A 144179-nucleotide genomic window follows, 5' to 3' on the forward strand; every position below is an offset into this window, starting at 1 on the left:
TTACTGGCATGACAAGCAGATCCCACCTGAGATGTTTTCTACAGGCCACAGTGGAGGGGGCGCCATAATGGTCTGGGGTGCTTTTTCCTTCAGTGGAACAATGGAGCTTTAGGAAGTGCAGGGGCGTCAAACGGCCGCTGGCTATGTCCAGATGTTGCAGAGAGCATTCCTCATGACTGAGGGCCCTCGTCTGTGTGGTAACGACTGGGTTTTTCAACAGGACAACGCTACAGTACACAATGCCCGCAGGACAAGGGACTTCTTCCAGGAGAATAACATCACTCTTTTGGCCCATCCTGCGTGTTCCCTTGATCTAAATCCAATTGAGAACCTTTGGGGATGGATGGCAAGGGAAGTTTACAAAAATGGACAACAGTTCCAGACAGTAGATGGCCTTCGTGCGGCCGTCTTCACCACTTGGAGAAATGTTCCCACTCACCTCATGGAAACGCTTGCATCAAGCATGCCGAAACAAATTTTTGAAGTGATAAACAATAACGGCAGAGCTACTCATTACTATCATGTTTGGAAGTTGGATTTCTGTTTTGGGGGGGTTTAGTTTTTTTTTGGAGGTGTGGTCCGGAACTTTTGATCAGCTGAAAAACAGCCTGTTTCAGTTTATTCGTTGGGTCTCACTCCCATTTCTTCTTGTTGCATGTTGAAGCTCTACTTGGAACCTTGTTAAGATCCAGCCATGCTAAATAGGATTTTTTGCCATTTTTCAAGTGGTCTTAAACTTTTGATCAGGACTGTATCATGTCATGTGTATCTATCTTCTTGTGGGTCTCATATTTTTGATGCATCAGGCTCTGGCACTCTAAGGCCGCTTTCACACGAGCAAGTTTTTCGGCGCGGGTGCAATGCATGACGTGAACGCATAGCACCCGCACTGAATCCTAACCCATTCATTTCAATGGGTCTGTGTACATGAGCGTTTTTTTCCACGCATCAGTTCTGCGTTGCAGCAATGTTCTATAATCTGCCTTTTTCACGCAGCCCTGGCCCCATAGAAGTGAATGGGGCTTTAGTGAAAAACGCATTGCATCCGGAAACAAGTGCGGATGCAGTGTGTTTTTCACTGATGGTTGTTAAGAGATGTTGTTTGTAAACCTTCAGTTTTTTATCACGTGCGTGAAAACGCATTGCACCCGTGCGGAAAAAACTGAACGCAATCGCAGACAAAACTGACTGAACTTGCTTGCAAAATGGTGTGTTTCACTGAACGCATCCGGACCTAATGCGTCACACTTGTGTGAAAGGGGCCCAAGGCTACTTTCACACTTGCGTTGTTAATTCCGGTATTGAGATCTCATTACTGAAATTAAACGGATCCGTGCACATCAGGATGCATCCGTTCCGTTCGGATGCGTGAAATCAAAACAGAAAAAAAACGGATCAGTCACTAAATACATTGAAAGTCAATGGGTGGCGGATCCGTTTTTTTAGGGTCCTAAAAAAACAGATCAGTCACCATTGACTTAGTGCTCATGCAGGCGACCATATGACGTCCGTGTGCATTCCGTATTTTGCGGAACTAAACAGGCTGGCCCCTCATAGAACAGTACTATCCTTGTCAGTAATGCGGACAATATTAGGACATGTTCTATTTTTTTTGCGGAACGGACATACGGAAACAGAATGCACACGGAGTAACTTCCGTTTTTTTTTTGTGTGGACCCATTGAAATGAATGGTTCTGTATACGGGCCGCAAAAAAACTGGAACGGACACGGAAACAAAATACGTTCGTGTGCATGAGGCCTTCATCGTTTTCAGTGCCGGATCTGTTTTTATGACTGGACACAAAACCGCAGTTTGCAGCAGTTTTGTGTCCGGTCACAAAACAGAATGCTGATGGAACGGAGGGACTCTTGATGCATCCTGAACGGATCTCTTTTCGTACAGAATGTATGGGGACTAAACAGAAATGTTTTTTCCAGTATTGAGATCCTATGCCGGATCCAAATACCAGAAAACAACAACAACGCAAGCGTGAAAGTAGCCAAAAGGTGACAACTGGAAGAAATGCAGGCGACGAATCACCTGACAGGACGTGCCCAATCCTCCCTCCTCAGTGCTGAGATGTACAGGATGAAGACCGAATGCTCTACTACTATCAGACACAGGAGGCGCTATACCGTTACTGTACACAGGCCCTGTGCTTCTATTATATCATTAATGCTTTTCCCGATATATATAATAATATAGACCTATGACTTTGAATTCTTGCCTTGAAATTTTCTGTGTGATTAGAGAGAAATTGATCGCTGTGGGCGACAGTGTGACAAAACAGCAGCTGCATGACAGCAAATATATCAGACTATGGTCACTGTCAAGGGTCAGGCAGTGTAAATGTGATCACAACTGACCCTGTCAAAGTGCAGAGGGAGTGGCAGTTGCAGAGCCTCTAGGTGTAACACCAACGCCCCCGTTGCTCCTAGAGACTCATTTATATATATTAAAACTTTATTATTTTTTTGGGCAATGCAGACACATCTGAACACGGGACCAACACAGACACCTTCAGCAGCCAAGTGCACATGTAACAGGTCAGCCAGTGTCATAGGTACAAATCTGCTGACCTTTATGTATGTATGTTAAACAGCTGCAGAGATATCTATATTTTTATTCATATTCAAATGAGCAGGTTTGAGCACCAGGAGGCGGGGCTGAGCCCTTAGAGCACTGCTTTGTAACATCACCTGTGCTCTACACACTCCCCCCTCCCCTTGATTGACAGGGTTCCAAGCATTTACTGTACATATCATATACTCTATGTACTATAGCTTCACCACACTGAGATAAGTTCATATGGTAAATCATGGGGTCATTCTCTAGCTTAGTGATAAGCGTTTGGTTTTGTATATAGAAATCCTAAGTCCCAGGAGAGACTCGCATTAACTTTTTTTCTGTTATTTTTTTCTCCATCTCATTTAGGGCTCATGCACACGAACGTATTTTCTTTCCGTGTCGGTTCAGTTTTCTTTTTTAGATCGTATGCGGAACCATTCACTTCAATGGGTCGGCAAAAACATTCCGTTTCCGTATGTCCACTTGGCCGTTCTGCAAAAGAGTAGTGCATGTCCTATTATTGTCTGCAAATCACGATCCATGGCTCCATTCAAGTCAATGGGTCCACAAAAAATATGAAATGCATACGTCTGTCATCCGTATTTTGCGGATCCATGCCCACTTTGCCCATGTGTTTACTGTTTGCAAACATTACAGTACATTACAGTAATGATAGCCAACTTCCTGTTTGCGATCCGCAAAAAAACGGATCGCAGATCGAATACGGAAACCGTACGGATATGTTTTGTGGCATAACGGAACGGATGCGGCCACAAAACAAAAAAAAAACAAAACTCAGATACAGAACAACGGATCCGTTAAAAACGGACCACAAAACTACAACAATCGTGTGCATGAGCCCTTAACCTATAAACAGGGGCGGACTGGGAACTGAAAGTGGCCCTGGAAAAAAAAAAAAAACTAAAAGTGGCCCCAGGTACCACAGTGCAGCACAAAATACTGCCTAAATCAACTAATTCTGAGGGCATCAGATCTTTTTGTACCTCGCTTTTGGCCAAGAGGAGGGTTTAGGTGGCCCTCTGGGCATCGGCCCCCAGGGAAATTTCCCTGTAGGGTCTATAGCCAGTCCGCCCCTGTCTGTAAATAATATGTAATCATATAATAACAAGAAAAGGCCTTACTATATTGAGGTGTTTTTTTTTTTTGCTTAGAAACCTAAAACTTATTACTGGTTTATTCATAGGCACAATATAGGATTATAAAGAAACCAGCAATATTTATTAGCTTTTTAAGCCCATTTATTAAGACCGGCGTTTTAGACCCCGCTGTTAATAAGGCCCTGCACTGGATCCGCTTCAGTTATGTAGAGGCGCCGGCACGCCTAAACCAGGCGTAGAAAATGGTAAACGAGATGGATTTGCTGGCCCGTCCCCTTCCACACCACGCCCACTTTTTTAGACCTGGCGTAAGCGTTGAAAAGTAACAGATTGCGGTGCAAAGGACCTTTTGTGCCATAAATAGGTGTATTTCTGTTTAATAAATAACCCCCATTATTCTTAATATGATAATGTGTGATAAAAAGTGGGGGGAAAAAAATATCTGAAGAAAAAAAACTTGAAGTTTCTCCCAAGATTCAAACCTGTGATCTCTACATGTAAAACCAGGCGCTTATTACTAAGCTATAGCATTACCACATAGAGATGCATGTTAATTCTATGCTTATAAGCCATCACGTATTACTGGTGTCTTCATAATCCTATATTCTGCTTGTGAATAAAGCAGTAATATGTAGATTAGCTTTCGGAGCAGATCTCAGTATGGTGAAGGTATAGTACATAGAGTATATGATATGTAGATGGTAGGACACAGCTCTGCCATCAGCATGCTGGTGTCTAGCCCTGTCAATCAAAGGGAGGGGGGAGTGTGCAGAGCACAGGGGGTGTTATAAAGCAGGGCTCTAAGGATTCAGCCCCGCCTCCTGGTGCTCAAACCTGCTCATTTGCATATGAATAAAACACAGATATCTCTGCAGCCGTTTAGCATAAAGACAAAAGAAAGGTATTGTTTTAAATCAGCATGACAAGTTTTATCTTTTTTGCGGGACCGCAGGACGGATGCGGACAGCACACGGTGTGCTGTCCGCATCTTTTTTGCGGCCCCATTGAGATAAATGGGTCCACATCCGCTCTACAAAATTGCAGAACGGATGCGGACCGATAAATACAGTAGTGTAAATATACCCTTAATAGGGTTGATCCTGCTGACGAAGCCTCTTTAACCTCATGTGTGTTATGTAGCTAGCGGTGGCCATAATACAGGACACACAGTAAAGCAGCCTACAGACATTAGATGGTCACAAGACCTCCACCAATGGCGTGCCATCAAATCAATCCAAAAGCTTTGATTTTTACCAGTCATGTATTGACAATAAGCGGCACCAGAGCAGCCGGTTAGACGCTCATCTCCCCTTTTAAACTGAAATAACACAGCTGAGCCAAACAAGATTTTTCAGGCTTCAGGGCTGATGGCTAAATAAGGTCTACTGTACCCTGAAGAGGTATATAATCCCAACATATCATCTACAGCAGGCATCCTCAAACTGCGGCCCTCCAGCTGTTGCAAAACTACAACTCCCAGCATGCCCGAACAGCCTACAGGTATCAGCCTACAGCAGGGCAGTGTGGGAGTTGTAGTTTTACAACAGCTGGAGGGCCGCAGTTTGAGGATGCCTGATCTACAGGGTCAATATCTGCAGCAACAAAAAAAAACGAAGGTGACAAATGTGACCCAGGATCTTTTAAATCTAGAAAAATTCTGTAATCCTTGGCAATTTCTTCCCTCAGCAATTGGCAAATACACATGTCCAAAATAAAAAGCCCTCTTACCCACACATACACTATTCAGTTCATACAGGTTGGCACAGTGAATCCTTTATAGGTTGCGTCCCATTGGTTGTACCGTAAAGTTACACGGCATGGAGGGGTCACCACAGACGAGGCTCCCCTTGTGCCCACGAGCGAAACACCCAGATGTTAGTACAACATTTTTATACTGATGTCTTCGAAGTGGTGAAATAAATGCTGGGTGCAGAAGAAGCCGATGTGGGTACAACCATCCTCGAGGCACTGAGTGAATTCCGCGTCTCTGCTAGTTTGACGACAAGTCCACGTTCTCCAGCGCTACCTGTTCTGCTGGATAATGAGGTTCTTGAACCAGTTACTGACCGCAAAGTCAACTCGTAAAACCAGTGCCGTCCCGAAGAGGAGGAAGAGGCTGCTGACTGCAAAGCCCAAACCTTCAAACAAGAACCTAGGAGAAGCACAGACATAGACACAATACTCCAAGTGTCACAGTTATCCAACATCTACAGTTTATCATCTCAACACTGAGAAACCTTGACTTAAAGGCTATGGACACCTTTGGGGGGCAATTGTATTTTTTTATTATTAACTTGTCCTCATTTTGAGCTAAAATCCTTTTTTCAATCGGTCTTTATTAAAAAATTCTGAACCCTTTTCTCTGTACAGCCTTAAGACTCTCGTATAATTTTGTCCGTTTTCACTCTGTTCTGTCCGGCTCCTTATCTCTAACCTCCTAACCATTCATTAGAGCTCAGTTTTTATCTGACTGATAAGAATGTGGTTTAGGGTCCATTCACACGTCCGCAATTTGGGTCCGCATTCGTTCCGCAGTTTGCGGACCCATTCACTTTCAATGGGGCTGAAACGGATGCAAATCCACATTTCCTGGATCCGCATCCGTTTTTTCGGGATCCGCAATTTCGTTCCTGGAAAAAATAGAACATGTCCTATTCTTGTTCGCAATTGCGGACCAGAAAAGGCATTTTCTATTATAGTGTCTGTGACCGCATCCGTTTTTTCGTGATCCGTTTTTTCGGGATCCGCAATTTCGTTCCTGGAAAAAATAGAACATGTCCTATTCTTGACCGCAATTGCGGACCAGAAAAGGCATTTTTTATTATAGTGTTTGTGACCGCATCCGTTTTTTCGTGATCCGTTTTTTCCGGATCCGCAATTTCGTTCCTGGAAAAAATAGAACATGTCCTATTCTTGTCCGCAATTGCGGACCAGAAAAGGCATTTTCTATTATAGTGTCTGTGATGTGCGGATCCGCAAATTGCAGATCCGCAAAACACTTACGGACGTGTGAATGGACCCTTAAATAAGTGTTTATGATGTTTTAGTAATTTAGTGAGAAGGGTTATTAGATGACCAGCACAAAGTGAAAGTCTGCTTCTCACAGCTACACAGTTAACCCTTTAAGGCTACTTTCACATTTGCGTTTGGTGCGGATGGTTGTATCATCTTTAACATAGCCAAGACGGATCCGTTTTCTAATGTACCAGATTGTGTCATAGAAAACGGATCCGTCCCCATTGACTTACATTGTGTGTCAGGACGGATCCGTTTGGCTCAGTTTCATCAGACGGACAGCAAAACGCTGCAGGCAGTGTTTTGGTGTCCACCTCCAGAGAGGAATGGAGACTGATTGGAGGCAAACTGGTGCATTCTGAGCGGATCTTTATTCATTCAGAATGCATTAGGTCAAAACTGATCCGTTTTGGACCGCGTGTGAGAGCCCTGAACGGATCTCAGAAACGGAAAGCCAAAACGCCAGTGTGAAAGTAGCTTAAAGAGGACCTTTCACCCATTATGACATTGTGAACTAAGCATACAGACATGTAGAGCGGCGCCCGGGGATCTCACTGCACTTACTATTATCCCCGGGCGCCGCTCCGTTCTCCTGCTATGTCCTCCGGTATCTTTGGTCACAAAGTTATAGTAGGCGGAGATTCCAGTCACTAAGTTATGGTAGGCGGAGTCTGCCCTTGTTCTGCTGTAGCGCTGGCCAATCGCAGCGCAGAGCTCACAGCCTGGGAGAAAATAACCTCCCAGGCTGTGAGCTCTGCGCTGCGATTGGCCAGCGCTACAGCAGAACAAGGGCAGACTCCGCCTACCATAACTTAGTGACTGGAATCTCCGCCTACTATAACTTTGTGACCAAAGATACCGGAGGGCTATGTACACCTTTGCCCCCAAAGGTGTACATAGCCTTTAACTGATTGAAATTGTATACTCTAGTCACAACCAGAGCTACATTCAAAGTTCTACTGCTTTTATGCTGTGGCTGGTGTTTTAAGTTGTATAGAACAGTACTGTTCATACTCCAGAAGGAATATTCATGGTGCCCTGATAGTAGATGTAAAACCGCCATAGTGCTAGTGCCTACTGCACGAGTAAGTGTCCCCACAGCACATATACAGCAATTACTGTGCCCACAATCCTCCCATAGTGCCCAACAGTACTTTCAGTGCCCCCACGCTGCCACAAAATGGCTTATATCTCTCACTCGTGATTCCACAGTAGTTAAAGGGGTTGTGCCAAGTTTGCAAGCGATCCTCTATCCACAAGATAAGGAATACCTGATTGTTGGGGTCTGACCACTGGGACCCCCACAGAATAGGTGATAACAGATCATTGGGGTTCCAACTGCTGGGACCCCCACCGATCTTAAGAAGTCTTGTTCCCCTGATCTGATGGAGTGGCAGGTTGAGCATGCTCTTTGACGCTCCATTCAGTCTCTATGGGACTTAAACTTCCCTAACTCCAGCAGTCACGTAGAGAATGAATGGAGCGACAGGGTGACAGCCCAACCTGCCGCTCCATCAGATCGGGGGAAATGGGCCCTCTCAGGATCGGTGGGAACCCCAGTGATTTGTCAATAGGGGAAAGCGTGCAAACTTGGCGCAAGCCCTTTAAAGTGCCCCCACAGTCCTTAACTACACTGCAGACCATTACCCAGCTCCAGCACACTGAGTAAGGTCTGAGCAAGTCCCCAGTATGGAAAATCTGCCATATGTAAATTCTTCCAAAGGGGTTATGTTTTTTTAAAGGGTTTAAATGGCATATAAAACAAAAGAAGTGATACTTGCCTCACTGATCCTCCATCCCTTCCCTTCCAAACCTTCCCAACTCCATGCTGGTCTCCACTTCTTGGTCTGTCTTCACACACAGGAAATCACAGCCCATCACTGGCTAAAGTGCGTCACTGCGGCGGCCATTGATGGGCTGAACGGAGTGTCAAGAGAGACCAACAGGGGCATGGCGGGTATCTTTGTTTGTTGTTATATGTCACATTTTAAAAGAAAAATGAGTGGACGGACAATCCCTTTTAATATGTTGGGGTTATATAAGAAACAACAAATACATGTAAGTATATTGGACTTACTTTGGTGCAAATACTTTCCAGACCATGAGATGGCGACGGAGTATCATGGCAGCACAGACGCAGGACAGCAGCTGCAAAGTCACAGAAGACAGAAGAAATAAGTGGGAAATATTCGATTATCTGGAGATGAAATGCAAATTCTGGGATGTTTCCCTAATAATCTCTCTCCTTTTCACAAATAGGAGCATCCTGACAAAACAGCAGAGATGCTGGAGGGCGAGGAAAATATTCCCTGGCAGCTCCACCATGAGAACCTGCCCACCGATCTGTATATGCTGCACCACAGGCAGAATACAGGCCGTAGGACTCGAGCATGAGTTTGCAGGTCCACAGGGGGAAATTTAACTGGTCTTACTTCGGCAAATGGCATTTATCATGCAGGCAAGGTTAATACAAGGGGATACAACTACTCTGCAATCCAGCAGCAGTGGTTGTGCTTGCAAGCTGTAGAAAAAGACGCCAGTCTCTCTGGTGGTCGGAACTGTGGGGGCACACATGGGCATGCATGAGCAGCACTTCATGTCTGCGCTGCACCGGCGGTCATAACCCTTGGAAAGGGCCAGCAAAGGAGGCAATATGTGCAATCACAATACATTAGTAAGTGCCTTTCTCTACATGATAAATGCCATTTGCTGAGGTTAGACAACCCCTTTAAAGGTGCTTTACCATGTCAACATTTGTGGCATTTCACTAGAATACACTACAGATGTCAGATAGGTGCAGGCAACACCTCTGGGACCTGCTCTCTTCTCTAGAACAGGGATCCCGAGGTGAAGGAAGAGGAGCCGCACAAGCGCAGACACCTCTCCATTCACGGTTAGGTGCATGGGTATTTTTGGAACTCTCATAGTGGTGAATGGAGGATGGCCACACATGTGCACCCGCTCTCCTTCACTTCAGGCGCCCTATGGGACCCGCACCCATCTTACATTTGTCGAATATCCTAGCAATATGCCACAAATATTAAGATGGGGAAAACCCTTTAACGCCAAGAACTTACTGGAACTGCTCCCACTTGCATCTATATTTTAATAAGAATTCTGTTTGTGTAAGTCCCCTGTATGTGGGGATTCACCTACATTTATGTCATTTCTACATATAATATGGCACGGGGTGTGCAGAGATACAGGGAGCATGCAGGGCCCAGGTATACATTTTTGAGGTTTTAGATATTTTGGGGATTTTGAGGTACATTGCAACTTCGAATAAGGGAGAGTTCACATCACTGTTATTTTTCTGATCAGTCAGAACAACAGAAAAATAAAGAAAAAAAACCAGATACTGTAATAAAAATGGATCCTGTGCATCCGTTATGCAAATTTGGCCTCCGTTTCATTCATTTTTCAGACGGAAATGGCTCAAACGGATGCCAAACGTGCATTACGGATTCGCAGGATCCGTTTTTTTTTGTTCTTCTGATGGATCAAAACAATGATGTGAACTCGAACAGAACTTCAGTGAGGTAGATTGAAGATTGGCTCTAATATGTACAGCCAAATATTAAACTATATACCTGCACTCCCTGAATGAAGAGATACTTGGTCCCAAGCTGCAGCAGAGCTACAGAGAACTTGTCCGGTTCCTCCCGGAGCCTCATCTCCATCATAGGCATATCATCGTCTTCAGTATCTCCCTCTTTGCTCGCCTTCTTTCCTTTCTTTTTTCGGGCAGTGGGGGCTTCACACAGGAATGGCCAGAGCAGCAGTAGACAGGATCCGACTTCCTCAGAAGAGAAAAAACGGAACGCCGTTAAAACAGTTATGCAATCAGCCGTCTCCATAACGTTCTCAGACGCATCCTTCCAAAGCTGGAGGTACCTGAAATCCAATGTTCACTACAGTGCCGTTACCTGAGAACAAGATGTTGGCAGAGAAGGTGTTGGCGGCGACCATCAGGGCTGGGATGATGTTATTTGCGTGTCCATCCTGAAATCCTACAAAAGCCGAGTTCCAGTGGATGGCCGGAAAGACTGGTTGGTGACCGGTGGAGTAGAAGTTTTTAGAGGCGGCAAGAGACCACGCCAGAACTGCGTACCAGGGGACACTAAATAGTTCTGCCAAAAAAAGATTAAAAATTCCAGTCATTTAAAGATTCACTAAATGCAGCCCGAGTATTCTGTATGGTCATTGAGACGTGGAACAAGACCGATCAGATATATTCCATGAGCGGGGTTCGCACCAATCAACAAACCAAAGGATCCAGGAACTCGCAGCTAAAAAGGACAGGACTGACTCAGATCCCTTCACCCAAAGCATCAATCATTAGGTTTCTGTCAGGCTCCATGGGGTAAATTAATGTTTTTTTTTGAGATTTTAATACTGATGACTTATCCTCTGGATAGGTGATCAGTATCTGACCGAGCTGCTATACAATGTGCCGCGCTGTACTTGGTAAGCTGGGAGAAGGCTGTGGATTTTCCACATGCTGATTTTACTGTCCCCATTGAAGTGAATGGAAAAAATCTAGACAGGAAAAATTAAATACATTGACATGCTTCGGACTTTAAAATCTGTGTGGGGAAAAAAAAAAAAATCAGCATTGTGTGCATGAGAATTTCAAATTCTCATAGAATACAATGTACATGACCCACGGTGTGGATTTTCCGCACGTAATCCTGACCGTGTGCATTTAGCCTAAAAGTTTTAGAAACCCCCTTTGATGAACCCATCCCAATCTAAATATCATTATTTCAGGCTCTGTTCACACCGCGTTTAGTGTGCGCGTTGCCAAATTGCCCATCTCACAAATCGACATACTACATTACTTACCGACACCGTCCCCGTAAATGTTGGCGATGTGTCCATGGATGTGCAGGATGATGAAGGCCTCTAGTAAGAGCAGCAGGAATGCCGGGGTCAACCGCTCACTGTGCAGCAATATCAGAACCAAGGTAAGAATAGAAAGAGTGATAACCATTGCGGCAGAGTAGACGCTGCCCAGACCATAGGCCTCCACAGCTGCTCCCTTCTTCCTGTCCCCTCCCTCGACTCCATGTTGAAGACGACTCTTCAGGGTGCGCTGCATTGTCCTGTAGATCTGCGGGATCACATGTTGTAGTTCAGCCGCAGAGCCAGGTGCTCCATGGTAAGTAGTCACTGTGCTGTCCACCTCCGAGACCCGGCTCTTCATAAAGACGGTTATAGGGTTCCACAGAACCAGCAGGAGGCCCAGTCCGGCCAATGTGTAGATGGCTCTGGGAAAGGACACAAGAGCGAGGTCAGTGAGCTCCTTCAGCTGTGCAAAACTATCTTCTGTACCTGAGCTCAGGGCCCAGTAGCAAGCGACTCCTAAAACAATAAGAGGGAAGCCCCAGCGGACGTAGAGCACCAGCGGAGAGATGCTGTTGAGGTTTCCATAATGTTGCAGCCACTTCCTGATGAGGAACACAATGAACCCAATACACACGACGCAGCAAACATAAAAGAAGTTCTTCAGCTCAGGGTCCCGAACGCTAGAGAGAGGAGACAGGAGGGACGAGGGCTGACAATCTGGAGTCTCTTCCCGGCAATTATGGAAGAGTCCAGAAAGACGAAGGCAAATCCCCAGTGCGGCCAGTAGCCACACAAGCCAAGTGCCATCCTTCCTGTAAGCTGGGGTCAGGGAGGGTTTCAAGGACTCACTTCCTAGAGGAGTAAACGTAGGGAGCATGAGTTTACCATCCCAATGTAGTTTGACCACAGTCACTGTAAGCAGAGACAGGAGAAGGAAAGGAGCCACTTTCCCCTCCGCGACCACATAGCTGTCCGAAAACAAAGAACAGCAGCGAAATAAGAGCACAGCACAGGGTCCGGATAGTAAAAGATACACGGGACGGGGCCGCCATGTCATCTGTGAACACTTCTGTGTCCGAAAATTGAAGTAGAAACTGATCTGCGAGACAACAGTGGCTGCAGCACAGAGAGTTACTAGGTCGAGTGCCACCACAGACGTCCATACTGCCAGGCCCAGCGGGGCAGTGACCAATACAGTAAAGAGAAAGGGATATCCCAGCAGGTGCTTGTAAGGCAAAGTTAAGGCTGATCCAGCCTCCGCAATAATGTAACACAGGAAACAGGAGGTGAGCAGCATGATGCAGCCCATGATCATATGCAAAGGGTGGAAGCGAGCCCAGGACTCCATGCAAACAGCCCGGGCTTGGTTCAGGTAGCTCTGGAGCCCTTGTATAATCTTCTTCAGATGAGCGTCCAGCTCTTCCTCAGACTGCTGCTCCCGCTGTGACATAAGCTGCTCAAATTCTGCAGTCAGTGAGGAGAACAGATCCGCCAGAACCCTCAGCTTCTCAGCAGGCAGGTCGCCAGCGGCCCGGGAATAGGAGTCCAAGTAGCGAGCCACCTGTTAGAGAGAGCAGACGGTAGGAAAGCTCACATATAGTGACCTCAAACATGTCAGATGGATATTACAAGTCAGCATTATATTGTAAGGTTGCCATGGTATGTAATATTCATGATCCTAGGACGGGCCAACAACTTGTGGTTAGTAAGGGTCCAGGCCCCAATGCCAAGCAGAACACAGGGACTCCTAAAGGCCTCCACACAGCGCTGATCTCGTCAATGCAGCGCGCTTGGTACTATAAAGCTACTTTCACATATGCATTTTGGCATATTGGTTTTGAGAAGATCTCAAAACCAGGCCAATGCGGTTCCGTTTTGTCCCCATGCATTTTGAATGGAAAGAGATCTGTTCAGGATGCATCGGGAGTCCCTCCGTTCCATCAGCATTCTGTTTTGTGACCGGACACGAAACCGCTGCAAGCTGTCGAAACGGAATAAACTGGATCCGTCACTAAAAACAATGTAAGTCAATGGTGATGGATCCGGTTTTTTAGGATCCTAAAAAAACTGGAGCCATCACCCAATGACTTTCAATCTATTTAGTGAAAAGATCCAGTTTGTTCCATTTAAATTTAACACAACCGCATCCTAACGGAACAAATGCATCCTGATGTGGAATCAAAGCAGAACCGTTTTGGTCAGGGCTCAAAACCTGAAACTAAAACGCATATGTGAAAGTAGCCGAACTCACTTGAATGAGCCTATGATACATTACTTTGGTCTACATTTGAAGATTTTTTTAAGCTGACTTGCCTATTTGTACTGATCTTAATCAATTTGAAGGTGCAGATTCCAAATATCAGTTTTTATAACTAAGAAATGTTATATATTTAGTTTAACCCCTTCCCGACCAGCGGCGTAGTACAGGAGCTGTGCCCACCCGATCAGCTGCAGGGGACCGGCTGTTCCCGTTAGCCGGACCCCTGCCGTAGGCGCCTAATTAACCCGCATGTGGGGGTGTGTGGAGGGAGGGAGCTCCCTCCCCTTCCCCATCGGGTCCCATCGCTGCTGTGACGGGGACCCGATGGCAGGGAAGGCAGCCCGATGCCTTCCACAGGCATCGGGGCTGCCTTCCATGTAAGCCTGTGAGATCTAGCCCCCTGGATCTCACAGGCAGGAAGGCTGTAAGTGTATTACAGTGTGTAATACACTCACAGCCAATGCATTACAATACAGAATCATTGTCATGCATTGTAAAGGGGATCAGACCACCAAAAGTTGTGGGGACAAAAAAAAAAAAGTTTATAAAGTTTTGCATAATAAAAAAATAAAAAAATTGTGTTCTTTTCCCATAATTAAGTAATAAAAAAAATTGTAAAAAAGTATACATATTGGGTATTACCGCGTCCGTATCGACCGGCCCTATAAAAATATCACATGATCCACCCTGTCAGGTGAATGCAGTAAAGAAGAAAAAATAAATAAAAATAAAAAAACTGTGCGAAAACAGCCATTTTTGGTCACCTTCCCTCACAAAAAGTGCAATACCAAGCGATCAAAAAGGTGTATTAAGCCCAAAATGGTACCAATCAAACCTTCATCTCATCCTGCAAAAAATAAGACCCTACCTAAGGCAATCGCCCAAAAAAGAAAAAAAAATATATGGCTCTCAGAAAATGGCAACCCAAAAACAAGATTTAGATCTGTTCAAAAATGCATTTACTGTGTAAAACTTAGGCCTCATGCACACGACCGTTGTTTTGGTCCGCATCCGAGCTGCAGTATTTGCGGCTTGGATGCGGACCCATTCACTTCAATGGGGCCGCAAAAGATGCGGACAGCACTCCGTGTGCTTTCCGCATCCGTTGCTCCGTTCCGTGGTCCGCAAAAAAAATATAACCTGTCCTATTCTTGTCCGTTTTGTGGACAAGAATAGGCAGTTATATTAATGGCTGTCCGCGCCGTTCCGTAAATTGGGGAACGCACACGGACGCCATCCGTGTTTTGCGGATCCGCAATTTGTGGACTGCAAAACACACAACGGTCGCGTGCATGAGGCCTTAACAAAAATAAAAATGATAGACATATTAGGTATCGTCACATCCGTAACAACCTGCTCTATAAAAATATCACATGAGATGCTCCCTCAGGTGAATGCTGTAAAAAAAAAATTATGTACCCCAAAATGGTAACAAACCACCATCTCATCCCACAAAAAATATGAGACCCTACCTAAGACAATCGCCAGAAAAATAAAAAAAAAATAGGGCAGTCAGAAAATGGCAACACAAAAACAAGATTTCATTGTGTTCAAAAATGAATTTAGTGTGTAAAACTTAACAAAAATAAAAATAATAGACATATTGGGTATTGCCGCGTCCGTAACAATCTGCTCTATAAAATATCGCATTATATGCCCCCTCAGGTGATTACTGTAAAAAAAAAAAAAACTGAGCCAAAACAGCCTTTTTTTCACCATGCCTCACAAAAAGGTACCATCAGGGTCTCTTCAAATACAAAATGGTGCCCAAAAACCATTCTAGCAAAATCTGGCTCCAAAATCCATATGGCGCTCCTATCCTTCTGACCACTGCCACGTGCCCATAGAGCAGTTTACCACCACATATGGGGTATTTATGTAAACTGCATAATCAGAGTAATGCATATTGAGGTTTAGTTTGCTGTTAACTATTGCTGTGTTGCAAGAAAAAAATTGATTAATCTGAAAAATCTGCATAAAAAAAAAAATTAATTTTGAAATTTCGCCTCCATTTTCCGTTAATTCTTGTGGAACACCCAAAGGCAGGGCTCCAGATGGCGACCCAAATGGTCGCCAATGCGACTTAGAATTTACAAATGGCGACAAGACTTTTTAGTCTTGTCGCCATTTGCGACTAGACCCGCCGCCGCAGCTCTGCAGTTGAATACAGCGGCGGGGCACAGGAGATGATAGTTCTCAGCCCCGCTGCCGATGTTCTTCTCAGCAGCGCAGTGGAGAAGGAGTCTCTCCCTCCCCCCTGTGCTGCTGCCGCCGCCAATAAGAAGAGAGACGGGAGGAGGAGGGGGGGCTGTGGCCACTGCACCACCAATGAAGATAACTGACCTGTTAATACAAATACAGGAGGTGGGTGCCGGAATCAAATAGCCGGCACCCGACCTCTATGACAGGGAGCTGCGATCCGCTACAGTTAAGCCCTCAGGTACTGCACCTGAGGGGTTAACTGCAGCAGATCGCAGCTCCCTGTCATAGAGGTCGGGTGCCGGCTATTTGATTCCGGCACCCACCTCCTGTATATGTATTAACAGGTCAGTTATCTTCATTGGTGGCGCAGTAGTTTAGATGACCATGGGGGAAATGCAACTTGACACCAATGGTTACTCTGAGTCTTTGAAAAGAAGCCAATGAAGTCTGAACTAGGAGTACATGATTTTCAGTCATGATATTACCAAGAAAAACGTACTCGTGTGTGAGCTGATGGACTGTGGCGCAACGAGCTGCCAACTATATGTCTGCGTATATGGTATCTAGTCCAATCCATCAAATGTTACTCATGTGACGCACTGGCACAATGATGTCCTTGTAGACAATCAGCGTAGACTGGCCCCTTTCACATGAGCGAGCTTTCCGCACGGGTGCAATGTGTGATGTGAACGCATAGCACCCGCACTAAATCCTGACCCATTCATTTCAATGGGTTTGTGTACATGAGCGTTTTTGTTCACGCAGCATGTTGTATATATTCTGAGTTTTTCACGCAGCCCTGGCCCCATAGAAGTGAAAAACGCATTGCATCTGGAAGCAAGTGCGGATACAATGCATTTTTCACTGATGGTTGCTAAGAGATGTTGTTTGTAAACCTTCAGTTTTTTATCACGTGAGTGAAAAACGCATCAAAACGCATTGCACTCGCGCGGAAACAACTGAACGCAATCGCAGACAAAACTGACTGAACTTGCTTGCATCCGGATGTAAACAGTCACACTCGTGTGAAACGCGCCTATGACTTGTATGTCCAGGCTTCTACCTGGTAGGCCTAATTACATTGTAAGCTGTATCTGTAGTCTTGCCTCTCAGCTTCTTCCACAAGATTAACTACCTGTTGAAGTAATTGTACTGCCCTAGGATGGATGTATTCCCTCCTTCTTTCATCTGATGGACTCATGAAGGAGTTCCACATTACTTATAGGGGCAAGCTCTTTCCTATTTAATCCCATCTGAAAGGATCATTCATGGCCCCCTCAGTGATCGAGAAATGGCAGCATTTTGTGGGAAAACTGGACCAAAATAAACCAATGTGATATCTGCATTCAGCTCACACGAATGTACAGAGGCCACGTTATCATGTGGTCAGCAAAATTAATGTAGGCAAGTTATTAGACATGGCTGCAATTGTATGTTATTTCTAACAAAGCTGAACATTTCAGAAAACGTGTTCTCCCCCAAACCCCATGAATTCTATGCTGCAATTTTCTAAGGGCTGATTCACATCGGCATTTAACTGATCCAGAAGAGGAAAGGCCTGCCGAGGTTCACAGATCTGACACAGCCAGATTTTCCTGTGTACCACTGGATCACATTGACTATAATGGGATCTGGCTGCTTTCCAGCATAAGTGCCAGCTTCAGCCGGACAAAAAGTCCTGCACACACAGCTTTGTGTCCAGCCAAAGTCGGCACATGTCGGAAAGTGGTCAGATCATTGCTGGGTCCCATTATAGTCAATGGCGTCCAGCGGTGCACAGCTATGTCGGATCTGGTAAACTCCGGCAGGCTGTTCCTCTGGCTGAACTAAAGCGATCCGCTGGCGGTTTAGCTTTATTTAATGAAGCTAAGCTGTGAGCGGGTCCGCCAAATCTTCAGTGAACAACCTCTGCATAAACAGAATCGGCTTTGTAAGCGGCTCCTTAGGCTTTACTCACACAGTGCAGTTTAAATGCAGTTTTTGATACTTGTTGCTTTGCATTTATCCTCTAGTTTGGACCCAATCCTAGTTATGGCGTGTACACACTACCATTGTAAAACGGTAGCGCTTGACAAGAGAAATGGTACCTGCTGGCCATTGATGTGGTAAGCACTTGTCTTTGACAGCAGAGCTGATAATTTATCTTCAGGCCACCCAAAGAGGTCATCAATAATAGCCCCCAGGTTACTGTATGGGATGGGGAGGCCTAGGAGCAGTGACAGACTCGGGACCAAGTTCACTTGAGGAACAGCAGCAGGGTCCTAAGACATAAAGAACAAATCTCATCAGGTAACGACTGTTCATGAGGCCAATACCAATATCCAACACCCAAATCTTCTGCCCTTGTAACACCACAGCCTGCAGACACATTCTACACAGACTAATAAGGGCTCATGCACACAGCCGCATGTATTTTGCAGTACGCCAAAAACGGATCCGCAAAAAATACAGATGACGTCCATGTGCATTCCGTATTTTGCGGAACAGAACAGCTGGCCCCTAATAGAACAGTCCTATCCTGTCCTATGTTCTATTCGTTTGCGGAACGGACATACGTAAACAGAATGCACACGGAGTAACTTTTTTTTTTTTGCGGACTGATTGAAATGAATGGTTCCACATATGGTCTGCAAAAAACCCAGAATGGACACGGAAAGAAAATACGTTCGTCTGCATGAGCCCGAAGCGCAAAAAATACGGATGACGTCCGTGTGCATTCTGTATTTTGTGGACCGGAACAGCTGACCCCTAATAGAACAGTCCTATCCTTGTCCGTAACGTGGACAATAATAGGACATGTTCTATTTTTTGGTGGAATAGAAATTCGGACATACATAAACGGAATGCACACGGAGTAGCTTCCTTTTTTTTTTGCGGACGGACCCATTGAAATTAATGGTTCCGCCCACAAAAAAACAAACAGAACGGACACGGAAAGAAAATACATTCATGTGCATGAGCCCTAACAGTGTACGCTGCCACCTAACATGGACCCCTGATGATTCCAATTTATCGACCATCCCACTGTCTGCTCACACATACAACATGTTGCTCTATTTTGTCTGGCAGAATGACGGACCAGATAACGGCAATCGGCAATCCAACAGACCCCATTCTTATCAATGGAGTCCACCAGGTGGCGTTGGTGTCCGTCAAATGACAGATCTAGCAATTTCCATTTTTTTGTCTTGCAGCGGCTGGAGAGTCACAACACTGCCCTAAAGCAATACCGTCTGCAGCCGGTCAGCAAACAGCGGAGCCTTGCTGTACAAGAAGAGCGCCGCAGTCACTTCCTTCTCACTGTCTCCTCCATGATCTCCGGTGTCTGTCATTCCGTGGTCTCCTGCCACCACCAGCAGAGTCTTATCATCCAGATGTTCTACAAGTGAGCTGTGGAGATAGAAGGCAGTTTCTTTACCCAGGCTGGATGTATATAGAAGCATTGTTTGTTACCTGTGACAGAACCATTTTCACACCCCGGTTCAGGGGCTGCTAAATGTCGCCAACAAAAAACATCAAAATAACTATTTTACACTCACGTGATAACTTGATTCATCTGCATCAGTTTCTTGGCAGTCTCTGGGTGGTCTGGACCATGCTTGTGCCCACAATGATCAACACCAAGAAAATGGGCGATGACCACATCCCAGTCCTCTCCGTCCACTGTTAAGAAAAATCAGACGACAATTTTAGAGCATTCTGAACGAATGGGGTCCTGAATTTGGGCCTCCAAATATAAGTCAGAGTGGAGAACAGAGATAAAGAGGGGGATTCAGGATGTCTATGCCTTAGGCCTCATGCACATAAGATATCTGTTCTACAGTCCGCATTTTGCAGATCTGCAAAATACAGATACGGTCCATATCGCATCCACATTATTTACGGACCAATTGACTTCAATGGTTCCACGGTCCACATTTTGTGTACAAGTATAGGACATGTTCTATCCATTTGTGGAATGGACATACGGATGCAGATCCGTTACTCATGAATTTATTTATATTATGTATTTTACATTTTGTGAATTACGTTATCTATGCACTTATCCTTATCGCTGAAATGTACTACGATCCTGTTGTTTCAGCAGCTTCTCACAAACAGCTCCTCGAGTGGCCTGATATCATCCATCTACAGGAACTTATATGTGAAATCACTGAAACAAGATGTTTTAGCAGTCAAATATAAATGGGAAGATGAGGTTGGGCCGATTACAGAAGAGCAATGGAAGTCGCTTTTAGCACTCACTCCGCAACTGTCAGTTTGTGAGGGGCAATGTATGTCCCAATTGTTTTTGTTACACCGGGTGTATAGGACTCCCGAGTTTTTATGCCGGATTGGTGTTCGGGCAGGTGCGGATTGTCCTAGATGTGGTATGAGTCCTGCATCCCTGTTACACATGTTTTGGGATTGTGCGGAGCTCCGGAGCTTCTGGACCACGGTTCTGGCCTCTATAAAAGGTGCATATGATATTACGGTTCCACCTGGGCCAAGAACATGTGTGGTCGGGATATTGGACACTAAAAACCGCCATCATCGTCTGGGAGTACAGCGGTTGCTATTTCAAGCTAGGAAACTGATAGCCAGATACTGGCTTAGACCCCAGTCTCCATCTAGGGGAGAATTTCTAAATAGGATGTCAGATATACTGCGCCTAGAAAAAAGTGTATATATTAAGAGAAATTGTGTAACGAAGCTCAATAAGATATGGGAAAATTGGGAAAAGTATAGGATACAGTGTACGGATTAACCTCCTTTCCTAAATATACTGTGTTGTCGGAAGTAGCGAGGATAGGGTTTCTCCTTGCTTTTTTTTCTCCTTTACTCCAAGTAACTGGATCTTGATTTACTTAAAATGAACAGAATGACATAAGTTGGGTGTGGGGTGGCCTGTTAAACAGATATGAGAAGTACACCATATACTGCTCTCTGTAAGTTTAGATAATGTAACCGGTTGGACCCCGGGACCGTTCCATCGCTCGGGTGGGTGGGGCTGGGGTTTAGTTGGGTAGGGTGGGTTGTTTTATTTATAAATCAAAAGTGGTGGGAGATTTGGTTTGTACAATTGGCATTGTGTAACAGTAATGCTTGATCTCAGGTACGTCTATTATGCTGGATGTTACATGGTGTGCTCACGCGATTAATAATGTGATTGTACATGTGATGCTTTGATATTTCCTTTATTGGCTATTGCATGTATATTGTACAGACAATTTTCTTGCTTTTTATTTTTGCAATTTACAGCAAATTGTTAATAAGAATTATCTGATTTAAAAAAATAGATATAATATGTCGGGCCCATCTACCGGACGACAAGGTGGCTTCTAATCAGATGGGGCCGACTCTAACATGCCTCTCCTGGGCTTACAGCTATATCCTACCCATGCCTCTCCCGGGCTGTCAGCCTGCAATATGGGCAAAGTAGAATACAGCTGTACAAGCTATCTAATCAAAAGCACATGGTAAATGGGCGGTGGTGCACGGCTCAAACTCACCACCAGGGGGCGCCACCCCCCCAGTGGCAGTGACAATAGGGAAGAAAGACAAACGAACCAGCACCTCCATAATAAGTAAATCTGAGTTTGAGCCGTGCACCACCGCCCATTTACCATGTGCTTTTAATTAGATAGCTTGTACAGCTGTATTCTACTTTGCCCATATTGCAGGCTGACAGCCTGGGAGAGGCATGTGTAGGATATAGCTGGGGGGCTACTTTGCCCAGATTGTAGGCTGACAGCCTGGGAGAGGCATGTGTAGGATATAGCTGGGGGCTACTTTGCCCAGATTGTAGGCTGACAGCCTGGGAGAGGCATGTGTAGGATATAGCTGGGGGCTACTTTGCCCAGATTGCAGGCTGTAAGCCCAGGAGAGGCATGTTAGAGTAGGCCCCATCTGATTAGAAGCTACCTTGTCGTCCGGTAGATGGGCCCGACATATTTTTGATCAATTATATTCGCAAAGAGCTTCTAACTGCCCTTGCAGTAAGTATGGCCACCAAGCAGCTATTTTTTATTCAGTGTTTGCTTCTATCTTTGTGCAATTGACTAGCAGAGTGCTGTTACCTGTAGTTCTACTAATTCCATTGTGTTTCAGCCAAGGTAGCGTGCACCTGTGTTCTCAAATTTACTTATTATGGAGGTGCTGGTTCGTTCGTTTTTCTTCCCTTGATAAAGGGGACGTCGAGACCCCGAAACGCGTTGTCTCGTAATAAACTTTGTTGAATCCTGCATCGGGTTGTGGTTATGCGCCTTGCGGTCGTCTATTATCTGGATCACTCCACCGTGACAAGCTGAGATATGTTTTCCTCGGCTCTGCTTGTCAGGGATTATGATCCTGAATACAGGTGAATCGCTGTGGGAATGGAGATGATGAGGAGACATGAGAGGAGGGTGAGGTGTGGCTAATGATCAGCAGCACTTGTATGCCGTCTCCATTACCACAGCCTGTCATGTCCATCCTCTCTGTACTTCATGTCTCCTCATGAACTAAATTCCCCAAAGATTCAGCTAAAGTTCTTATCACCTGTATTCAGGATTATAATCCCTGACAAGCAGAGCAGAGAGGAGGATGAGGCAGCTCTTTACCTCAGTGTTGTGAAGTAACTTGTCCTCGTGTGTGATCAGGACAGGTTTTGTGTGAACTAATGGGACAGCGGCCATTTTGTTTCCCCTGATGATTACTCCCCATACAAAACGAGCCATTATAACTAATGAAAGGTATTTGAGAATATATTTATAATAAAGTACCGTAATATTTAAGTATTTTCATTTTAAGTACAACTCCTCTTGCAGAAAACAAAGCCTTATACGGTTACACCTTACAAAAAAAAATAAAAAATGACTGGTGGAATGAAAAGAAACCGACGAACAAATGGTTGTGGTCCTTGAGGGGTTAACCATTTTCTCCAATCCAGGTCTACCGACGGCAATACGGACATGATACTAGTAAAATAATCTGGAAAGCAATGGACCCAAGAGCTCATATACGTGGATAATGTCACTCACCGGTTGGGTACAGATGCTGCAGGATCCCGTCGTCCACAGTATGGAGGTCCTTTACATTGAAGGATGGGAAGAAGTAAGACTTGTAGAACTTCTTGGGGAACAGTCCGTCCCAGGTGTCATCCCCCATGAAGACCACTCTCTTGCCTGTAATACAGATCAGTACAGGATTAATTCACAGGATATAGCAGGCAATCCCATAGTAAAGTGTAGTACAATTAGAAAAACATGTCAGCTTTTTATCTAGAAACGGAGCCAAGGGTTGCGTGAAGTATTGCCGGTCAGCCCTATTCCCTATAATGGCGCTGAGCTGCAATACCAGACACAACCCAGAGACGAGTGTGGCGCTGTTTCTTAAAAAAGGAAGACATGTTTTTCTAATCATGTACAACCTTTTTAAAGGGACAGAAAGTCGTGCCAAGGGGCCTGTGAGCTCAGTCTCTAGGGCATTGAGGATGTAGAGCTCTGCCACTGCCATACCCCATTATCTCTTGAGGACAGAATATAAGGAATAGACAGTCTACGACCCACACCACAATATTTTACTGTGACGACACGCACCGTTTTGTACCATCTGATGGATCAAGTTGTCCTCCTGGATGGCATAACTGGCAAAGTTGCTGCCCACGTCCACAAAGGTTGGCAGGGAACCAGTGGTGAAGCCTTTGATCCTCTGCATGGTGGTGGTTGGAGGGTCAGCCCGGAAAGGGTACAGCCTGGCATGTTGTGGCTGTGATGTGGTGAGCTGGTGGATCACGCCTAGCTTGTTCTCGTAAGGTTTTGGGTTGTCGTTTGCAGGGTTGTATTTGGCAAAGTCGTATTTGAGAGCATCGATAATGACTACCACGGCCTTCTGAAACCTCTGTGGGAACCAGCAGGGGGCGTCCTGGAGGTGAGGCGCAGGAGACGGGGGCTCAGAACAGCGGCTCTGGTTGCTGAGCTCAATTCTCATGAGAAGAAATCCGCTCATGAAAAGCCAAATACCGGAATAGAAGGAGACAGAGAGCCAGGCCAGGAACAGAAGCAGCGGAGCCCTCTTCATCCTGCGGGATCTAAACACGAGACACGTCATCAGTAAAAGATGTCCTCTCTACAATGCTGACAACTACCACTGCTAATAATACAATGTCCACAAGGGTTGTCATGCAGCTTTACAGACTCTTCATGGCACGTCCATTGTCGTTGTTGCGTTCCTCACTACTCCCTCTCTCCTACTGCTCTGCCTGTGCATGTGTCAGTCTCAACTGTGATTATCCCATTCTATTCATGCACCACAAAGCTAAGGACGATGTCACTTTTATATAGTGAATAATGTTCTGAATCACAAACGAAGCTGCAGCAAATAAAATTTTGTACAATGCATAAGGCCACCTCTTAGCCAGCTTGCAGAATGGCGGGACAGCACTTCTAGCAATGCTATATAGGCAATAATGCTATGATGCGAACACCTGTCTTCAGCAGAGTAATACAGGAATATCATGTTGGGGTGATGGGGGAATTTTTATAGGGGTTGCCCAGCATGCAGCTATAAATGTGGGGGTCCTATTCTAATTGCATGATACTTGCTGGGGGTCAAATGATTGCCTCAGAAGCTGTGATGCCCAGAATGGAGATCAGGCAGGAGAGAATACCTGGACGACCCCTTTAATATCCTCTGATCTCCAAGGCACAGACTTCAGCCTATGACCGGTCAGTAGACAGCAGATGATGATAAGCCTGTAGTCAGCTGATAGGTAAGTAGGGGGCTTGTGCTGCCCCCAAGGTCCTGTATGCTTATATCACTTCTGGGGTATGACACAAAGACGGCCAGTCGTGCGGTGTGTACACCTGCTGCCTTTATGATACGCCCCCTCCCCCATTTGCTATTGAGCTTCTGTAGAAGGTCACACATCTTATCAGCCTCCACTGTTCTCCAGTCACCTTCTGTCCACAGGGAACGGCCACACGATGTGGAGAGAATCAGACGTTAGCCTGGTCTTCAGGGGGTTAAGCCCTCCTTTGTCTAATCCAGGTATGCTCAACCTGTGGCCCTCCAGCTGTTGTAAAACTACAACTCCCAAAATTCCCTGCTGTAGGCTTTTCGGGCATGCTGGGATTTGTAGTTTTGCAACAGCTGGAGGGCCGCAGGTTGAGCATGCCTGCTGTAGGCTGTTCGGGCTTGCTGGGATTTGTAGTTTTGCAACAGCTGGAGGGCCGCAGGTTGAGCATGCCTGGTCAGGGGGAGATTTCGGCTCTGCTCACATCAGCCCTAATATTCCTATTGTACAGGAAGCACTGGATCAGCGGCGCGCTGGACGTGAACGGCACCCAAAAGGACCCCACGGACTAAAACAGGCTCCATTGGGTCTCCCCAAAGCAGTGCAGCATGTTTGGAGGCACCGCATTGAAGCCGTAAAAATGTAGAAAGGCGAAAAATGGGCCTCAATTTGTACAAAACAAAACAATACGATGACCATGCCCTCTGCCACATTTATGATGTGTTTTAGACACTTTTCATGCCCCTCGTTAAAAAAAAGCGTCTATAAAATGTACGTGATTCAGGGGCGGACAAGGAACTTAAAGGGGTCCTGGAAAAAACTTAAAAGTGGCCCCATGTTGTAGGTCCAAATTAATAGAAGGCGGGGTCCGCAATACTGCGGTGCAGAACAAAACATGCCAGCAAAACCAAATAGCACAGCGCAGCACAAAATACTTCCGCCCGCGCCAAAGTATAAAACTGTATCATGGCCCTGAGGAAGGCAATACCATTGAACTCAGGAGGCCAGGTGCAGACGTATCTGATGCTCCTACATTAATTATCGCTGAGAGCATCAGATCTTTATGGACCCAGCTGGTGGCCATGAGGAGGGCTGGAGGGAAATTTACCTGTAGGGTCTATAGCCAGTCCGCCCCTGCCGTGATGGCCTGTGCTAACCTGAAATTCTGGTACAAAATGCACCAAACCCATCGTAAATTCTGGGCTACTGCTGACTGGCAGCGTTTTACACTGAACTGAAGACAACATGGTGTCAGATGTAAAGAGGTTGTGCCAGATGTGACGCTGGGTGTGTGTCGCCAACCATCCAATGCCCAGCGAGCATCGGGCACTGGTCCCATTAATTAGAATAGGACACGTGGATCATCGCTGGACAACACCTTTAAGTGATGTAACGCCCCAATTTCCAGGGCAACGTACACACAGTGACCATCAGCAGTGGGGATCTATAGTACAACGTTTCCACATCCTCCTGGAGAAGATCGGTATACTGATGCCATGGAGGACACAATAGTCATATATATATATATATATATATATATATATATACACACACTCCATTCCCTCCATTACTCTGCGCACACAGGATGCAGTATGGGCTGGAATTAGAAATAACCCTCTCAGCTGTGTAGAGAGGTGCACGTGGTAAAGGAGGTGGCACACGTGCAGAATACAGTATTACTGCACATGCTAACAGCAGAAACCTTCCAGACAGTGATAATTAATAATAATAACAAGGCACAGGAGTCACCTGGGAGCCGCAGCTGCTTGCTGTCCTCACATTGATTCTGAGGTCAGGAGGACCCGGAAGAGCAGAACAACGTCACCAGGGCAACGCGACCATAGAGAGGAGAACACAACGGGGACCACGGGGGTATACAGCCATAGAGAGATGACCTATCTGACTATAGAAAAGACTCGATAAAGCGAAGCGCCGACTAGCAACACCTACCGTCTGGCGGCAGTATTGCAGGCCGACTCTGACAAGTCTGACGACGCATGCTCAGTTGTAGTTTCTTTGCAGGTGACGCTCCCAGAGTTCTCACTTTACTCACTGTTGTGACAATTGCATGAAAGGGCGTGCTGGGATCTGTAGTTCTTCAGCCTCTAAGTGCTGATAGAGGAGGGTATTTACCTGGTAGCTCTTGAGGGCTACCATTCTCCTCTACAGATGGCAATGATAGACTGATAATATCTACAGGGTATTGTCCATGTTATTATATAACCTCCCCAGAGTCTGAAAAATGTGAGATGTCCTATGGAAAATGAAGGGTGGAATCTGATTGGTTGCTATGGGTAACTAAGCCAGTTTTCCTTTACACCAGTTTGATAAATCCCCCCCAGGTGTATGTGACTCTCACGGCCGGCGCTTCCATATAGGCAAGGGGGGCAATTGCCCCCGAGTCCTTAGGGGCCACTGGCGCTGGCCCGCAACTAACTATAACTAACAGAGCTGCGCTAAGTGGATGGTCCTGGAGTCCAGACTAATGGAAAGACTGAGGCGCCGCCGGCGAGACACACTGCAAGGGGCCCGCGGCCGCTCTGAGCCCCTCTCTGCTGCCTGCCTCATTAAGAGAGCAGTGGCTGCTAGAGCGTGCTGCCGCTGTCGTCTTCTGTGACGTTGGCACTGCCAGCTCCGCCCCCAGAGAAGAAGAAGGAGCGAGCCAGCGCCAGCCAGCCACTGTCTGCCATGGAAGGCCCACACACAGCCAACAGCAACAGGTACAAATAACAACTAGATCTCACCTGTCCCAGTGGCAGTGGGAGCAGAGATGTGCTAGCTTGGAGAAATGGGCATGTGGGGGGGCTGCTGCCACTGGCCCATGGAGGGGGAGAAATGTGCCATGGAGGGATCGGGAGGCACTTGATACTGGCACATGGGGGGGTTGGCACATGATACTGGCACATGAGGGGTTGGCACTTGATACTGGCACATGGGGGGCATGGAGAGGCACTTGTTACCGGCGCATGGAGAGGCACTTGTGTCAGCAAGTGTCATGCGGGGGGGCCTCTTATTGTTTTTCGCCCCAGGGCCCCATTTCACCTAGAACCGGCCCTGCGCACAGCACCGACCTCCCGCACCTGCCGACAAAAGGCTCCGTTGCTTGGCTTTGCTCTGTATTACAAAGCATAATCAGACAAGCGATATAAAACTCATCCGCGTTGTGTCCACTAAAAGCGGACGATTTTCCATCCACATTGAATCAGTCTGATCTCCATTTCTCCATATGGCATCAGTAGGTCATCAATTTTTTCATGTCCGTCCAAAAATAAAAAGTTGAACGTCCACCAAGGATAAAAAAAAAAAAAAAAACTTCTGATGACATCACATGTGCAATCAGATTTATTTATTTTTTTCCACTGACCCATTAACTTGAACGGACGAGTCTACTGTGAAAATTGGATCAAACCAGTGCCCGCTGTGCGTCTCTCTGAACAGATCAATGGCGAGTCGGCCCACTGAGTTGAATGTGTCGGTTTGCTGCCCATTCTACGCTTGGACATGAAAAATCGCTTGTCTTAACAAGTAGTAAGTCACACGTGGTGGCTCCACCACAGATTTTGGCATAGAGACTGCCGGTTTGCTGCAGATTTCACTCTCTCCGTTGCGAAGGATGAAACCCCCAGCAGAAATTTGCAACATAAATTGACAGGCTGTGGATTTAAAAAACACTTTGCCGTGTTCCGCCGAGGTGTGTCATGGTTCCACCACTTCTGTGTATGAACAAGGTAATCAGACCCACACCTTCCTCAGGGCTATGGATCATACACTGCTCAAAAAAATAAAGGGAACACTTAAACAACACAATGTAACTCCAAGTCAATCACGCTTCTGTGAAATCAAACTGTCCACTTAGGAAGCAACGCTGAGTGACAATCAATTTCACATGCTGTTGTGCAAATGGGATAGACAACAGGTGGAAATTATAGGCAATTAGCAAGACACCCCCAATAAAGGAGTGGTTCTGCAGGTGGTGACCACAGACCAATTCTCAGTTCCTATGCTTCCTGGCTGATGTTTTGGTCACTTTTGAATGCTGGCGGTGCTTTCACTCTAGAGGTAGCATGAGACGGAGTCTACAACCCACACAAGTGGCTCAGGTAGTGCAGCTTATTCAGGATGGCACATCAATGCGAGCTGTGGCAAGAAGGTTTGCTGTGTCTGTCAGCGTAGTGTCCAGAGCATGGAGGCACTACCAGGAGACAGGCCAGTACATCAGGTGACGTGGAGGAGGCCGTAGGAGGGCAACAAACCAGCAGCAGGACCGCTACCTCCACCTTTGTGCAAGGAGGAACAGGAGGAGCACTGCCAGAGCCCTGCAAAATGACTTCCAGCAGGCCACAAATGTGCATGTGTCTGCTCAAACGGTCAGAAACAGACTCCATGAGGGTGATATGAGGGCCCGACGTCCACAGGTGGGGGTTGTGCTTACAGCCCAACACCGTGCAGGACGTTTGGCATTTGCCAGAGAACACAAAGATTGGCAAATTCGCCACTGGCGCCCTGTGCTCTTCACAGATGAAATCAGGTTCACACTGAGCACGTGACAGAGTCTTGAGACGCCGTGGAGAACGTTCTGCTGCCTGCAACATCCTCCAGCATGACTGGTTTGGCATTGGGTCAGTAATGGTGTGGGGTGGTATTTCTTTGGAGGGCCGCACAGCCCACCATGTGCTCGCCAGAGGTAGCCTGACTGCCATTAGGTACCGAGATGAGATCCTCAGACCCCTTGTGAGACCATATGCTGGTGCGGATGGCCCTGGGTTCCTCCTAATGTAAGACAATGCTAGACCTCATGTGGCTGGAGTGTGTCAGCAGTTCCTGCAAGATGAAGGCATTGATGCTATGGACTGGCCCGCCCGTTCCCCGGACCTGAATCCAATTGAGCACATCTGGGACATCATGTCTCGCTCTATCCACCAACGTCACGTTGCACCACAGACGGTCCAGGAGTTGGCAGATGCTTTAGTCCAGGTCTGGGAGGAGATCCCTCAGGAGACCGTCCGCCACCTCATCAGGAGCATGCACAGGCGTTGTAGGGAGGTCATACAGGCACGTGGCGGCCACACACACTACTGAGCCTCATTTTGACTTGTTTTAAGGACATTACATCAAAGTTGGATCAGCCTGTAGTGTGTTTTTCCACTTTAATTTTGAGGGGGGCTCCAAATCCAGACCTCCATGGGTTGAAAAATTTGATTTCCATTTTTTTATTTTTGTGTGATTTTGTTGTCAGCACATTCAACTATGTAAAGAACAAAGTATTTCAGAAGAATATTTAATTAATGCAGATCTAGGATGTGTTATTTTTGTGTTCCCTTTATTTTTTTGAGCAGTGTACATCAATCAGACCACTCACATTTAAAGGGAACCTGTCATGTGGATATTTGATTATAATCTAACTAATTACATACAATCATTAACTACTAAAAAGTGCCTTAGATGTATTCACTTACTGGTGTGACAGATGGTTACCGCATAATATACACACAAAGATGCCGCATGCTAATGTTCTGATTTGAGTCCAGCGTGATGTCAGTGAGTCCAGCGTTTTTTTTTTTAATTCAGAGCTATAGCCACTCCCCTGCCCACCTGCTGCTGGTTCATATGGAAAATAACTGTCAATCAGCAGCAGGTAGGCGGGAACAGTCAGGAGCTCATGAATATTCAGGACTCATCATTATGAGCTGGAGCTTTGCAATACAAGATGTTGGCAGATTGACTGGGTCAATTAAAGAAAGTGACCCAGCATTTTGCTAAGAGAATCAGTCACTTATTTATGTTGCCCTTAGTTAGGACACCATAAAACTGGTGACAGGTTCCCTTTAAGTAGTCCAAATAGGAAGCTCCTTTATTGGTATCTTTCCATAAGGCTACATGCACACGTACGTTTGTTTCCATGTCCATTCCGTTTTTTTTGGCGGATAGGATGTGGAGCCATTAATTTCAGTAGGTCCGTGTGCTGTCCGCATCAGTATGTCTGTTCCGTAGCCATCCTATTCTTGTCCATTTTAGGCATTGTTACAATGGATCCGCGAAAAAAAAAAAAAAGGATGGCATACGGATGGATGTCATCCGTTTTTTTTGCGGACCGTAAAACCCACACGGTCGTGTGCATGTAGCCTAAAATAGATGCACACACAATGAGAACAATTTCAAGCTGAAGTATGATCTATCAGATCTTGCAGTCTCATGGCCGGATCACGCTTCAGCTTGAAAGCGCTTTTATGGAAAGACACAAATAAAGCAGCTTCCTATTTAGGCCTCTTGCACACAAACGTTCTCCCCCCCCCCAGTTTGCGGGTCGTTTTTGCGTTCCGTAGATGGAACCATTCATTTCAATGGTTCCGCTAAAAAAACTGAATGAACTCCGTATGCATTCCGTTTCCGTATTTCCGTTCCGTTGAAAGATAGAACATCCGTTGAAAGATAGAACATGCCCTATTATTGCCTGCAAATCACGTTCCGTGGCTCCATTCAAGTCAATGGGTCCGCAAAAAAAAAAACAGAACGCATCCGTATGTCTTCCGTATCCGTTCCGTTTTTGCGGAACCATCTATTAAATTTTACGCCGAGCCCAATTTTTCTATGCGATTACTGTATATGCCATGCTTCTGTTGCCGTTTGCGATCTGCAAAAAACGGAAACCAAATGGAAAAACGGAACTGGAAACACTACTGGAAAAAAAACGGAAAAACGGATCCGGGGAAAACTGCCCGCAAAACACTGAAAAAGCCATACAGTCGTGTGAAAGAGGCCTTAGGCTAATTTCACATGAGTCCATTTGCCATCCGGATGTGATACGTATAACGAGCGCACAGCATCCGGACTGAATCCTACCCCAATGTATACAATATATCGATCAGCACTGCGGGAAAGAGTGGCGGTGCGCGTGTCCCATGTAGATAAAAAGGGGGGGCAGACACTGGGTGTGAGATTTTACTGGCAAGTTATACAAAAATCTCCTTTTCTCGCCCATATTCATTGGGGGACACAGGAACCGTGGGACGTCCAAAAGCAGTCCACAGGGAGGGAAAAACCACAGCCCTATGGAAACATAGTCCCTGCAGTCATTTAGGAAACTGCCGCCTGCAAGACCAAGCGGCCGAAGGCAGCGTCCGCCGATGCATAAGTATGCACCTGGTAAAACCTTGTGAAGGTATGTAAGGAGGACCAAGTAGCCGCCTTACACAACTGTGCAGCCGAAGCCCGATTCCTCCGAGCCCAAGATGCGCCCACCGCTCTGGTGGAGTGAGCCGTGACACCAAAGGGCAGAACCCTGTCTCGGGCGCAGTAAGCCTCCACAATCGCAGCCCGAATCCAACGTGCGATGGTCACCTTGGAGGCCGCTAACCCTTTGCGAGGACCCTCCGGAATGACAAAAAGGGAGTCCGTACGGCGGAAGGGAGTGGAGGACACTAAATAGATCCTGAGAGCTCTGACAACATCCAAGTGATGCAACTCCCATTCCTTAGGGTGCGAAGGAGAGGGACACAGAGAGGGAAGGACAATTTCCTCGTTGATATGGAAGTCGGAGACCACCTTCGGAAGAAAGGAAGGAACGGGCCGGAGAACCGCTTTATCCTTACGAAGAACCAGGAAGGGTTCTCTACAAGAAAGGACCGCCAACTCAGACACCCGTCTGAAGGAAGTGATAGCCACAAGGAAAACCACCTTCCAGGACAGGAATCGGAGAGAAATCTCCCGTAGAGGCTCAAAAGGGGGAAGCCTGGAGCGCTAGGAGGTCTAAATTCAGATCCCAAGGCGGCAACGGAAGAACTGTATGTGCCACCCCCTGAAGAAAAGTCCTTACAGGCCCGAGGGGGGCCAGAGGGCGCTGGAAAAAAATAGAAAGCACCGAGACCTGACCCTTCAAAGAGATAAGGCCCAAACCACGGACCAACCCTGATTGAAGAAAGGACAGGATCGTGGGGAGAGAAAAACGAAGAGGAGGAATGGTCCGTTTTTCACAGAAACCCAGGAAAGACCTCCAGGTTCTGTAATAGATCCTGGAAGAAGCAGGCTTCCTAGCCTGAATCATAGTGCGGATAACATCCACCGAAAAACCTCTTCGCTTTAGAATGGCGGTCTCAATGGCCACGCCGTCAAACGAAGAGACCTTAAATGCTGATGGAAGACCAGTCCCTGCGAAAGCAGGTCATCTCTGAGTGGCAGTGACCAAGGGACGTCTCCCAGAAGAACGATGTCGGCGTACCACGCGCGACGGGGCGATGAGGATCGACGGAATGCCCTCCATCCTGATTTTCCGTAGAACCCTGGGCAGGAGAGGAAAGGGGGGGAAACACATAAAGGAGGGAGAACCCCTGCCAAGAGGAGATCAGAGCGTCTGCGCCGTAAGCTTCCGGATCCCTTGCGCGGGAAAGGAAGGTTGGAAGTTTCCGATTGAGCCTTGAGGCCATCAAGTCCACGTCGGGGTGACCCCATCGGAGACAGATCGCCTCGAATACTTCCGGGTAGAGGGACCACTCGCTCGGATCTATCGTGGTCCTGCTGAGGAAATCCACAGTCCAGTTCTCCACCCCCGGAATAAAGATCGCTGAAATTGCTGGTACATGGGCTTCCGCCCACAGTAAGATCTCGGCAGATTCCTGCATCACAGCGAGGCTGCGTGTTCCTCCCTGGTGGTTGATGTACGCCACAGCCGCGGCGTTGTCCGACTGGACTCTGACTGGGCGCCCCTTCAAGAGGTGGGTCCAGTGCCGGAGGGACAGAAGAATCGCCCTGAGCTCCAGGACATTGATCGGGAGCTTGGACTCCGACCGAGACCATGTGCCTTGGACTGTCCTGGGAGGGAATACTCCTCTCCAACCCAGGAGACTGGCGTCGGTGGTAACAACCATCCAGGAGATCGGAAGGAAGGACCTCCCCTCGACTGGAACCGACAGCCACTAACAAAGGGACGACCGCACCTGAGGAGAGAGGCGGATGGGATAGTCCAGACTCTCTGAAGATTTGCCCCAGGAGGACAGGATCACTCTCTGGAACGTGCGAGAGTGGAACTGGGCAAAGGGAATTGCCTCGAAACAGGCGACCATCTTCCCTAACGTCCGCATGCAGAGCCGAATGGACTGAAGTCTGCAGTCGAGAAGCCTCTTCAAAGAACTGTGCAAGGCCAGTTGCTTGTCCGGGGGAAGGCCAACCATGCCATGGCCGTGTCCAGAAGCATACCCAGGAAGACCAATTGCCTGGAGGGCGTCAGAGATTACTTCTGCAGGTTGACCAACCACCCGAAACGCGCCAGGGCTTCTAGCGTGATCTGTACGCTGTTGGATGCCTGAGCAAAGGAAGGGGCTTTGATGAGGATGTCGTCCAGATAAGGCATAAGGAAGATGCCTCTGGAACGGAGCAGGGCGAGAAGAGGGGCCAGAATCTTTGTGAAGACCCGAGGCGCAGTTGCCTCCCCGAACGGGAGGGCGACAAACTGGTAATGATAGTCTCCTATGGCGAACCTCAGGAAGCGCTGGTGACTCTGTGCGATGGGGACGTGGAGGTATGCATCCTGAATATCTATGGCCGAAAGGAATTCCCCCTGCTCCAGAGAAGCAATTACGGAACGAAGGGATTCAATCCGAAAATGCTGAAGGAACTTGTTTAGCAGTTTGAGGTCCAGGATGGGACGCAACGAGCCCTCCTTTTTTGGGGACTACGAAAAGGTTTGAATAGAACCCCTTGAACCTTTCTGCTGGGGAATTGGGAGAGATGACTCCCCGGTCCAGGAGGGACTGAATGGCCTGGGAGAATGCGGCTGCCCGCTCGGGGTCCCGTGGAAGAAGGGATTGAAAAAACCTGTATGGGGGAAGGGACCGGAACTCGATCAGGTATCCCGAGGACACAATCTCGAGTGCCTAAGCGTCTGACACGTGGGCCCGCCAGACGTCCTGGAAGAGGAGGCGGGGGCGCACCTTCAGGCGGAGGCCTGCTTAGCCGCAGGGGGTCGAGCGGCCTGAGGTCTGGGACGCCAGGAGGTCTGTGCCCGAAAGGACGGCTTCTTGCGTCGATCCTGTGAAGGAAAGCCGCCGCCCCTAGCAGAGGAACTCGCTGCGGGGCGGGAACTAGCGAATCTACAAAAAGGTCTGCCACGAGAGGAACCTGACCTAATGAGAGGTCCGCTTGGCCCTAGGCTGTGGAAGATGGGTGCTCTTGCCACCCGTGGCCTCAGAAATAATTTTGTCCAGCAGAGAACCAGAGACGGGTGCCAGCAAAGGGGAGACTGACCATAGAATGCTTAGAAGTCACGTCCGCTGCCCACACATTCAGCCAAAGCTCGCGGCGTAAGGTGACTAAGCGCCGAAGTGCGCGCGATGAGGGCGCCAGCGTCCAGGGACGCCTCGCAGAGGAACTTCCCTGCTTGAATGATTAGCTGCGCCAAGGATCGGAGGTCCTCAGCAGGGACCTCGGATACTAAGTCCTGGTCCAGCTGGCTGCCCCACTCAGAAATTGTCTTTGCCACCCATGCGGAGGCGAACACTGGCCTGAGGGCTGACCCCATGGCCACAAAAAGGGACTTAGTCAAGGATTCCATCCGACGATCTTCAGCGGAATGAAGAGAGGATCCATCGGCTATCGGAATAGCCGTATTTTTGGCTAGCCGTGCCACGGGTGGGTCCACCTTAGGAGGGGATGTCCACGTGGAAATGCAGTCCGCTGTAAAATTTTATAGGGTGTTCAGGGACTGTATCCCTCCAGAGAGCCGCTCTTATGCGTGCGCATGTACGCGCAAGTTCATTAACCCCCATTGTAGAAATCGCTCCTCTGCAGCGATCCCCCTGCTCTGCTAAGGAGTGCTGTCCGCATCTTTTGCGGCCCCATTGAAGTGAATAGGTCCGCACCCGAGCTGCAAAAATTGCGGCTCGGATGCGGACCAGAACAACGGTCGTGTGCATGAGGCCTTAGTAACATAAAAGACCGTCCACAATCTCCATACATCTTGAACCAAACTTTTCAATAAGTCCCAGCACATCGAGGAGGGATTTATTATGCAACTTACCCATTATATTAAAAATATATATATATATTTTTTTTAAAGTCACTAAATTTGGCATACTTCGGTTTTGCGCAAGACTTTGCAACCTTTTCCAATTGTACGTTGCTTTTGCCACATTTCAAAAAGTGTGGGGGGGGGGGGGGCTTAGAGGGGATGGGTCTCCTATGATCCACCAGATTTATTCTAATATATGCCAGAAAGTGGCATAAATTATAGAACAAATCTATGCCAGTTTATAGGAAAGGTGGGCCTGCATGTGCATCTCTTACAATTCACTTCTATGGGACTTGTGAATGTAGCCAAGCCTGCTTACTCTATTTTCAGAACTCCTATAGAAGTGAATTAAGCTGCGCATGAGCAGTAATTTTTCCATTTACCTCAACTGCAAAACAAGGGTCTGAGACCGCCCCTTCTCAAGACAGGTGCAGGCCCCAATGGTGGGACCTAAGGCCTCATACACACGACCGTTGTTTGGGTCCGCATCCGAGCCGCCGTTTTGGCGGCTCGGATGCGGACCCATTCACTTCAATAGGGCCGCAAAAGATGCGGACAGCACTCCGTGTGCTGTCCGCATCCGTGGCTCCGTTCCGCGGCCCTATTAAAAAAATATAACATGTCCTAATCTTGTCCGCGCTTTGCAGACAAGAATAGGCATTTATATTGCCGGCGCCCGTTCAGTTCCGCAAATTGTGGAAGGCAACACAGGTGGCTCCGTTTTTTGCGGATCCGCGGTTTGCGAACCGCAAAAAACGGCACGGCCGTGTGCATGAGGCCTAAATGAGTATAAACCTTTAAATATCGTTTCCCTCTATGCTGTTTGAAGGCTTTTTTTGTGGGACAAGTTGTATTTTTCAATGGCTACATTTCAGGGGAAAATCTAAAACTTATGGGGGATGCAAAAAAAAAAAGAAAAAAAAGCAATTCTGCCATTGTTTTTTGTGTTCTAGATTATGCACCGTTCACCGGCTCTGCTTACTTAGTAACTGCCTGCTTGATATCCAACATGGGGACAAATGGATGACTGTAAGATAAGCCACAGGGCATCTTCAAGGGACAATAAGTGGTCCACAGGTCTCTCAGTGACAATAGCAGATGACATAAGATTTGCAGTTGTCACCCAATACAGATTTAAACAGACGCTATTCAACAACCTAGGAAAAATACATGTTGGGTAAGAATAGACATGGCGATCCTGGTTTTCAGCAGAGATCACCTATAAGAGTGCAGCACAGATCGTCACAGTCCCAAGCATGATAACAAATAAATGACGGAATCAATCTTTGTCTGAAATCATATATTATGTGACATATCAAACTTAAAATACAAAATCTCCTAATATTGGGCGGTGACATAGGTGTGCGGCATGGCAGGACCATCCATCAGGACCTCTGCTTCACCGCCCCCGTCAGTTTGTCGTCCTCTGCCGGCTCTACTAAGGGACTGTTTTGCTGTAGGTTTTTGCTTAGTGTGCTGTAAATTCCCATGGCCTGTGAATGAAAAGAGAGAGAAGTTACCTGGTGATAAAATGAGATCGTGTACATCAGCGGCTTCTAAACTGTTGCAGAACTACCACTTCAAGCCTGACTTTTCAGTGCATGCTGGGAGTTGTAGTTTTGCAACAGGTGAGGAGCCGCAGGTTGGAGACTGCTGTAGCAGTATACAGACCTGGGTCACCATGCTGGTGACGTCTCCGGTGTTTGCTGGGAGTAGTATGGTGTTAGAGTCTTTAGCCAGTTTAGAGAAGGCGGTCACGTACTGTTCAGCTATGGAGAGGGACGCCGCAGCATCGCCGTGCTAGAAAGCAACGCAGCAAGATTACTATCCACTTTATGAAACACATAAGTTATAAAAAAACAGACTGATGAATGAGGTTCATGAAAAAAGTCATATAATACTGGATACACTGGGAGATTTAAAGGGGTGGTTCAGAGCTGAACCCGGACATATCCCCATTTTCACCCAGGCAGCCCCCCTGCATGAAATCCTCCAATGCTCTCCTTCCCAGGGCAAAGGCTTTTTTTGAAGATCCGGTGACGTACTGGGCTCTCCATGGGTAATCTAGGTAGAGGCTTCCACCTAGCGGTGGGCCCAATGACGCCGCCAGCACTAATGGGTGGGCTTTAGTGCTGCCCTAGCCTGTAAAACAGGCTCATGCACACGACCGTTGTTCTGGTCCGCATCCGAGCCGCAGTTTTGGCGGCTCGGATGCGGACCCATTCACTTCAACGGGGCCGCAAAAGATGCGGACAGCACTCCGTGTGCTGTCCACAGGATAGGGGATAAGTATTAGATCAGTTGGGAGTCCTACCGCTTCGACCCCCACCGATCTAATACTTATCGCCTATCCTTGTGATGGCTAACCTCCGGCACTCCAGCTGTGGTAAAACTTCAACTCCCAAGATGCACACTTGCTTGGCTGTTCTGAGAACTCCACAGAAATGAATGAAGCATGCTGGGAGTCGTAGTTTCATGACAGCTGGAGTGTCGGAGGTTAGCCATCGCTGCCCTATCCTGTGGATAGGGGGATAAACTTAACCGTAATATCCTTTTAATTACTTCCTCTCCTTTAGAAAATGAAAGGGTTGTGCACATTGGACAGTCTCTTCATTAATTTGCAGGGCCCCCTGGCAGCAAACAAGCACCGCGTAAAGTAAAGAATAATCCATGAGCTGTCCGTGTAAGGGTCCTTACGCACACACAAATCTGCATTGCCAAAAACCCCAAAATAACCACATTGATTTTTTCGGCCACCATACGTTTTCTTGGGCATTTTTTTTTTTGCACCCCCTGTGGGGGTCATTTACTAAGAACAGCTTTTTACGTCGGTCTTAGATTCCCTCCCTATGCTGCCGTAACATTCGGCTAATTTATATAAGGCGTGCGCCTTGTCGTAAATTAGGCAGTCCGTGCACCTGAAGAGAAAAAGTACTTGGCCTGAAGTATTTTTTCGCCTACCTTAACACCTGAAATGTTAGACAACTCCTGACGCGCCCCTGCTCCACCCCCGTCCAGGTGCCAAACACTGTGTAAAACTGGACGTGCAACTAAATATTGTCGCATGGGGGTATGAATTTTGTGGCCATATACAGAAGATGTTCTAACATTTTGCGGAACAGACATACGGATGCGGAAAGCACACGATATGTCCACAAAACGCAGACCAAAGACCCACTGAAGTGAGTGGGTCCACAAAAAAAAATAAAAAAAAATGTGCAAGGCATCCGGACCTCATCCGTATTCTGCGGATCTGTGGTTTGCATACCGCAAAACTGACACAGCCCAAGAATGAAAACCATTTGATGAATGCATTCTGAAAAGTAACAGGAGCCAAAATACAAAACCTAACTGCAGAGAGAAAAGAGAGCGCTGGAGACATTACCTGCTGGGTGAGAGCATCTGCCACCAGACGGATCGCCTCGCCCCGGGCTTTAGCCTTGGCTAGGATTGCATTTGCTTCACCTGAGGGAATACAATGTTTTATTAAAATTTTTATTTTTTTTAAGTAAAAAAATATTGGTGCAGGGCCACGAGCAGAGACCCTCTGAGCATGGTGCTCTGCCAAGCATTCAGCCAGTCCTATGGAAATGACTAGAGAGCTGGACCAACATACGGACTACTACTTCAAACTGGGGACTCCAGGATCCCTGTCCATGGGATAGTTGGAGGTCCCAGCAATCAGAGACCCCTGTAATCATACATTTATCACCTATCCTGTGGGATAGCCCCTCTAAGTATTTTACCATCTGAGTTAGGATTATAATGCCCTGGAGCTGGTTACGATGAACAGCACTACAGATCACAACTGACCGGCTTCTCCGCTCAGAACCCCAACAATAACAGCTTGGAACGCGTCAGCCATGTTCAGTTCTATGCAAGTGAAGCTTAGGAAGTTGCAGAACTTTTCATTCTTCAACAACTAACATATTTGGGGTTTCAGTTCCCCAGTTAGGCCTCGTGCACACAACCATATGTGTTTTTCGGTCCTCAAGATACAGATACCGTCCGTATTGCATCAGCATTTTTTGCAGACCTATTGACTTTATTAAGAAAAAATTGCGGTCCATCTTCTGATAAAAAAACTTGCAGCTTTATTGATTGCAAAAAAATCCAAACACGAGTCACATCCACAGTTCACACCGTCTACTCGTTTCGGACCCTGCTATTCCAGTCCTTACTCATGACATATACAAAAGTTAATGTTCACCTCCTTCTAATCATGTGTTGCACCAGTTAACCTGGACATCAACGTCACATGATCATTGGGGGAGGGGATCTAGCCAAACACCAAAGGGATCACCAAATACATCAAAAAACAAAAAGAAAATATCAAAATAGTAACTAAAAGAAAATCATTAACCATCCCTTTCCACTCCTAGTCAAAATTTAGCACTGGTAGATGTCGCTGTATGATCTTACAGATATCAAAATATTCCTTACTGTAACCTGTCACAAAGGTCACCGGATTTCCCTTTCTTTCTTTTTTTTACTTTTTTGTCAGAAGCCACTTTTTCAGGAAATATTCATTTTTACTGTCTAGAGAGAGACAATTTTTTGGCTTCCTCTATAGACTGAATAGTATATTTTCTTGGGTGTAGTCTACTTCCTATGTTTTCTGACTCCCTAGCAAATAGCCCATCATTGGAACAGTTACGTCTTGCCCTTATTTAACCCTTTGGTATGTTTCTAATGACACGAGGTGGATGACACGAGGTGGATGACACGGTAGTAGTATTACCTGCCGTCTCTTTCCTAGGAGTTGATGTTAAGATCACTGAATGCACAACATCCCCATACAAATGCAGTTGATATAGGACCATGTTGTATGTTGAACTTCAGTGCATTTATTCCCTCATTGAGAAACTTACCAAAAGCAGGAATGTCCGTGACATCGCCGACCCATATAATCTATAGATCGTCGATGTAACGTGGATTAGTATCTACAAACAGGAAATACCTTTCCCACCAAGCCATGAAAAGATTAGCTATTGAGGGTGAAAATTTAGCCACCATAGAAACTCCAGATACTTGCTGGTAATAATCCCCATTGAACATACAGATGTAATCTTGGAGTTGTATGGTGTAGTCACTATAGGAGGCCAACACCCACTGTAAAGACTGTATTGCTAGTGGATGAGGAATGTTGGTGTATAGCGATACATCTGCATCTCCATTCATAATTTACATTCCAAACTATCAAAGGCTTGCAATACTGTGCGTGAATCCTTCAAATAACCAGGAACCAAAATGGACTTCAATGGGTCTGCGGTCCGCAGTATAGGACATGTTCTAACTCTTTGCGAAATGGACATATGGATTCAGAAAGCACACGGATCATCGGACCCATTGGGTTTGCAAAAAAAATAAAAATAAATGCCACGGCACACGGACCGCATCAGTTTTTTGTGGACCGCAAAACGGACACAGTCATGTGCTTGAGGCCTTAGCGTCCATTCACACGTCCGTAAGTGTTTTGCAGATCCGCAAAACACGGACACCGGCAATGTGCGTTCCACAATTCGCGGATTGCACATCGCCGGCACTCTCATAGAAAATGCCTTTTTGTTGTCCGCAATTGTGAATAAGAATAGGACAACGGAATTGCGGATCCGAAAGTGCGGATCCAGAAATGCGGATGCAGACAGCATATAGTGTTCTGTCCGTATCCGTCCCCGTTGAAAATGAATGGGTCCGCACCCATTCTTCATAATTGCTGAAAGGATCCGGACCATTCATACGGACGTGTGAATGGACCCTTATCAAGATCTCTGCTCGTTTACATCCTGAAAGCCTTGAGTAGTGGCAGTTCTGTATGTACATGTGGGGTCATCCATGTAATTGGTCACTGGAATCCGCACACGGCCTCTAACACTGCTGCACCTGATGGCAATCAGCGAGAGACATGTCATCCGGATCTCTCAGTAGTGCAGCCTCAGGCTCTGGGATTTTAACGTCAACCAATTAGATCTCAGCAAATGGTTAAGATCAATGAGACAACAAAATCTGCTCACGCGCTGGGAAGTGGTTCTCCTCCCGGGCCTGGGGATCCCAATGTGCTGTGGTGGGTAACTTTACCCTCAGCAACCTACCTGCAGCATAGTTGATCTTTTCTGCTCGCTCTGCCTCAGAGGCCAAGATCTGGGACTGTTTTTGCCCCTCAGCCACATTGATAGCAGATTCTCTGGTCCCTTCAGATTCCAGCACCATAGCCCTCTTCCGCCGCTCGGCCTCCACCTGAGGAGACAACCAGACTGTGTTCACATGCCAGACAGAGCGCTCCGATATGGACACTTACCATCTTCACACAATAGTTGTAGCGCCATATTTAGGTTACAGAGCAGCAAATACCCCGCAGATGCAAGATGACAAAATTGTGGATGTCTGCAGCATCCACTAGGGGGAGCATGAAACATCCAGTTTGATTACTGAGCACAAAGTATAAATGTATGCAGTAAGCTGAGCTCCCCCTAGTGGTGGCTGCGGGTGCACAGGATTTTATCATATAAAATGGTTTGCTACCATTAGAGGTTATGACATAGCTCCCTGATTAATACACACACTGAACCAGCAGGAGGTTGTCAGTTCCTCCAGCCTGAGAACCAGCTGAATTCTCAATGCCACTCTGGATGTGACAAGAAAAAAAAAGAAAAAATGCAAGTTGCCCTTCACTAGATGCACATTTAAAATAGATGTGAAAAATCCCTTAACCAACTAGTACTGCTAGAGAACAGTACTGGAGGGGATCCAAGTACTGACACCCCCAAGAAGGGATTGCTGCTCCCCTTTGGCTTCGCTTTCGTCGTCATTATTGACAGGATTAGTACCGGACATGAGCAGGGAGTTTGGTCTCGAGACTGGCCAAAAAGCTTAAAGGGGCTTTTCGATGTAGTAAAAAATGTGGCCATAGGGAGGAAATGACATAAAATAATCACTACTCCCCTGTTAAAACCCCTGCCGCCTCAGTGCTGCGCCTCCATTCTCCCCAACCAGTCGTTATTTTGCTTCAGTGGTGATGTGCCCGCTCACCCACGTGACCACTGCATCTACTCACAGCGCCGGACTGTTGAGGCCAGTGACTAGCTGTGGCGCTCACATCATTGCTGCTTCTAAATCAGCAAGACTAATGGCGCTGAGTGATGACGGATTTAACAAATACTTTAAAGGGCATCTGTCAGCAGATTTGTCCCTATGACACTGTCTGACCTGTTACATGTGCGCTTAGCAGCTGAAGGTGTCTGTGTTGGTCCCGTGTTTATATGTGCCCACATTGCTGAGAAACATGATGTTTTCGTATATGCAAATGAGCCTCTAGGAGCAACGGGGGCGTTGTCATTACACCTGGAGACTGTCTACTCTCTGTTCAACTGCCGCACCCTCTGTACTTTGATTGACAGGGTCAGGTGTGATGACGTTTTCACTGCCAGTGAATATTCACCCGTCTACTTTCATACTAGCGTTTTTTCCTTTCTGCTATTGAGATCCGTCATAGGATCTCAATAGCGGGGAAGGGGGGGGGAAACGCTTCCATTTTGTCCCTATTCATTGTCAATGGGGACAAAACTGAACTGAACTGAATGGAGTGCACCAGAATGCATTCTGTTCTGTTTGGTTGCGTCCCCATCGCAGACAGAATAATTTTTCTGTCTGCGATGTGGCGCGGAGCAAGACAGATCCGTCATGCCTCACAATCTAAGTTAATTAGGGAAGGATCCATTTTCTTGGACACAACAGAAAACGGACTTTCAATGGTGTTCATGACAGATCCGTCATGACTATTTTAAAGATAATACATCCGTTATCGTGATGGAAGCGTTTTTGCTGATCTACGACGGATCCAGCAAAAACGCTGGTGTGAAGGTAGCCTAACTGAAAAAGACTAATACCAATACGCCCAGTCTAACTCATCAATGGGAGCGCGACTTTTAATAAAATACCAGGCAAAAGACTGACAGCCGAATCAAAAACACCTGTCGAATACGACGCCTAAAAGCAGGCGAGCTTGATAAAATGTGCCCCTTTATGTTTCCATTCCATTGCAGATCTCTGCCTGCTGTCAGTGAACGGGAACATTCCTTGTTCAGATGCAGAGGTTTGAGGGTACGTCCACACAGGCCAGAAATTGTAGCTTTTTTTGCATTTCGCAGCAAAAAAAAACGCATGTACTACACACAGTCTTTGCCACAGAAGAGTCAGCAGACTTCACCCTCCTCACGGTAGAACGTTGCGGATCTGCTGCACGAAAGTCTGGGACGGCAAATCTGCAGCTATTCAGTCACGTGTGACCCCCTAACCTAAAAACTGTACGGACACAACGCTTCTCGCAGCTGAGGATAGGTTTCAATGACGCTGTCTATAGACAATACTCTGTGACCTAAACACAAAGTCTATCCTCCGCTGATAGTTTGCTACAATGTATCAGGGCAGTTGAAATGTATGAGCCTGGAATGTTTGTCTCACAGGGGACTGGTTACAGTTTGTAGCAAACTCTCAGCTGTGAGAAAATATTAAGTCTACAAAGGTTTTCCACCACTGAGTGTAAACATGAACGTGGCAGGCATTCACTTACAGCAAGCAGAGGTTTAGAAATACATACTTCCTTTCAGTTTCTCGCTGTAAGTAAAGGGGTATATATTTACCTAATAACGCAAGGATATGCAATCACTTTAGGATAGGTGGGGATCCAACCTGCGGACCCCCCCTGATCCTGAGAACGAGTAGGCCAGAGCAATGGTTTAAGCGATGCAGCACCCAGCCACCTGCCGTGCAGCTTCATTCAGGTCCATGGGGCCGGTTGCTATTCCCTGCAGCCTTTACAGCTGTGGCTTCTTCGTTCTCATGATCGGTGGTGGTCCCAGAGGTCGGATTCCCCCTAATCGTACTGCGTGAGCGAGGCTGGGTGCAACAAGTTAGGTGTTAGGTGCACAGGTGTGATATACAAATCTTACAAGACAAGCAATGAGGACCCACCTGCATCTGCATGGCATCTCGGACTTTGGGAGGTACATGGATGTCTTTAATTTCATACCGCAGACACTTGATCCCCCAGTAATCAGAAGCCTGGTTTATGGCGCACACAATGTTGGAGTTCAGGGATTCTCTCTCCTGATATATTCAGAAAACAAATCTGATATTGACATTGATGACAGAGAAGAGAACTACAGATGGATAAAGACATTTTTGCACAAAAAGTCTGCTCCCCAATGACCAGGCCTGTCTGTGCCTCAAGGCCCCTTTCAGACGAGCGAGTTCCACGCATCGGACTCACAGGGCGACTATGCGGCAGCTCCCATGCATAGCATCATATGGATTTATGATGCTGTGTAACCCCCCTTAGGGGTCTGCAATATATTGTAGAACACTGACATAACGCTGTCAGTGTTACCCAATACATTCCAGAACTGTAACTCGCTCGTCCGAAAGGGGCCTTAAAGGGTTTCTGTCACCTAAAAAATGGGTATTAAGCTGGCGGACATTAATGATGTGCTAATGTCAGCTGAACATAACAATATTAGTGCCATCTCACTGCTGCCACCGTTTTTGAGAAAAAAAAACTTACTTTTATAATAGGCTAATTAGCCTCTAGGAGTAGGGGGGGGGGGGGGGGGCGATGCCTCCGATTTCCACTGGCCACACCCTGCTACACTAGATTGACAGGGCCAGGGCAGCGCTCCTCTCCTCCCGCCGGCCGTGTCTGCAGTCTGAATCTCGCGCCTTTCAGGCGCAGTGAGGGAAGGACGCTCAGCAGCTACTGGCTTCCTTACTGCGCCGAATACTGAATGGTGCGAGATTTACACTGCAGACACGGCCAGCGAGAGGAGAGCAGCGCTGCCCTGGCCCTGTCAATCAAAAGAAGAAGGGCGTGAAAAGAGGGGGGAGAACGGAGCCTCTAGGAGCAGGTTCAATAACGGCGGCAGCAGTGAGATGGCACTAATATAGTTATGTTCAGCTGACATTAGAACATCGATAATGTCCGCCAGCCTAATACCCATTTTTAAAGGTGATAGAAACCCTTTAAATGGGTCATGCAGTGTCAGGATATCAATGACCCATCCTCAGGTCATTTATACAATTTTGCAGGTGGATATATATATATATAAAAAAAAAAAAAAAAAAAACATCTGAAAATATACATATATATATATATTTTTTTTAATACTACTCGCAAATCACACTGAATATCCTGTTCAGTGAATACTTCAGGTCACACCTAGGTGTAAGTTTTTTTTTTTTGCACAACAACATGTATTTTAGACTAAATAATAATATTTTTCCCCTTTCCTGATGGAGCTGAGGTCCGCACAATTGTCTAAGTTTTCAGTCATCCAAAGCATTTCAGAAATTCCCAGCACTCCAAAATAACGAAGCAATTAGATCAGATTTTACTGTGAGGAGTCAAACATCCAAGTAACGATCCAGATGCGTAAAATATGTTGTTATCAATTGAGAAAAAGCTACTAAGGCTACTTTCACACTAGCGTTCGGAGCGGATCCGTCTGATGTTTCATCAGACGGATCCGCTCCGATAATGCAGACGTTCGCATCCGTTCAGAACGGATGCGTCTGCATTAAAACTTAGAAAATTTTCTAAGTATGAAAGTAGTCTGAGCGGATCCGTTCAGACTTTACATTGTAAGTCAATGGGGAACGGATCCGCTTGAAGATTGAGCCATATTGTGTCATCTTCAAGCGGATCCGTCCCCATTGACTTACATTGTAAGTCTGGACGGATCCGCTCGCCTCCGCACGGCCAGGCGGACACCCGAACGTTCAGGTGTCCGCTCACTGAGCGGAGCGGAGGCTGAGCGCTGGCAGGCGGATGCATTCTCAGTGGATCCGCCTCCATTGAGAATGCATTGTGGCCAGACGGCTGCGTTCAGGACCGCTCGTGAGCTCCTTCAAACGGAGCGCACGAGCGGACACCTGAACGCAGGTGTGAAAGTAGCCTAAGGCCTCTTGCACACGAACGTAAGGGCTCCGTGCCCCATACAGCGGTTCCCCAATACACAGGTCGCCAGCCGTGTGCATTCCGCATCATGGATGCGGACCCATTCGCTTGAATGGGTCCGCAAATCCAGAGATGCGGAACGGAAGCACGGAACGGAACCCCACGGAAGCACTATGGAGTGCTTCTGTGGTGTTCCGTTCCGCAAAAAGATAGATTGTTCTATCTTTTTGCGGAACGGACAGATCGCGGACCCCATTCAAGTGAATGGGTCTACGATCCACATGCGGCTGCCCCGCGGTCGGTGCCCATGCACTGCGGACCGCAATTTGCGGCCCGCAACCCTTACATTCGTGTGCAAGTGGCCTAATTCTGTGAAACTGGACGTTTCGTTCCGCATTGACCTTGTGGCCAGAATAGCTAGTATGGAGTCCTCTGGAGTGTGCCTTTTGTCACTTTCTTTCTACTTTTTACATTTTTTTGGGTAATTACATGTTCATCACCTGGATGTCTTTTGGCAGATCCCCCCTTCCCCTAGTGGCGGACCTGTGGGGGAAAGCATACCTACCTCTTTTCCTCCACTGGGTTTCCCCTCGGCTCCTTTGTGCTGTGCTGCCCCCCCGCTGTCCACATCCAGTTTGATGGTGCAGCCTATGACTGGCCGCGGCAGTTCCCTGCCCCCCTCGAGTCGTAGCAACTGGTCATGACATATTACGTGACAACTGGTTTGAGTGACAAAACGTAAACTTACCCTGAAGACCTTGTCTAATGTCAGTTTGCCAAGTTCAGAACGCATGGTGGTCTGCGCCAACTGGGTGACCGCGTATTCTGGATCTTCCACACCGTAACTGGCCTGAAGACAAAGGCAGGGAACAGTGAATGGACGTGCTGGTGCTATGGCCGGTTTATATGAAGCATTATCAGCACAAGCTTATCGGACTGGCGTCTGCAAGCCATGGCCGTTTGGCGTGTGTGTGAATGTCTATTGTATCCTTTTGTCATCCCGTTTTCCCTTTCACACTTCCAGGTTTCGCTATACTTTTTCCACACCGCATAGCAATGGACGTGTGGAGAACGGACAGCGAACAAATGTTCTTGTGCTGTCCTTTCACAGGCTCTAGTGGGCGGGTCTGGTCTGCAAACATGGACCAGAATAGGGCATGCGGAGAGCTTCTTGGAAAAACAGATGTGTGAATAGCCCCATGTGGACTTGTATGTCTCTGTGTGCTGTCCATTGTCAAAACGGACTGCACACGGGCGTCAAATATGTTCGTGTAAAAGAAGGCTTAAAGGGGTTATTTGAGGCTGGAAATGGAGAGATATGGATCAAACTCAAAGCTCACAGAGGATTGTCTAGACTGGATACAAGTGTAACAAGCAATAGGGGGGTGTGAAGTTTAAAGGGGTATTCCAGTCTCATAAAGTGACAGCATAGTGCCAAGATTTTTGACTGGTGGGGGTCCGGGTCCTGAAAATGAAGAGGCTACAGCGCCGGTGTAGTGCCAATTTCCATGCTATGGTTTCTCTGTACAGTGGCGCTGCAAGACACTTTGCTGCGCGTGCAATGTCACTTGAATGGAGCGGTGCTGCAGTTCCCTGCGCAGTGGGTGGCCACAGGGCCGCTGTGCAGGCGAAAACAGTGAAGGGGACGCAGCGCTGCCTGCACCCCCTTCATTCTCAGGATCGGTGGTGGTTCCAGCAGTTGGACCTTCACCACTGAAAGTAATGGAATATCATAGGCTCAGGATGTAAACCATATACCTATTCATTGACACCAAGCAGAGATCCTGAACACTGTGAAACTGAAACAAAGTGGATTGGAAAATTTTTATTTTATAATAGTTTATAATCTTATTCTTGGACTTGCTTTCTCCAAGTCCATAGGAAGGGGAGCGCGTGGACACATACCTTATAGGGGTCCAAGACACGCAGGTAGAGCACTCCATCTATCTGTAAGGAGACATTGTCTGTAGACAGAGGAGGTTGTTAGTGACATTTCCTTGCCTATTATGGCATTAAAAACAAAAATCTGATAATCTAGGGAAAGCAGGCCCAGAACCCTTCCATAAAATCCAATGTGGAGACCTGCAGGTATCAGACATGGCAGAGGACTCACCCAGGCTCACAGCCGACTGCTCAGGAACGTTGATCACAATCTCCTTCAGGCTCTGCACGTATCGAATGCGATCCAGAAATGGAATGAGAAGGTTCAGACCCTGCAACAGAGACAAATGTTATACGTGTGACAGTGTGTGGGGTAAGGTACACCTGCTACATGGGTGAAGAGACTGAAGTGCGTCAGGGCACAAATAGCTCTGCCCAAAATGAAAACCCTTTACATTGGCTGAGATTCAATGATATTACACAAAGTGTGAGAATGTGGGTAATACAGTGGGGGAAATAATTATTTGACCCCTCACTGATTTTGTAAGTTTGTCCAATGACAGAGAAATGAAAAGTCTCAGAACAGTATCATTTCAATGGTAGGTTTATTGTAACAGTGGCAGATAGCACATCAAAAGGAAAATCGAAAAAAAAACTTTAAATAAAAGATAGCAACTGATTTGCATTTCATTGAGTGAAATAAGTATTTGAACCCCTACCAACCATTAAGAGTTCTGGCTCCCACAGAGTGGTTAGACACTTCTACTCAATTAGTCACCCTCATTAAGGACACCTGTCTTAACTAGTCACCTGTATAAAAGACACCTGTCCACAGAATCAATCAATCAAGCAGACTCCAAACTCTCCAACATGGGAAAGACCAAAGAGCTGTCCAAGGATGTCAGAGACAAAATTGTAGACCTGCACAAGGCTGGAATGGGCTACAAAACCATTAGCAAGAAGCTGGGAGAGAAGGTGACAACTGTTGGTGCGATTGTTCGAAAATGGAAGGAGCACAAAATGACCATCAATCGACCTCGCTCTGGGGCTCCACGCAAGATCTCACCTCGTGGGGTGTCAATGGTTCTGAGAAAGGTGAAAAAGCATCCTAGAACTACACGGGAGGAGTTAGTTAATGACCTCAAATTAGCAGGGACCACAGTCACCAAGAAAACCATTGGAAACACATTACACCGCAATGGATTAAAATCCTGCAGGGCTCGCAAGGTCCCCCTGCTCAGGAAGGCACATGTGCAGGCCCGTCTGAAGTTTGCCAATGAACACCTGAATGATTCAGAGAGTGACTGGGAGAAGGTGCTGTGGTCTGATGAGACCAAAATAGAGCTCTTTGGCATTAACTCAACTCGCTGTGTTTGGAGGAAGAAAAATGCTGCCTATGACCCCCAAAACACCGTCCCCACCGTCAAGCATGGGGGTGGAAACATTTTGCTTTGGGGGTGTTTTTCTGCTAAGGGCACAGGACAACTTATTCGCATAAACGGGAAAATGGACGGAGCCATGTATCGTGAAATCCTGAGCGACAACCTCCTTCCCTCTGCCAGGAAACTGAAAATGGGTCGTGGATGGGTGTTCCAGCACGACAATGACCCAAAACATACAGCAAAGGCAACAAAGGAGTGGCTCAAGAAGAAGCACATTAAGGTCATGGAGTGGCCTAGTCAGTCTCCGGACCTTAATCCAATCGAAAACCTATGGAGGGAGCTCAAGCTCAGAGTTGCACAGAGACAGCCTCGAAACCTTAGGGATTTAGAGATGATCTGCAAAGAGGAGTGGACCAACATTCCTCCTAAAATGTGCGCAAACTTGGTCATCAATTACAAGAAACGTTTGACCTCTGTGCTTGCAAACAAGGGTTTTTCCACCAAGTATTAAGTCTTTTTTTGTTAGAGGGTTCAAATACTTATTTCACTCAATGAAATGCAAATCAGTTGCTATCTTTTATTTAAAGTTATTTTTTCGATTTTCCTTTTGATGTGCTATCTGCCACTGTTACAATAAACCTACCATTGAAATGATACTGTTCTGAGACTTTTCATTTCTTTGTCATTGGACAAACTTACAAAATCAGTGAGGGGTCAAATAATTATTTCCCCCACTGTACATGGCAGCACTGACTGGTCAGGGAAGGGGTACACGTTGTATAGGCAATATGTTAGTGTATGGTATATAATGAGGAATGAAGCGTATGGCATACAGCGGTAATGAGGAATGAAGTGTATGGCATATAGCGGTAATGAGGAATGAAGTGTATGGCATACAGCGGTAATGAGGAATGAAGTGTATGGCATACAGCGGTAATGAGGAATGAAGTGTATGGCATACAGCGGTAATGAGGAATGAAGTGTATGGCATATAGCGGTAATGAGGAATGAAGTGTATGGCATACAGCGGTAATGAGGAATGAAGTGTATGGCATACAGCGGTAATGAGGAATGAAGTGTATGGCATATAGCGGTAATGAGGAATGAAGTGTATGGCATATAGCGGTAATGAGGAATGAAGTGTATGGCATACAGCGGTAATGAGGAATGAAGTGTATGGCATATAGCGGTAATGAGGAATGAAGTGTATGGCATACAGCGGTAATGAGGAATGAAGTGTATGGCATATAGCGGTAATGAGGAATGAAGTGTATGGCATATAGCGGTAATGAGGAATGAAGTGTATGGCATACAGCGGTAATGAGGAATGAAGTGTATGGCATATAGCGGTAATGAGGAATGAAGCGTATGGCATACAGCGGTAATGAGGAATGAAGCGTATGGCATACAGCGGTAATGAGGAATGTAGTGTATGGCATACAGCGGTAATGAGGAATGTAGTGTATGGCATACAGCGGTAATGAGGAATGAAGTGTATGGCATACAGCGGTAATGAGGAATGAAGTGTATGGCATACAGCGGTAATGAGGAATGAAGTGTATGGCATACAGCGGTAATGAGGAATGTAGTGTATGGTATATAGCGGTAATAAGGAATGTAGTGTATGGCATACAGCGGTAATGAAGTATAATACATATAGAAGGAATGTGTATAGCATACAATACAAAACCTACGAAGAAGCCACAGGAATGGGCAATTTCTTGCGATTATTATATATTTTTTTTAAACCCACAAGGATGTCCATGAGCAGGAGCCTCCAGACGTAGAGAGCGTCCAGCACTCACCGGCTCCAGGATGCGGTGGAACCTGCCCATGCGCTCCACCACCCAGGCCTCCTGCTGGGGAACAAACAAGATGGCCGTGTTCATGGGAAGTCCAGAGGATGCACAACGGCGCGCCTCAAAGTTCCAGGCTTTAGGACCATTTACTTGGGAGCCCTGCAGAGATAAGAAATGAGAGGAGATGAGGACAACCGCTTCAGGAATGAGTGTCTTTACTCACCAGAAAAAGCAGATAAAGATCTGCACATCTGTCATCACATATAGGGTTACTTTAAAGGGGCTGTCTCACTTCAGTAGTGGCATTTATCATGTAGAGAAAGTTAATACAAGGCACTTACTAATATATTGTGATTGGCCATATTACCTCCTTTGCTGGCTGGATTAGTTTTTCCATCACATTATACACTTCTTATATCCAGGGGTTACGACCACTGCTGCAGTGCAGATACGAGATGGCCAGGACGAGGTATGCTGCGCATGCGTGTCTATGTCTGCTCCCATAGTCCCGGCCACCAGAGAGGCCAGAGCTTTTTCCTATAATGTGCAAGCACGACCACTGCTGCTGGATTGCAGGGTGGTCGTAACCATGGAAACGTATAGCGTATAATGTGATGGAAAAATGAATCCAGCCAGCAAAGGAGGTAATATGGACAATCACAATACATTAGTAAGTGCCTGGTATTAACTTTCTCTACATGATAAATGCCATTTGCTGAAGGGAGACGACCCCTTTAACATAGTCGCCATGTAGAAAGCCATTATAGCTGAATTTATAGCTGCTTGCACACAATCCATAAAGGATGGAGGATCTAGAGGCAGCGTGGGCATCACCTGGACTACACAGGGGGGTAGTTTACATGATCTTGAGAGTAGTGGCCATCGGTGAGACTTCTCAACATTTACCTCTGATGGACACCACTGTATAGGGATATACCGCCATCCGTTACCCATAGACTACCACTACGAGGTATACAGCATGAGAAACGTCTTTCTTACTGGAAAGCAGAGTCTGCTCTGCTAATCCATACAGCAAAACAAAGGGTATACAGAGGTGTAATGGCCCAACAGAGGGCAAACGGACACTTATGTGACCTCCATCGGATGAAGGACACCTATGGATAGCTTTCTCGATGCAGGAGGCAATCATACAGTGTGAAAACAGCACACGACCAAAGATCACAACTACACAGCGCCGCTATTTTTAAAGGGGTTGGGCTACTTTCACACTCGCGTTTGGTGCGGATCCGTCATCGATCTACACAGACGGATCCGTTCAGATAATACAGCTGCATGCATCTGTTCAGAACGGATCCGTTTGTATTATCTTTAACAAAGCCAAAACGGATCAGTTTTCTATTGTGCCAGATTGCGTCCGAGAAAACGGGTCCGTCCCCATTGACTTACATTGTGTGCCAGGACGGATCCGTTTGACTCCGTTTTGTCAGACAGACACCAAAGCGCTGCAAGCAGGGTTTTGGTGTCCGCCTCCAAAGCGGATGGAGACAGAACGGAGGCAAACTGATGCATTCTGAGCGGAACCTTTTCCATTCAGAATGCATTAGGTCAAAACTGATCCGTTTCGGACCTCTGGTGAGAGCCCTGAACGAATCTCACAAACGGAAAGCCAAAACACCAATGTGAAAGTAGACTTATCCGACTTTTTGTAACTGAAGACCCGTCCTCTCAATAGGTCATCAGTATCTGATCGCTGGGGGTTTGACACCTGGGACCCCTGCCGATCAGCTGTTTCAGAAGGCAGCAGCGCTCCTGTGAGCCTTTTTGCAGCTTACCCTAGACAGTGACGGCACGACCATTGGTCACGTGTAGGGATGAGCAAATCGACTTCGGATGTACCGACTTACAAAAAACTTTGTTGTAATACTGTACGGCGTTCCCGCTCGAAATCGCGCGAGACTTGGTGTAATAACTCTGGGAATTAAGGTACTAGGAACCGAACCTGAGTTCGGAACCTAGTGGTACCTTGTACCATCCAAAGTCGATTCGCTCATCCCTAGTCACGTGGCCTAGGTCCAGCTCACTTGAATGGGGCCGAGCTGCTCCTAGTCCATGTATGTGACTGATGGCTGCGACTAGAGATGAGCGAGACTTCGTATAATAACTTTGGGAATTCATTATTGCTGTAAAAAAACATTGGAACCGAACACTTATTACACAAAGTCTCGCAAAGAAATAACTTCAGCTCATCGGAGCCCATACATTCTAATATACGGATCTCCAAACAGTATTAGAACAGATTTTTAAGCGAATCGACTTTGGGTGTACCATCTGAAGTCGATTCGCTCATCCCTAGTCGCGACGTCGCTCCCTTAGGTGCATGCAGCAGATTTTGCCTGTGCACTAGGATTGCACAACAGAAATCTGCACACAACACAACCAGGGTGGACACATGCAGCTCAGCAAGACACAACCCCATGACAAACACATCCAGGATATGATCCTTAGTGGTCAGCTCTGCCGGCAGAGGGAAACACATCTAAAGGCTCTCAGACCCCCTATACACAGGACAGGGGGTAAGTGATTGATTGACGAGGGTTCGATCCCACGATCATGAGAACGGTGATCCACAAGTGCCACCAAACTGTGAGGTTCTGTGCGCCGCCCTCAGATCCATTCATTTCTATGGGACTGCCAAATACAGTGCCCGTAGTAGTCCGATAGAAGTGAAAGGAGCCGAGGATGCATGTGCGACCACTGCTGCATTTTCAGCAGCACTTGCAAACCCGGTTCTTGTGATCGCTGGGGGTTGGATCTTCTATAGTAGGTACACCACATAGTGGGCACAATATTACAGGTAATTCTCTCTCATGGGCATGATGGAGGACCCACACCCTTCACATGTAAGGATCTGCTGACCCCTATTAACGTCAATAGAGGAGGGGGGGGGGATAAATAATAATATATGTATAATATCTAATAGTATAGTATATAATATAGTATATATATATAGTATATAATATATGTATAACCTGCCCTGTACATGTCTATACGTAGAGGACAGGGTCACAGGTCACACAGAGGGATAATGAAACAGATCAGTGTTTCTCACCATAACCCCCACCCGCCGTCCCGTCCTTACCCGTAGCAGGGCGCCCCCAACCCGGCTCACTGTCCTCAGCATGTCCCCTCCAGTACCGCTTCCTGCACCTCTGCTGCAACCAATGTGCAATCTGTTCAGCGGCGCCGCCAGATGACGTCACGCTCACGAGGCCTGTCAAACGCGAAACGGTGCAACGCAGAATAATGACGACATGGACGGCAAGCGTGCGCCATACTGAGAAGGTCAACACCAGACGAGCCGAGAACACCGCTCAGCTGGCTGTCGCCATATTGGGTGTGGCAAAGGGAATTTTTTTTATTCCCCCCCTGATTTTCTAAATGTTCTCGTCACAGAGTTTACTGAGAGACACCCCTCATAGGCACTTTTAAATAAAATAGTAGATCAGTGCTTGCAACTACTTAAAAAATTGTGAAACAATAAAATGCAAATTTATTTACAATAGAATTAGGTGCCCCACAAGACAAATCATTGTCCTAAAAATTGTATGTTTCTCTTTTCTACCTATTTCTAGGAAATTTGGTGACAATCACAATGGCAGTCCGGAAGTCTTCACCCGACTGTCCCAGACCCCTGAATGACAAACCTGAATATTTGTACTGGCCCCCTCTTCCATAAAATTCTTCCTTAGGGCTCATGCATACAAATGCGCGCCAGCCAGGCCCGTGCTGCCCACCACAAATTGTGGTCCACAATGCACAGGCACCGACCCTAGTGCCGCCGTATGCGGACCCAGGACATATTCACTTGAATGGGGTCCACAATGCATGCACTACTTTTTTGCAGTGTGGAGGCACAGACCGAAAACCCACAGAAGCTTCAGTGGTCTTCCGATCTGTGCCTCTGTTCCGCACCCTGTCTCCCGGATTGCGGACCCATTCAAGTGAATGGGTCCGTATCCGTGATACGGTGTGCACAAATATTTTGGACCCGCTATTTGCGGGCTGCAATATGGGCATGTCCCCTTATTATAGGCCATAAATGACTTTTTGACGGGCGTCCACCCTCTGAAGCCCAGCTGATTGCTTTGGAAACAGCGCTAGTCACTAGTTGGCACATGGACGGCCGTTGTATCAGTCACTGCTGGGTAGGACTGATGATTGGGCACACTGTACCATGTGCTACTTCATTCTAGTGATAGGGGCCACAGCTGCCTGCCTCCAGATAGCAATTTGGGCTAAAAACTCTATAATAGGGTTGTCCATTATTTTCATATTGATGGCCTATCCTCAGGACGGGGCATCAATAGCTGATCGGCGGGGGTCTGACACCCCGCGCCCCTGCAAATCAGCTGTTTCACAGTATCTCTAGTGCCATAAGTAGTCACCAGAACTACACAGCACCATCTACTGTGCAGTGGACGGTGCTGGTAACTGCAGTACAGTACAGTACAGTACAGTCGTGTGAATGAGACTAGGCGTAAGTCATCATGCACATGGCTGTATTTTTCATCCAAGTGCTTTGGTAACTCTATAGTCTATATCATTATTATGTTGGCACTCTATAGCAGCATTATGTAAGCACCGCGTGAGGCAATATTATGGAGGTAATGTATTTCAGGGTTATGTCGGCACTGTAAGGGCAAGTTCACAGTAAGGTTTTTGCAGCTGATTTTGGAGCATTTTTGCCTCAAAATCAGCCCCTAAAAATGCATTAGAACAGCCTCCCATTCATTTCAATGGGAAACAGCACTTGTTTTTTCTGTGTGGAAAAAAGAAGCAGAATGCCTTATCTTGGGGTGGAATCTGTGCTGAATCTCCCATTGACATGAAAGAGACACAAAAAAGCAGTTACGTATGCATCCTATGGCACATTTTCTGTGGGGGTTTTTTGGTGCAGATCCGTGCCAAAAACCACAAGCTGAATAAGGTTTTGTACAGTCGTGGCCAAAAGTTTTGAGAATGACACAAATATTAGTTTTCACAAAGTTTGCTGCTAAACTGCTTTTAGATCTTTGTTTCAGTTGTTTCTGTGATGTAGTGAAATATAATTACACGCACTTCATACGTTTCAAAGGCTTTTATCGACAATTACATTACATTTGTGGTCAGGACCTAGCGAATGGAGGACGCCCAACCACCACCCCCCCCTACCTAACTGGCCTGAGGTGTGCCTTGGCCTCACTAGGTCGGTATGCCTGGAAAAGGGGGCATACCCTGGATGTGAAAGTTGGATGACTGCCTGAAGACATGGGCATGGGTGGGCAGGGGATGTCCGAATGTCGACGTGCTGCCTGGGAGAAGTGGACCGCTTAAAACAGGTACAGGTCCCTCCCACAAATCCAGGCTAACCTGTGGCCAGCCTTATCACTTGTGGTCAGGACCTAGCGAATGGAGGACGCCCAACCACCACCCCCCCCTACCTAACTGGCCTGAGGTGTGCCTTGGCCTCACTAGGTCGGTATGCCTGGAAAAGGGGGCAAAAACCCACCAGTGAGGGAAGGATGGCCTCGTGCTACTCTGCCAACGTACTAAATGCCTGGACCAGTTCTGCCAGAGGCTCCGGGATATACCGGACAAAGCACCCTGAGCGCCAGCGCCCCAAGTGCTTGATGATGTGCGCCGGAACTCCATGTTTGGACGCTGCGGATGCCGCACCAATGCGGAAGGAATGCCCCGAGAACTGCGCCGGATTCACTCCAATACTGACCAACAGGGTACGGATATGCTTGGTGAACTGGCTGGTCGTGAGTGGATTAACAGGGAATGGTAGCAACGGGTCGGTGGGGCCGTGGAGATTGAGGGCCAGCGCGAGGTTGTCCAAGACAGCCACTGGACACCAGGCGTTTGTGGTCTGGAAGAATTTGACTACATGGCCAAGACCTACCTGCCTGGTTTTATTGTGAGGCAACTGCAAATGGAAGATACTGCCGATCCTGACTAAGTCTCCCTTGCGGAGAGCCACCGCCCCTCGTCTGGCCTGTGTCACCTCACCTGGTCTGAGAAACCCATAAAAGGCCAAGTACATAGCTGCTTTGATCACCAGGCTGGGCAGGGCCCCGAACGGTGCCAACGAGAGAACGTCCGACAGGCTGCGAAATGTGACCCCCGTAATAGGTTGACGGCTCGGCTTGCCCGTGACCTGGCTTTTCTGGATGCCTCTGAGGACAGCCTTAATCGGGTGAGCTGAAAAAATGGAGGGTCTATCTGGCTCTTGAAGTGCCAAAAAATGTTGCACCCCTGCCAAATATAGCCTGATGGTGTTGTAGGACAACGCTAGTACTGAGTGACAATAAGATATGAAGGCAACCATGTACTTGACCTGACCAGCATCACCCCTAGGGTATACTGACTGGAAGTCTAAGAAAACTACCCACGCTCGGCCGTATGACTTTAAAGTACTGGTCGACAAAGACTTCGTTATGAGAGAACTGGCGACCACCAACAGAGAGTCTAGTCCAAGACCAGCCGCCGCCAGTCCGGTACCGGGGTGCCCACCTCGTCTGCTTCTGGGTTCTGTAAGAAAAAGCGTGCAAAGTCAAAACGGGACAAAGCATCAGCCGCCACATTGCAGACCCCGTCCAGAAACTGAGCCTGGAAATGAAACCCCTGTTCCAGAGCTATCCAGGTCAACCTACGCATGAAAGACATGATGAGTAGCGATTTGGACCTACCCTTGTTAACGATCTCTGCGGTCGCCATGTTGTCAGTGTGGAAAACCACCGTGTGACCCGACCACCTACGCCCCCAGACTACAGCGGCTGCCACAATAGGATAGATCTCGAACAGTGCCGACGTCTGAGAAAACCCCGGCATCTGTAGTATATGCGAGGGCCATGAGCCGGCAAACCAGTGAGGGCCGAATATGGCCGCGAAACCTATCGAGGCAGCTGCGTCGGAAAATACGTGTGGTGAATCAGAAGTGGCCTTCGGAATAAACATCGAAATGCCATTCCACCCACTAAGAAATCCGTCCCACATGAATAGATCTGCCCGGGCGTTGGTATCAAGATGCACTGATGCGTCCAAATCGCTGGTCTGTTGCAGTAAGACTAACAACCTAGAGATGAACGACCTGCCCTGAGGAATGATCCTCATGGCAAAGTTCAACATGCCCAACAGAGACTGCAATTCTCTCTTGGTGCAAACCTGGGACCTGAGCAAGGAACGGACACCTGATTTGATTCTGTCGAGTTTGTCTGATGGTAAACTGGCCGACATGGTGCGTGAATCCAGAGAGATCCCCAAGAATGTGACAACCTGCGCAGGCCCTTCCGTTTTGTGGGCAGCCACCGGAATGTCCAACTCCTCGAACACCTGCAAGAGAACCTGCAAGTCAGCAGGCGCCCGTGAGGGTTCCTCTATCAATAGAAAATCATCCAGGTAGTGAATGACATTCTGGCAACCCTGAATTTCCAACAAAATCCATTCCAGAGCCTGCGCTAACTTGTCAAACAGACTGGGGCTGCTCTTGGAACCAAACGTCAACTTTGTGGCAAAATAGTACGCATCTCTCCATCTGATGCCGTGCCACTGCCAAAGAGATGGGCTGATGGGCAGCAGTTTGAACGCATCAGAGACATCTGCCTTGGACAGCCAAGCGCCCCTGCCTGACTGCAGAATGACCTGGATAGCCTGATCCACGGAAGTATACTTTAATGAAAACTCTTCTGACGGAATCAGAGAGTTGAGACTAGGAACGTGGGAAGAATGTGGAGCAGACAAGTCATAAATCAAACGGAATTTATTAGAGTATTTGCCCTGCACCACCCCCACTGGGCTCACCCTCCACGTGTCAAAAGGAGAAGACTGGAAAGGGCCGATGATAAAGCCCTTCTCCAGCTCACTTGCCAGCAGCAGATCCACCAGATCCGCATGGGTAGAAGCCGACTGTAGATTGGGGCACTCGTGTGTCTGCTGAGGCAAGGCTATGAGCCCAGTGTGGAATCCCCGTAGGAAACCTTCCACCAGAAAAGCGCGGAACGGCTGAACGGGATGAAGCCGCAGCAGGCGGTCAAGGACCTCGACATTCACCCGGCTCAGTCATGCCGGCTTCACGGTGCAGACCGTGACAGGGTGTGCCCTGAAGCATGTGGCACAAATATGCAGAAGCCTGCACTGGCTGAAGTTGCATACCGCATAATTAAAATTATTACAGAGCTGGGCTTTGCCCAAGTAGTGCACGGGTCTCCCCAGCTTATCAAACTGGTTAGCGTGCAGGCTAGGACCCGGGGTAATCCCACCTCTGGAGGTACTGGGGGCAGCAGTGAGGTCGGCCAAAGGGCACCAAGCGGTAGTATGAGCAGGAGACTGACATGTTGCGCACACCGGGGACTTCAGGCTGGCGAAGTGCCTGCAAAATAGCTCCATGTCAATGTCGCTCCAGTCCGTGACTACCTGAAACTGGGCCCAAATGGCTGCCGCTTTGGCCGAGAAGGACCTATGGTAGTCATAAAATGCTGTGCCCCCGTACTTATGAGCCAAATCTACCACCCTGTAGAGGTAAATGTCCAGCTCCTCTCTCCTATTGGGGCTGGCAGAGCACAACACGTCTCTGAAAAGGCTGAAAGCCAGGACGAATTCAGCCAGGGTCAGCTTGCGGCTGAGCCTGGGGTCTTTGGCCTTGAGTACAACCGACAATTCGCTGCAACCGAAGGACCTATTCTCCGTTACATCATGGGATGTAATCAACAAGGATGCCAGATTGACATCCTTGCACTCTAAAATGTCTTTTCTAACGCTGGGCCTAACAAAATATACCGGCGCCACTGAAGGCGCTCTCCCACCCTGTGACAGGTTAGGCGCTGGAAGTAGGTACGGCACGGTACCTGTGACCCCAGCCGAAGATGCCGCGCCGCCAGCCGGCCCAACTGCTGGGGGGGGAATGCGATGCTGTTCCATAACTTCCATCCGGGCTTGCAAATCCTGCATGGAACTAGTGAGCGAGTTTAAGACCGCGTGGATTTGCACCAGTGAATTGGAAATGGTGGTATTATCACCAGAAGAAGCCGGGCCGGCCTGTGGTGTAGCGGGAAACAGTAATTTGAAAAGTTCCGCCTTTCTGGCAGTAGCCGCGAACGGAATCCCTCTCCTGAGCAACTCTGCCGTTAACTTAGGCACAGTCCAAGCCCTGATGGATGGAGTGCTGCCGTGTTCGGACCCTCTTGGAGACGGAGGCAGAGACACGAACTCCTCGATGTCTGATGGCTGAGACATGATGACTAAAGACACAACAAAAGAAAGAAAACACCAAACAAACAAACAACAAATAAAATTAAAAAAAACGTGGAAAGAAAGAAGAGGGGAAAGAAAAAAGAAAAGGAAAAAAAAAACACAACCTGTTAACCCTATGACCTGCAGCCCGTTTAAGCCGACAGACAACTGACAGAAGCCAACCCCCCTCCCCCGACAGTATGAACGTATGAGGAGCGGTCGATGAGGCTCACGTGAAGTATTATAGTCGTTTCCACTGACGGATGAAGCGAGCCCGAGTTTAACTGAATCTGTGGCGTGGCAGACTGATTAAAAACGAATACTGCGGGCTAACGAACCTACAGACGTGGTAGGTGAATGTATGTAAGAATAGGAGTCGTGGAAAACAGACCGTATGACGTATGACACTATACTACGAGATGAAACGAAGTGTCTCTGACTGTCGTGCGAGAGTGTGACAGTGGTTGGTGAATGTATCTATGCTAGTGGTGTATGCAAAAGGCTAGCGGAAAGATTACCACCAGGACAACATGAAAATCCTTCCTTCAGAAAGCCCCCCTTTTTTTTTTTTCTTTTCTTTAATTAATAGTAACCATGCCCCCTAAAGGAAGAACTTTCATTTCATTTTTTTTTTTTTTTTTTTTACGCCGCTGTCATATGTGCAGACTACCTGTATGGGGTAAGTAGGTGGTATATGTACGTGAAGTCAATGTGTGCCCAGACTGGATCGCTGCTGGAAATGCACAGAAATGACACCGGGACCCGGCCACTGACCTAGGCAGCAGTGGCCTGGTAACATGCAGCCCCCAGTGTATTATGGTTTGACTGAGCAGCGGAGCAGAGCCGGCAGCGCGTGTAGCAATGCTGCCCCCCGGTGTCAAGCCTGAAAACCGCACATGTCTGATCGCAAGTGAAGCGATCCTGCTGCAGACTACCCCCTACCCTCCCCACCTCTTGCCCTGCTTCGCTTACCCCACCTTGCTGAACAAAGACCAACGCTGGAAAAAGCTTGTAGCAGAAAACAAAGCACCACCCGGCGTCTAGGAGCTCCAACACTAGCGGACGCTTAGTGATGACGTCACACCCGGAAGTAGCGATGTCCGAATGTCGACGTGCTGCCTGGGAGAAGTGGACCGCTTAAAACAGGTACAGGTCCCTCCCACAAATCCAGGCTAACCTGTGGCCAGCCTTATCACTTATGCAAAGAGTCAGTATTTGCAGTGTTGGCCCTTCTTTTTCAGGACCTCTGCAATTCGACTGGGCATGCTCTCAATCAACTTCTGGGCCAATTCCTGACTGATAGCAACCCATTCTTTCATAATCACTTCTTGGAGTTTGTCAGAATTAGTGGGTTTTTGTTTGTCCACCCGCCTCTTGAGGATTGACCACAAGTTCTCAATGGGATTAAGATCTGGGGAGTTTCCAGGTCATGGACCCAAAATGTCAACGTTTTGGTCCCCGAGCCACTTAGTTATCACTTTTGCCTTATGGCACAGTGCTCCATCGTGCTGGAAAATGCATTGTTCTTCACCAAACTGTTGTTGGATTGTTGGAAGAAGTTGCTGTTGGAGGGTGTTTTGGTACCATTCTTTATTCGTGGCTGTGTTTTTGGGCAAAATTGTGAGTGAGCCCACTCCCTTGGATGAGAAGCAACCCCACACAGGAATGGTCTCAGGATGCTTTACTGTTGGCATGACACAGGACTGATGGTAGCGCTCACCTTTTCTTCTCCGGACAAGCCTTTTTCCAGATGCCCCAAACAATCGGAAAGAGGCTTCATCGGAGAATATGACTTTGCCCCAGTCCTCAGCAGTCCATTCACCATACTTTCTGCAGAAGATCAATCTGTCCCTGATGGGGTTTTTTTGGAGAGAAGTGGCTTCTTTGCTGCCCTTCTTGACACCAGGCCATCTTCCAAAAGTCTTCGCCTCACTGTGCGTGCAGATGCGCTCACACCTGCCTGCTGCCATTCCTGAGCAAGCTCTGCACTGGTGGCACTCCGATCCCGCAGCTGAATCCTCTTTAGGAGACGATCCTGGCGCTTGCTGGACTTTCTTGGACGCCCTGAAGCCTCCTTAACAAGAATTCAACCTCTTTCCTTGAAGTTCTTGATGATCCTATAAATTGTTGATTGAGGTGCAATCTTAGTAGCCACAATATCCTTGCCTGTGAAGCCATTTTTATGCAACGCAATGATGGCTGCACGCGTTTCTTTGCAGGTCACCATGGTTAACAATGGAAGAACAATGATTTCAAGCATCACCCTCCTTTTAAGGCCTTGTTCACATCAGCGTTCAGCCTTTCCGTTCTCCTGCTCCGTTAAAGGAGCAGGAGAACGGAAAGGACGGATTTGGCTCATAACTGAGCCGAACGGAGCCTCAGACCCCATAGACTATAATGGGGTCCGTTTGGTTTCCGCTCAGAAGATGATTTTGGAGCGGAGACAAAAGTACTGCATGCACAACTTTTGTCTCCGCTCCAAAATCATCTTCTGAGCGGAAACCTAACGGACCGCATTATAGTCTATGGGGTCTGTAGGCTCCGCTCGGCTCAGTTATGTGCCGAATCCGTCCTTTCCGTTCTCCTGCTCCTATAACAGAGCAGGAGAACGGAAAGGCTGAACGCTGATGTGAACTAAGCCTAACATGTCAAGTCTGCCATTTTAACCCAATCAGCCTGACATAATGATCTCGAGCCTTGTGCTCGTCAACATTCTCACCTGAGTTAACAAGACGATTACTGAAATGATCTCAGCAGGTCCTTTAATGACAGCAATGAAATGCAGTGGAAAGTTTTTTTTGGGATTAAGTAAATTTTCATGGCAATTCATCTGATCACTCTACATAACATTCTGGATTATATGCAAATTGCTATTATAAAAACTTAAGCAGCAACTTTTCCAATATTTATGTAATTCTCAAAACTTTTGGCCACGACTGTACTGAGGCAAACACCCACTGGTTGAAAAAAAAAAAAAAAACGTTAAAAGAAAAAAAAAATACATCAAAAACCGCACACCCTGAATTCTAAGCTGAATTGTGCAGGAGGATTTTTTTAGAATCCAGCATGTGAACATACCCTAAGGGCTCATTCACATGACTGCAAATTGCGGATCCGTAAAACGCAGATACCGGCCGCGTTTGTTCTGCATTTTGCGGAACAGAATGGCCGGCTTATAATTGAACAGTACTATCCTTTTCTGTAATGCGGACAATAGGACGTTTTATTTTTTTGCAGAACGGAAATGCTATGTGAATATTGTACGGTGGTATTCAGTGATGTAACTCAATGCTCTTTGGACCTAATACAAATTCTGTAACAAGGCCCAAACCTACCTACTGCCATTTAGATCACTGCATCCTCTATAGCAGGCATGCTCAACCTGCGGCCCTCCAGCTGTTGCAAAACTACAACTCCCATCATGCCCTGCTGTAGGCTGATAGCTGTCCGGGCATGCTGGGTGGGAGTTGTAGTTTTGCAACAGCTGGAGGTCCACAGGTTGGGCATCCCTGCTCTATAGTAACACCACTAGTGGTATTAGGTGTGCACCGTATGGCAGTATTATGTGGACACTGTATGGAGGCATTATTTAGCCATATTATGACTCACCCCATTCCTGGTTACATCCCACCATTACCTCAGTAACAGACAGGACGCCGACTAACAAGTGGCCCAGGTCGCTCCGATGGTGGTAGTAAGTCTCAGCTCCAGACACAACGGTCGGAGGCCCAGCGGCAGTGCCATGGCTGACTCATGCTTACTTATAATCACGTGCAATAATTACACATGCCTCATGTCATGAAAGTGCACAAAAATAATACACGTAACAAGAAATAAAAACAGAGTCGTTCATGGGTCTTGTATATTGCCAGTTTATTCTCAAGGGATGAAGACGGCAAGGGTCAGGGTATACACGGGTGACATTTGGCACATATGTTTAACCCCTTTTGTGATGCAGTGTGAAAATGTAACTGCTCGCTACCAAGAAACTGTTTTCTACACATAAAACACATTAAATATGCACGGCAACGCTTTTAAAATAACAAACAATTGTGACGCACTTGAGTCGAACTTTTAAAGTGGGGCCCTGCCGACGGTAGGTGGCCAAATCAGCTGGGGGTCAATCACATCACTGGAGGTATTACCCATAGCAACCAATCTGCTTGCCAACAGTCATTATAAAGGTGTAATTGGATTGGTTGCCATGGGCAACAACACCAGCCGTTAACTGCTCCAGTTGTTTAAAAAAAAAAAAATGGAGGTCAAATGAATGAGGCCACCATTTCAAGAATGCAGCATATCGATGAATACAGACATAGGACACAAAATGGCTGCCGCAGTAGTCCCTATGTGAGGAAAATTTTACCTCTAAACATGGGGATTTTCATCAAAATCTCCACTAAAGTGCTCGTAACAGAGCGCCATTGATTTCACTCACCGATATCTCCAGCTAGCGGCTCCTCTGGCTTTTCTTTTTCAGAACAGAACATGTTATAGATGATGATTTAGGTGCAATTCCTCTTTAAAACAAAAATCTAAAAGTACGCTTAAAAAAAAATAAAAAAACCTTGTGAACCTTCTCTCAAGTATTTAGTCAATTCCGAGGTTTCGTCAGTAGTACCTGTTCACAGGAAAGCTGTGTGACAATCAATATGGCCGCCACACGGGTGGTCACTCAGCTTTCAAAGGCTCGTGAACAACCCTTCCTAGTTAGGTAGCCATATGCGTCACGGGGATGCATTAGTCCATAAGGCCTTATGCATACGACCGTGTTGCTGCCGCGCCCCGTGTAACCGCAAACCACAAGCATCAGCCACGTGTACTCCTCATGACTTCAATGGGTCCACAATCTGAGGCGAAAGATAAGGACATGTTCTATCTTTTATGGTGCGGGGGTACGGTCATGGGAAGGTCTTCCATGTGTTTCCATGGGCTTCCAGGTCCGTGCCTCCGCTCTGCAAAAGACAGAACATTTCCTTATTTTTCGTCGCATCCCATTGAAGTCAATGATTGCACACTGCAATGCAAAGTTTATGCGGACTGGTGGTTTGCGGTCCACAACACGGGCACGGTGGCCCCATGGTCGTGTGCAACCATGAGGCCTTAAGCAGATTTGACGCTTGAAAAAGCTGGATGACAACCCTAAGGCCTCTTTCAGACGGGCGTTGCGGGAAAAGGTGCGGGTGCGTTGCGGGAACACCCGCGATTTTTCCGCGCGAGTGCAAAACATTGTAATGCGTTTTGCACTCGCGTGAGAAAAATCGCGCGTGTTTGGTACCCAAACCCGAACTTCTTCACAGAAGTTCGGGCTTGGGATCGGCGTTCTGTAGATTGTATTATTTTCCCTTATAACATGGTTATAAGGGAAAATAATACATTCTGAATACAGAATGCATAGTAAAACATCGCTGGAGGGGTTAAAAAAAATAATAATAATTTAACTCACCTTAGTCCACTTGATCGCGTAGCCCGGCATCCCTCCTTCTGTCTTCATCTGATCTCTGTGCAGCAACAGGACCTGTGGTGACGTCACTCCGGTCATCACATGATCCATCAGATGATCTTTTACCATGGTGATGGATCATGTGATGACCGGAATGACGTCACCACAGGTCCTATTGCTGCACAGAGATCAGATGAAGACAGAAGGAGATGCCGGGCTACGCGATCAAGTGGACTAAGGTGAGTTAAATTAGTTTTTATATTTTTTTTAACCCCTCCAGCGATGTTTTACTTTGCATTCTGTATTCAGAATGCTATTATTTTCCCTTATAACCATGTTATAAGGGAAAATAATAATGATCGGGTCTCCATCCCGATCGTCTCCTAGCAACCGTGCGTGAAAATCGCACCGCATCCGCACTTGCTTGCGGATGCTTGCAATTTTCACGCAACCCCATTCATTTCTATGGGGCCTGCGTTACGTGAAAAACGCACAAAGAGGAGCATGCTGCGATTTTCAAGCAACGCACTAGTGATGCGTGAAAATCACCGCTCATGTGAACAGCCCCATAGAAATGAATGGGTCGGTATTCAGTGCGGGTGCAATGCGTTCACCTCCCGCATCGCATCCGCGCGGAATACTCGCCCGTTGTGAAAGGGGCCTAAGAACTGAAACGGAAGCTGTAAAATTGTCACCGACCTCTCCCAGTAACAGATATATCACAAGAGAGAGGGTTTGAGATGATTTTTTTTTTAAAGGTTTGTCCAAGATTAGAAAAACATGGCAGCTTTTCTCCAAACACCTGTCCATGGGTTGTGTGCGGTATTGCAGCTCTGTCCCATGGACTCCGATCCTGGACAGCCCTTTTTAAGTCTACCTGCTCGGCCCTCTCAGAATCCTTTGCTCTTGGCCCTAAAACATAAGATAATTGCCTAAAATTCAAATCCTTATTGCTTATGTTCGTAGACTGTACATCCCTCAAGTCTCGCTGTGTTTCTATCTGTATTCACGGATGACAAAAAAAAATGTATTTTGAGGCATCTTAATCTGTATGGAGGCAGAGACTGCGCGAGGGGAGGAGCCGGATACGACGGACATGGATGCACACAGAACAGACGCCATCCTGAGCAACTATACAGGGAGATATATGACGGTTTGTGCTCCATTATATAATTCAATTTGACTTGGAAACATTGAAACCAGAAGCAACTTCTGGATATTTCTGCAAAGTCACCGGGAAGATGAAGATTTAAAAAAAAAAAAAAAAAAAACAAAACGCTTAGACTTTTTACTGTCTATGGAATCTTTGATGCTGCACCATAGGGTATGGGAACGCCCCCTATATTCAGACAAAATATTAAAACATACTAACCAACATGTGTATGCTAGAAACACCCCCCCCCACAAAAAAAAATTCAAATTAAATGCGAGACAGTCCCTCTGAAACTGGGACTGTTGGCAAGTATAATTAACATAACGCCCTGTCACTTCACATAATGGCCACCAGGACGTCATTAGGACATCGCAGACTACCCAGTTAAAGGGAACTTCCGGTTTCTAAGAAAAAAAAAAAAACTGCAAGGAAGTAACTTGTGACCCATCTCGGCTATGCTGAAAGTCTCAATGAGGAGTTGACCCAGAGGTGTAGCTAGGTTTTCTTTAGTAGGGGCAAAAGATGCCATTTTTACCCTAGTCCTGTATCTGAACACCCTGAATAAGGGCTCATTCAGACGACCGTATAAATGAGTCCGCATCCGTTCCGCAATTTTGTGGAACGAGCGCGGACCCATTCTCTTCAATGCGGCCGCAAAAGATGCGGACAGCGCGCCGTTCCGCGGCCCCGCAAAAAATATAGAGCATGTCCTATTCTTGTCCGCAATCGCAGACACGAACAGGCATTTCTATAAATAACGGAAAGGGCGGCATCAGTGTTTTGCGGATCCGCAATTTGCAGACCGTAACACACTACGCGGTCGTGCGAATGCGCCCTGAGGCAGAGTGGTTTCCTGGCACCACCCTGGTAAGCCAGCAGCCATGCCCCAGGCAATGTCCACTATCTATGCCACAGAGTTGACCTGGCGTGGCTTCCGGTCCTATGCGACAGCTGATTCAACAAAACGTGGGCGTAATTGACTAACTCTTGGGTCTCTTCCAATGGCATCACCTGATTATTAGGACACGACGGTTAAAACGTCATGTGATGGGTCTCAGCATGATATCGTGTCAGCCGTGAAAAAACTACACGTAAAAAAATAAATAAAAATTTGGAAATTCCATCAGGAATCAGAGGGTGGCGCTCTCATCCTCCACACCTCTTTTTCTGGGGCCATTTAGCGGAGTCAGGACATACTATAGATGTCCTCATCTAAGGCAATCAGCGTCGGATTCTCTTTAGTGAATTGCAAATTTCCTTTAATCCAGCATCCCATAGTCAAACATTTCCTACAGCCCTGCCTGCTAATCCAGAATATCATTAGAAGGGGGGGGGGGGGATTTTAACTTTTTTTTTTTTTACTTCAGATGGCGGTCCTTCAAATTAAAATTATACTTGTTTCACTATGTCTGTAAATCAGGAATATTTCAAAATAATCTGGATTCCGGATTTTTTTAAATTTTTTTTTTGATACTTTAGGTCTATCTTTAAAAATAAAAGTAACCTCTGAAAAATGGCAGATCCATTTTGCATCTGAGACAACGGCAGTGTAAAAAAACTAATAATAATAAAAATTGAATTCAAAATGGCCTCCGAGTAAGGTAATGGTTCGTAGCTACACTGATGAGGTCAGTCTTCGGTTAGGGTTCTCTCACAGATATTGGCGTGGCTCCAAATTTTCCTTCTTTTTTTTTTTCCCAGTGAATTCGTAGGTGTCAAATCAGGTGACCTCCGACCTTCAGTTACTCACTGGCTCTGCAGACATAGTCAGAAAACTTGACATCACTTTCGGATTCATTAACAGAAGGGGTCCCTTAGCGTGGAGTGCGAATATTGTGCGATTCGCTTCATTATAATTAACCATTTTTACCTTAAAATTAAACTATATAAAAAATAAAATTATCGAGACATTGAATCCCATCTGTAAAATTTTTGGTGGGACCCAGATGGAAGATGGGTGGAAGGGACAGGAGGTAAGGGTGGGGGATTTTGAAGATTTTTTTTTAAATCGGGGAGTGCATTTAATAAATAAAGGTGTGCGTAATCTTCAGGGGGTGAGGTGAGGGTGTATCAGAGCCTCATGCCTCTTCCCTGGGCTCAGTCCCTATAGCCTTGGGGAGTATTTGGGGTTCTTAGGGGCTTCGGTGAAGGATTTCAGTTCATAAGGGATGCCAGTGTCCATCTCGATGGATTTTCGGGAGAACAATAAGCGGATGTCTTCGTTGAGGTATATCTTTCCAGACTTTGAGCGCTGAAACCTGAAAAGATAGGAGGTCTGTGAAGGTTCTCATTCATCCAAGTCACGACATATCAGTAATAATAAGTCAGGACAACTGGACTTGTTGCATGTTCTCTACACATGTTCTCTTCACGTCGTTTTTTTTACTAATTATCCAACTGGCTTTCTCATTTAGAATGACTCGTACCAGGAATCTCTTGCATTAAATACACTTACAATGCCGTTCTCACACCTCTCCCGAGGCAGTTTAATCGCGCCTAATAGCTTCAGTCATCCAAACGTCATAAAAATCTTACCTCCATGGGGTCCTTGAACTCATGTTGATTATGATAAACAGATTATGATGACTAAAGCACGAGTCAACAGTGTTTAATGCTGGAGATTCCTTGTACAAGTCATTCTAATTGAGAAAGCCAGTTGGATGAACAGCAAAACGAGAGAAAATACAAGTCCACCTGCTCTGACTTATTACTACTGATACTGAAAGGACAGAGATAGATAGTCACCCAGCTTTCCGAGGATCGTGAAGGTCAAGTTTGCCTAGTTATACAGCAGTATAGGGGCCAGGGATGTGTTACAGAATAACTTTAGATGTCTACCATTCTGGACTCCAGGAAAGCTGGGTGACAAACAGTATGACAGATGAAACTGGGCCGTTTGCCTGTACCTCAGATGCATGAGGTAGCACAGGATCCTCTTGGCCTTCTCCTTAGCAGCAGCTCCTCCGGAGGCACTGTGTTGCCCTTCATTTTCGCCATCATTCTCTTGCACTGGCACCAGGAAGATCCGGTGACGCAGGAAAGTCATATGGTTGACGGGCATGTCCTTAAAGTCGTAGGTGACGAGGAACATCTTCACCACGGTCTTGTTGGGGTTAAATAAGGTCTGAAAAAGAGTCCGAATGAGGAACATTCAGAATATACATTAAAAAGACAGTACAAGTGTGAAGAGGATCCCCAAAATCCCAGCATTCCAACGAATGGGGGTCCCCAAGTTCCCTTTGTGAATGGAGTGGTAGTAACATGTCAGTCCCCTGCTCCATTCACGCAAACCTAACTCCTTCAACCCCACAGAAGTGAATACGGATGGGTGGTCTGACATGGGCACTACTGCATCAGGGACCCTGTTCTAAGGACTGCTGGGGTCAGGCACCCTGCGACCCCACATTTATCACCCATCTTTACCCTTAGGGTATGTTCACACATGCCGCCTATTGCAAATTTGATATATCAAAGTTCCATGGAAGAAATCCAACGCCGACATTCAGATTTCTGCAATGGATCCGCACATAAGCCTCATACAACTGGACCAGGGATGGTTTTGGCATTTCTTGAGTCCCCAAGAAAACTTATGTCTGGAGGCTCCCATTGCACAGCATTAAGTTCCACCCTGTTGCACAACTATGCTCCACCCCATGCCACCAACCAGCTGCCCCACTAATCCCCACCCCCATTGCATCACTAAGCCCCACCCCCCCACCCCCGATGGTCTGCTAGGCCCCCCTTTATTCAGCCAACCGCTTGTGGACAGCAGGGGCCTCCCTGATCTCTGGGACCCCGGTGATAAAATCCTCCTCTGAATGGGACTAAATCTGCCGTTTATTTTTACGTGGAAACCGCGAGAATTTTATTTTTCTATCTCCCAAAGAGAATTTTCCTGGACATGTGGAAAGGGTTACAAAAAGTTGAATGACAGGCATTGGAGGCGGACAATCATCAAATTGGTCATGAAAATCCATGTCAAACCTACAAAATGTGAACAGACCATTATCGAGTCTGTGCCACTGATCCCCGCTAGTGCTTGGGACATCACATGACGGATCTGGCCAATCAACACCTGCCGTGGTTACATTTTGTCCACGCTGGTGTGTCCAGCTACCACGACCACGTGATATTTCATCATTTTGTAAATGGGAAGGACCACTGATCAATAGGAAAACAATATAATCAGTAAGGATTAAGACAATTTAACAAGACAACCCCTCCACTTTTTACATGCCATAAAGCAGCGGGCAAGATGGGGTTAATCTGGAAGTCAAAAACATTATAAATAATAAGCTTGCCTTAATGTTCACTAAAAAAAAATGTGAAAAATTTAAAATTCTCATTAGAGAGGCCGATCTGTTCATTGTGTGCTCCTCTTAGGCTACTTTCACACTTGCGTTATTCTTTTCCGGCATTGAGTTCCGTCCTAGGGGCTCTATACCGGAAACGAACTGATCAGTTTTATCCTAATGCATTCTGAATGGAGAGCGATCCGTTCAGGATGCATCAGTTCAGTCCCTCTTACGTTTTCCGGCCAAAAATCCTGAACACTTGCCGGAATGCCAGATCCGGCATTAATTTCCATTGAAATGTATTAGTGCCGAGTTTGGCATTAAAATTGTCGCATCGACGGATCTGTTCTTCCGGTCCGCGCATACGCAGACCTTTAAATCTGTGAAAATAAATAAATACCGGATCAGTTTTTCCAGATGACACCAGAGAGACGGATCCGGTATTTCAATGCATTTGTCAGACGGATCCGCATCCGGATCCGTCTGACAAATGCCATCTGTTTGCATCCGGATTGACAGGTCTGCGACGGAACTGCCTGCCGGAATCCTCTGCCGCAAGTGTGAAAGTACCCTTACTGTAACTACATGGAGGACGAATTATATAGGTATACTGCTGACACCCAGTGGTGAAAATGGAAACTGCAGGCTGGCTAAAGACGATAAAGGCTGCTAACATATCATCTGCCTACAGATCTCCCTGCATACAATGTATAACATATTCACACAGAGAGTGGTTGTCAACCATTTCTAGTGAATGGATAGGCTGCATTCTCACTGATATCATCAGTCTCAAGTGAATATATAGGCTGCATTCTCAAGTGATCTCTGATATGGACAGGATGCATTCTCATTGACGTTACTGATCTTTAGTGATTGGGTAGATTGCATTCTCAGTGACATCACTGCTCTCTATTTAATTGGATAGACTGCATTCTTAGATATGTCACCACTCTCTGTTCAATGCATAGGTTGTATTCTTAGTGATTTCACTACATTCTAATAAATGGATAGACTGCATTCTTAGGGATGTCCGCGCTCTCTATTGAATGGCTAGGCTGCTTGCTCAGTGATGCCACTGGTCACTAGTAAATGGATAGACTGCATTGTCAGTGATGTCACTGCTCTCCACTGAATGGATAGACTGCACTGTCTGTGATGTCACTGCTCTCCACTGAATGGATAGACTGCACTGTCTGTGATGTCACTGCTCTCCACTGAATGGATAGACTGCACTGTCAGTGATGTCACTGCTCTCCACTGAATGGATAGACTGCATTGTCTGTGATGTCCCTGGTTTCTAGTGACTGGATAAGCTGCATTCTCAGATATGTCACAGCTTTCTATTGAACGGACAGATTGCATGCTCCGTGACGTCAACACTATTTATTGAATGTTAGCAAGGTCACCATTAAAGAGGTTCTCTGGCAATTAAGAAAATAAAAATGCTTAAAATGGTTTTCAGTGATTTTTATATGGATAATCTATCCTCTGGATAAGTCATCAGTATCCGATTAGTGGGGTTCCAACGACCCAGACCCCCGCAGATAAGCAGTTTTGAGAAGGAACCGGCGCTCCTGTGAACACCGCTGCCTTCTCGCAGCTTACAAAGCATAGAGCCGTACATTGTATAGCGACCGTGCTTGGTATCGCTGCTCAGCCCCATTCACTTCCTAGGCCACGTGATCGATTAACGTGTTGTCGCTTAGCCTAGGAAAAGACTTCTCAAAATAGTCGGACTCCCACCGGTCAGATACTGATGCCCTATCCGGAGGATAGGTCATCAGTAAGAAAATCTCAGAAAACCCCTTTAAATATTACTTTATTATAAATATATTCCCAAATACCTTTCATTAGTTATAATGGCTCGTTTTGTCTAGGGAGCAATTATTAGGAGAAAAAAAAAAAATATATATATGGCCGCCACCCTATTAGTGCACACAAAACCTGTCCTAATCACACAGGAGGACAAGTTACTTCACAACACTGATCTGAAGAGCTGCCTCATCCTCCTGTTTGCTCTGCTTGTCGGGGATTATGATCCTGAATACAGTTTAATATAATCTTTAGCTGAATCTCTGTAGGAATGGAGACCATGAGGAGAGAAGGGTAGGGATGTGGCTGATGAGCAGCAGGACATGTATGCAGTCTCCATTACCACAGCCCCACAGTCTGTACTGTCCATCTTCTCTGTACTTAATGTCTCCTCATGAACTTTATTCCTACAGAGATTCAGCTTAAGATCTTATCACCTGTATTCAGGATCATAATCCCTGACAAGCAGAGAGGAGGATGAGGCAGCTCTTTACCTCAGTGTTGTGAAGTAACTTGCCCTGCTGTGTGATTAGGACAGGTTCTGTGTGTACTAATAGGACGGCGGCCATTTTACTTCGGCTACATGCACACGCCCGTTGTGTGTTTTGCGGTCCGCAAATTGCGGAACCGCACGGACAGCCATTAATATAACTACCTATTCTTGTCTGCAAAACGGACAAGAATAGGACAGGTTATATATTTTTTTGCGGACCACGGAATGGAGCAACGGATGCGGACAGCACACGGAGCGCTGTCCGCATCTTTTGCAGCCCCATTGAAGTGAATGGATCCGCATCCAAGCCGCAAATACTGCGGCTCGGATGCGGACCCAAACAACGGCCGTGTGCATGAGGCCGTCCCCTGATGATTGCTCCCCGGACAAAACGAGCCATTATAACTAATGAAAGCTGTTTGGGAATATATTTATAATAAAGTAATATTTAAGTATTTTCAGTAATTTTCTTTTCTTAATTCCTGGAGAACCCCTTTAACTAGTGAATGACTGGGCTGAATGCTCAATGATGACACTGGACACTAGTGAACGGATAGCTTGCATTCATGGTGATGTCACCAGTCACTGGTGAATGAATAGACTGCATTATCATGACATTTTAAAGGGGTTATCAAATCCTGTAAACACCCCCCGAAATGCCCAGGTCCCTCATACAGAACATACCTACCTGGTCCCCGATGCCTGCATCCCTCCCCATCGTGCAGATCACAACTACCGGCGTTGGGAGGGGGAGGGTCTGTGCAGCCAATAGCAGCCTGTGACGGTGACCTGCCCCCTTACATCACCGGTGACGCTAGCGGAGCAAGTCACCATCGCTGCCTGCTATTGGCTGCTCCCCGCCCGTCGCTGGATGTTGTGATCTGCACGATGGGAGATGCAGCAGCCGTGCAGGGATCCGGAGGGACGCAGGCATGAGGGACCAGGTAAGTAATTTCTGTATGAGGGACCTGGGCATTTCGGGGGGTGTTTACAGGATCAGATAACCCCCTTTAACTAAGCTGGGTGCATGCCTTAATCCCCTGAACTGCAATGCCCATTCCAGTGCTTACCACTTGTATGGTTCCTGTGCTGGGGACACTGTATCCCTTCCTGCCAACGGCTTCAAGATCAATCACTCCCTGAAGAAAATGGACAGAAATCACAGTTACGGGTTTATGAAAGGACGATACAACCAATGCCAATAATGTATTTGGTGCAGCCTGATGGCGGTCATCATTGATGTTTTACATCCTTTGTGTAATGAGAACTGAATCCTACCAGATCTGCTTCCTCTAAAGCTAGTCCACACGTAATGGCAAACCATGCAATGTACCATCCTTACCAGGAAGGGCGAGGGGGCGCTGTGCTCGGAAATGTGAAAGTAAGTGACTTCAACTGGAAGAGTGACGTGCTGAGGACAGTACGAACCGCTGGCGCCAATTTCTGCGGTGAAACCTTCGATCTGACCGCATGGAGCGAATCTTCCTCTCAGAATGGACTCCTGGATGAAAATTGAAGCCGCATTAACAATGCTCACCTTCCCGACCACCCGCCACTCTTCCCTGGTCCCCAGGCTTGGAAGTAGCAGTTTAACCACAGCAGCACAGGGCATTTCAGGAGAAGTGTGTTGACCATTGTGACAGTTACAGTGTAAGGAAGTGGGTAACTAGCAGCACAGAGCATCTCAGGAGAGGATTGTGCTGGTCTTCTGGGGGCAGTGGCCTGTCCACTTTTGTGCTGATGTCACCGAGGGCGCAGCTGCGTGTGACGGGGACAGCACAGTGATAGGGGAGGTCACAGATGACAGTACCTCAAAGTTTCCAAGCAGCGATCGACTGATGCAAGATTTTGCCCAGTTTCCAGTGCAGCTCCTCCCTGCTTGTCCTTTCCTCAGACTGCGCAAAGTACGACTAAAAGGTAAAAAATAAAAAAAATAAAAAAAATATCAATATAGTCAAAATTTAACAGCCCAAGAGCTGACAATCTAAAAAGCCACCATCGAGGAGGAGACAACAGAGAGGTGAGTGACTTACGATTTCAGACGCAGACCGCGCTTTGTCCTCCGACTCGTACAGTCCGTTGGGCTCTGATGGAAGGAAATGAGAACCATAAGAGAGGGAGGTGATGGGGGTAATGGAAATGTTATGCACCGGTCTCCGATCGGACCACCCCAGTGATGTCACAGGCACATTATCCATTATACCAAAGGAGGTCACAACAGGAGAGAGTTTATAAACCAGATCCGCTTACAGTCCCTAAACTTTAAAGGGAAATTCTCATTTGTTGGCCTGCATAGACAGACATCGGACGGTGAAAGACTTTTTAAATTCAGAACTATAGTCATCTCCGTTTACACCATATCTTATACTCCAGTCACATCCAAAGCTACGTCCGCCATGGGGGAAAAAAAAGTAAAATATTTCTGAATAATAAAAAAATGACTTGAAAGGTACTTATATAAAGTAATCTTCTGATATCTGGTAGATAAATGAGAGAAGATGACTCTGAAACCACTGCTGATTTCCAGAATTAATGGATCTGTAGAGAACTCATGCCCCTTTGACCCTGCTCAGAGATTTCTAATCTGGCACATAGTTACAGGGCATCTGTCAGCAGTTTTGTACCTATGAGACTGACTGCACTTGGCAGCTGAAGACATCTGTGTTGGTCCCATGTTCATATGTGTCCACATTGCTGAGAAAAATGATGTTTTTATATATGCAAATGAGCCTCGAGGAGCAACGGGGGCGTTAGTGTTACACCTATAGGCTCTGCTCTCTCTGCAACTACTGCTTCCTCTGTACTTTGACAGGACCAGGCCAGGTGTGATGACATTTACACTGCCTGGTCCTGTCACTGAAAGAGCAGAGGGCATAACAGTTGCAGAGAGAGCAGAGCCTCTAGGTGTAACGAAAACGCCCCTGTTGCTCCTTGAGGCTCATTTGCATATATTACATTACAACATCCTTTTTCTCAGCAATGCGGACACATATGATCGTGGGACCAACACAGATGCCTTCAGCTGCCAAGTGCACATGGAACAGGTCAGCCGGGGTCATAGGTGCAAAGCTGCTGACAGATGCCCTTTAAATCAGGTTGAAAATGAGACACATGTTCATCGAGTCCAACTTGACTGTGCTGATCCAGAGGAAGGTAAAAATAAAAAATAAAAATAAATATTCATGAGACGGATGCCAATTGCCCCATATTAAAAAAGGGGTTGTCGAGCTTTTTTTTTAACTTTTTAAAATTTCAACCCCAGCCTGCTGTACCTGTACACAAAAACCATACTCCCCTGCTCTCCGTCACCGGTCTTCTGGTCCCCATGTGTTAACTTCGGAGTGGATGGGTGATGGCCTCAGCAGTGACGTGTACCCAAGCAGCATGTCTCTGCTGGGTCACATCACTATTGCACAGGTGGGGACTGGAAAACTACAGAAGGGAACTGGAATGGAGTGGTGAAGAGCAGGGGCGTATGTTCTCCCCACAGGTAAAAAATAAATACAAAAAAGCTGGACAATCCCTTTAAGGGAGAAGTCCGCAAATCTGGCAATCAGAATGAATCTGTGGATCAACATCCCATGTCCAGAAATCTAGTCCCATAGCCAGTGAGGTTATATTTTCCAGGATACAGTCATCGATAAGAATGGACCTTCAGATTTCCTGAATTCAAAAGGGTGCGACCTCTCCCTACAGCCCTTCCGTTCATCCGTGGTGATCTTCTCACCTGTATCTATGATGGATCCGATCATCCGGACTGTATTTCCGTTTTAAAGATAGTCTTTAAAATATTCCAAAGTCTCCATGGGATACATGTATAGTTACGTCACATATAGTATATACATACACATATAGGGTCATCCCAGGAGTCTACCACGACCAGGTCCATTACGCCACGTTCTTCTTCCAGCCTCTCCCACACACAGTCTCTGCAGCTTCCTTGTAGACAGGGCCACATACTGGGGTCCCAGCGACCTCAGTGCCATGTCCCAAATGCAGCCTGCCCCTGTGCCACTCCCGTGACCCTCACTGCAGGGTGTTCTGTATTCTGCTCCCTACCTGCATGTCACACACCTGTCACACGTGGGGGGGAGGGGGGAATATTCCAGGTGTGCAGGCACAATGAGAAGAGGCTAGGAAAGCCCGCAGGGGCCCCCGGGCCACAAATACACATCTATAAAATGAGGGTGCATATGGGGCATTGATTTTAAGATGAACCAATCATTAGGTGGCAAAGGAAAATATTTGTGAAATATGGAGGGTTTTTTTTCATTAAAATTCTCAAAAGAAATTTCAGGTGTGGGGGGGGAGGCGTACGTTATTTTCAGACAGTCGCAAATAAATATGAAAACATTCACGGGGCCACATGTGGAACAGCGCTGATCCAGCCCCTCCGGAATACAAGGAAAAAGGCATGGAGGTTCGTGGTGCCTCCTGTCTCAGTATAGTCAATCCACTAATACGTAAGGAGGTGGCAGGAGGAGGACACGGGGTTACATATAAAACGGTGGTGAAAAGATTAAAACCATAACCTGAAAGCTGACACCATGAAACGGCTGAGACGCCCAGCGTCCTGCATCTCAAGTCAGGAACAGCAGTTCAGCCAAAAGCCGCAAGAAAACTACAACCAGATGTCACTCTGTGCAGAGACGGAGGGGATTCCTGGCCTGGGATGGGGGCTACACTTTGGGAAGCACAGCCCAGAGACTTGCCCCTAAAAGGGAAATAATTCATTACTATAATAAAAGCACCACGCAGACATAAGAGGAGGACGAAAATGAGATAGGATTATACAGCCACCAGGGTCTGACCCCGGGAGGGAACACAGTGTAACAGAGATGTGTGATACTGGATCCAGCCCCTGTGATGATGATGATGATGAAGAGGACACATGTGATACAGACAGTGCCATGCTAAGCAACTTCTAGAGACCAGGCATAGAGGGGGAAAAAAGAGACCATACAAAAGAGAAAAAAGGTGACACGCAAGAGACGGCATGCTCAATATATACACTGAAAAGAGATACCCCTAGACAAAACTACTATAATACTGCCCCTAAGATTAAGATTATTACTACTATGTTATGCCCTCTATGTACAATAACTACTATAATACTGCTCCTATGTACAAGAATGTAACTACTATAATACTGCTCCTATGTACAAGAATATAATTACTATAATACTGCCTCCTATGTACAAGAATATAACTACTATAATACTGCCTCCTATGTACAAGAATATAACTACTATAATACTGCCTCCTATGTACAAGAATATAACTACTATAATACTGCTCCTATGTACAAGAATATAACTACTATAATACTGCTCCTATGTACAAGAATATAACTACTATAATACTGCTCCTATGTACAAGAATATAACTACTATAATACTGCCTCCTATATACAAGAATATAACTACTATAATACTGCTCCTATGTACAAGAATATAACTACTATAATACTGCTCCTATGTACAAGAATATAACTACTATAATACTGCTCCTATGTACAAGAATATAACTACTATAATACTGCTCCTATGGACAAGAATATAACTACTATAATACTGCTCCTATGTACAAGAATACAACTACTATAATACTGCCTTCTATGTACAAGAATACAACTACTATAATACTGCCTCCTATGTACAAGAATACAACTACTATAATACTGCCTCCTATGTACAAGAATATAACTACTATAATACTGCTCCTATGTACAAGAATATAACTACTATAATACTGCCTCCCATGTACAAGAATATAACTACTATAATACTGCTCCTATGTACAAGAATATAACTACTATAATACTGCTCCTATGTACAAGAATATAACTACTATAGGGGGCGGAGCCTAGCCACGCAGCTGAATGGCCGCACGAGCTTGAGCTCCTCCAGCATTCCGGCTCACTAACCCTATATAAGCCTATAATTTACTTTATTATGGGGAAACCTGGCAAGGAGAAGATCAGAGGAAGTTCAGAGTCGACCCCACGGCACTCCAAACAGCCAGAGATGGAGAAGTTTCTCCGGAAAACGCCGAGAGCTGCCACACAGAAAGGCGCCAATATGGCGGCGTCTAATGCTCATGACTCCGACGCAGGAGAACTCTCTGACGCGGGCAGCGGCTCTGATATTTCAGATAGAAGGCCCAGAGATCCGCCTCTATCGGAGCGGACCCTTCGCCGGGTTCTTGAATCGGCCCTTACGCCTCTCAAACAAGATCTGGCGGACATCAAAGACGACATAAAACATCTAGGCCAGAGAGTGGTCACATTAGAAGGCACGCAAGAAGCCATTTTGACCTATGAAGGCAAAGCATCAGAGGTGCTAGCATCTCACAAGGCCCTATTGAACGATGCCTTCTTGAAACTGGAAGACCAGGAGAATCGAAGTCGCCGGCGCAACATACGCATCCGCGGCCTACCTGAATCTATTGCGACGGAGGCCTTGCCGACAGTGGCGCGTGAGTTATTTTCCATGATGCTTGAACCGGAAAGAGCAGAGGGAATAGTGGTGGAGCGCATACACAGGGCGCTGCGCCCTAGGCCCAAACCTCAAGAACCGCCACGTGACGTGATTTGCGGCCTACTAAGTTTTGTAGATACCGCGGCACTGTTGAAAAGGCAAAGAGAAATGGAGGTACTAGAATATGAGAATACGCCGATTCAGATGTTCCAGGATCTAGCGCCATCTACCCTGGCTAAGCGGCGCTTATTTAAGCCCTTACTGGAAGTCCTCAGGAAGACGTCGACCCCGTTCAGATGGCTATATCCCTTTGGGCTGGCGATCTCCAGGAATGGAAAGCTGCTTACAGTTCGCTCTCCCGCAGACCTAGAGTCAGTTTGGAGGTCCCTGGATGTCCCTCCGGTGGAGATCCCCTCGTGGCTACCAGCCGATCAAGATGGCCCCCTGCCTATCCCGCCACGTGTGTCCTCCTGGCAGACGGCATCTGCAAACAAGTCAGATCGTTTGGGTCGCAGCAGGATGGACGGAGCCCTTACCTGAGCTCAAACCAAGGTGACATTGGTACTATTTGTCTGCTAACATAGACTGCCAATATTAGGTCCTACCTCATTTTTCTACTATAAGAGATGACTGTCTCCCGGCCCCTCGGCATAGTGTTTTATGCGGAAGGTAGTGGCCTGTTCACGATTGTTCTGTTTTTGAGCCAATTTTTTACTTTTTTACTTTTTTACTATTGGCTTAGAGTTATGTATGAGACGTCAGACCTTAACCGGGACACTCTTCTGCTGTTTTGGAACTCTGCCTCCATGAAGGCAACTTTTTCTTTCCCTATTTGCAGGGTAATGTCCGGATAGATTCCGGTGCTGGAAGTATTTCTTGTTGTTGGTCTCCCCTTTTTGTTGTAGACCAAAAGGTGCTTTACCTGCCCCCTCGCCAATCCAACCCTGTCTTGGATGGTGATAGGTAGGCACCTACTTTTCTCTAGATGAATATTTCATCTGAGCTGGTTTTATACCAGCCTAACATGTTGTTGGTTATCTTTCTCATTTTATATTATTTTATTTTATTCTATTTTACTTGTTCCCCTTTCCCCTCCTTTCCTCATCCTGCTCATATATGCTATGCTCTCTCAGATATTTCCATGGATAATATATGCTTTTTCTCCTTAGTATATATATTGTCATGTCCTCAATTGTAGTCGCCTCTCTAAACGCACACGGGCTGAACGAGCCATGCAAAAGGTCTCAAACCATCTCTCTCCTTCTGAGGGATAAAGTTTCGGTAGCCTTCCTGCAAGAGACACATTTTAGGACAAATAAAATCCCTAATCTTCCTCCCAGGAAGTTTGCTCAGTGGTTTCATAGTACACATGAATCCGCCAGTAGAGGTGTCAGTGTAGCTATACACAAAAACCTTCCCTTCAAGCATACCGCTACTTCAGCGGATCATGAGGGCAGGTATATTTTTGTAAAGGGGGTAGTTGGTGACTCTCCAGTTACATTCGCCAATCTATATGCGCCTAATAGAGGCCAAGTACCATGGCTCGTTCAGACCCTCGCTTTATTGTCATCTTTTTCTGATGGACTGTTAGTTTTGGGAGGCGACTTCAATGTCGCTCTTGAACCGGCAGTAGACACGTCAGTAGGTAGACCGTCTGTGTCCTATAAGCTTTTGAAAAGGCTTAAAACTTCCCTGAGAAAACTGAAGGTCCGTGATGTTTGGCGTACTATAAACCCCAATGGCCGAGACTACACATTTTATTCACATGCCAAGATGTCATTCCATAGATTAGATTATTTGTTCTTGTCTGACTCACATATTCGTAATGTCTCTGGAGCCCGGATTGGTAGTATTACGTTATCTGATCATGCCCCTGTTATCATTAACTTCTCCCTGTCCGGACCACAGAGAAAAGAACGCCTATGGCGTTTGAACGACACCTTGATTTTGGACCCCACCCACGCGTGCAGAATCAAGGCCTCGCTTTCCGAATTTTTCGCGCTAAATGATACACCAGATTCCCCGCCTTCTCCTTCCATACTATGGGAATCCCATAAGGTAGTTATAAGGGGGGAACTAATTGCACTAGGGGCCTATGTAAAAAAGCAAAGAACACAGGCATTAGACGCTTTGCTAGCGAAGATTGCTCGCCTTGAATCCTCTCACAAGGAATCACAGGCTAAGCGCACCCTGACCGAACTAACTGAAGCCAGAGTACACTTAAAAAACCTATTAAATATAACCTCTGCAAAGCTGATCCTACGCTCACGATTTAAAGCCTATGCACATGGGGATAGAGGAAACAGACTGATGTCGGCGATTGCCAAGAAGCAGTTCTCTGACTCCTTTGTTTCCTCTATTAAGGACCCCAAAGGCAAAATGCATAAATCTACCCCAGATATAGCTAAGGCATTCTGTGCTTTTTATGAGACCCTATACAATCTACCCCCCCCAGATGGTGCATCTGTTAGTGATCTCTCAGAAGCTACTGATAAATTCCTACAGAATTTAGATCTCCCTTCCATAGCCCCGGCCAAGGCATCTCAATTGACTAGACCTGTCACTGATCTAGAGATTCACAAAGTACTCATGTCCATCCCCTCGGGCAAAAGCCCAGGACCAGATGGGTTCCCCATCACTTATTATAAATCCTTCAAAGATGTTCTAATTCCCCGTTTCAGGAACCTGTGCAATCATCTTCTCACTGGTGGCTCCCTTGCCCCTCATTCCTTATTGGCACACATTACTGTCCTACATAAGGAGAATAAAGATCCGACATGCTGCAGCAACTATAGGCCGATCTCTCTGCTAAACTGTGATGTGAAGTGGTGGGCGAAGATATTGGCCACTAGGCTTCAGGATGTGCTGCCTGACATCGTCCATGAGGAACAGGTGGGTTTTGTCCATGGCAGACAGGGGTCAGAAAATACAATAAGGCTTCTTCATCTTGTAAATTGGGCTAAAAGATCATCTAAGCCCTTGGTGCTAGTAAGTACGGACGCGGAAAAGGCCTTCGACAGGGTCAGTTGGCATTATATGTCGCGGACCCTGTTGAGATTTGGCCTACCTGACCAATTTATTACTGCCATTTATACGTTATACTCGACCCCCTCTGCCATGGTCAAAGTTAATGGAACACTGTCACCACCATTTCGCATCACTAACGGGACAAGGCAGGGATGCCCTTTATCTCCTGCACTATTCATCTTAGTGATGGAGACCCTTTTATGTAGAATAAGAATGGACCCAGAGATAAAGGGCTTACAAATAGGATCTTGTACACACGTTGCTGCGGCATTCGCGGATGACCTTTTAATCATGACCTCAAACCCCAGGGAAGCCTTGCCCAGATTGCTGTTCATATTTGAAGATTTTGGGTTTATATCGAATTTTAAAATTAACTATGGGAAATCCATGGCTCTCAATATCTCTTGTCCACAAGCAGTGATTAATGATCTGAAGCGTGCTACTCCATTCACTTGGGCCTCCAGAGACATTGTGTATTTAGGTACTCATGTTTCGGCTAATGTCCAAGATCTGGCTTCCCTTAACTACCTGCCGCTCCTTCAAACGGTCCGGACACATCTTCAAAACCTGAAACTCCCATTTGTCTCTTGGGTAGGACGAAAAAATTACATCAAGACCTTTATCCTTCCCAAATTTCTGTATTTGCTACAATCCATACCTATTTGGCTTCCAAATTCATATTTTACTGAAATACGTAGGGTATTCACACGCTTTCTTTGGAATGGCAAGTCACCACGTATTGCTTACTCTGTCCTCACAAGGGATAGGAGGTTCGGAGGCTTTGGGATGCCAGATGTGAAGCTTTATTATACTGCTGTACAGCTAGGCAGATGCGTAACTATTATGTCTCGCCAATCTAGCTCTCTTTGCTCCCGTCTTGAAAATGCACTATTGTCTAACCAAGAATTGCTTACTTTATGGGGTATTAGGCCTATCTCTGCTAATCACTGTTATACGTCCCCGGTTTGGAAGGGCATGTTGGTGGAATGGTCCAAAATGGTTCAGTCCCGTATCTTTAATTTCCCTAACACTGGTATGCCGCTTAGACTACTACAAAGCCACATCCATCCAACGGTGTTAAACCCCTCCGGGATTTGGTCTAAGCTCGCTGATATTCCTCTGCGGGATGTCCTTCTCCCGGATGGCTGTTTAAAATGGGATTCAGTAATGGACCTCCCTGAGGTCAAAACAGCACCCTTTTTCCACCTAGCAAATTTCCAGAGAGATACCAAATTGTGTACCGGGCCATTTTCTGATAGTAGTTCGCCCTCCTGGCTTGAAAAGAAGGTTTTGGCTACCAAACCCCCCCTTAGGCCATTATCTCAGATGTATAAAGAAATGCTTTCCTCCCTGCCCCCGGAGCTTCGTTTTGTGGCCTCATGGGAACGGGAGCTCTCCATATCCCTTACAGAGCCAGAGAAAGCGTTCATACTAGCTCATTCACACGGCTTCAATCGTTGTGTGAGGATTCAGGAGAATTCCTTTAAACTCCTGTGTAGATGGTACAAAACACCTGAATTCTTGCATAAATTGAACCCAGAAATTTCTGAAAAATGTTGGAGATGTGGCCTGGACACTGGCTCCTTGTCACATATTTGGTGGCTCTGCCAAAAGATTCAACCGTTCTGGACCTTAATTGAGGATTTAGTTAATCAAATATGCAATACCAAGATATCACTGGATGCTAAGCTTATTTTGCTATGGTGTCCGAACAAATCCCTCACACCCACCAAACATGACCTTCCAACGATGCTGCTCACAGCAGCTAAATTACTTATCCCCTACTTGTGGAAGAACGACTCCCCACCAACTCTCCTTATGTGGACTGATAAAGTAGACCAGATCTACCGTTTTGAGGAGCTAGCGCACTGGGAAAATAACTCACGCTCTCGCTTCCTAAAATTGTGGTCTCCATGGAAAGTCTATAGAAACTTTACATAATAGAGCAGAAATTTATCACCTCCTTGTTTCCCTCCCCTCCTTCCCTTCCTGATCTCCCCCCCCCCCCTTCCTTTTCTTGGATATCACTCTAGGGTCAATGATAATAACTGTTTTGTATTGCTTACACTTGACATGTATGCTGGATACTATTTGGTACCATATTGTCATCAATGTACTGTCTTGTGTGGGTCACGGCCCTGAATTTTTCTTTCAATAAAAAGAAATATGGTTAAGAATAAAACTACTATAATACTGCTCCTATGTACAAGAATATAACTACTATAATACTGCCTCCTATGTACAAGAATATAACTGCTATAATACTGCCTCCTATGTACAGGAATATAACTACTATAATACTGCTCATATGTACAAGAATATAACTACTATAATACTGCTCCTATGTACAAGAATATAACTACTATAATACTGCTCCTATGTACAAGAATATAACTACTATAATACTGCCTCCTATGTACAAGAATATAACTACTATAATACTGCCCCTATGTACAAGAATATAACTACTATAATACTGCCTCCTATGTACAAGAATATAACTACTATAATACTGCTCCTATGTACAAGAATATAACTACTATAATACTACTCCTATGTGTAAGAATATAACTACTATAATACTGCCTCCTGTGTACAAGAATATAACTACTATAATACTGCCTCCTATGTACAAGAATATAACTACTATAATACTGCTCCTATGTACAAGAATATAACTACTATAATACTGCTCCTATGTACAAGAATATAACTACTATAATACTGCCTCCTATGTACAAGAATATAACTACTATAATACTGCTCCTATGTACAAGAATATAACTACTATAATACTGCCTCCCATGTACAAGAATATAACTACTATAATACTGCTCCTATGTACAAGAATATAACTACTATAATACTGCCTCCTATGTACAAGAATATAACTAATATAATACTGCTTCCTATGTACAGGAATATAACTACTATAATACTACCTCCTATGTACTGTACAAGAATATAACTACTATAATACTGCTCCTATGTACTGTACAAGAATATAACTACTATAATACTGCCTCCTATGTACAAGAATATACGGTAACTACTATAATACTGAGCTAGGCCAATCTGTTATTCAGGGGTCTAGGAAAGCTGGGTGACCACCTATGTAGAAGCTGTAACAGGGTATTTATTTATTACGCCGCCTTCTAAGAATCAGCTGTAATGAAGGGGAGGACATAGGGAACCTGTCACTGGGAAATTCACTGATAAACCAGGCACCATGTCTTGCATGACGAGCTCAGCTGAATGTACTGATACCTTTCACTTAGCGATCCGTTGCTTCACTCTGGGAAAAAAAAAGTACTTTTAATCCATATGTAAATGATCAGATAAGTGCAACAAAGGCGGGTCCAAGCCACTCTGTGCACCCTTGCTCCTCCTGCTTTCATTTCCTTCCTTCCTCTTCCTCTTGATTGACAGGGCATGGCAAGATGACCATGCAGGAACCTGGCCCTGTCTGTCAAGGTGTAGTGGGAGAGGCTGGCAGAGATACCAGGAGGAGCAAGGTTGCACAGAGTGGCTTGGGCCCACCCTCGTTGCACTTAACTGCTCATTTGCAAATGGATTAAAAGTATTTTTTCTCCAGGATGACGTAACAGATTACTAAAGGAAATGTATCATTGCATTCAGCTGAGCTAGTCCTACAAGACATTGTGCCTGGTTTAAAGAGGTCCTCTCCCCTCTCCTGACATGTCTGTTTTAGTAACTACTCGCATTCCCCATGTACCAATTCTGGAGCATCTATTCTTATGACTCTATGTTGTGCCATTCCTTTATTATTCCCACTAGAAGTTATGAATGAATTACTAGCAGTTTGCAATGAAGGTCCAGCTGGGTGTTACAAGCTGGGGGGGGGGGGGGGTCCCAGCACTGATTCGATAATGTCAGACTGGTAACACCCAGCTTGACCAGTCACAGACTGCTGGCAATTCATTCATAACATCTAGAAGGAATAATAGAGCACTGGCAAAACATACAGTTACAGGAACAGATGCTCCAGAATTCTTATTACATGGAGGATGCAAGTAGTTCCTAAGGCCTCTTGCACACCACCGTACGGCTTTTTCAGTATTTTGCAGTCCGCAAAAAATACGGATGACGTCCGTGTGCATTCCATATTTTGCGGAACGGAACAGCTGGCCCCTAATAGAACAGTCCTGTCCTTGTCCGTTATGCGGACAATAATCGGACATGTTCTATATTTGAACGGAACGGAAAAACTGAAATACGGAAATGGATGGCAAATGGAGTACCTATTGTTTTTTGCGGATCCATTGAAATAAATGGTTCTGTATACATAACGCAAAAAAATGAAAAAACGGAACGGAAACGAAAAAAAAAAAAACACATTTGTGTGCAAGAGGCCTAAAACAGACATGTCAGGAGAGGTGACAGATCCTCTTTAGCTTTTAATTTTCTGGAGACAGGCTGACATTAAAACTGACAGGAGAGGACCTCTCAGGGACTTATATTTACTGATGGGGGGGGGGGGGGGGGTCTTTATTTTAAAGGGACACGAGCTTTTAGATTGCAGTTCATACTACAAGTGTTAGGTCTCCTTTAAGTGTTTATAACTGGGACCTTTGTTTTGGGTCGCCTTAACTTACAAGGTAAAATTGAAGGTCTCATCAGAATGAAAAATGTTCCTTTACCTTAATAAATAATCTTTTCCCTGGTATCCCCCCCCCCCCCCCCCCCGTGCTTCCTGTTACACAAGTGTCTGTTGGGTTGTGTAGTCGTTTTACGCTTATTCTTTCCAGTTACGTTGCACAAGACGCACGGAGCGCTCGCCGTGCTATTCACAATGTAGGGCTCTCACAGACGCCCACGCTTTCATCATCACTGACTCCTTCAGAAGTCTTACTGCAAATCTAGCGTCTGCTTTAAAAAAAAAACTTTAAAAAGGGGTTGTGCCACAATTGATGTAAAACATTAAAACTATAGTACACGGCAATACCTTTCTAACAAAGCCAAAACCAGCCCTGCACCTCGCATGGATCCAGAGATCTCCCCATTCATTGCTCCAATTTTTCTGCTAGATTTATGATAGGATTGGGCGTGTCCTTTCTGCTGCAGCTCTTTCCTTGTAAATGCCACATCTTCTGGTTGCGGTTGAAAATTAAAACTAAGCACGTGCGACCACCTCAGTGAGGTGGAAAAGTACAAACAGCAGGTGGCGCTATAGAGATACATTTTATTGAATAGCTCACTGGCTACACTACCTTTTTAATGACATGCAATTACAAAAGTATTCAGATCCAGGTGCTGGTTTGAAAAAGGTAAAATATTTTTTGTGGCACAACCTCTTTAAAGGGGAACTCCACACAAAAGGTCTCAATACAACCTAAATATCCAGTGTCGGGGAGGACCAAGCCTCCCTAGATTCACCCGCAAAGCAAGGGAGCAGTGGCGTAACTACCGGGGAAGCAGGGGAAGCGTGTACATCTATACACATGACAGCTGCCCCAACACACCCAGCACTGCTATATCGCTATATATGATAGCTGCCCCAACACACCCAGCACTGCTATATCTCTATATATGATAGCTGTCCAAGCACACCCAGCTCTGCTACATCTAATACACATGACAACCAGCACACTCAGCTCTACTATATCTCTATATATGACAGCTGCCCCAGCAAACCCAGCTCTGCTACATCTATACACATGACAGCTGCCCAAACACACCCAGCTCTGCTACATCTATACACATGACAGCTGCCCCAGCACACTCAGATTTGCTATATCTCTATCTATCTATCCACTGTATAGCAATACTTAGAGATATATAGATGTAGCAGAGCTGGGTGTGCTGGGGCTGCTGTCATATATAGAGATATAGTAGTGCTGAGTGTGCTGGTGCAGCTGTCATGTGTATTAGATGTAGCAGAGCTGGGTGTGCTGGGGCAGCTATCATATATCGAGATATAGCAGAGCTGAGTGTGCTGGGACAGCTGTCATATAGAGATATAGCAGTGCTGGGTGTGTTGGGGCAGCTGTCAGGTGTATGGATGTACACTTAGCCAGCTATAACAGTAGAAGTCTCATATTTTTTCAGTCATTGGCAAGGCAGCCTTTATGGCTGTGTGGTTAAGTGCTTTGCCTTTGATACAGAAGGTCATGGGTTCGAATCCCAGCAGAAACTTTTCTGAAATACAAGCACTGACTCCATATATGGACATACAGGGCGGGACACAGGAAGAGGCTGCATCGCATCGCTGACATGGAGGTAAGTGTTTATTTATTTTTTTAATACCCGACTGTTACTGCCATGGGGGGAGCGGGAGGCACTTGATACTTGATCTTTCTCATTAGGATAAAGCACAACATCAGCACCGCCGAGCCCCCGGCCAAAGTGTTGAAGTGGCCTCCGAGATCCCCAAGGGTCAAGCCAAGTAACTGTAAGTTTTCATATGAAATATGTTTATGTTATACACATATAGCCTACACTGTGCCCCACAATATACAGTATTCCGCTACACTGTGCCCCACAATATACAGTATACCGCTACACTGTGCCAAAGGAGTGGGGTTTACACAGGAGGAGGGATGTGCGAAGCGTGCTGGGGGAACCCTTACAAATATTTGCTATGGGGCCCAGTCACTTCTAGTTACGCCCCTGCAAGGGAGGCTCAACACCGTCAACACCTGCCATCCCCCCGACACTGGATGTTTTCATCCGCGCACTGGGAGAAGCAGCAGGGGCGGTGCGGGGACCAGGAGCGGCACAGGGAGTGGGGTAAGTATATTCAGTTTGAGGGGCCCGGCATATTGGAGGGCTTTTTATAGGATTGGATAACTCCTTTAAAGGGGTATTCCCATCTCAGACAATGGGGGCATATCGCTAGGATATGCCCCCATTGTCTGATAGGTGCGGGACCCGCACCTACAACGAGAACGAAGCGGGGAGCGCTGTGGCTGGAGTACTCCGGTTTTCCCTGGGTCCGTCCACCACCAAGCGCTGCTCCCATAGAAGTGAATGGGAGCGCACCGCACATGCGCGGCCCATGCTCCCATTCATTTCTATGGGGCAGACGGCAATAGCCGAGCCAGCGCTCGGCTATTTTTGGCCGTCCCGTAGAAATGAATGGAGCGCGGCTGCGCATGCGCAGTGCGCCCTCCGTTTATTTCCCCACTCCGTTCTTATTGTAGGTGCGTGTCCCAGCGGTGGGACCCGCACCTATCAGACATTGGCTGAGATGGGAAAACCCCTTTAATGCTTCCATTAAATTGTGTTGGCTTTTTAAAGGGGTTGTACAAGATTTTAATACTGATGACCTATCCTCGGGATAGGCTATCAATATCAGATCAGTGGGGGTCGAACTCCCTGCACCCCCCACCAATCAGCTGTAACTTTGCAGCTCTGAGGTCAGGGCTGGAACTACACAGCGCCATCCATTGTGTACTGGACAGAACTGGTAACTGCAGCGCTGCTCCCAATCACTTCAATGGATGGTTCTGTGTAGTTCTGGCACCAACTTCCAGCACTGGTACTACAAGGTAACAGCTGATCATCGGGGGTGGGGGTGTATATCAAAATCCTGAACAGCCCCTTCAAGATTACTTGGATGATCAAACTACAGCCTGGAACCTTAGAAGCAGTATGGCCTTTTGTACGGGTGTAAACCCTTTCAGCAACACATCACAGAAGGGCAAGTTCCATGCGCCATAAGGGGAACTTACAGGACACCAGCACAATGCTGAGTGCAGCTTTGGATGTGACTACAGAATAAAACATGGTTTTTACAACAAAAAAAGGACCAAAGCATTTTCACAATTTCATAAAATTCAATTTAGACTTACCCTGTATAATATCCTAAAGTGGAACACCCAACAGGTTTATTTTCAATGGAAGTGGTAAGCGCTTAAAGGGGTTTTCTGGGAGTTCAGGGGAATGACCAGGGGAATGCCGCAGCCTCTTCCAAGGATTGTGACATCACGTTCATTGGTTGTAGAAGGAGAAGATCGGCACTCACTTGCTTGAAGTAGGATTATATATTTTTTGCCACATTATAACTTCATGTGACGCGTTTCGGCTATTACAGCCTTTCTCGAAAGGCTGTAATAGCCGAAACGCGTCACATGAAGTTATAATGTGGCAAAAAATATATAATCCTACTTCAAGCGAGTGCCGTTTTTTTCCCTTCTACAAGTTATCACGGAGTGCCTCGTCTAAAACGCGCGCGGATACCGGAGTGCTGACTTACATTACCGTCACGTTCATAGGTCATGTGGCAACTTAGTCCCATTCATGGACCCGGGCTGCAATACCAAACACCACCACTATACAATCTACGGCAGTGGGTTTGGTACACTATGAGGAGGCCTCTTCAAACAGCTGATTGGCGGAGGGTTTCGGGAGTCGGACCCCCACTGATCAGATATTGATGACCTATCCTAAAGGACAAGTCATCAATATTCTACTCCTAGAAAACTCATTTAAAGGGGCTCTCCAGAATTAGAAAAACATGGTCCATTTCTACCATAAACAGCGCCACCCCTGTCCATGGTTTGTGTCTGGGATTGCAGCTCAGCTGCACTCATGTGAATGAGGCTGAGCTTGCAGTACCACACATACACAACCTATGGACATGCGGCACCGTTTTTAGAAAAAAGCAGCCATGTTTTTCTAAATTTAACCAACCACCAAATTGCAGAATAGGATGGGTTTACACTGACCAGATCTGAGCCTGTAAGAACCTATTTACATGAGCAAAGCACAGGTCAGTGATCAGAAGAAAAAAAAAAAATTACGTTCCGTCTGTGTCGTTGCTTGCTCATTTCATCTGTAGCAATTTTCCCTCTGTAAGGTGATGAACTATCGCTACTACGATCATTCATCCCCATAAGGATTGATAGTTCGAGGGCAGCACACACCGTTTTACACAGGTCGATGTTCTGCCCTCAGATGATGGTTTTAGGTGCTGCATGAAAGATGTGATCACCCAACAAACAAGCACCGTGTAAAAGGGCCTTAGTTCTGTAAGATAACATACGGCACCCAAGTATGGCAGATGGCGGTCTTACCTTCTGCGAGTTCCTGGCTGTTGGCAAAAGATGGTTCCAAAAAGGTGCGGCCTTGGAATCTGTGCTTCTGCAGGACCCATGGAGTGTCTGACAGCTCTCACTTCCTCTCCATCTTTTGCCAAGTCCTTCATCTTCGGAACAGGATTCATCTATCTCGGTGGAAGGAAGAAGCTTCCTCTTGACTGCCGTGTTACCACTTCCTGGGGAGCAGAGGCGGGCAAGCCCAGGAGGAGTCCTCGCTAATGAGCTGGGGTCTTCTCCATCGGCAGTCTGTGGCTTTTGATCTTGCATACAAGGAAGTGAGGTTTCCTTTGATGGGTCTTCAGATGACAGAACCCCGACAGAGTCGCCATTGGCACTGCTGTGACTGCTACCTGCCTCCAAGTTTTCGGTCAACGTCTCTGGATGTGCAATGTTGTGCAAAACATTATCAAGTATGTGCTGGTTGCTGGTGGACTCCTTATAAGTCCTAGGTTCAACGTAGACATTTGACCCATTGGTTTCAGAGAAAGTGGACAATTCATCGGAGTTCCCCAGCTGTGCCTCTTTTGGGCTCCTGTTGTGCAAAGTGGTGCAAGGTGGAGGAGAAGGGGAGTCAGTCTTTCTGCAAGCATTTTTAGGGAGAGGCTGTGTGGTTAGTCGCCTGCCTTGAGGTTCCTTGGAAGGGAACGTCTCAACTCTGTGTTCAATGACTTTCAATCCGCTATGGGAAAAATGCTGAGCAGAACTGCACATAGGGATTTCTTCTGTAAGCAACCCATCCTCGAAAGTGTCTAGATCCTCCTCATCGTCCTCATCAGCTAACGAGCAACTCAGATAGTCCGCGTCAGACTGGTAATTCCCAGATGGACCCTCATTCTTATTGTGACCCCAGAAGGCTCTCCTCGGGCTCCTAGATGGCTCAGGAAGCTGCTCTGGTGGTCCCCTCTTCAAGGCTTGTCGGCAAATGGCTTTAGGCCCGGGGCCATCAGATGTTATGGACACGTGATAGACTTTTTGGAGTTTGTGCTCATTCTCAGGGTATTCCACCAGCACCCTGCAATCCTGAACAGCATTGAGAACCGCAGCCTGGCCTGGAGAGGTTAAGTCCGCAGATGTTGAGTGGCTGTTTTCTCCACCGACCTCCTCCTCCTTGGGTGCTGGGTCCATCTGGATATGCCTCATGGGTCCAGCACAATGGAGCCTCCGAAGAGTTAGATAGAGTGTGGAAATGGGCAACCCCCTGTGCAGCCTTACGTGTATAGATGGGGCCAGTGAAGAGCTTTCCTCCAGCGGCTTACACAAACCCCGGTGACTCCAGACGGCTCTGCATCTGACAAAAGACAGAAACATGCGTAATGTGCGGAAGACATCTGTAACGCCACGTCAGTTAAAGGGGATCTCAGGTTTTTTCACACTTCCATGGGGCCATATTGGAGGCACCCACAGTGCAGCAAGTATGCTTTATGGCAGCTGAAATGAATGGCAGTCAATTGACGCCTGGGATCTGCACATCCAGCTTTATATGGCGGTATAATTATTAGACTGCTCATACACTTTACATAGCCGTCAACTGAACTGTGGGAGCGAGCTGCTCAGACACACCTCTGGCGGCAGTTTAACTCCTCTGAGCACAGACAGACCAGGCATGGGGAAATCCAATATGTCCGACCCTTCGCTCCTCTAACACCTGCCACTGGAAGAGGCTTGGGTCACCTCCCCAGGCACATTGGCTGACACTCATTTGATGTGTATGGCCAACTTCAGGATCTTGCCTTATCTGGACCTCTGTCAGCAGCACAATAGAGGCGTCATTAAAGGGAGGGGGTCGCCAGGCAATTCACTGATAAACCATGTATTGTAGGACGAGCTCAGCTGAATGTACCGATACCTTTCACTTAGCGATCCGTTGATTCATTCTGGATAAACAGTACTTGAACTGCACTGAGGGCGGGCCCAAGACGGTCTGCACACGCTTGCTCCTCCTGCTTCCTCTGCAAGCCCCTCCTTTTTCATCTTGATTGACAGGGGCAGGACCCTGCATGGTCTTCTTACCTGGCCGCGTCAATCAAAAGGGAGTGGCTAGCAGAGGAAGCAGAAGGAGCAATGGTGCACAGGGTGACTTGGGCCCGCCCTCAGTGCACTTAACTGCACATTTGTATAAGGATTAAAAGTACTTTTTTAAGTAATGGATCACTAAGTGAAAGGTATCATTACATTCAGCTGAGCGGGCCCTACAAGGCATTGTGAATGGTTTATATCAGTGAATTTCCCGGTGACAGGTTACCTTTAACTAGTTCACCTTCTAATAATGTGAAGCTTCTTACTGCCAAGAAAACAAGCCTATTGTGACTGCTCTCAACACCTAATACTACAAGTAGCACAAAGCAAAAGTACACCAAATAATAATAAAAGGGGTTATCCAATGATTAATATAAAAAATGACAATCAGACATCATATAGGACATGGCAATCTCTTTCTAACAAAGCCAGAACCGGCCCTGCACCTCACATGGGTCCAGAGATCTCCCCATTCATTGCTCCAATTACTCTGCTAGATTTATATTAATCTGGCAACTCAGGGGCGGGGGGGGGGGGGGGGGGGTTATGTCCCCATCACAACTCATGGGGACATGTCCTTTCTGCTGCAGTTCTCTCCCTATCCCAGCTCAAGGGCCATGTCCTTTCTTCTACAGCGCTCTCCCTATCATGGCTAAGGGGGGTGTCCTTTCTGCTGCAGCTCTCTCCCCATCACAGCTCAGGGGGGTTTGTTCTTTCTGTTTCCTCTACATCCCTATCACAGCTCAGGTACCTTGTCCTTTCTTCTGTAGCTCTTTTCCTATCACAGCTAGCTCAGCAGGAGTGTCCTTTCCACTGCAGCTCTATATCACAGCTCAGAGAACGTGTCCTTTCTGCTGCAGCTCTCCAGCACAGCTCAGGGGACGTGTCCTTTCTGCTGCAGCTCTCCAGCACAGCTCAGGGGACGTGTCCTTTCTGCTGCAGCTCTCCAGCACAGCTCAGAGGACGTGTCCTTTCTGCTGCAGCTCTCCAGCACAGCTCAGAGGACGTGTCCTTTCTGCTGCAGCTCTCCAGCACAGCTCAGAGGATGTGTCCTTTCTGATGCAGCTCTCTGCCTGTCACAGCTAAGGTACCTTGTCCTTTCTTCTGTAGCTCTTTTCCTATCACAGCTAGCTCAGCAGGAGTGTCCTTCCACTGCAGCTCTCTATCACAGCTCAGAGGAAGTGTCCTTTCTGCTGTAGCTCTCTATCACAGCTCAGAGGATGTGACCTTTCTGCTGCAGCTCTCTTTCACAGCTCAGAGGACGTGTCCTTTCCACTGCAGCTCTCTATCACAGCTTAGAGGAAGTGTCCTTTCTGCTGTAGCTCTCTATCACAGCTCAGAGGACGTGTCCTTTCCACTGCAGCTCTCTATCACAGCTTAGAGGACGTGTCCTTTCTGCTGCAGCTCTCTCCCTATCACATCTCAGAAAAAGGTGGGAGGGTACTTTTATGAAGCAGCTTTCTCCCTGTAACTGTCACTGCTTCTAACAGAAGATCCAGCTGGTTGCATTTGAAGGGTGGAGCTGAGCATGTGCGACCACCTTTAAAAATTCTCAGAAACAAAAATACCTAAAAATGACTTCCACTGTCTAGTGATGGCAACAAATCTGGAAAATGTACAGATATTTATTTATTTTTACATTTTTGGCTGCGTTTGGCCTCCAGGTTCTTACCCCTGTGTGTCTCTGTGCCGCCCCTGGCAGGATGACCCCTCCTCTAAGGCAGCTAATACTCCAACCTGGCACATCTAGCTGGTGAGTGCGATCATACTGGCATCTACAGCTTCGAGTGGCGCGCAGGACGGGAGCGATACTCCACAGCATCCCGGAGAGGAACCCCGCCTGGTACCAGCGCTTCGGCAATCCCAATCCAATTGCTGCAAAAAGATGGAGGGAAGCATAAGATAATGAGCAAGATATAAAATCCGTATATAAACAGACTACAATATCCCATCACAACGTATAGACATCGACCTAAAATCAGAGCGCCAACCTGGCAGGGAAATTGTCTGAGCGTTAGACGTGGCGGTATAAAATGGAGAGAGATGTGTCAGGCAGGGGGGTTGACGCACGGTCAGGCAAGGACAAGGCCTGGGGTCAGCACATTTGCTCAGCATTTTGTGGCAGTGAAAGGATTACCACTTAACCCTAACATTGCCAGGCACTAGTGGAGTTGAGTTACCGTACAGTGCTCGGCAGCTTGCACCCGGATACCATTTCTGGGGGCTGGAGCAGGGTCTGTCGTGCTGCGACCACCAGCCTCACATCACCCAGGGCCCGTGCAGCACACCTCACAAATACATCTGGGGAGGGGGATTAACAGGGATTTCTCCAGACCTTCACATAGGAGATTAGGAATTTGCAGGCAGGAATGAAGAATATTCGGCATGTGTGCAGGAGGCAGGCATTATCGTCATCTGCAGGCTGCACAGGGGGAGACGCTCTGCAGCACGCCTGATAGAGAATTCCTAGCTCGTGAGATAACCACAGACAAGAAGCAGAAATAGCTTCATATAGAAAGAGAGACGGCGACACGCCCAGAGACTCTGCGGGTGTTACTCATTACATAGGAAGTGTCACCAGGGAGCCTCTCCGCACAATGGCACACGCAGTGGCGATGAAAGAGAGACCACTCTATAGGTTCATCTAAGCTGAGCCATTGAGGAAGTGCAAGCTCTTCAGGCAAGAAACTCAAAAGATAAACAAAGACTTAAATGGAAAGAAATATTTAAGTGTAAAAATCTTGTTTTAGTGCATAGGGTTCACAGTGGCTTTATACACAACTGCAGCAATGAGGAGACATGATCTCTCCCCCCCCCCAAAAAAAAAAAAAAAAAAAAACCTTACCTGTGATGTCCTGACGCAGCCTGTGTTATAGTCCAGAGAGGCATTTATAATGATGGAAACAGTCAGCAAGTTTCAAGACACACCTCTAAAAGCAGCTCTGGAGTATACTACAGAATGTAACCCAGGATCAGTACACGATAAGTAATGTATGTACACAGTGACTGCACCAGCAGAATAGTGAGTGCAGCTCTGGAGTATACTACAGAATGTAACCCAGGATCAGTACACGATAAGTAATGTATGTACACAGTGACTGCACCAGCAGAATAGTGAGTGCAGCTCTGGAGTATACTACAGAATGTAACTCAGGATCAGTACACGATAAGTAATGTATGTACACAGTGACTGCACCAGCAGAATAATGAGTGCAGCTCTGGAGTATACTACAGAATGTAACCCAGGATCAGTACACGATAAGTAATGTATGTACACAGTGACTGCACCAGCAGAATAGTGAGTGCAGCTCTGGAGTATAATACAGGATGTAACTCAGGGTCAGTACACGATAAGTAATGTAATGTATGTACACAGTGACGCCACCAGCAGAATAGTGAGTGCAGCTCTGGAGTATACTACAGAATGTAACTCAGGATCAATACACAATAAGTAATGTATGTACACACTGCTCCAGCAGAATAATGAGTGCAGCTCTGGAGTAGAATACAGGATGTAACTCAGGATCAGTACAGGATAAGTATTGTAATGTATGTACACAGTGACTGCACCAGCAGAATAATGAGTGCAGCTCTGGAGTATACTACAGGATGTAACACAGGATGTAACCCAGGATCAGTACACGATAAGTAATGTATGTACACAGTGCTCCAGCAGAATAATGAATGCAGCTCTGGAGTATAATACAGGATGTAACTCAGAATTAGTACAGGATAAGTAATGTAATGTATGTACACAGTGACTGCACCAGCAGAATAGTGAGTGCAGCTCTGGAGTATAATACAGGATGTAACTCAGAATTAGTACAGGATAAGTAATGTAATGTATGTACACAGTGACGCCACCAGCAGAATAGTGAGTGCAGCTCTGGAGTATACTACAGAATGTAACTCAGGATCAATACACAATAAGTAATGTATGTACACACTGCTCCAGCAGAATAATGAGTGCAGCTCTGGAGTAGAATACAGGATGTAACTCAGGATCAGTACAGGATAAGTATTGTAATGTATGTACACAGTGACTGCACCAGCAGAATAATGAGTGCAGCTCTGGAGTATACTACAGGATGTAACACAGGATGTAACCCAGGATCAGTACACGATAAGTAATGTATGTACACAGTGCTCCAGCAGAATAATGAGTGCAGCTCTGGAGTATAATACAGGATGTAACTCAGAATTAGTACAGGATAAGTAATGTAATGTATGTACACAGTGACTGCATCAGCAGAATAGTGAGTGCAGCTCTGGAGTATAATACAGGATGTAACTCAGAATTAGTACAGGATAAGTAATGTAATGTATGTACACAGTGACTCCACCAGCAGAATAGTGAGTGCAGCTCTGGAGTATAATACAGGATGTAACTCAGCATTAGTACAAGATAAGTAAGGCTAGGTTCACACGTGTTTCCATTTGTCTGTATCAGTACTGTATAGGAAGAGCAAAAAAAAAAAACCTGAAGCATCAGATGAGCATATGCTGGACCCCAACTGCATCTAACAGACCCTTTAACTATAATGGGCTAAGGCTACTTTCACACTTGCGTTCGGGGCTCCGCTTGTGAGTTCCGTTTGCCCTAATGCATTCTGAGTGGATACGGATCCGCTCAGAATGCATCAGTTTAGCACCGTTTGTCCTCCGCTCAGCAGGCGGACTCCTGAACGCAGCTTGCAGCGTTCGGGTGTCCGCCTGGCCGTGCGGAGGCAAACGGATCCGTCCAGACTTACAATGTAAGTCAATGGGGACGGATCCGTTTGAAGTTGACACAATATGGTGCAATTTTCAAACGGATCCGTCCCCCATTGACTTTCAATGTAAAGTCAAAACGGATCCGTTTGCATTATCATGAACAAAAAAAATAATAATAATAATTTTCATGGTAATGCAAACGGATCCGTTCTGAACAGATCTAAGCGTTTGCATTATAGGTGCGGATCCGTCTGTGCAGACACCAGACGGATCCGACCTAAACGCAGGTGTGAAAGTAGCCTTAGTCGGGTTTTGGTTATGGTTTCTGCCATTCTGCATGCAGCAGCAGTTTGTTCAGCTTTTTTCCCCAGAATCTGTGAAGGAGGCCCCCAACAGAACCTCCGCCACAGATGTAAATGTAGACTAGTACAAAGTGATTAACAGAAGGATTTATGCTAAATAAAAATAAGCAATATGGACCTGTTAAATCCCCCACTTCTCCAGCACCTCCACTTCCATGGTCCCCACCAGACCTTGTTTACTTTGCTGCAGCAATGATGCGCCCATCTATCCATGTGACCGCTGGAGCTAGCTAGCCTCAGCAGTGTATGGAATGAGAATGTTGAGGTCAGTGATTGGCTGCAACGGCACAAAATAATTAAAGATCAGCAGAACAGAGGACTCTGACCCTCCGTAGCCTGACCTGACCTCCGTATTGAAACTTCACTGCCTGACCTGGCCTTGGACCTTCTACCATATAGCATGTACTATTTTGCCTGACCCCTCGGTGGTCTGCTCTGGTGTCTGACACCAGTGGTTCAGCTGTTAACCCCACAGAGACTACTTCAGGAGGTAGCGGCCAGGTGGTCCCCCTGCAGCGAAGTCTATATCCCTGTATAGGGGTTAAAGGGTGAATAACAGGGGAATGCCAAGATAACACCCTTAGAATGAGCCCAAAGTCAAATCCGTTGGTTCCACACGCCCTGCCGTAACAAACTGGAAAATTTGAGTTTAGCTTATACCTGCCTGGTTCAATGAGCAGAAGTATGTTGGGCAAAGGACTGCATCTGCTATATATAATGACTCCTGTAACAGTCAGAAGACCTAGCCAACCCCCCAACTGTGCGACATCACATGAAAGCCCCCAGTTATATACAGCTCAGGGACGCCTATATATAGGGGTCAGGAATTGTGCCGTCATGGGCATGAGGCTAAATTCACATAGCAGGTGCACACCGACAATTTCCTACAACCATATTCACACCATCTAGGGATGACAGTCTTAAAAAGTTAATAACAGATCACCTGCCATTTTTGTTATATTGGAATCATGGTGCTTTGTGGGGACAACTGAACATCTACTATAGAATATAAAAATATCTTCAGAAGGAGCTCCATGTGAAGAATGGAAGCACTGATGAACCATCTAACATAAAGAAGGGAGGCTGGAAGCAGTATGGACCACCAGAGAACGAAGAATAGAAACTCTACTGAATAGTCCAACATAAGGTTAGAAGACTAGATGTTCTGGCTAATGGTCCATCCACCACAGAGATGTAAGGGAAAAAGCTTTGTCAAACAGACCAACCTAGATATTAAAGATTGAGAGCTCTACTAAGCAGACCAAAAAGAATGGAGACAACTGGAAGCTCTAATGAATAGTTCAACATAGAGATGGAAGACGAGCAGATCTTCTGAATAGACCACCACAGAGATAGAGGGAAGTCCAGGAGCTCTACTGAAAAATCCAACATAGAGATGGAAGACCATAAGCTCTACTGTATAGTCGATGTACAAAGACTGGAAGTCCTTCAGTAGGACCCCATGTAAGGAGGCAAGACTTGTAGTTCGGCAGGAGCGCTCAAGAGACATGTAGGACCGAAGGCTTGTAGCTCTTAAGAAGTGAACAACTTACTGTATTTGAGAATGATTTGCAAAACAAAGGTTTTACTTGAAGCTCCTGGGCCCCAATGCAACGTGGCATTTCCTATATGACTGCAGGGACTTTACATTAACTGGCAGAGATGGGAATAACCACAGTTAGCGCCAACTATGGGAGCTACGTAAACAGTGGAACGCTGTTCGCTCGGGTGTTTCCGTAACTTCGTCCAACCCTGGCAGGCGCTTGCTGGGGTTATTTTTATGGCCAAGATGGGACAATCCCTTTAATGTCAACCAAACCCACCATTTTCGGTGGGACAATCAACCATCTAGTGTTTATGGGGAGGCTGAAATCCAATGACTAATCCTTTTCTTCTCAGGAAGATAAGCCGCCAGAGATGGCTGGCAGAGACTTCTTTCCTTCACTCTGTTCTGCCAATCATGCATGTGTTCTGAACAGAGAGAACATGTGTATAGGCGGGGGGGCGGGAGCGATACCAGTCAGCAGACAAGTATGTATGGCCAACTCGACTGCTTCCACGGCATCCCCTATAGCTACGCCCTGCCTGAAACCATCTGAATAGACAGATGTTCTGCATGAGAGCTTCAAGCAGAGACGAAGACCGACGCACAAAGAGTGCAGGAGAGGTCCATATCCAGGCCCATCTTCCACCTCAAGTAATAGAGGAAAGACAAAGAGACATCAGAAGGGTGAGACAGATACCTAGACAGCATGGAAACCAAGTGTAGGAGTCGGCACAAATCAGGAACATTTAATCCCTTGATCAAGAAAGTATTGGTTTTCTCAATAAGGACCCACATGTATTCATATCCTAGGCGTAATCCTGCAGACGCTGGCCTGGCGCCTGGGCATGCCTAAGCTCAGAAGACGAATGGGCAGGGATGCCAGCTCTGCTGTGCCGGCTCTTCCAGATAAGACAAAGGCTCAGAGCTTCCCCAACTTCAAGATCGGATATTAACCCTTTCCTAGCGTCAGCTCCCCTGCTCACAGGACTCCATGAATCTGAAGTTTATGCATGAAACAACACCTTATAGAACAGTAAGGGCTCATGCACACGACCGTATGGCTTTTTCAGTGTTTTGCAGTCCGTTTTTTACGGATCCGATGTTCTGTTTTTTGTTTCTGTTGTGTTTCCGTTTGCTTTCAGTTTTTCCGTTCCGTTTTTCAGTATGCCATGTACAGTATACAGTAATTACATAGAAAAAATTGGGCTGGGCATAACATTTTCAATAGATGGTTCAGCAAAAACGGAGCGGATACGGAATACATACGGATGCATTTCCATATGTGTTCTGTTTTTTTGCGGACCCATTGTCTTGAATGGAGCCAAGCACGTGATTTGCGGACAAGAATAGGACATAGAAAAAATGTGGGGGATACAGTCAGCACAACGCTATGGCGAAATACGTATTCTAAGAAAAAGACACAAATGCAATAGCACTCTGCAACCAGCACTCCGCCCTGCCTCCATGCTGGATGTTGAATGAGGCATTGGTGTACATTTTGGCCAAAGCGTAATAAGCCACTCACCACGTCAAGGTCGCCTCTATGGAGTGGTCCCTAACACTAGTTCCTACCTGTTTATGGGCCATGACAGCCACACAAAGTCCAGGGAGCGCAGGTACAGCATGAACGCCAGGCACACTCTGCTTTTAACCCCGTCCGGTGCCATTACAGCTTTCATCGGATCCAGGGATGCAAGTACCAACATGCATGCTGAGCCCACTATATACTTCTCCTGGAGCCAAATGGCTACTGGTAGGCGCTATAAAAGTAGACTCAGTTTTATACTGACTTTAAAACCAGCCTCCAGGGCAGGGCCTACTAGTAGCCATTTGGCTCCAGGAGAAGTATATAGGGGGCTCAGCGTGCATGTTGGTAGTTGCATCCCTGGATCCGATGAAAGCTGTAATGGCACCGGACGGGGTTAAAAGCAGAGTGTGCCTGGCGTGCATGCTGCACCTGCGCTCCCTGGACTTTGTGTGGCTGTCATGGCCCATAAACAGGTAGGAACTAGTGTTAGGGACCACTCCATAGAGGCGACCTTGACGTGGTGAGTGGCTTATTACGCTTTGGCCAAAATGTACACCAATGCCTCATTCAACATCCAGCATGGAGGCAGGGCGGAGTGCTGGTTGCAGAGTGCTATTGCATTTGTGTATTTTTCTAAGAATAGGACATGTTCTATCTTTTCACGGTACGGAAATACTGAAATACTGAAACGGAATGCACACGGAGACATTGAAATGAATGGTTCAGTATATGTACCGCATACTGAACTCAAAAAACGGCCAGTATACTGAACGCAAAATACTGTCGTGTGCATGAGCCCTAAGGGTTAAATAGCTAAAAGGTCCATCATGCGATCACCTAGGAGCGATTGTCCTGCTAACGATATTCTGCAGATTGCAATAACGTCCGTATTCATTGCTAGGGATGAATCAAAATTCAACAACCAATAGTGGTTGTTAAATTTTGATTTAAAGGGAACCTGTCACCATGATTTTGTGTATAGAGCTGAGGACATAGGTTGCTAGATGGCCGCTAGCACATCCGCAATATCCAGTCCCCATAGCTCTGTGTGCTTTTATTGTGTAAAAAAAAAAAAAAAAAAAAAGGACTCATCTCAGGTTAATTTGCATATGTATCAAATCGGTTTTTTTACACAACAAAAGCACAGAGAGCTATGGGGACTGGTAGAACAGTTTTACCAAACATTAAAAAATATGTTGAAAAGGTAGTGTCTAAAGATGGGAAGGACTGGGACCTCCTTCTACCCTATCTCATGTTCGCAGTGTGAGAGGTACCCCAGGCCTCTACTGGGTTCTCACCCTTCAAACTGCTATATGGCAGACACCCTCGCGGTCTCTTGGATGTGGCCAAGGAGGCGTGGGAACAACAACTCACTCCACATAAAAGTGTCATTGAGTATGTTACCCAGATGGAAGATCAGATAGAGACAGTGTTGCCTCTTGTTAGGGAGCATATGGAGGCAGCTCAGCGAGCCCAGAGTCGGTTCTATAATCGGCAAACTCGGGTCCGGATCTTTAACCCGGGTAATCGTGTTTTGGTTCTGGTGCTGACCATTGGCAGCAAGTTCCTGGCTAGGTGGCAGGGGCCCTACGAGGTACTTGAGAAAATTGGAGATGTAAACTACAAGGTACACCAGCCAGGGCGGCAAAAGCCGTAGCAGGTGTACCATGTGAATTTACTCAAACCGTGGAAAGATAGGGAAACCTGTACAGAAGACAGCCCGCAACCGGGTTTCCTAGGAGAAGAGGTAGCGGCCCCTCTGTCTGATGCAAGAAAGGCGGCTGCCACAGTAAAAATTGCTGACAGCCTCTCCTCTAAACAGACTCAGGAGGCCAGGGAGTTCGTTAGTCGGAACACGGATGTGTTCTCGGACCTCCCTGGACGCACTTCCATAATCCAGCACAACATTGTCACTGAGCCTCAGGCAAAAGTCCGATTAAAACCATACCAGGTACCCGAGGCTCGGCGACAGCCATATCGGAGGAGGTGCAGCTAATGTTGCAGCTAGACATCATTGAGGAGTCAAGAAGTGAGTGGGCCTATAGTATTGATACCCAAGCCAGACGGGACGTTGCGGTTTTGTAATGACTTTCGAAAACTTAACAAGGTTTCCAAATTCGATGCGTATCCCATGCCCCGGGTGGATGAGCTCATCGAGAGGTTAGGACAAGCCTAGTATTTTTCTGTTTTGGACCTCACGAAAGGGTACTAGCAGGTCCCCTTAACGGAGGCTGCCAAAGAGAAAACGGCCTTCATCACACCTGTCACAGGTTAAGGGGAAGGAAAAACACAAAATACACACCACAACGAATAGACAATCTAGGCCTCAAAGGATAAGGAAGAGGGATGGTGACCTCCTAGTAATCCCTAGGCCTTTCCCTAACTCCTGCCAGTATGAGCAGATCCTGATGGTGGAAATATTCATACACCAGATACCTAAAGCCCTGCTAAAACTGACTAGCCCTATGATAGGTAGCAGGGGATGAGACAGCAACTCCAAGCAGAAACTATCAACCGCATGGTCAGCAGTGTGAGACGGATCTAAATAGAGCCTCATCACTGATAACGAGCGGCACCTGAGGAGAGGTGAGATCCTGCCAAACAACAACATACATAGAGGAAAACAGAGAGACCTGACAGATAGCCTCACGTGCAGCAAGTCTATCCGATATTCTCACCTCTCTCACAGGAGGGACCGTGACAGTACCCCCCCTTCTAGGGGTGGCCTCCAGACACCCAAGACCGACTTTATCAGGATGCGCCGTGTGAAAAGCCCTCACAAGGCGACTGGCATTCATGTTGGTCGCAGAAACGCACATTCTTTCGTCTGGACTGTAACCCTTCCAGTGCACGAGTTACTGAAGAGATCCACAAAGAATATGTGAGAGTTCACTATGCTGGCAATCTGAAACTCAAGATTACCATCCACCATGACAGGAGGTGGTGGCAGGGAGGACGGTTCAGCAGGTTCAACATATCTTTTCAGCAATGACTTGTGAAACACATTAATCTTCAAAGCCTGCGGAAGCTCAAGACGAAGAGCAACCGGATTAAAAATAGCAGAGATCTTGTATGGCCCAATAAAGCTTGGCCCCAAATTCCAAGAAGGTACTTTGAACTTAATGTTTCTTGTGGACAGCCACACAGAATCACCCACTCTCAGGTCCGGACCACTCACACGTCTCTTGTCAGCCATACGTTTATACTTTTTACCCATTTTATTTAAATTGTTTTGAATCTTCTGCCAAATAGATGACAACGAAGAGGAGAATCTTTCCTCTTCAGGTATACCAGATGTCTCAGAACCAGAAAATGTGCCAAACTGCGGATGGAACCCATATGCACCAAAAAACTGCGACTTATCAGTGGACTCCTGTCTACGGTTATTTAAAGCCAACGACAAAAATAAGTACCATTCCTCTTGATTCTCAAAGACAAAACATCTCAAATAAGTCTCCAGATTCTGGTTAGTGCGCTCAGTCTGCCGGTTCGACTGAGGATGAAAGGCTGAAGAGAAGGACAATTGGACCCCCAGACGAGTACAGAACACCTTCCAGAATCTGGAAACAAATTGGAGTCCCTCTATCAGACACCACATCAGAGGGAATGCCGTGTAGTTTCACGATGTTGTTATCGACAAACACTTGAGAAAGAGTTTTGGCATTAGGTAAACCTGACAAATTATAAAGTGCGCCGTCTTGCTGAAGCGGTCAACAACCACCAGAATCACAGTTGTTCCAGAAGAATTAGGCAACTCTGTGCTAAAGTCCATGGACAAATGAGTCCAGGGTCGGGATGGGATAGACAAGGGAAGTAGAGATCCTGAAGGCAGAGTATGAGCCACCTTAGCACGCGCACAAGTCTCACAAGTTGCCACATATCCCTCAACACATTTACGTAACCCTGGCCACCAGAATCTTCGAGAAATGAGATCCACAGTGGATCTGCTCCCAGGGTGTCCCGTAAGAACAGTATCGTGATGTTCATTAAACACCTTGTGTCATAGTTCCGAAGGGACAAACAACTTCCCTGGAGGACAGGAATCGGGTGTCTCTCCTTGGGCCTCTAAAACCTCTGCCTCAAGTTCAGGATAAAGGGCGGATACAACCACCCCATCAGCCAATATCGGAGCAGGATCCTCCGAACCACAACCCCGCGGGAAAGCTACGCGACAAGGCATGCACCTTGACGTTTTTAATCCCAGGACGATAAGTGACAATGAAATTAAATCTAGAAACAAACAACGACCATCTGGCCTGCCTTGGGTTCAGACGTTTAGCCGACTCCAGGTACGCCAGATTTTTTATATCAGTATTTACCGTAACGGGATGAATCGCTCCTTCCAACCAATGACGCCACTCTTCAAAAGCCAATTTAATAGCCAGCAACTCTCTATTACCCACATCATAATTTCTCTAGGTTATACAACAGTTGAGTAATTCAAGATAAATTTACGGTAGTAGTTGGTGAACCCCAAAAATCGCATGAGTGCTTTCAGACCTTCGGGTCGATCCCAGTCCAACACAGCACGGACTTTTTCCGGTTCCATACGAAAACCAGAAGATGAGAGTAGGTACCCCAGGAATTGCACTTCTGAGACTGCAAATACACACTTGGCATACAATGTATTCTGTTCTGGGATCTGTAAGACCTGTCTCATGTGATCCTTATGCGCCTCCATATCAGGGGAATAAATTAAAATATCATCCAGATAAACCACCACAAAGCTGCCCACCAAATGATGAAAGATGTCATTGATTAAGTGTTGAAAAACCGCAGGAGCATTGGACAAACCAAAAGGCATGACCAGATTCTCAAAATGACCTTTAGGAGTATTAAAGGCCGTTCTCCATTCGTCACCTTCCTTGACTCTTATCAGATTATATGCCCCCCCTCAAATCCAACTTAGAGAACACCTTGGCGCCGACAATCTGATTGAATAAATCTGGGATCAAAGGAAGGAGATAGGGATCACGGATAGTGATGCGATTAAGCTCACGGAAGTCCAAACATGGCCTAAGAGTTCCATCCTTTTTCTAACAAAGAACCCCGCCGCCATTGGCGAGTCGGATGGTCTAATATGACCTTTAGCCAAACTCTCGGTGATATACTCTTGCATGGCTACTCTTTCGGGTTCAGAAATATTATACAACCAAGACTTTGGCAACCTAGCTCCGGGAAGAAGGTTGACGGGGCAATCATACTCCCGATGAGGAGGCAACTCCTGGTCTCCACCCTTAGAGAATACATCAGAAAAATCCGAAAGGAAAGGAGGTAACATTTTAGTAGTTACAACAGAAAGCGACGTGCTAAGTTGTCAAGGCAGAAATCACTCCAATCGACAATCTGTCTCGCTTGCCTATCGATAGTAGGGTTATGTATGGTTAACCATGGTAAACCTAAAACCAGAGGAGCAGGCAAACCCTCCAGCTCAAAACATGAAATGGATTCAATATGAGAATAATCCCACCTTTAAGCTAATGTCCTGCACCATTTGAGACACTTTTGAGAGAGAGGGGCGGAATCACAGAAATATTTTTGTCTAATGCGCTTGTTCTCAAACCATGCATACGGACAAACTGGCCATCCACTAAGTTAACCCCTGCCCCACTGACAAATACTTCAATTTCCACAGTTTTGGAGTCTAGCGCCACCTTGGCAGGCAGGAGAAATCGGGTACTACCGGTAAAACACTAAAGTACATTCACAATTTCCCTATCCACACTACCAAGAGTGAGAAGAGGACTAGACACATTAGGACTTTTTTTTTTTCTCTTCACCTTGATGTTTAACATAAGGACATAACTTAACCAAATGTCCTCCTTGACCACAGAAAAAGCAAAGTATTTTCTTAACCCTAAAGTTTTATCACCTGGTCCAGGTGTGACCTGACCCAATTGCATTGGCTCATCACCAGACACGAGCTTGAGTGTCTCTTTACCCAGAGTGTCAGAAGAGACCGCTTCCCTGTATGATAATACATCTCGAGCCAGAGGCACTTTAGATCTCTCCCTCAGGCGTCTATCAATACGCACCGCCAGAGACATGGCCGCCTCCAATGACTCTGGATTTGCGTGAAATGCCAAGGCGTCCTTGAGGTTCTCAGACAGTCCTTGACAAAATTGACTAGAGAGAGCTGGGTCATTTCACTCCATATCAGTTGCCCACCTACTAAATTCAGAGCAATAGGACTCAGATGAACGCTCTCCCTGCCGCAAGCAACGCAACTTAGATTAGGCCAGGGAAACCAGATCTGGGTTATCGTAGATAAGTCCCACAGCTCTGAAAAATTCATCTACCGACCGGAGGGATTGTGAACCAGTCGGCAAAGAGAAAGCCCAAGACTGAGCGTCACCTTTCAGCAACGAAATAATAATCCCCACTCTGACTCTCGTCCACAGAAGAGCTAGGACGCAGTCTGAAATATAATTTGCACGATTACCTGAACCGAACAAAAGTTGTCACTTCCCCCGGAAAACCTATCCAGGAGAGCAACCTTCGGTTCAGGGCAGGCCTGGTTCCCGCTGCGGGAACCCACCGCCTGTGGTCTCTGAAACTCTGTGCAACGGCCGTGCGGAGAGATCAGCCACCTCCAAAGATAGCCCCTGCATACGATCGACCAGTGCAGAAACAGTATCCATAGCTGCACAGATAAAACAAAGGATAACGGTTTAGGCGGTTGATAATGTCACAGGTTAAGGCTACATGCACACAAACATTGTTTGTTTCCGTGTCCGTCCCGTTATTTTTGTGGATAGGATGCAGACCCATTCATTTCAATGGGTCTGCAAAAAATGCGGACAGCTCACAGTGTGCTGTCCGCATCAGCATGTCCGTTCCGTAGCCCCGCCGCAATTTGCGGACCGCAAAACACATACTGTCGTGTGCATGTAGCCTAAGGGGAAGGGAAAACACCAAATACACGCCATAACGAATAGACAACAATCTAGGCCTCAAAAGCTAAGGAAGAGTAATGGTGACCTCCTAGTAATCCCTAGGCCTTTCCCTAACTCCTGTCAGTATGAGCAGATCCTGATGGTTGAAATACTCATACACCGGATACCTAAAGCCCTGCTAAAACTGACGAGCTCTAGGATAGGTAGCAGGGGATGAGACAGCTGGTTCCTTCCGGAATGAAGGAATCTGCGTCTCCCTGAGGCCTAGAAACAACACACACCAGATAAAAAGTGAAGGCAACAAGTACTTAGCTTAGAGATGTAGAAGCTGGAGATCCAAGACAAACCAGCACTAGCAACTCCAAGCAGAAACTATCAACCGGATGGTCAGAAGTGTGAGACGGATCTAAATAGAGCCTCATCACTGATAATGAGCGGCACCTGAGGAGAGGTGAGATCCTGCCAAACAACATACATAGAGGAAAACAGAGAGACCTGACAGATAGCCTCACGTTCAGCAAGTCTGTCTGATCTTCTCACCCCTCTCATAGGAGGGACAGTGACAACGCCTAAGGGGCTGTATCAATATAAGGTCTTACCTTTGGGTCTGCAAAGGTAATGGACATTGTGCTTCGTCCATATCGTCGGTATGCTTTGGCTTACCTGGACAATATTGTCATCCACAGTACCGACTGAGAAAGTCACCTACCCAAAGTGCAGGCTGTGGTGGACTCCCTTCAGAAAGTTGGCCTAACCGCTAACCCAAAAAAATGTGCGATACGGTTAGAAGAGACTAAGTACCTGGGGTATGTCATTGGGCGACGAGTCCTCAAACCCCAAGAGAACAAAATAGAGGCGATACGGAATTGGCCCCAACCTGTCACCACTATGCAAATAAAGTCATTCCTGGGAATGATAGGCAATTACATGAGGTTTGTTCCCGACTTGCTACTCTAGCCGTGCCCTTGACAAGGCTCTTGAAGGGACGAAAATCAGTGATGGTTCGCTGGGATGATCGGGCGGAAGAGGCTTTTGTAGCTTTGAAGTCGGCCTTGTGTGGGTCACCGGTTTTGGCAACGCCTGACTTCAAGAGGGAGTTCGTGGTACAAACGGATGCCTCCGAAGTAGGCCTCGGTGCTGTACTGTCTCAGGAAGTCAACGGGGAGGAGCATCCAGTTGTCTTCCTAAGCCGCAAGCTCACCCCAGCCGAAACCAGGTACAGTATAGTGGAGAGAGAGTGCCTGGCTATCAAGTGGGCACTCGAGTCTCTCTGTTACTACTTGTTGGGGAGAAAGTTCTGCCTGGTGACCGACCACTCCCCTCTCAAGTGGATGAGCCAGGTCAAAGACAGAAATGCCCGATGGTTTTTGTCTCTGCAGAACTTTCAGTTTAGTTCTAAAACACAGAGCAGGCCGGTTGCAGGGAAACGCGGATGCCCTGTCCCGGGTGCATTGTCTGGCGTGTGTCCACCCCCTCAGGGTTGAAGAAGTGGGGGGGGGGGGGGGGTATGTGACACAGTGAGGGGTTGTGTCTGGCAAGGCAGGCATTTTCCTCCCAGCACGTGCGGCTAGGCTGGTTTCCAGCCAGGTGAGGTCAATACCGGACCGGAGTTGAAGTGCAGGTCTGGGTTTTGGCAGCACCTGGCTGTCCTTAAATAGGCAGCTGGGCTCAGCAGAGAGGTCTCTGTTTTTGGGATCTGAGGCTTGGTGCCGTGCTGAGAGCTGCATGCTGGGGAAACAGGCCCCCTAAAGCCTGCTGTGGACTACTGGAGGCAGAACTGCCAGCAAGGTGACTTGTGTTATATGAACTTTCCATTGTGTGTGAATTAACACCAAGTTACTTCCGGTTTTGTGCAATTGCCTTAAGTGTGAATAAACACTGACGTTTTGAGTTAAGAACTTGTATTTTGCCTCTGCACTGTGCCCGCTTATCGTATCTACCAAAGCGAAACCCCGCAAGGGTTAAAAAAAAATATAAAAAAATTACTCACCTTATCCACTTGATCGTGCTGCCGTTATCGTCTTCTTTCTTCTTCTTGTAGGACCTGCAAAAGGACCTGCGCTGACATCATCACGCTCCTGGTGAGCGTGATTACGTCAGTGCAGGTCCTTTTGCAGGTTTTGCAAGAAGAAGAAAGAAGACGATAACGGCTGCGCGGGAGTAAGGGGAGTAATTTTTTACCCTCAACGGACATTTTACTTAGCATTCTGTATTAAAGAATGCTATTATTTTCCATTATAACCATGTTATAATGGAAAATAATAAAAATAAAAAAAATGGACTTTAATGGGGTCCCGGGGCTCATCCCTATTTTTTTATCATCTCCCTAGCAACCATCCGTGAAAATCGCATTGCATCCGCACTTGCTTGCGGATGCAATGTGATTTTCACGCAGCCCCATTCACTTCTATGGGGCCTGCGTTGCGTGAAAAAAAAAAAAAAAAACCATCGCTCATGTACACAGCCCCATTTAAATTATTGGGTCAGTATTCAGTGCGGGTGCAGTGCGTGGATGTCACGCATTGCACCCGCGTGGAAAACTCACCCGTGTGAGTTAACATCCATCTGGACCTTTATTGCAAACCGCTAGCAATTCATTCAAAACGTCCAGTAGGAATAATAATGGCATGGCACATCATAGAGTCATAAGAACAGATGCTCCAGAACGGTTATTACATGGGGGATGCAAGTAGTTACTAAAACGGTCACGTCAGGAAAGGCGACAGCTCCTCTTCAATGCAAATCTGGCATAGAAATCCGAGTCAACCTAGGACTTCTGCCACAGATGCTGCGGCTCAGTTTTCTTGAGTGTGAACATACACCTATGCAGAGACCGGATCCTCCCAGACCAAGATGGGGTTTTTTTCTGAGCCGCTCTCCATTCTGGCTAATGCCGGGATCTAGGACACGGAGTTTGGGTCAGTTAAACCCATTGTCGGGCTGTGACACATGTGATTAAGGCCTCGTGCCCAAGACCATATGTATTTAGCGTTCTTTAAATTTGCGAATCTGCAAAATATGGACACCGTCCCTGTTGTATCTGGATTTTCTGGAGACAGATTGATTTCTACGGGTCTGTATTTTGGGTCCAAGTATAGGAGATGTTCTACCGCAAAAAGGTAGAATATGTCCGCAAAGTGTGGAACACGGACTCATTGAAGTTAGTGGGTCCACAAATTGCCCATTCGCAAAACATGGATACCAGCTGTGTGCATTCAGCATTTTGCGGAACAGAAGGGTCAGCCTCTAATAGAACAATCCCATGATAGGACATGTCCTATTTTTTGGAGGAACGACCATGCGGCTATATGGACAAGAAATGCACAGGAGAAGCACCTCAGTGGTAAGGGGGTCATGCCACTTACCATACAGGGCGTAACGGGTGGGTTTTTTTTTTTTTGGGGGGGGATTGGGTGTTTCTAAATAAAACCCTCATGCAGACTGATCACTGCACAAGCAGGGAGGAGGCTCAGCTCAGAGGATCCCTTATATTAAATGGATGACGTTATCCTAAGCTGGCTGTCAATAAGGTGTGGGCTGTTTAAATTAACCCTACCCGTGACTAAAGCCAATGATGCACATTACACCGTCGTGCGTCAGGATAATTATATGCCGTCCCCTCACGCAGTCACAGAGGATTCATCTCCTATAGGCGAGTCAGGGGCGTCCATGTAAAAAGAGAAATCGGAGTGACTACTTGTATATTGGGCCCAGACAAGTATACAGGCAAATCCAGCCTCACCCCCAATCATTAAAGGGTTTATCCCATGATTAATATAAAAATGACAATCAGACAGTGCCTGGCAACCTCTTGAACCAGCCCTGTACCTCATACAGATCCAGAGATCTCCCCATTGATTGCTCTGCTAGATTTATATCAAGCTGCCAGCTTAGGGGGCGTGTCCTTTCTCAGGGAGTGTGTCCTTTCTGCTGCAGCTGGTGGCAGATGAAGGATGGAACTGAGCATGTGCGGCCGTCTCAGTGAGCAGGGCAGAGAAATTAGAAAAAGAGCAAACAGCAGGTGGCGCTATACAGGTAGATTTCATTGAATACATTTTTAATGACATACAATTATAAAAATATTTCAGATACAGGTGCTGGTTTGAAAACTGTAGAAGATTTTTCATGGGACAACCCCTTTAAGCATTTTTGTCATCTTCGAGAGAGACGCTTTTATGGAAACAGCGCCACAACGGTCCACAGGCTGCTTCCAGTGAAGCAAATGGGAATCCGATGCAGTACCACACACAACCTGTTGTCAGGCGTGGCGCTGTTGTTGAAAGAAAGCAGTCCTGTTTTTATAATTGTGGACAGAAGCAAATTCTCACAGCTCTGGAGCACTGGAATACCTACCATAGGGGCAGAAGGGGTCCGCACGAAGCCTTTTCTCTTCCTGACATAAATCCATTGCCTTTTCCTAGGGGAAGCTCAGGGCAAAGACTTTTTTTTTTTTTTTTTTTAACACAGCTGCCATTGCATTCAGCAGTAACTGCATAAATTCCTGTGCTCGATGCTCCCCCCTACTGGTGGCAGCAAGAAAATGCAGTGAATTAATTTCTGGAAGTAAATATGGAGCTCAGTGCCAACCCCTCCCCCGGCTCTCTATCAGTCACGAGGTCTGTAGGTAGGTAGGTAGGTACACCTGAACACCAAAGCTATGAGAATTATTTGCTTCTGTCCACAATTATAAAAACATGGCTGATTTCTTCCAGAAACAGCGCCACGCCTGTCCACAGGTTATGCGTGGTATTGCAGTGTAGCTTTAAAATACATTGAGTGAGTGGGTGACAGAGCGCAATTTATTTTATTTTATTTTTTCAATAAAAAATTTTAAATTCTGCAAAAATCTCACTGGGGTGGAAGAACTGCCCAGATTAATTTTTGCTATGGAGCAATACCCCCCCCCCCCTCCCCCGGTGCCTATATGATAGCATGATGGTTATTGCCCGCAGTGTCCCTTGGTCCCCTCTGGTCCACATTGCGCTTTACCGTACAGGAGGACCGCCTCCCTGCGCTTGTGATCAGTTAACGCGTTTCAGCATTTCCGGTTATTATATTAAGGAGGAACCCTCTCACATCAAGTCGTATGATAACCTGTGCACTATAGCCCTGCGCAGCGTGGTGACACACAATCCACTGTTAACACGTCGCTGTCCCTTTTATTCAAAGTATCAGCGAGAAAATCTCCGGACGATCATTTATCGTACAAGCTGGATGTATGTTTTACAATTTTCACAGGTGAAGTCAGGTGTATCCATGAGAAGAGCATTTCCCCCCACCTCTCCCTGAAGAAACGGACACAGCAGCCAGTCCGTCACCTTCACAGGAGGCCGGAGAGGTGGGGGGAGCAGCGCATGATTCATTCCTTATTTTTCCCCAGCACTTATATTAGCCAAAGGAACACTTTTTTGTGCCTTTTTGGCTACTAGGAATGCAGCCCTATAGCTGCCCTTACATAGGCGTTACCATCCCACTACATGGCATGGTCTACCCACCTGACCCCAGACTGCAAGAAGAGGGCTCAGCCGATTCCCCTGATAAGAGCTGCTCCTTCTACTTTAGGACCTTGTTCACACACAGTGCATAGCTGGAGATCTTGTATTGCCATCTCGAGGCTGTAAACCCATACCGCCCTAAAATGTCTCACAGTGGGGAGTTTGCTACAATTGCTTCAGTCTACACGCGCTGCAGTAATGGTGCATCAGGAGTATTCATCCTGAGGGCTCATGCACAAGAAGTCCACAAAACACAGATCCGCCCAAAAAAAACAAAAAAAAAAAAACGGATGATATCCGTATTGCATCTGTTTTTTGGCGGCTCCATTGTGACATCGCCTGCCCTTGTCCACAAAACAGACAAGAATAGGAAATGTTCTATTTTTTTGCAGAACGTACGAAAACAGAACGCACACGGAGTTGAAATGAATGGTTCTGCATAAGGACCTGTCCAGATGATGGGACTGGTATGGGGGTGCACTGCAAGCTATACTGTCCAGTACAGGGTCCCGCAAAAATGGCGCGCCATCGCTTCCCACTACGACTGCAATTAACACCTGAGCTTTATCTGTAGAAACTTCTCTGAAAATAAAACATCTATATATATATAGCAAAGCAAACCTCAGCTGCTGATCCTGTGAGTCACCGCGTTACTCAGCTGAAGCCTGCGGATAACGAAAACCATCCAGGAAATGGTGAAGACAGAAGAACCATGAGCTGCAATACCAGACATAGCCAGTGAACAAGAGTGGCGCTGTTTCTTAGAGCCATCCTCTTAAAAGGAGTTGACCGTCACCATAACATTTTTTCAAAATTAGCTTATTTTATAACTTAAAACCGATCCCCTGCCACTCCCGGTCCGACTTACTGGGTCCCGGCACAGGGCACTGTGTGAGCCATTTCCTGCGTGCCAAACCGGGGCCAGGAAGTGGAGTCAATCAGGGACCTGTTAAGTATCGGGATGGCGGTGCGGGATCAGTGAGGGAAGTAACTTTTTTTCTTTCTTTTACCCCACTTTTATAAAAAAAAAAAAAAAAAAAGTTTATCCCACTGAACAACCCCTTTAAAGTCAGTGAGGCACAAGTACGGTCAAATGACACGAGCCACTGAACTCTCTACCTGTCACCCGATGCTGCTGCATTAACCCATTCACTGCCAATTCCAGTACGCAGTGGGTGTTTACACGCTACACACGTGCGACATAATCACCGAGAAGGAGAGCGCAGCGACGCATACAATGACATACAGGTTAATGTCCCCTGTGCACGTCACCAGAGAGGACGACTACCGTGGAGGGGCCGCCGAAATCCACACACATTGATAGTTAACGGGGTTTCCAAAAGTAAAATATCGATGGCTGGAGTGGGCCACCCCGGCAAGGCATCCTGGGCTTGGTTCACGGATGTTTTGCCCAGGACCCCGAAAGCAATGACCTACCGAAAATACAACTGTATTGCTGTCCACAGAAAGGCGATCCAGTTGAATAGTGCAGCGGGGAACAGGTACCAATGGTTCCCCACCGTTCACTAGGCCTCAAGCCTATGGGCAGCACAGGCAGTTGTGACATGATGACATCATAGTGACTGTCTGCACCGGGTCTCTGGTGACTGAGATGACATCATGTGGAGTGAGTGAGGCCATTGGCCAGAAGAGGCCTGCTGCGCTTTAGGGGGCCATGTTCCTGCCGGGGGCGCTTTAGGGGGCCATGTTCCTGCCGGGGGCGCTTTAGGGGGCCATGTTCCTGCCGGGGGCGCTTTAGGGGGCCATGTTCCTGCCGGGGGCGCTTTAGGGGGCCATGTTCCTGCCGGGGGCGCTTTAGGGGGCCTTGGTACTGCCGGGGGCGCTTTAGGGGGCCTTGGTACTGCCGGGGGCGCTTTAGGGGGCCTTGGTACTGCCGGGGGCGCTTTAGGGGGCCTTGGTACTGCCGGGGGCGCTTTAGGGGGCCTTGTTCCTGCCGGGGGCGCTTTAGGGGGCCTTGTTCCTGCCGGGGGCGCTTTAGGGGGCCTTGTTCCTGCCGGGGGCGCTTTAGGGGGCCATGTTCCTGCCGGGGGAGCTTTAGGGGGCCTTGTTCCTGCCGGGGGAGCTTTAGGGGGCCTTGTTCCTGCCGGGGGAGCTTTAGGGGGCCTTGTTCCTGCCGGGGGAGCTTTAGGGGGCCTTGTTCCTGCCGGGGGAGCTTTAGGGGGCCTTGTTCCTGCCGGGGGAGCTTTAGGGGGCCTTGTTCCTGCCGGGGGAGCTTTAGGGGGCCTTGTTCCTGCCGGGGGAACTTTAGGGGGCCTTGTTCCTGCCGGGGGAACTTTAGGGGGCCTTGTTCCTGCCGGGGGAACTTTAGGGGGCCTTGTTCCTGCCGGGGGAACTTTAGGGGGCCTTGTTCCTGCCGGGGGAACTTTAGGGGGCCTTGTTCCTGCCGGGGGAACTTTAGGGGGCCTTGTTCCATCTAGTGTAAAACTGTAAATATAAGATGGGCGGGGTGTGGAGGGGGATGCAGCTGCAGTAAGTGCCTCCTGGACTCCTCCTCTCACATAATGGAAACTGATGATGTAAACAGGGAGGAGACATGTGACTGGCTCAGGGCACTCAGTACAGCTCTGACATCACGCCATAAAGAGCACGCCCTCTCCTTTTCAAAAATTACCCCGTCTGCAGGCCACACACCCCTACAGGGTATTTTCACTCTGCATCTGCAGTATACGTTCATCTTACGCACCGAAAAAGCTCTTGCCGCATACGGTAAACGCACCCATGGGTCTCCATTATACCAAGGGATGCCAAGAGTGTTCTTTGGGCCCCTGTCAGGTGGGTATCTGCGGGGGCCTCCAATTGGAATAGAGGCATCCACATCTGCATGGGATACTTTTTTATCATGGCTGCCTATGGTTTAATTTGGCAAATTCTCCCAACAGAAACCTCAGGCACACGCAATGTGAAAACAAGCCTAAACTCCTCGCCATCTTCAAAATCTGTGCTTGTTGTCTGTGAACGGAAAAGAATTCCGACGCAGTTCTGCTCACAAAGCTGCCAGGGTTGAACGGTATGAGGAACACAAGAACAGGATGGATCTTCAGCCTCATCCTCCATCCTGTTTCTATTCGCTGACAGCAAGCAGGGGTCTTGAACATAATGATGATTAAATCGAGACGCGAAGTACAGCCCGCTGATGGGAAATACAAATGACAGCAGAATAATGGCTAATTTTAAGCAGGGTGTCGTCTTAGCCACCTTCAATGAGAGATCTTGGGGTACCTTCCTGTAGCTTAGACCTATGTGGGTGCACTCGGCGCCACAACACGGGCAAGGTCGCCATAAAGCCAGAGTAATATGGGTTTACAATCTGTGGGGAGGGCAGGGCCACATCGATAGGCCCTAAAGCTGACTCAGTACATGAATGCCCTGTGTATGTGATAGCTGTGGGGTCACCTACCTGCAGAAGGGCAGAAATGTGTGACCTACTGGCACCATGTACTATTACCTACAGTATAAGGGTATGCAATATGGCGGTGCCAGTTTCTTTGACACCCCCGTCACTTCAGGCTCTATGTATTACAGATCACCTGTAGGTAGCTGCCCCTAATGCCCTCCAGCCTGGTCATACCCTGGCACTGCCACACCTTATGACTGTATATAGTGAGGTAAGCTCTTCTATACATACTTTATACATGGGAGGCTGGCACCAGCAGCTGGCATCACTGACCTGTCACTTGTCCTATGGCAGGGGTACAAACACAGGTCATCATTCAGGATCTCATTGGTGGAGGTGGGAGGAGGGGTGATCAGAACATTAGATTGCAAGCCTTTAGGTCAAGGCCCAGCAAAGAGATGCAAGTCACAGTACATAGCTGCACACAGCAACGACTCATCCACTTCCCCTGCTTAAACCCCCTCCCAAATCCCAGGAGGAGGAGGGGAGCTGCCCCTTCCCCCCCAGACGACCCCCTCCCCTGCCCGAGACAAGCAAAACAACCAGACTTACCCCAAACTTTTCCAAGGAAGAGAAGCTGGAGGGGGGCAGGGTGCAGGATGAGGAGGGGGCTGTGCAGGGAGGGAGCTCTGCTGTCAGTGTGAGTGCCAGGGGCAGCTGATCCTGTGGCAGGGGAGAGGGGGTGCCCGGGTGGAGGGGGGCAGCGGAAAATGCCCTGTACACTGCCCTCTGCACACTCACTGCTCCTGCCTGCTGCTGCCAGCTGATTGTGCTTCCCCTGCCCACCCCTCCTACAAACCACGCCCCTCAGGCCGGGCGAGGCCTCTCATTGGTGCTCAGGGCTTCATTGCCATTGGTGGGCAGGGATGTCACTGCAAAACTGCCCCCTCCCGGCCCTGACTGCCACTCTCACCTTGCAGCATTAACCCCTGGAGTGCCAGCTGTGATGGCAGCATTAACTCCTGGACTGCCAGCTCTAATTGCAGACTTAACCCCTGGACCGCCAGCTCTCATTGCACACTTAACCCCTGGACTGCCAGCTCTGGATGCAGCATTAACCCCTGAACTGTCAGATCTGTCTACAGCATTAACCCTTGGACTGCCACCCTCACCTTGCAGCATTAACCCCTGGACCACCAGCTCTGACTGCATCATTAACCCCTGGACCACCAGCTCTGATTGCATCATTGACCCCTAGACTGCCAGCTCTGACTGCAGCATTAACCCCTGGACTGCCAGCTCTGATTGCATCATTGACCCCTAGACTGCCAGCTCTGACTGCAGCATTAACCCCTGGACTGCCTGATCAGACTGCAGCACTAACTCTTCCACTGACAGCTCATTCTGCCCAAAATGTTAAAATAATACATTTCCTGATACTTCATTGTCGTCGCTGTTCCACTCCGCCACCACATATCTGTCCATCAGACGATGTGACACCCACGGGTATGACACCCCACATGAGCGGGGAGACCATTTATGGCCCGCCGTCCTGATATCGCTATGGCAGGGATGGCCAACCTGCGGCTCTCCAGCTGTTGTAAAACTACAATTACCACCTCGCCCTGCTGCAGGCTGATAGCTGTAGGCAGTTTTTGCATGCTGGGAGTTGTAGTTTTGCAACAGCTGGAGGGCCGCAGGTTGGCCACCCCTGCGCTATGGTCATTGTTCACACAATCCTGTAAACATGCGGCGGAGACTTGAGTGCAGGTGGCGAGGGATTGGTGACAAATGAATGAAACCCCCAGTAACCCCTGCACTGCCAGCTCACCTTGCAGTCCTCTCTGTCACTTAGTTTTTAAAAGAGTTGTCTAGTTTGAGCAAGAACTGTTTGGAAATAGGTTACATCACTGCTCAGGTAATAGGTCCAGCGGGGCCGCCCCTGATCACCCGCTGAGCTTTACTCAACTATATCGCTGATGTCACGTCTATAACATGTGACCACTTCAGCCAATCACTGGCCTCAACGCTGTACCTTTGAGGACACCGATTGGCTGCAGTGGTCACGTGTTGTAGACATGACATCATCAATGCCACCAGTAAGCAAAGCATAATGGGGAAAACTGGAGCGGCACCGCTGGCTATACCAGATGAAGGCCTCATGCACACGACAGTATTTTTTCACGGTCCGCAAAACGGGGTTCCGTGATCCGTTTCCGTTTTTGTTTCCGTGTGTCTTCCTTGATTTTTGGAGGATCACCAGACATGAAAAGTGAAAAAAAGTCAAGTTTGCCTTGAAAATGATAGGAAAAAAACGGACACGGATCACAGACGCGGATGACAATCTTGTGTGCCTCCGTGTTTTTTCACGGACCCATTGACTTGAATGGGTCCGCGAACCGTTGTCCGTGAAAAAAATAGGACAGGTCATATTTTTTTGACGGACTGGAAACACGGATCACAGACGCGGATGACAAACGGTGCATTTTCCGAGTTTTCACTGGACCCATTGAAAGTCAATAGGTCCGCAGAAAATCACGGAAAACGGAACAACGGACACGGAACACAACGGTCGTGTGCATGAGGCCAAACAGTGATGGACTTTTTATTTATCTCTGAAAGCAGACGACCACTTTAATAGTGGTTCATGAGATAACATTTTTTGGATTCCGTTGTGGCAGCCATTTTTGCAAAAGTGACAACAGAAGCTGCCACCACACAGGCTACTGATGACTGTCACGTTATTACCGGTTCTGCTGAGAAAGCTGCAGAGAACCGAATTCAAAAGTGATAACCAATATGGCGGTGGGTCCTGATCGCTCACACTGGCATGGATGGAGACAGGACACCAGAGACAAGGGAATCAATGTGTTGGCGATCCAACCAGGAGAGTCAGAGTTCTTCTCTGACAGAGAGGCACAGTTGTGAATGGGGTTCTGTGGTTTTGGGGCCCAGAATAGACAATTCATGTCACACCATCAGTCTCTACTTCATGTTTTCTCCAGCAGGTTTCTCCATACAGGTCCCGGATTCTCCTGAAGCCATCACCCGACACTCCACACCCGCTCCTCACTGCCACACACCCAAACTATCTTGTCAGAATTAGGGTTTACATATACATGCCGGCTACAATCCTCTCAGGTGGGTCACACAGCCACACATAACCGTGCCCATGCCAGGGGTCCAGGGCTGTGCCCTTTCCCTCTCCGACAGATGTGGCACCACAAGACCTCTTTCTTTGCAATGGTGGCTGGCTGAGCTGCAATGGAGGCTCCTCTGCACCGTTACACTCTTACCCTGTTTATGGTGGTACTCTGGTACTATTTATGGTGGCACTGTGGTACTGTTAATGGGGTACTCTGGTACTGTTTATGGGGGTACTCTGGTACTGTTTATGATCATATTCTGTTATTGTTTATGGGGGTACTCTGATATTGTTTATGGTGGTACTCTGGTACTGTTTATGGGGTACTCTGGTACTTACTGTTTATTGTGGTACTCTGGTACTGTTTATGGGGGTAACCTGGTACTGTTTATGGGGGTAACCTGGTACTGTTTATGGGATACCCTGGTACTGTTTATGGGGAGAGGACCACCGCCATGTCACCCCCTGGAGTGGGCAGCATTTTTGGAGGAAGAGGAGGTATTTTCTGGTTTTATAAGGGCACTCTGACTGTGGGTGTTATTACAGGACAAACTGTATATTATTATAGTGCATTATGACTGTTCTATAGGCATATGGTTATTATAGGGGTAGTCTGGCTGTTATTACACAGGCACTGTGACTGTTATTATAGAGGCACTTTGTTATTATATGGGCACTTTCTCTGTTATTATAGGGGCACTCTGGCTGTTTTTGGGGACATTTTGGCTATTAGTATGCAGGCATTAGCTGCCCCTGGTAACACCTTAGCACGTTAGCAGTCGTTATAGGGTGATCTGGCTGTGGGGGAACTCTGGCTGTCATCAAGTTGTCATAGAAGCAGTCACTGAGGACAATGTGGGTGTCAGAATCAGGGCACTCTAGCAGTCATTATTGGGGTGCTCCGGAAGGTCACTGTATATGAGGGCACTCTAGTCTTCATCTATCCTGCCATGATTCCTGGCTTCTGCCTGTACTGACCCTGGCTTCTACACCATTTCACATATACAAGGCATTCAGAAAGTCTTCAGATCCTTTCATTTTTTTTACATTTTGTTATGATGCTGCCTTGGGCTAAAAAAAAAAGTTCTTTCCCATCATTCTGCACTCAATATCCCATGATGAGAAAGTGAAAAACAGAAGGTTTGAAATCTTTGCTAATTTACTAAAAACGAAAAAAAAAAAAATACAATCTTGCATTGACACAAGTATTCAGACTCTTTACTCAGGACTTAGTTGAAGCCCCTTAGGCAGTGATTACAGCCTTCAGGATTTTGTATATAGAGCTGAGGACATGGGTTGCTAGATCGCCGCTAGCACATCCTCAATACCCAGTCCCCATAGCTCTGTGTGCTTTTATTGTGTAAAAAAAAACGATTTGATACATATGCAAATTAACCTGAGATGAGTCCTGTCCCTGACATTGCATATGTATCAAATCGTTTTTTTTACACAATAAAAGCACACAGAGCTATGGGGACTGGGTATTGTGGATGTGCTAGCGGCCATCTAGCAACCCATGTCCTCAGTTCTATACACAAAATCCTGGTGACAGGTTCTCTTTAAGTGTCATAGCAGACCGTCTGAATACTTATGTCCATGTGATATTGTATATTTTCCTTCATAATAAATTAGCATTATGAGGTACAGGGTGCAGATTGATAAGGGAAAACTTTTAATTTTTTGCATTTACCACAAGGCCACAACATATCAAAATGTGAAAAAAGTTATAGGCTCTGAAGACATTCCGAATTCACTGAAAGTACATGCCTTTTTGCTTTTGTGATAGGAAACAATGGAAGTCACATCATGACCGTGAATTTCACACCTTGTAGCTTTGACCTTAGTGAATCCATACTGGATAGCTACGATGTGAGTGATGCTGTGGGCGCAGGTAATGTAACCGAGAACAGGCCCAGCAGATAGATCATCTCCAGCTAATCCTGATCATTATCATACGGAGCAGACAGCGGCCTCCCTGCACTGCACAGCATGGGAACGTCTGCACATCCAGCAACATCATTATTATCCTGCAATCACAGCCATCAAGGCCTCAGACAATGGGCATCACCCACAATGCACCAGGATCAAGGCAACAAAGATGGGGCAGGCTGGAATGAAATGAAACTTCCCGTACGACCCTCCATTTATTCAATGGGCAGCATGGGTTTGTATCATATTGCTCAGAACTGGTATCACAAGGGATTGAAATGGCACCAAAACTGCAAGGGGAAAAAACATGTAAATACAAATTTTGTTGCAGTGCATTAATTAATTCTGTGGCACCACCACCTCTGCTTGTGGCAGGGCCTTTTGTCCAGATGGTTGGGCAGTAGGTTTACAGAGCCCTTGTCCTTTTAGAGAAAGCCTGAAATGGCATCAAATCACATATATCTAATAAAAATCGCAGCATGAATATATTCTTTGCAGTGCAGTAATGATGCTTTTGACATCTGCAGTACCCCAGAGCAAGGGGTATCTGCAAATGTTTTTATATGCAATATACTTTTAAGTACTGTCATGTTATGTATTTGTATCCAGCATAATTATGTATGGATGGCACAGCCGGGGTTGACAATCCTGGCTCAGCCCTTGTATGAGATATTAGAGTCAGTCTAGACTGGAGTTCAGAGAGAGAGGAAGCTGTGCCTTGTGCTCCCCCTTCTTAGGCTCAAAAAGCTACAGAGACTCACCGATCCCTGTATGATCTACAGAAGGAGAGAAGGAGAAAGACAAAGCAGTCACGACCCTGACCCACCAATTCTCCCTCCTAGCCGAAAGCATGGAGAAGATGTGTCCACCAACAGAGAGAGGAGCTCCAGAGTCTAGGAGTTGGCTTCCTTCCGCTTCCAAAGAGAATCACCAACTGACTACAGGTAGGCTGCAGACAGAATGGTACAAGGAGTCCAAGACACCCATCTGCAGGTATTGCCACAATACAAGTGGTTAGTGTGCCCACTTGTATTGTGGCAATACCTGCAGTTAAACAGGCATCCCCCGGGGCCAATGACTGCCCTTCAAGTGGAGGAGCTTTAGGTCCAGAAGACCCAGGTTAGATGTCCAAATACTTGGGATCCCATCCTCAAGTCATCCTCTGTATTAACGTATCAACAGAGTTCCTTTTGCTGCCCTGCTAGATACAGGATCACAAGTCACCACCATACAACAGGCTGCATATGAGAAGTGCAGGACTGACAGCTGACACAACCACCATAGTCCTGGCTGAATATCATCGCCAGTAATGGTAAGCCAGTACCAGTGCATGGGTATTGGGAACCTACTCTGGAGATAGGAGAGACCAGACTCCCACAGCAAAAAGTCATAGTAGTGCAAGTACATGACAACAACAACAACTTTCCAGTTGTACTCATAATAAATGTCCTGCAGAACTGCTACAGAGAGTTCTTGAAGCGCCATGTGCAATGAACAGGATACAGGGAAAATCCCTACCTACAGCACCTCGGGCAACCCAAAAAGTCATCCAGCAGACAATCAGAATGCTGTCTGCCAAACAAAAATTTTAAAACCTGAAAGGAGACATATATCACCCCTACATCAAACATGTAATACCTGTAGTGCTGCAACCAAGCGCAGAAACTTTGCTATGGTGCCATGCCTGTGTAGTTATACGAGGCCAAGAGTGTCAGGCCTTAGTGGATGGTATCCATTTAGAGGACCACCCTTTCATCCTTGCAGCGAGATGTCAAATCACAGTCTACCAAGGGAGAGTACCCATTCGCCTTGGCAACCTGAGTGACCAGCAGGTAGAACTCAAGAAACTCTATCCAGTTGTCCAGCTACTTCAGATCAATTTTCAAGATATCATCAAATCATCACCGTTCAACAGTCTAGTCAAACACCAAGTGCTGCGCCAGACACTTCAAATAAACCATGGTTGGCAGAACTCTAACACTAAGTTAAATACTTCAGCGAATTAAAGATGTACTTAGCATGGCAAAACATCACCAAGCTTTCCGCAAATATTCAATGGATTTTGGCAAAGCCAGCCTCATACAACATACTATACTAACTGGCAAACACCCTCCAATCAAAGAGTGCCATGTGCTAATACCACCTGCTGTCAAGAACCAGCGGGTGTGAACCCACTGTGCCACGTGTCCTACCTCCTCTAAGGGCGTTGTCTAAGTGAACCGCTCGATCTTCACAGTACTCCTGATGGCGGGGATAGACTTTCCCAAGGGGAACACCAGATCGCTACCTCTTGAGGAGGATAGGCGCACGAGGCAGATGGTCCAGGCAGACCAGGAGGTACCTGACAAAGGTACCAGAGGTGCAGGACCGAAGAATGAGGCAGAGGCGTAGTCAGACAGGCAAAAAGTCAGGGCAGGCAGCACAAGTACAGGTCAGGCAATCCGGATCGGCAACAGGAGAGTCAAGGCAAGCAGGCAGGGATCTAGCAGGTAGCAAAGTCCAGGAATACAGAGTCATGGAACACCAGCAGAAATTAGGAACCTTAGCAGGACTCAAAGACCTTGACACTGAGGCATCTGGGAAGGGGACTTAACCACATATATGCGCAGGAGGGCTAGGATTGGTCAGCAAGGTCACATGACCTAACAAATAAAGCCCAGGAAGTGATGCGCGCCGGCCCTTAAGGAAGTGCTGCAGGAAACAAGCAGCAAGCATGCTGTGGCCAGGGCTGAGAGGAAACTGTGGAGCGGATCCTAGAACAACAGAGCCCAGGACTGCAGCGGTGAATGGGAAGCACTGGCCGCAGATCACTGCTGAACACGTTGCACGGGACCGCGATGGTAAGCAGGGTTACTGCAGCGCACAGCAGCTGCATTGTATCAGCCAGTGAAGTAAATGATCCAAGAAATGAAAGACACAATCGTCATCCAAAACAGTCACAGCCCATGGGCTGCCCCCGTAGTCCTTGTCAAAAATAAGGACGGATCTATTAGCTTCTGTTAGGACTACAGAAAGATCAACATTATGACGCACAAAGCTGCGTATTCCTTGTCATGCATAGAACAGCCTTAAAAGCCCTCAGGTCTGCTGCCTACTTCTCAGCACTGGACTTAACCAGTAGCTATTTGCAAGTATCTATGGCACCAGAAGACAGAGACAAAGACTGCCTTCACTACTCCCATGTGCTTGTTCGTGTTTAAGTACTGTACATGAGAGTTGAACTCTGCGACACACCTGGTAACTTCAAGAGACTGGTAACTTCAAGAGATTCCTTGGACACAAAAACTTGGAGACAATCCTGTTTGCTCCTAATCATATGAAGAACACCTACAGCATCTGGTCGAAGTGTTCCAGACCCTTTTCAAACATGAGCTGAAGATAAAACCTTCCAAGTGACATCTGCTCAAGCCTCAAGTCAAATACTTGGGACCTCTTACCATCTACACAGATAAGCCACCTGCTCATTTGAACACTGCTTGACTACGAGCCCTAGAGCAAAGTTGGGCTTCCAGGCTTGCCAACTTTCACTTCACAATCAAGTACTGTACTGTGAATCTAAAATTCTGAGGATCTGTCCAGATTGCCTGCGAATGAAGATCCTACTTCTTTAGATGACTACTAGTAAGATGTAATAATGCTATCATTCTACTCCCAGCAAGATACTAATCACACCAAAACCAAAACTCAAAAAGTTGTCGACTCTGAACAGAACCACCGACAGAGAAAGGACTCTGGTTCTAACTCCAGACTGAGTGCAGAGTCATTGGAAAATTACAAAACTACTTCACAAGTGAAAGAATGTCAGAAAAAAACAGAAGGGGTAGAGCTGATCCAGAATAGTTCCGCATATGGCTACAAAGAAAATACAGTTGCAAGAAAAAGTATGTGAACCCTTTGGAATGATATGGATTTCTGCACAAATTGGTCATAAAATGTGATCTGATCTTCATCTAAGTCACAACAATAGACAATCACAGTCTGCTTAAACTAATAACACACAAAGAATTAAATGTTACCATGTTTTTATTGAACACACCATGTAAACCTTCACAGTGCACGTGGAAAAAGTATGTGAACCCCTAGACTAATTACATCTCCAAAAGTTAAGTGGAAAGAGGTGTTAGCCAACTGGAGTCCAATCAATGGGATGAGATTGGAGGTGTTGGTTACAGCTGCCCTGCCCTATAAAAAACACACACCAGTTCTGGGTTTGCTTTTCACAAGAAGCATTGCCTGATGTGAATGATGCCTCGCACAAAAGAGCTCTCAGAAGACCTACGATTAAGAATTGTTGACTTGCATGAAGCTGGAAAGGGTTATAAAAGTATCTCCAAAAGCCTTGCTGTTCATAAGTCCACGGTAAGACAAATTGTCTATAAATGGAGAAAGTTCAGCACTGATGCTACTCTCCCTAGGAGTGGCTGTCCTGTAAAGATGACTGCAAGAGCACAGCGCAGACTGCTCAATGAGGTGAAGAAGAATCCTAGAGTGTCAGCTAAAAACTTACAAAAGTCTCTGGCATATGCTAACATCCCTGTTAACGATTCTACGATATGTAAAAAACTAAACAAGAATGGATTTCATGGGAGGATACCACAGAGGAAGCCACTGCTGTCCAAAAAAAACATCGCTGCACGTTTACAGTTTGCACAAGAGCACCTGGATGTTCCACAGCAGTACTGGCAAAATATTCTGTGGACAGATGAAACCAAAGTTGAGTTGTTTGGAAGAAACACACAACACTATGTGTGGAGAAAAAGAGGCACAGCACACCAACATCAAAACCTCATCCCAACTGTGAAGTATGGTGGTGGGGGCATCATGGTTTGGGGCTGCTTTGCTGCGTCAGGGCCTGGACGGATTGCTATCATCGAAGGAAAAATGAATTCCCAAGTTTATCAAGACATTTTGCAGGAGAACTTAAGGCCATCTGTCCACCAGCTGAAGCTCAACAGAAGATGGGTGTTGCAACAGGACAACGACCCAAAGCATAGAAGTAAATCAACAACAGAATGGCTTAAACAGAAGAAAATACGCCTTCTGGAGTGGCCCAGTCAGAGTCATGACCTTAACTAGATAGAGATGCTGTGGCATGACCTCAAGAAAGCGATTCACACCAGACTTCCCAAGAATATTGCTGAACTGAAACAGTTCTGTAAAGAGGAATGGTCAAGAATTACTCCTGACCGTTGTGCACGTCTGATCTGCAACTACAGGAAACGTTTGGTTGAAGTTATTGCTGCCAAAGGAGGTTCAACCAGTTATTAAATCCAAGGGTTCACATACTTTTTCCACCTGCACTGTGAATGTTTACATGGTGTGTTCAATAAAAACATGGTAACATTTAATTCTTTGTGTGTTATTAGTTTAAGCAGACTGTGATTGTCTATTGTTGTGACTTAGATGAAGATCAGATCACATTTTATGACCAATTTGTGCAGAAATCCATATAATTCCAAAGGGTTCACATACTTTTTCTTGCAACTTGTAACTCTTCATCAAAAAAGGCCTACTACTCAGAAGAACTCTTGATCCTATTACCGACAAGTGCTTACATCAAGTGATGGTACCCTGCAGAGACACAAAAATGGCAATAGAAATGTACCACAACAGATATGGACATTTTGTCACTAAAAAGACCAAAGCTACCATCAGACATGGTTTCCACTGGATAGGAATAATACAAGACATAGTAACTTGGGGCCATAAGTGCACAGCGTGTTGTGAGCAGAGGAGAAAAGCATGACCAATTGTGATCAAATGACCTCTTGAAATTGTGGCCATTGATCATGTGAAACTTGAACCTAGCAGGGTTGGGTACGTTTACGCAATGACCATTATTGATCACTATACCAAGTTCGTGATTGCAGTACCCATCAGAGACTTCACAGCAAAGACCACTGCCACAGAATTTGGAAAAAGCTTCTTACTACCCTACAATTCTCCAGACAAAATCCTCAGAAATCAAGGTTCAGCATTTAAAGCTCAATTGCTCCAAGAACTTTGTACCTTTTATAGCTGCCAAAAATTAAGAACAACTGCCTATCACTCTCAATGCAATGGCCTATGTGAGAAAATGAATAAGACCTTGATAAACGTGCTGAAAGACACACCATCCCACAAAAGAAGTCATTGGCCTTTACTACTTCCATAGTTGGTATACCAATACAACAACACCACTGCTGATTGCCCCTTTAGGTATACCACTTAATACCTATTGTTTGGATGTCAGGGAAAATGCTTGTTACAGCTTTTGACGTGACAGTAGCAGACACTGTGAATCCACTACCCCAAACGGGTAATGGGTTAAAGAATATCAAAGACACTTGAATGATGTCAGGGAAATAGTTGACTTCAAATGGTAAAGGTCCACGAAAAAACAGGACTTTGACCAAAATGCTAAGGCAGAGCCACTAAAAATAGGAGTGTAATGCCAATGTAATGATAAAGCCAAACTGACTGCCAGCAAACGCGGTGTACCAGACACACTTTGTGCAAGCCATCACTCTGAACACCCTTGAGAGTCGGGTACTCTTCACCTGCCTCCAGCAGGAAGCGGGACTTTGGCAGAGCCCTTCCCAGGTATCAGTAGCAGTGCACCTGGTGGCTGGGCACAGCGGCTGCAGTTGGGCAAAACCCCAAAGTAAATACTGTGACACTATGAAATGGTCAATAGGGAAACATGATAATAGTCAGTAAACGTAAACCAGGGCATAAGAACCAGAAGTAAAACTAAAGACAGAGTCAATAACCAGAAAAACCACTCACCAGATAGCTTCAGATCTAGAACCAGGGAAGCAACTGAATAATCAGCAGTGAGTGGGGGAAAAGACCAGGTTTAAATATCCCTCCACAGATCGCCTGACACTGCTGAGGTCACACCCGATCTCCACCCTCAGACCAGGGAAGCAGAGGTGAGGGCTGGGAGTGTGCAGAGGAAGGAACCTCCCACCACATGTCCAAGTCAGGAGACATGACAACATAGGTTCCCTGGCAACAGCTGAGGCTAGGGGTTCCGGCGTCCCAGGACCCCTGGCCAGCGTCAGCGCTGGGAATGACAGCGTCCTGTCTCCCAGCAGCACCAAGTTCCGGAGTGGAACTCACAGAGTGACGCGCGCGCGTAAAGCGCAAACCTTTACTAGCTTCGTCTTATGGGGCAGACGTCCCGCCACTCGTGGCCAGCGAGGGGAGAGGGATGTCCCGCCGGAGACCCCCTGGGAGAATGAGAGACATGTCTTTGCGTGGTCACATGCTTCCGGTGAGCCTGCATCTGTCTCCCTGGCTGCCTGACAAGGAAAAGTCTGGCTCAAAAATAATCACTCAACCACCAAATTAGACATCAGTGGGAACATGAACCCTATCTCATCACGGTGATGCCATTTCCAGAAGTCTATGAGAAAGATTTCCTGAGGAGATAAGGGGAACTAAGTTGTGCACCGCAGCAGGCTCAAGAAATGTCTACTAGAATCTGTTCAAAATCAGCTAAGGGAAGTGGATAACACACCTAGGTTGTCACAATCACCAGTTCCTGAGGAAGCGTCCATTCACACGTCCGCAAGTGTTTTGCAGTCCACAAATTGCGGATCCGCAAAACACCGGACCGCACATGGCCGGCACCCCAATAGAAATGCCTTTTCTTGTCCGTGTCTGCGGACAACAATAGGACATGCTCTATTTTTTTTTGGGTGGGGGGGGCTGCGGAACATAAGTGCAGATGCAGACAGCACACTGAATACGGGCGTGTGAATGGACCCTCAGAAGCAGAACAAGCTCCCATTCCTGGAGCCATTACAATGGCTTGTACAGTCACTGATATGTTTCATTGCACCGACTGCCAGTTCATCAGCCTTACTGGAACCAGCCAGTACCCCTGCCCTTCTGGAAGTTACAGAGAATTGTGACCCAGCTAACTAGAGCATAGAGTCCCAGTTGAGAGGGTCAGAAAAAAATACTAAAGGTAGCCATATACCAAGACTGAGTTGTTTGCAATGTTCTAAGAACCAGTAACCAAGGTAAAGGCTCAAACATGACCTGAGCTCCTTGAGACCATCACTTACGCAATTTTCGAGTGCTGTAACCATTGTTATAGACGCTAATATTTTTTTAACTTCTATGAGCCCTGTATTTGTGCTTCAATGGACTCTAATGTTATCAGAGCTGCCAAGCCAACATCTGATTGTCTTCTGTTATCAGGAATGGACTCAGATGTATTTAAGCCGCTGTAGCTAGTTAGATAGGCACCCTATCCTATGGACTGTCACTTGGGACTTTGCTTTTAAGCCACTGTGGTAATTAGTCAGTGCCTAGGCTAATGTTTTGCATATGCCTTAACCCTCTTTCCTTGCAGATGAAGTACATGGGAAATGAGCCAGCTAGTACATGCATCTCTGAGCATATGCCTCCTGGTGCCACAAATGGATCCAGGCACCAATCAGAGAATGGCTGTACTGTGTACAGTACCTCAGAGCAGGGGGTATTGCAAATGGTTTGTTATGTAATATACTGTTATGTATTGTACCCATATATAGCTATGTATGTATGGCACAGTGCAGGTTAACAATCCTGGCTCATCTCTTGTAGGAGGTTAGGTGTGGGCTGGCCCAACCCCTAACCTTAGAGTCAGTCTAGACTGGAGTTCAAAGAGAGAGGAAGCTGCGACTCCCTCTTTTGAGGCCCAAAAATCTATAGAGACTCACTGATCTCTGCATGGTGTACAGAAGGAGAGAAGGAGTCAGACGGAGGAGAGAACTATAGAACCTAGAGTCTGCATAGCCGAGCATTGGAGTCAGTAAGGTAACCTGCTACCAAAAGGTGTTAAGACTTTACTGAAGTGAGGGACACTGTTAAGACATCCTTCAGACCTGGACACAACCTGGCCATTCATTTTTCTAAAACCCTGTATCCTTCAATATACTTAACATCCGCATTTGCAGTACAATTGCCTGATTCTTCATTGATTCTTCAGGAAGAGACTTGAGTTAGATAGAGAAGATGGCCAAAACCCCCATCCTTGCCCCTTATCTACAAACCGGATTCCAAAAAAGTTGGGACACTATACAAATCGTGAATAAAAACTGAATGCAATGATGTGGAGGTGCCAACTTCTAATATTTTATTCAGAATAGAACATAAATGACGGAACAAAAGTTTAAACTGAGAAAATGTACCATTTTAAGGGAAAAATATGTTGAATCAGAATTTCATGGTGTCAACAAATCCCCAAAAAGTTGGGACAAGGCCATTTTCACCACTGTGTGGCATCTCCCCTTCTTCTTACAACACTCAACAGACGTCTGGGGACCGAGGAGACCAGTTTCTCAAGTTTAGAAATAGGAATGCTCTCCCATTCTTGTCTAATACAGGCCTCTAACTGTTCAATCGTCTTGGGCCTTCTTTGTTGCACCTTCCTCTTTATGATGCGCCAAATGTTCTCTATAGGTGAAAGATCTGGACTGCAGACTGGCCATTTCAGTACCCGGATACTTCTCCTACGCAGCCATGATGTTGTGATTGATGCAGAATGTGGTCTGGCATTATCTTGTTGAAAAATGCAGGGTCTTCCCTGAAAGAGATGACGTCTGGATGGGAGCATATGTTGTTCTAGAACCTGAATATATTTTTCTGCATTGATGGTGCCTTTACAGACATGCAAGCTGCCCATGCCACACGCACTCATGCAACCCCATACCATCAGAGATGCAGGCTTCTTAACTGAGCGTTGATAACAACTTGGGTTGTCCTTGTCCTCTTTGGTCCAGATGACATGGCGTCCCAGATTTCCAAAAAGAACTTTGAATCGTGACTCGTCTGACCACAGAACAGTCTTCCATTTTGCCACACTCCATTTTAAATGATCCCTGGCCCAGTGAAAACGCCTGAGCTTGTGGATCTTGCTTAGAAATGGCTTCTTCTTTGCACTGTAGAGTTTCAGCTGGCAACGGCGGATGGCACGGTGGATTGTGTTCACTGACAATGGTTTCTGGAAGTATTCCTGAGCCCATTCTGTGATTTCCTTTACAGTAGCATTCCTGTTTGTGGTGCAGTGTCGTTTAAGGGCCCGGAGATCACGGGCATCCAGTATGGTTTTACGGCCTTGACCCTTACGCACAGAGATTGTTCCAGATTCTCTGAATCTTCGGATGATGTTATGCACAGTTGATGATGATAGATGCAAAGTCTTTGCAATTTTTCGCTGGGTAACACCTTTCTGATATTGCTCCACTATCTTTCTGCGCAACATTGTGGGAATTGGTGATCCTCTACCCATCTTGGCTTCTGAGAGACACTGCCACTCTGAGAAGCTCTTTTTATACCCAATCATGTTGCCAATTGACCTAATTAGTGTTAATTGGTCTTCCAGCTCTTCGTTATGCTCAAATTTACTTTTTCCAGCCTCTTATTGCTACTTGTCCCAACTTTTTGGGGATTTGTTGACACCGTGAAAATTGGAATCAACGTATTTTTCCTTTAAAATGATACATTTACTCGGATTAATCGTTTGATCTGTCATCTACGTTCTATTACAAATAAAATATTGACATTTGCCATCTCCACATCATTGCATTCAGTTTTTATTCACAATTTGTTTAGTGTCCCAACTTTTTTGGAATCCGGTTTGTAGGAAGAATTGCACTTTGTGCAGGTGAATTGTGCTTTGCAATCATTATATGTACTACAACTCCTATTTTGCACTTCAGTAAAGAGGGACGTTTATTCTGCTACATCTGCCCTGGTCATTGACTCCTGCACCTTATGCCAGCCTTTGCACGCTACACGTACTGCGTGGCACCCTTGCAAACACTGAATATCACAGGCACCATGACTGCCATCACACCATTGATTCTTCAGGAAGAGACTTGAGACATACATTACCTCAGCCATTGTGACGTACTGGTACATCACGGTGGCTGAAGGGGTTAAGGGGCTGGCTTGTCTCAGACTTTGATGTAGGATATGCCATCAAAGTCAGATAACTGTGGGTCCAGCCTCTGAGACCCGTTGCTATCTCCAGAACGGGGCTCCTGAATTAGACAGAGAGCAGCCAGACATGCGTGACCACCTTCTGTTCAATGCTACGGGAGTTCTGAAAACTAGCTGGGTGCTGGCATTGTGCTCTTCTTCACTTTGGGGGCCTCGTTCTAGAGATAGGAGTAGGCTTTAGAGGTGGGACCCGTATTCTTTTGACATTTGTGGCATATTCTAGCAATATGTCATCGATATGTCTTAGATGAGAACACCCCTTTAAGAGTCAGTTCACACTAAGGGCCAGTTCACAACAGAGTTGTATTGCAGTATGAGACACTACTGTAAGATATTATATACTACCTTATATACTGTAGTATATAAGGTAGTATGAGGCAGTAGTGCAATGTAAGACCATTCTATAGTATAGAAGGTAGTTGGAGGCAGTACTTTAGAGTATAGTCAGTACTGTGACCTAGTGCTGTGCACTGTACTAGTAGTGTAAGTGTCAACATGCTGAGGTATGAGACAGTATGAAAAGGGCAGCATGGTAAAGTATTGGTTAGCATGAAGCAGTAATGTAGTGTATGAGGCAGTATGATGATATATAGAGCGATAAGAGGCAGCACTGTGGTGTAGTGTATGGGGCAATATGAAGCAGCACTGTGGTGTAGTGTATGGGGCAATATGAGGCAGCACTGTGGTGTAGTGTATGGGGCAATATGAAGCAGCATTGTGGTGTAGTGTATGGGGCAATATGAAGCAGCACTGTGGTGTAGTGTATGGGGCAATACGAGGCAGCACTGTGGTGTGGTGTATGGGGCAATATGAGGCAGCACTGTGGTGTAGTGTATGGGGCAATACGAGGCAGCACTGTGGTGTGGTGTATGGGGCAATATGAAGCAGCACTGTGGTGTGGTGTATGGGGCAATATGAGGCAGCACTGTGGTGTAGTGTATGGGGCAATATGAAGCAGCATTGTGGTGTATGGGGCAATATGAGGCAGCACTGTGGTGTGGTGTATGGGGCAATATGAGGCAGCACTGTGGTGTGGTGTATGGGGCAATATGAGGCAGCACTGTGGTGTAGTGTATGGGGCAATATGAGGCAGCACTGTGGTGTAGTGTATGGGGCAATATGAGGCAGCACTGTGGTGTGGTGTATGGGGCAATATGAGGCAGCACTGTGGTGTAGTGTATGGGGCAATATGAGGCAGCACTGTGGTGTAGCGTATGGGGCAAAATGAGGCAGCACTGTGGTGTGGTGTATGGGGCAATATGAGGCAGCACTGTGGTGTATGGGGCAATATGAGGCAGTACTGTGGTGTTATGTACTGCATGGTGGAATATGGGGCAATACGAGGCAGCACTGTGGTGTAGTGTACGGTATGGATGGGATATGGGGAAATATGAGGCAGTACTGTGGTGTAGCTTACAGTATGGGTCGGGTATGGGGAAATATGAGGCAGCACTGTGGTGTAGCGTACAGTATGGGTGGGGTATGGGGAAATATGAGGCAGCACTGTGGTGTAGTGTACAATATGGGTGGGGTATGGGGAAATATGAGGCAGCACTGTAGTGTAGTATTTGAATGGGTATGGGGACATATGAGTAGCGTACAGGACAGTACGTTGAGGGGTGGGTCAGTATGAGGCAGTATGGTGAGGTATGTGGTAGTATGGAGCAGTACAATGAATTATGGTTGAGTACTGTAGTGTATAGTGCAGTGTGGTGAGATACAGGCAATATGACAGGGGTGGGGAACCTCAAGGCCGTATGTGGCCCATGGGATCATCTCATGTGGCCCCTGGCCTGTAGACGCGCACTATGACCTGACACTATGCGCTGTCAGGTCACAGTACAGACCAGCGAGGGTAAGTGAATCTGCCGAGTGGCAGTGCCGTCCAGAGCTGGAGAGGTAAGTTTATTTATTTTTTAAACGTCTGATCTGAGGTCTGATTGGATGCTGGGGGGTCTGATAGGGTCTGATCTGAGGCTAATGGAGGGTAGGGAGGGTCTGACAGGGGTCTGATCTGAGTCTGGTGAGGGTCTGATCTGAGTCTGGTGAGGGTCTCATCTAAGGCTGGTGTGGTCTGATCTAAAGCTGGGGGTCTGATGGGAGTCTGATCTGAGGCTGGGGGTCTGATGGAGGTCTGATCTGAGGCTGGGGGGTCTGATCTGAGGCTGGGGGTCTGATGGAGGTTTGATCTGAGGCTGGGGGGTCTGATCTGAGGCTGGGGGGTCTGATGGGGGTCTGATCTGAGGCTGGGGGGTCTGATGGGGGTCTGATCTGAGGCTAGGGGTCTTATGGGGGTCTGATCTGAGGCTGGGGGGTCTTATGGGGGTCTGATCTGGGGCTGATGTAGACTGGGAGATCTGATAGGAGGCTGATGGAGGTGGGGGGTGCAGATCTGATGCTGAGAAAGAGACAATGGCAGGGATAGTTGCGATGGATGAGGCCGGGACAGTGTCAGGGAGAATGAAAGCTGGCTGAACCTCCCTCTGGACCCCACTGGGTTTAGCTTGGCTGCCATTAATGCCAAATAAACTAAATACATAACATTCTGAACTTAAAAATTAGACTATGTGTGGTCAAAATGGTCCCTGTACTATATGTAATATGTAGTGCAGGCACCATTTTGTGCTGCACATATACAGCGCTCTGGATTTTTGGGAATTAAACCTCAATTTATGTAACTTACTAAGTCAATTATATGTTAGACCAAATATAGCAGTCAAATTTTTAAGTTAAGAATTTTTGTATGGCCCGCGAACAATGTTACAAATATCCAAATGGCCCCCAGCAGCAAAATGGTTCCGACCCCTGCAATATGATGTAGTATTGCAGGGTGTGGGTCAGTATTATCAGGTATGGGGTGGCATAAGGCAAAATGGTGAGGCATGAGTCAACACCTTGGTGTATTGTGTATAGAACAGTATTATGCAGTATCTGTAGTGTACGCATTAATTTCATTGGGTATGGGGTAGTATGAGGCAGTGTTGAAGTGTATGGTGCTGTATGGTCAAGTATAGGCAATATGATGTAGTACTGAAGCATATGGTTCAATATTATCAGGTACGGGGTGGTATGAGTCAACACTGTAGTGTCCGTGCAGTATAGTGACACATAGGACAGTGTGATGTAGTACTACTGTACTGTAAGCTGCAGTTTCGTGAGGTATAGGGTACTATGAGGCAGTACTGACGTGTATGGGGCAGGATATTGTGACATAGAGCAGTATGAGGCAGTACTGAAGTGTACTGTATGTGACAGTATATATCAAGGGGAGAAAAACAGAACTGGATCGCACATCCACAATGCTATGCTTAGATCTAATTAAACTCGCTTCTCAGCACAATATTAAAGTGTACAGCCCCCCATACTGCATGCTGTACAAGAGGCATTAGTGTACATTTTGATCCTGGGTCCCACGGCCTACTAGGGCAGTGCCGCTTTGTCACCGCATTGTGCTGCGCCTTTTTGTCAGAGTAGGTCCCACTCAAAGAGGCGACCTTGGCGTGGTGAGTGGGCTTATGCCTTTTGATCAAAATGTACACTAATGCCTCTTGTACAGCATGTAGTATGGGGGGCTGTACACTTTAATATTGCGCTGAGAAGCGAGTTTGATTAGATCTAAGCATAGCATTGTGGATGTGCGATCCAGTTCTGTTTTTCTCCCCTTGATAAACAGTGGATATAAAAAGTCTACACACCCCTGTTGAAATGTCAGGTTTCTGTGATGTAAAAAAATAAGATAAATAATTTCAGAACTTTTTCCACCTTTAATGTGACCTATAAACTGTACAACTCAATTGAAAAACAAACTGAAATCTTTTAGGTAGAGGGAAGAAAAAATATAAAAATATGGTTGCATAAGTGTGCACACCCTTAAACTAATACTTTGTTGAAGCACCTGTTGATTTTATTACAGCACTCAGTCTTTTTGGGTATGAGTCTATCAGCATGGCACATTTTGACTTGGCAAGATTTGCCCACTCTTCTTTGGAAAAACACTCCAAATCTGTCAGATTGCGAGGGCATCTCCTGGGCACAGCCCTCTTCAGATCACCCCAAAGATTTTCAATCGGATTCAGGTCTGGGCTCTGGCTGGGCCATTCCAAAACTTTAATCTTCTTCTGGTGAAGCCATTCCTTTGTTGATTTGGATGTATGCTTTGGGTCGTTGTCATGCTGAAAGATGAAGTTCCTCTTCATGTTCAGCTTTCTAGCAGAAGCCTGAAGGTTTTTTGCCAATATTGACTGGTATTTGGAACTGTTCATAATTCCCTCTCGCTTAACTAAGGCCCCAGTTCCAGCTGAAGAAAAACAGCCCCTTGGCATGATGCTGCCACCACCATGCTTCACTGTGGGTATGGTGTTCTTTTGTTGATGTGCGTTTTGTTTTTGCGCCAAACATATTTGGAATTATGGCCAAAAAGTTTAACCTTGGTTTCATCAGACCATGACACCTTTTCCCACATGCTTTCGGGACACCAGATGTGTTTTTGCAAAATGTAGCCTGGCTTGGATGTTTTTCTTAGTAAGAAAAGGCTTTCGTCTTGCCACTCTACCCCATAGCCCAGACATATGAAGAATACGGGAGATTGTTGTCACATGTACGACACAGCCAGTACTTGCCAGATATTCCTGCAGCTCCTTTAATGTTGCTGTAGGCCTCTTGGTCGCCTCCCAGACCAGTTTTATTCTCGCCTTTAATCAATTTTGGAGGGACGTCCAGTTCTTGGTAATGTCACTGTTGTGCCATATTTTCTCCACTTGATGATGACTGTCTTCACTGTGTTCCATGGTATATCTAATGCCTTGGAAATTCTTTTGTACCCTTCTCCTGACTGATACCTTTTAACAATGAGATCCCTCTGATGCTTTGGAAGCTCTCTGTGGACCATGGCTTTTGCCGTGGGATGCAACTAAGAAAATTTCAGGAAAGACCAAGTAGAGCAGCTGAACTTTATTTGGGGTTAATCAGAGGCACTTTAAATGATGGCAGGTGTATGCTGACTCCTATTTAACATGATTTTGAATGTGATTGCTTAATTCTGAACACAGCTACAAGAGGGTGTGCACACTTATGCAACCACATTTTTTTACTTTTTCTTTTTTCTTCCCTCCACCTAAAAGATTTCAGTTTGTTTTTCAATTGGGTTGTACAGTTTATAGGTCACATTAAAGGTGGAAAAAGTTCTGAAATGATTTATCTTTGTCTCATTTTTTTACATCACAGAAACCTGACATTTTAGCAGGGGTGTGTCGACTTTTTATATCCACTGTATGTATGTGACAGTATAGTGGGGCATAGAGCAGTATGAGGCAGTACTGAAGTGTTTGGGGCCGTATGCTATAGCACATAGTACTGCCTCACACTGCTAAGTGTATGGGGCTGTGTGGTATAAAGCAGTATGAGGCAGTACTATATATCAGAGGGCTGTATGGTGAGGTATGGGTCTGGATATAGGCTAGGACCTGGACGGCTCTGCTGTGCCTCTGGTCCTCCTGAAAGTCTCCTGAGAAATGCCATGGAGTAACTGTGTGCTCGCTGATTATATTCTGCCTTTGTCTTTCACACTTATCTTCTTATGTAACTCATAAACTGAAGGCGCAGTCACGATACAAGGTAATTTCTGCCGTGTCACGTGTGGAACATATAGAAAACCATGAGACTCAAGTTGGTTTTTTATTCGTCAGTTTCTTATTCACATCATTTGTATTTTTGGTGGGGGGTTTTATGAATTTTGAGGACACCTTATGCCAAGTAATAGAAAAAAGTTGCAGTGAGCTGTCCTTAAATTAAATCAATTGAAAGCAGCATTAAATACAAATAACAGGCACAAAATGGGCATAAAAGTGGGCACCAAAAAGTGTGATTTAAAAAATCTAATGAATTCGTCCACTGATCTCACACTGCCAACATGCAGAGGTTGATGCCCTGCATGCATCAGATGCAGTGGAGATCAGCCTGGCCCGAACAGGTTCTGGGAATGAAAACTGGCATCAAAGTGGGCAGACAGACACTTTTCACTTATTTTAATAAGTGACTGGTGTTTTTAAGGGGATAAATTAATTCGGGCCAGTGATCTCGCTCATACAGAGGGCGATGCCCCGCAGCAGATACAGATGTAGGTAGAGAAAGCGGGCTGGGTTCTAATTCAGAAACTTACTGTCCTCGTCTGTCCCTATCTACAGTCATTACAAAATCAGTGAAAAGTGTCAGTTTGCCCACTTTGATGCCAGTTCTTGTGCCCAGAACCTTTTCGGGCCAGGCTGAACCCGCTAGTATCTGATGCAGGGCATCACCGTTTTTTTATTTTGGCATTGCGAGATCCCTGGTCCGAATTCATTCAACCCCTTAAAAACATCAGTTACTTATTTAAATCAGTGAAAAGTGTCCGTCTCCCCACTTTGATGCCAGTTTTCATGCCCAGAACCTGTTCAGACCGGGCTGTTCTCAACTTATCAGAGTCCATACATTCTAATACTGTACAGAGACGGATCTCTGTACAGTATTAATCCGAAGTTTTGAATGAGGCGACTTTGGATGTAACATCCGAAGCTCGCTTCGCTCAACACTATTGGCAGTGCAAGATCACTGGCCCAAAATTCATTTAACCCCTGTGGGGATTAGCTCTGGTAGTGTCACGATCAGTGTGGGGGAAAAACTCCACACTAAACACAGGAGGGAAGGGCAACAGTAACTGGGCCTGGAAACTAGAGAAGAAACAGGTCACCTCCTAAACAACCCTAATCCGAGCCCTAACTACCTATTAATATGAATAGACCTTGAAGGTAGGAATATTCATGAGCAGGATACTTAGGCCCTGATTTCCCTATAAGGCCCTGGAATGAGGTTAGGACCAGAGACAACCCATTCCTCCCCAGATGGATGAATGGAAGTCTCTGTCTCAGACCCAGATACAAACAATAGGGAATATAACAAACAAAAAACAATAAGAAAAGACAACACTTATCTGAAAGTTGAAAACTGGCAACTCCAGAAGCACCACAGAGTACAACCGGCCAGCTAGTTAGAAGGCAGGAAGAAAATCTATAAACCGCACCTCCAAGAGTGAGAAGCGGCTACTTATCGGAAAGGTAATATACCAACAAGCAACACCTGAAGAAAGGGGTGTGGCATTCACCGAAACACAGACACAATAAGATCCACAGTGAACTTGTCAATTTAACCCACGAGTTGCCAGTCTCTCCGATCTCCTGGTACCTGCCACGGGAATGTCCGTGAAGATAGACAGGATAAGCGGACGCAGTATAGGGGCACCATCCAGTTCTTAAATCAAACAGTTCAATGTTTATTCACACTCTTGGAAAGTTCATAAACAAAATGTCACATTTAACACAAAAAGTCACCTTTTGGTTTTGGTGTTAGTTTACACCCAGCTGGCAGTTCTGCCTTAAAGAGTCCATGAACAGACTTTAGGCGGCCTGTTTCCCGTCACACTGGTCTCAGACCTCCAAGCCCAGCACAAGCCTCAGATCCCAATACAGAGATCCTTTCTGCTGAACCCAGCTGTATTTTAAAGGCAGCTAGGTGTTGTCAAAACCCGGGCCGTCACATGAGTCCAGTCCAGTATTTGACCCCACCTGGCCGCTAATCAGTCGAGCAGCACACACTGGGAGGAAAATACCTGCCTCCCCATACAACTCCCTTTACTGTGTCACACCCCTTAAAAACACCAGATGTTTATTCAAATCAGTGAAAAGTGTCCTTCTGCCCACTTTGATGCCAGTTTTAATGCCCAGAACCTGTTCGGGCCAGGTTGAACTCAACTGTATCCACATCACCCTCTATATGTGCAAGATCAGTGGCCCGAATTCATTTAATTTTTTAAATCACACTGTTTTGTTCCCACTTTTATGCCCATTTTGTGCCCATTTGTATTTTAATGCTGCTCTCAAATGATTTAGTTTACGGACAGCTCACTGCAACTTTTTCTATTACTTGAGATAATACAAATGATGTGAATAAGAAACTGATGAATAAAAAACCAACTTCCGCCTCGTTAGAAAACCTGCTTCATGGTTACATACTAGAACAGCGTGCCTTCCTGACAGCAGCACAGATTATTTCAGGAAAGACATACGCTGATCTCGTGGAAGGCCACATAATAAAGCACAGTTGTTCCTGATCATTGTCCGTAGACTGAAGATTGCGCTTTCATTATGCCACATCACAAAATGGTGAAAGCAAATGGAGTTGCGTTTTGCGACTTGCACTTTGTTGCTATCATCATATCCATCACTTTCAGTTTGCAGGAATCAGGCATAGTGGAAATGCTGTCTTCAGCCGCTGGACAGGTGTCATGGCTACGATCGGCGTGTAGCCCCTGCAGCAATCAGCCGACAAACAAGTAAACATAACTTTTGTGCATCCTCAAAAAATATAATTTATCCCGGAACTTCTCCCAGGTATGTGCTGTCAACACAATATGAGCGGAGGGGGGGAGCAATCGGATTACTGACCTCTCGTCCACCCCTTCCACAATCATTGGAAGGTGGAAGGATAGCAATCGCTAATTGACTTGCATATAGTCAATCAGCCATAGTTATGGGCAGGAAATCTGCCCGTCTAAAAGCAGTCAGATACTGGAAGGAGTAGTGTCACGGTGGGGAGTGGGGGAAACCCCCCACCGTATAATGGTAACTGTTACTATGCCAGACAACAATGAAGGGAGCAGGCCACAACCTACAGCCGCCCTAATCCTGACCCTGATCTCCTGATCGCATGAGCAAACCCTGAAGGTGGGAGGGCTCATGCACTGGAACCTGGATCCTGCTGACCCCGACGGTCCCTGGCATAGGGGTCAGGAATAGGAGACAACCGGTTCCTCAGGGACTCAGACGAACCGGAGTCTCCAGCTGCCTAGTAACAGGTGGAAGGGAAATGACCATATGCAGCATCTGGATCGGCAGGTAAGAACACCGGAAAACTCACTTACCTGCCGCTGCCACCACGACTGGAACCCGAGCATAAGTACAGGTGCCCACACACCAAACAGGACACCGTACAAACAACACACACAGGTATCCAGCACTCCTGATACTGCCTGCACCCCATGCCGCAAGGAGCACGGCAGCCCCAGGCAGCACTGCATACAGACTAATGGTTAACCCCTCTGGGAAACCAGCCCCCTCACGGAGGTATCAACATACGTATAGGGACCAACACCAACAAAAGCCCAGATATGTAACAACCAACAAAACGCTTAACACACCCAGAACATAAACCCACACCACACATACAAGTGAGGGTATAGGTACATGGAGGGTACATCAGGGAGGACAATTAATGTTCCATAAGGTGGCCCTCAAGGACTGGGCAGGAACACCCAGGCAAGGAGCAAAGCTCCAACACCAAGCAAGGCTGTAGCACCAGTGCACCCAGCCAGAAAGCCACAGGTTTATATCAAGCTTGCGGCCACACCCAGGAA

General features: G+C 46.6%; 3 protein-coding genes across 5 annotated transcripts; all 3 read right to left on the minus strand.

Annotated features, from left to right (window-relative positions):
- Positions 1–4774: 4774 nt before the first annotated feature.
- On the minus strand, positions 4775–26631 carry PIGO (phosphatidylinositol glycan anchor biosynthesis class O). Its single transcript, XM_040421196.1, has 11 exons — positions 26518–26631; positions 23573–24063; positions 23015–23158; positions 19553–19676; positions 19244–19403; positions 18101–18274; positions 11549–13112; positions 10630–10833; positions 10294–10499; positions 8781–8851; positions 4775–5840 (listed from the first exon to the last, which is right to left on the minus strand). The coding sequence occupies exons 2-11, from the start codon at positions 24051–24053 to the stop codon at positions 5711–5713; spliced, it is 3258 nt and encodes a 1085-aa protein (XP_040277130.1). The 5' UTR covers positions 24054–24063; positions 26518–26631; the 3' UTR covers positions 4775–5710.
- A 10012-nt stretch (positions 26632–36643) lies between these two features.
- On the minus strand, positions 36644–64734 carry STOML2 (stomatin like 2). Of its 2 annotated transcripts, none has more exons than XM_040421201.1 (10): positions 64618–64734; positions 51784–51936; positions 48829–48928; positions 48621–48679; positions 47464–47565; positions 44738–44872; positions 41860–42004; positions 39153–39232; positions 37439–37567; positions 36644–37260 (listed from the first exon to the last, which is right to left on the minus strand). In XM_040421201.1, the coding sequence occupies exons 2-10, from the start codon at positions 51865–51867 to the stop codon at positions 37153–37155; spliced, it is 942 nt and encodes a 313-aa protein (XP_040277135.1). In that variant the 5' UTR covers positions 51868–51936; positions 64618–64734; the 3' UTR covers positions 36644–37152. The 2 variants fall into 2 exon arrangements, with proteins under 2 accessions (XP_040277135.1, XP_040277134.1); XM_040421200.1 differs by lacking the exon at positions 64618–64734 and adding an exon at positions 54878–55021 and having other exon boundaries at positions 36645–37260.
- A 4217-nt stretch (positions 64735–68951) lies between these two features.
- On the minus strand, positions 68952–119510 carry FAM214B (family with sequence similarity 214 member B). 2 transcript variants are annotated; one of them, XM_040421198.1, is made up of 9 exons: positions 119296–119510; positions 96461–96663; positions 92749–94060; positions 76238–76290; positions 76015–76114; positions 75547–75705; positions 75275–75343; positions 70511–70728; positions 68952–69862 (listed from the first exon to the last, which is right to left on the minus strand). In XM_040421198.1, the coding sequence occupies exons 2-9, from the start codon at positions 96532–96534 to the stop codon at positions 69709–69711; spliced, it is 2139 nt and encodes a 712-aa protein (XP_040277132.1). In that variant the 5' UTR covers positions 96535–96663; positions 119296–119510; the 3' UTR covers positions 68952–69708. The 2 variants fall into 2 exon arrangements, with proteins under 2 accessions (XP_040277132.1, XP_040277133.1); XM_040421199.1 differs by lacking the exon at positions 119296–119510 and adding an exon at positions 97124–97252.
- Positions 119511–144179: the final 24669 nt, after the last annotated feature.

Source organism: Bufo bufo, chromosome 2, assembly GCF_905171765.1.
Source record: "Bufo bufo chromosome 2, aBufBuf1.1, whole genome shotgun sequence".
NCBI lineage: Eukaryota > Metazoa > Chordata > Amphibia > Anura > Bufonidae > Bufo > Bufo bufo.

Bases quoted from the DNA above. Each gene is read 5' to 3' on its own strand.
- PIGO (XM_040421196.1), bottom strand. From the start codon at position 24,053: ATGAAGAGGGCTCCGCTGCTTCTGTTCCTGGCCTGGCTCTCTGTCTCC. The intron at 10,500-10,629 runs GTAACGGCACTG...CTTCTGAGGAAG, and splicing joins TGCCAACATCTTGTTCTCAG to TCGGATCCTGTCTACTGCTG. The intron at 8,852-10,293 runs GTATATAGTTTA...GTGACTTTGCAG, and splicing joins TCTTCATTCAGGGAGTGCAG to CTGCTGTCCTGCGTCTGTGC.
- STOML2 (XM_040421200.1), bottom strand. From the start codon at position 54,919: ATGCTGAGGACAGTGAGCCGGGTTGGGGGCGCCCTGCTACGG. The intron at 48,680-48,828 runs GTGAGTCCTCTG...CTCTGTCTACAG, and splicing joins GCAGTCGGCTGTGAGCCTGG to ACAATGTCTCCTTACAGATA. The intron at 44,873-47,463 runs GTAAGTTTACGT...TGAATATATCAG, and splicing joins CATTAGACAAGGTCTTCAGG to GAGAGAGAATCCCTGAACTC.
- FAM214B (XM_040421198.1), bottom strand. From the start codon at position 96,534: ATGTGCCAGGTTGGAGTATTAGCTGCCTTAGAGGAGGGGTCATCCTGC. The intron at 94,061-96,460 runs GTAAGAACCTGG...GTCTTTTGTCAG, and splicing joins CGGCACAGAGACACACAGGG to ATGCAGAGCCGTCTGGAGTC. The intron at 76,291-92,748 runs GTAAGACCGCCA...TCCTTCCATCAG, and splicing joins CAGCCAGGAACTCGCAGAAG to AGCCCAACGGACTGTACGAG.